Genomic DNA, 137,828 nt, shown 5'->3' on the forward strand with positions numbered 1-137,828 from the left:
TCCTGCTCCCTCCACAATGTGAACCTCAGAAGACCTTAGAGCCTTGTCACTCACATTACACTTTGGTCTTCAAATAAAACTCTTCCTCAATTGGGTGCTGGTGGCTCATACCTGTAATCTTGGCTACTCAGGAGGCTGAGATCTGAGGATTGAGGTTCAAAGCTAGCCCAGGCAGGAAAGGCCATGAGACTCTTATCTCCAGCCAGAAGTGGAGCTGTGGCTCACAGTGGTAGAGCACTAGGCTTGAGCCTAAGAGCTCAGAGACAGTGCCCAGGCCCTGAGTTCAAGCCTCATGACCAACAACAAAAACATCTTCCTCCCACCCCTTGGTCCTGTCAACCCTTGTGGCCTTGTGGGCACTCCTTCCATATGATGCTTTGTACTTTTGAGAGCTCCCTGTGTGCCATTACCGGATGCTTCTGTGAAATCCAGTCCTTGGGGCTCAGTCACAAGCATACTCTTCTCTATTACTGTTTCTTTTCATAGTCTGCTAAGTATTAATTATAACTCAAGCTTTACTGTCTTTTTTCCTACTAGATTATATGCCCCTTGAGATCAGAGATTATTTTGTTCTGTATTTTCATACAGCCCACGGGGTCTAAGAAGTATGTGTTGGTTTTTTTTTTTGCACCCAGCAGGTATTCAGACATGTTGAATAAATTAAGAGCTTTCAATATTTCTGTGATAACCAGACAGTACACTGCTTCCTTCCCTTCCCTTTTTATTTATTTTTTACCAATTAAAGTAACGTGTTTGAATTAGCAATGAGAAACATTTTAGTTTTAAAATTGTCAACTGGGCATTAGAAATCATATATATATACATACCTATGTATATATACTCAGAGATCTTTAATTTTTTTTTTTTTTTTGCCAGTCCTGGGACTTGAACTGAGGGCCTGAGCACTGTCCCTGGCTTCTTTTTGCTCAAGGCTAGCACTCTGCCACTTGAGCCACAGCGCCCCTTCTGGCCGTTTTCTGTATATGTGGTGCTGGGGAATTGAACCCAGGGTTTCATGTATAGGAGGCAAGCCCTCTTGCCACTAGGCCATATCCCCAGCCCCTTAGCTTTGAATTGTGATCCTCAGCTCTCAGCCTTCTGAGTAGTTAGGATTACACGCATGAGCCACTGGCATCTGGCTCATAATTGATTTTTTTGGTGCCCCACATTTAAGCCACAGATTACTGGACAGCTCAGGAAAGGCTTTCAGATCAGAGAGGCCAAGGGGAGAACCATCCAAAGGAAAAACAAGAGATAATGCAGGAGGCAGAAGAGATCTTCAGAAAAAAAAAAAAGAGATCTTCAGTTCATGTCCACAGCTAAAGAGAGGTGGGTTTGCATCCATAAAACAAAAATGGGTTGAAATGGATCATTCAGGAGAGCAAAAATTATATAAAATAAGAAACCCAGGGGGCTGGGGATATGGCCTAGTGGCAAGAGTGCTTGCCTCGTATACATGAAGCCCTGGGTTCAATTCCCCAGCACCACATATACAGAAAATGGCCAGACGTGGCGCTGTGGCTCAAGTGGCAGAGTGCTAGCCTTGAGCAAAGAGAAGCCAGGGACAGTGCTCAGGCCCAGAGTCCAAGCCCCAGGACTGGCAAAAACAAAACAAAAGAGATTCCATATATTGTTGTTTACCAAACCAAAGGAAGGAGCTGGCCAATGGTGGCTCATGCCTGTAATCCTAGCTACTCAGGAGACTGAGATCTGAGGATTCCAATACAAAGCCAGCCCCATCTGGAAAGTTTGTGGAACTCTTATCTCCAATGAAACAAAAAATGGAGCAGAGGCTCAAGTGATAGAGCACTAGCCTTGAGCAAAAGAAGCTCAAGGACAGCACCCAGGCCCACAGTTCAAGCCCCAGGACTGACCAAAAAAAAAAAAAAAAAAAAGAGGGATATGATGACCCATGCTTGTAATCCCAGTGATCAGGAGACAGTCAAGAAGATCACTAGTTTGAAGCTAGTCTGAGGTAGCTGCACAGTGAGTTTAAGCGAACCTGAGATACACAGTGTGACTGTCTCAAGGATTGGCTAGAAGGAGTCATAGCCCAAGCAATGGAGGACCTGCCTAGCAAGCAAGAAGCTCTGAGTTCAAAACTCCAGCACCACCAAAAAGGGCAGGGAGGGGCTGGGAATATGGCCTAGTGGTAGAGTGCTCGCCTCGTGTACATGAAGCCCTGGGTTCAATTCCTCAGCACCACATATATAGATAAAAGCCAGAAGTGGCGCTATGGCTCAAGTGGTAGAGAGCTAGCCTTGAGCAAAAAGAAGCCAGGGATGGTGCTCAGGCCCTGAGTCCACGCCCCAGGACTGGCAACAAAAACAAAACAAATAAAAAGGGCAGGGAGAGAAGGAGCCGGTAGAGCTCTTACCTAGTTAGCATGAAGCCCCCTGAGTTCAGACCTCCCAGTACCACCAAAACCAGAGGCTGGGGATGTAGCTCAGTAGTAGAGTGTTTGCCTAGTACCACACCTGCACTACACACATACAGAATACAACTACTACTGCTACTACCACCACTACCACCACCACTATAAAAAGAAGGAAAGGAAAATAAACATGCCTATTATGAAAGCATCTGCCAAATGCTAGCCCAGATAATGGGCAGAAAAGAAACTGAGGCTCATGTGTGGGATGTTTCAGAACCCAGGCATAGAGAGAGGCTATATACTGCTGCAAAAAAGAACATGCCAACTACAAAGGATTAAACACCAGCCTAGTGCTGCTCTTCAGGCCTGTAGCCCTAAGCGACTCAGGAGGTAAAAAATCAGGAGGATCAAGGTTCTAGGCTAGCCTGGCCAAAAAGCTCATGAGAGCCTATCTTAATAAGTCAAGCATGATGGTTGTATCTTATCATTCCATCTGTGTGGGAAGCATACATACAATCACAGGGCCACAGGAAACACTATTTGAAAAGTAAAGTAAAAGGGATTGTGGGTATAGCTTGAGTAGTAGAAACCCCCCCCCCCCCGCGCTTAGCAAGAACAAGGCCCTATGTCTAAAACCCCAGCACTGTCTCCCCCTTCTCCCCCCCAAAAAAAGTCACATGGCTTCAGATTTCTCTTGAGTAGTGTTGGGTGCTGGAATAGAGTGGCACAGTGCCTTCTGAAAACAGATTTTCAACTTAGAATGTAAAAGACTCAGCCAAGCCATGAGTCAAAAAGGTAGCCTGAAACTATTTTTAGACACACAAGGTCTCTAGAAATTGACTTCCTACACATGCATCCTTTCATGAAAAGACATTTGGATGTTTTCCAGCAAATTGAGAGTAATTCAAGGAGTGGAAATCAGGGATGATTGAGTTAATAAATAAAAATTAATGAGTGGCTGCTGACATTTGCAGAGGAGTTCACAAATTTGTTACTTACCTTTGATCCGTACTTCCCACTTGTCAATCTGGAGCAGACAGAAATCAGTAAACCCAATGGAAGGTCAATGTAAAAGAATAGTAGACTTGGATAAGAGTAGCCATAGACTCTAGAAAAGTTGCACATGTGGCCCACAGCCTCTGAGAACATGCTCAGCACCACTGAGCATTAGAGAGGTGTGGTCAGAGCCAAAGGAGGAGTCATACCACACAGGCAGAACAGCAGAGGGCCCTTCAGTGTTGTAAGGTAAAGAGTTCTAAGTGTACCATAATGAGAATTGATAGAACACTACTGAACTATATACTCAAAAGTCCATAAAGGGACAAACTATGGAACACATATTTTAGCACAATAAAAAATTAAATGTTGCCTTACTGTAAGTGCTCAGATCCCTACTAGGCTGTTCTCTTCTGGGCTGGAGCAGGGTGGAAGGCTCTGGGCAGGACAATTGGGAGAGTGTTTTAAACTCTCAGTAAGGAAAAAACTAAAATAGAATGGAAGGAAAAGAAAAGCAACTAGGAACTAAAACTAAAAAAGTAAAAATGGTTGATAGTGTATTGAATAACCATGGCAAATATTTACATACAATGCAGATGCCACTTATCCAGTTAATTGAAAGTAGCGATGAGGATAATGTAGGAGCCCTCACATCTCTATCATTTTATCCCTCATATCTAAACTGTGAAATAGCAACGTAGATGGGGTTGTTATGATCCCGGCACACAAGAGGCCGAGGTCGAAGGATCATGAGTTTGAGGTCATCTAGCATAAAACTTTGTCTCAAAAAAACCAAAAAAAAATTTTAAAGTCCTAGTAATTATAATATTGCTATAAAAAATTACTGAACCATTAGTGAGAGACAGACAACAAAGACATCAGCCTGTGTTTGTATAGTTGTATAGAAATGGGAACTGACCCTCCACATCTGTGCAGGAGTGAACCATTAAGCCAGACAGTAATTAGGCTGAATAAGAAGGAGGAGCCCCCTTAATAAGAGCTTTCTTTCTTTCTTTCTTTTTTTAAAGATTAGGTCTCACTATGCAAACTCAGGCTGGCCTCAAACTATTGTTCCTCCAGTCTAAATCTCAGGTGCTGAGATTACAGGCACACTGCCATACTGAGTTAGAAAGAGTCTTTTTTTCCCTCCTTTGAGTTGTAATTGGGGTTTGAGCTTAGGACCTTATGCTTATGCTTACTAGGCCTATGTTCTAAGCAGCCCTTTTTTCCACACACTTTTTCAGATAGGGCTTTGCCAGGGCTGGGCTGGACCACAATCTTAATTAAGCTTCCTACATAGCTAGTATGACAGGCATTTGCCACTGTGCCTTGCTCTTTTTTGGTTGAGATGAGGTCTTGCAAACTTTTGCCCAGGCTGGCATCAAACTATGATGCTTGTGATTATAGCCTCCCAAGTAGCTAGAATTGTAGGCATGAATTAGAAAAAACATTCTCTTGTAACAGTTTCTTTTATATTAAAGTTTGTTGCATCTAAGAAGAGGGACTATGAACAAAAGGAGGAGTCTTTCCATTTTCCATCTTTTTGTACTTTGTTTTTCCTATGAACATGTTTTCACTTTTTTGGCCAGTCCTGGGCCTTGGACTCAGGGCCTGAGCACCGTCCCTGGCTTCTCTATGCTCAAGGCCAGCACTCTGCCACTTGAGCCACAGCGCCACTTCTGGCCATTTTCTGAATATGTGGTGCTGGGGAATTGAACCCAGGGCTTCATGTATGTGAGGCAAGCACTTTTGCCACTAGGCCATATTCCCAGCCCATGTTTTCACTTTTTTAATTTTTAAAATTATTCATGAAAAATGCCAACATTTTATGAGTTAGAGGTAGAAACCATCAAGGCTAGCTAAGGAGACATTAGGCAAAGGTTTATTAAAGAGTGAACATCTGAAGCCAAGAACCAGTGGCTCACGCCTGTCATCCTAGCTACTCAGAAGGCTGAGATCTGAGGATCACAGTTCAAAGCCATCCCAGGCAGAAAAGTCCGTGAGACTTTTATCTCCAATTAACTACTCAAAACCCAGAAATGGAGCTGTGACTTTTATCTCCAATTAACTACTCAAAAACCAGAAGTGGAGCTGTGTGGCTCAAAGTGGTAGAGCCAAAGAGCCCAGGCACAGTACCCAGGCCCTAAGTTCAAGCCCCACGACTGGCAGGGGGGAGGGGAGAATGAACATCTGCGCCATGCTTTGTCATATGTACATGAGCACAAGCAGAAAAGGGTGAGATGCTTCATAGCTATATGAGCTCTATTTACAGCACGTCACTATGACAGTGGGATCTTAGTGCTGAGGAATAGCTAGCGCTTATTTAATTTACAGATGAATAGAATTAAGTGAAATTCATTTTCATTCCTTTATTGAATATTTCTTTTAAATGTAGCTTCTACCAGCCTACTTTATTCAATTTACTCTCTGAAGATGATTGAAGATTGCTCTAGGTAAAGGGGATCTGACAGTGGCAGAGAAGCCACTGTTGACCTGGTTTTCATTTGCTGATTTTCTCTGTAGATAAGGGGCTGAAGTTTGATGATTGTAACACAGCCTGGTCACTCCCAAGAGCTGCCTGTGGTATTTGAGCATCACTTAGTGTCTATACCTTTTACCATTACCTGGGAAGTATCACTTTTCAAACTTCTTAAGTGTCCACTTGTTTTGTTTGTTTGTCCTGGTACCATGGCTTGAATTCAAAGCATTGTGCTTTTTTTTCTTTTGTTTTGTTTTTCTTTTGCCTGTTCTGGGGCTTGAACTCAGGGCCTGGGTGCTATCCCTGGCTTCTTTTTGCTCAAGGCTAGCACTCTACCACTTGAGCCACAGCACCACCTCTGGGTTTTTCGTTGTTTTGTTTTTGTTTTTCGCCAGTCCTGGGCCTTAGACTCAGGGCCTGAGCACTGTCCCTGGCTTCTTTTTGCTCAAGGCTAGCCCTCTGCCACTTGAGCCACAGTGCCACTTCTGCCCGTTTTCTATATATTTGGGGCTTCATGTATACGAGGCAAGCACTCTTGCCACTAGGCCATATTCCCAGCCCGCATTGTACTTCTACTTGGCTTTTTCTTGCACATGGCTGTCATTCTACCACTGAAGCCACACCTCCATTCAGGCATTTTGCTGGCTAATCAGAGATAGTCTTGGGCTTTTCTGTCTGGGTTAGCTTTGAACCATCAAGCGCTAGGTCTCAGCCTCCTGAGTAGCCAAGATACTAAGCATGGACCATCCATGCCCACTATGTACATCTCCTTTCAAAGCAGTGTTTCTCAACGAGGGCTGAACCTGAAGTCTCCTGGAAGCTTTAAGTACTGTTGATGCTCGAGTCCTGTTCCTACAGGTTTCATGGGTGGCAACCTTGGCCTTGGACATTTTTTAAGCTTTCTACAAAATACTGATGGGCAAAGTCTAAGGATCACTTTTAAAGGAAGAATACGCACAATTAGCCTCACACACCTTATCAGCATTAAATTGTGTCTATTATGACAGTATTTATGTACAGCAGATAGTACGTTGAAATACCTTATGTATGTAGTTGTATCTTTCTAAAGTATTTATAAACTAATACATTAAAAATAATATACTGATTGTATGGGTTTTTGTTGTTGTCGTTGCTCGTTTTTTCCCCAGTACTGGGACTCCATTCTAGGACCTTGCACGTGATGGACAGGTACTTTTCTACTACCTCTCCCCATTGACAGTGAGGGTCTGCTGAGGTTTCTAGGATGCTATTCCATTATATTCCTACCTGCTGGTGTTAATCTGGGTTCAGTCAGGAGATAGAAATCTTATAGTTTATGTAAACAGGAAACGTTTAATATGGTAAAAATACTGTAGCCAGACATAATGGCTTACCCTATATGCCTATATCCTAGCTACTTTGGAGTTTGGGTGAGTCATAGTTCAAGGCTAGCTCTGGCAAAAGTTAGAAAGACCCCCCCATCCTCCAACCCCATCTCAAACAACAAGCTTGGTCTTGGTGGCACATGTCTAATTACAGCTTTTGGAAATTACAGTAGGAGGGTTAAAATCCAAGGTCAGCCCCAGGTAAAAAAAACAGAGACCCTTTATTAAATAAATAGAGCCAAAAAACTAAAGAGGTAAGAGTGTTGTTTGTAAAATGCCTGCCTGGCAAGAACGCCCAAGAGACTTTTATCTCCATTTGACCATCAAAAAGCCAGTAGTGGTGCTGTGATTCAAGTAGTAGAGCTCCTGCTTTGAGCAAAAAAGCACTCCCCCCCCCCAAAAAAAAGAAGAAGGTAGGCAACACTATATGTAGTAAGAGAGAGATACATTCAGTAGTATATGGTGAACATCCAGTTCTCACACCCTCTCAAAGTGGCATCTACATTCTGTAGGTGATACTGGCTTTAGATATTTTGTGCTTGGTGCTCCCCTTTCTTTTCGTTCCCTTCCTTTCCATTCCCTTCCCTTTCCTTGCCTTTCTGTTTTTCCATGTGGCAGAAGTGGGATTTGAATGCAGGACATTATGCTTGTTAGGTGCTCTACCATGTGAATCACACCCTCAGCCCTTTTTAGTCCAGTTACGCTTGAGATAAGGTCTCATTCCCCTGCCCCTGGCATGCACCTGGATGGTGATCCTCCTGTTTTAATTATTTCTGCTGTAGCTGGGATGACATTCCCACACCACCACACCCAGCTTTTCCCATCAAAAGGGAGCCTCACAAACCTCTTTGCCCAAGCTGGCCTGGAATGTTATCTTCCTGATTTCAGTCCTGTGCATAATGGAGACCATAGGCACATGCCACTGTGCCTCGCTCTTGGTTGAATGTCGAGTTATTGGTTGAGATGGATATCAACCTCTTGAATAGATAGGATTACAAGTGTGAGCTACTGCACCCAGCCTAATGAAACAACCATTTAAAACAACCATTATACCAACATCATTTTTCTTTTTATTTAATAGGGTGAAAGAAGAAGAAACACAAGAAGAGGAACATTTGATGGAAGAAAAGAAAAAGAAAAAGCAGGAAGAAAAGAAAAAGAAGGAAGGTGCTCAGAAAAAGGTTTGGCTAAAGTCCTGACTTCATTGCCCTTGTAATCAATCATACACCTATCATTTGCATTATCATAGCCATTACACTGTTAAGCTTCATTCTATCAGTATGCTATATCTGTAAACATTAGCAAATAATAGGTATTGTAATGGTGAAAAAATTAAGGATGGCAGCTGCAAAATGTCTTTCTTAAAGAACTAAAGATATCACAGCTGCATTTCAAGAAATTTGGTTTTGGTTGTAGTGATAAAGTGCAGCTGTACCATTTTATTCACAATCAAACTGTCTAGAACAGTCAGTCTAAGTAATAAGGAAAGGGCCACCAAACTGATCTTACTAGAAAAGCTAGAAATAATCCTTGCAGTATTGGCAAATACTCTTTTAGAAATCCTATCAGTAAATGTTAAAGATAAAAATATATATAGTTCTGTAGTCTTGAGTTTTATGGCATGTAAAATACTATTATAACATTTGCCTTTGTTCTTGCTTAGTTTAATGTGGCGTGTAGTTAAATTGTGTACCTTTTTTACTAAACAGAAGATTGAACTCAAACATCTGTGTATATTTTTTTGCCTTTAACTTAATGTTGGCATGTGATCAATAGACAACCACTGAGTTCCTCCAGTAATATTAAATCATAATAAATCAACAGAGTCAGCTCAGGGGGCTTCCTCCTAACCTCCGCTGTGTCGGTGGGTAGGACGAGGCCCGAATTGCAGCTCGCCTGAATAAAGCCTTGCTTTTGCATTTCGGGGGGAAAAAATCAACAGAGTAAAGTTTGTTTTTTTGTAATTTTATTTATTTATTTTTGCCAGTCCGGGGGCTCGAACTCAGGGCCTGAGCACTGTCCCTGGCTTCTTTTTGCTCAAGGCTAGCACTCTGCCACTTGAGTCACAGCGCCACTTCTGGCTTTTTCTACATATGTGGTGCTGAGGAGTCGAACCCAGGGCTTCATGTATACAAGGCGAGCACTCTTGCCACTAGGCCATATTCCCAGCCAAGCTTTTTTTACAATGTCCAGTATGAAGTCTGCTTATGATATGCTTATGATGTGTCATTGTTGTATATATGCATTCTACACATGATTCTCCTAAAGAGTTTCTGATTTTTTTTTTCAGGCTGCTGATCAAAAAACCAAAGGTAAATTTATTTATTTATATTTTGGGGATAGAGGTACATTTTATGGCAGTGCCAAAGTTGATGATCAAGATAGTTTTCTTTTTAATTTTTTTTTGCCAGTTCTGGGGGTTGAACTCAGGGCCTGAGCACTGTCCCTGGCTTCCTTTTGCTCAAGGCTAGCGCTCTGCCACTTGAGCCACAGAGCCACTTCTGGCTTTTTCTGTTTATGTGGTCCTGAGGAATCGAACCCAGGGCTTCATGCATGCTGCTAAACCACATTCCCAGCCCTGCATTTTCTTTTTAAAGTTCAGGCCAGGTGAGGTAGTATCCTGCCCTATATGGTGGTAGGAACCAAGGAACACATTTTGTTTGTGTGTGCATGTGCAGGTGTACGTGTCTGCCTGTGCATATGTGTGGGTGTGCATACACTCTGGTACTGGGGCTTGAACTCAGAACCTTGGCCCTGCCCTTTAGCTTTTTTGCTCACGGCTGGTATTCTGCCACTTGATCCACACCTCCACTTTGGGCTTTTTGGTGGCTCATTAGATAAGAGTCTTGTGGACTTTCCTGCCTAGGCTGGCTTCAAACCACAGTCCTCAGATCTCAGCCTCCTGAGTAGCTAGGATTACAGATGTGAGACCTGGTGCCCAGCTCTGAGGGAACATACTTTTGTTCTTGGATTCACTTATTTCCATTCTTTCTCTCTCCTAACTCTCCTGTGAACCTCCTTAGTGTTTTAAGCATGCTCGTCCCATGATAGGGCTGATGTCCTGCACATCTGAAAGATCTGAGCTTGTTTACCTGCTTGGAACCCTTTTCCTGCACTGTCTCTGGTCTTGGAGTGCTGTTGTAGTCAGCTCTGTCTTATTTTTCCTCCTATGATGAAAAACATGAATTATATATTTTTCACTAAAAATAATTTGAGTGAGCTAGGTGTTAGGTGAGTCATGCCAGAAAGCCTAACTACCCAGGAGGCTGAGATCCAAGGATCACGGCTCAAAGCCAACCTGGGCAGGAAAAGTCCATGAGACTCCAGTTAACCACATGAAAACCAAAAGTGGAGCTGTGGCTCAACGTGATAGGGCACTAGCCTTGAGCAAAAGAGATCAGGGAGAGAGCCCAGGCTCCTAGTTCAAGCCCCACAACTGATCAAAATAATAATAATAATAATAATAATAATAATAATAGTAGTAGTAATAATAATGATAACAATAATAATTTATAATAGCATTTTTCTAAAGAGAAATTAAAGCTCACTTTGAACTTAATTCCTCCACCCTGAGATGTTTACTACTTTTCCCAATTTTTTCTCAATCCCAGACCCTCAGAAACTACAGTAGGGGATTTGAAAACCTCTCCTTGAGCCTGCTCATAAACAAAACAGTACATTATTAATTCTTACCTTATGCACAGCTGAACACAATTACTGTTTTGCCTTGGTGAGACCTAGATACTGTCATTAGAAGGCAGGGCTGAGATGAGGCACTTCAGACTGCTTCGATGAGTTTTACTTCTGGAACCAGTAATCTTTTTTATATTTTGGGCTCTGCTCTTTATTTGCCACAAGTAATTGTAACTGTATGTATGAGGTAAGGGATTTGTGAACCTAAATTTTCCATGATGTTTCTGGTTTTTTTTCATGGGTTGAACTTGAGAAAGATTAACTACAAAAATATAGAATGTGTAAGTATGATGATAATTTAGTAGTTTAAGTCATATTTATTATGGTTCATAAAATAGTCATGTTCATATACATATATACATGTATGTATATATATGTGTGTGTGTGAAGCTCAAAACTAATTAATCACATATCAAAGTGAGTGACTTGATGCCCCTGTAGCTCAAGTTCCAAGCAGTTATTAAATTCAGAATCTGAGTCATTTGTCTGTAAATGTTTGTAAGTTCAGACATTTAATTTATATTCTAATCTTGCTTGTAAGAAGTGTGATTTAAATTTTGTACTCAAACTTCCTACTTTGCCACACCTTCAGTGGTTAAGTGTATACCGGACCCAAGGAGCCTGCTTGAGGAAAGTGTCAGGCTCTTCCTGAGAGAAGAGGGAGGCTTTTTCAAACCGCCTCCCTCATCAGCCTTCTTTACTCCTGGTTGCAGTGGCTTGATTTGGGCTCCCTCTTCTGACAGGTTGTAGGACATGACATTATTTTTAAAGGGAAAATCTCCAGGGTTATGTAGCTCCTTCCCAGTTTTTTTATTTTTATTTTTATTACTATGTATTAATTGTACGTAACAATTGGCTTCAAGGTGACATTTCCATAAATCTGTATAAGATATGTAGGTTATATTACCCAACCCCTGTTACTCAAACCATGTTTATCCACTGTCCTTCATCTTGCTTGTCCTTGGCCTCTTCCCAAATAGTCCCTTTTCAACTTTTTAGATTTCACATATGAGGGAAATCATGTGATAGTTGTCTTTCTGAATTTGGCTTAACACTTAACATAATGATCTCCAGTTCTATCCATTTTCTTGCAAATGGCATGACTTCATCCTGTTTTGTATATATGCCACCTTCTTCCCATCCATCCACTGATAGGCACCTACCCTCATTCCATAACTTAGTCATGTGTGCCTTCATAAATTCTTAATTTAGTACAAAAGAAAAACAATAAACACCTCACAGTCCTACAGAAGGCAGTACTCAGATCTGAAGAGAAAGCCTTTGAGACCTAATTCCACTTAGACCTTCTATATTTCCTGAGATGAAGATTAGTTTTTCTAGGAGTCATCTACTCTGGTATGATTTGGCTTGGAGAGGGTAAGCTGGAGAGCATACTTGGTGTGCTTTCTCCTTTTCTTTTCTTCTATTTCCTCCTTCCACATGGTCAGACTGGAGGGCAAATTTGGTTTACCTGAGGGCAGGGTACGGTACGAAGATTTGAGCTTAGCACTTTGGCTAAATCACAAGCTCTCTAACACTTGAATCATGCTCTTTGACTTTTTCAAATAGGATCTCACTTTTTTCCCAGGCAGCCTAAACAGCAAGCATCCAACTTATGCTTCTTCTCATGTATCTGGGGTGACAGACACATGCTACCATGTCTATTGGCTGAGACAAGGATTTTAACAACATTTTGCCCAAGCTTGTCTTGAGCTGTTGTCCCCATGGTCTCAGCCTCCCAGAGTGACTGTCCACTGTTCTGTCCATTGTGTTGACTCCATTGATGTTTGATATGGAGAAGACTGCAGAAAGACCTGCAGTTGTTACATGGGAACTCAATCAGGGAGATTCAGAGAAGCCAAAATGTAAGAGGTTGAATCAGGAGTCTTTATTAGAAAGCCAGTGACTTCAGGTAGTCATGACCCAAAGAACCTACAGTGCCGAATGTTGTTAGCATTAAGCTTATAAAGGCAAAAACCACATCAGGGTGATTAGCAAAGCGTGTTTACAGAAGCAAAACAAGTCCGTTATGTGTTAACTAAGGGGGCAGTTAGGGTGTTAGAGATTTCCCAGAATCTAACAATCCTAACAATTGAGTAAAGGATGGGGATGCCCTGGAGTCTTAACAATCCATGACATACCTGCACTTCTCAGAATGACCTATGGGACATTGTAGTTCTTGGAATTGAGTGAGATGTCCTTATTACCTATTAAGGTGTTAAGATAGCAGTGGGGACAAGATGACATCGCTTAGGCCCAGTATCCATATTTCACAATCACTTAGCCTTTTCTTTTTTTAAATAAAATGTAATAGAAACTTTTTAAATAAGCAAATGAGGCATATTCAAGCAAAAACTTCTTTTCATATAGTCACATCATGACAAGGGATTATTTAACAGAAAAGTTTACTCTTGTGCGAGCTAGGATCTTTACCATTAAAGCTTGTAAGTTCACTTAGCTTTAACATACTGTCATCAGCATCTTCTCTCCTCCTCTTTCCCTTCTTCCCTTCTCCTCTTTCTTCTCTTTATGCTGGTTCTGTGGCTTGAACTCAGGAGCTATGAACTGTCCCTCAGCTTTTTCACTCATGGCTGGCATTCTACTACCTGAGCCATACCTCCAGTCTGAAATTTTGCTGGTTAATTGGAGAGATGAAATCTTGCAGACTTCCCTGGTCTGGCTTTGAACACTAATCCTTTAGGTGTCAGTCTCCTGAGTAGTTAGGATTACAGGTGTGAGTCACCAGTGACCAGCTATTAGCAACATTTTCTATAACATTTCCCTAACTTGGCCTATTATAACTTGAAATTTAGAAATGCAGGACTGGGCATGTGGCTCAGCAATAGAGCACCTGCCTAGCAATCATGAGGCCCTATGTTCAAACCTTAGTACCAATTTTTTTTTTGCCAGTTCTGGGGCTTGAACTCGGAGCCTAAGCACTGTCCCTAGCTTTTTGCTCAAGGCTAGCACTCTACCACTTGAGCCACAGCACCACTTTTCTGTTTATGTGGTACTGAGGAATCGAACCCAAGGCTTCATGCATGCTAGGCAAGCACTCTACCACTAAGCCACACTCCCAGCCCCTTTAGTACCAACATTTAAAAAATTAATAATAATTTAGAAATAGTTGGTTATAGCATAAACAGTACGTTTTCCTAAGAGTAAAGGAATTCAGTTCTAACTCTTGATTAGTAATTATTATTAAAGTAATTTTATTATTTTAACATCGATGTTATCTAGTCTGTCGTATTGAGAATAGCATTTAACTGATACATTAGAAGAAATACGTTTTTTTTTTTTTTTTTTTGGCGGGGGGGTTTCAGTCATGGGGCTTAAAATTTGGGCCTGGACACTGCCCCTGAGATCTTTTGCTCAAGACTAGTGCTCTACTTTTTTAAGCCACAGAGCCACTTCTGGTTTTCTGGTGGTTAATTGGAGATAGAGTCTCACAGTCTTTCTTTCTTGCCCATGCTAGTTCTGAACCTCAATGCTCAGATCTCAGCCTTGAGTAGCTAGAATTGTAGTCATGAGCTACCAGTGCCTGGCAGAAAATACTTTTAAACAACATTTCTCATTAGCAATAGACAGTTGATGTGTTTAGTAGTTAATGAGTTTGTGTGTTTGAGTTGGGCTTCAAGTGTTGCCATGGTGATAGATGAACCAGAAGCTCTCCACTGTAGGCCCATACCACTTTGCATCCCCCCAGGTCTACAGAGAGTACAGTAAATATGTGCTCCTCACTCAGAGGGGTTCCTACTTGCTTCTCAAATGTCCTAAGGCAACTTCTTGCCACAAGTGTTTGTTGCTCTGTGTTTTACAGGATAAATTGTAATCATGAAAATAGTTATTGGACTCTCTGATTTGTTTAGTTTAACAGAATTGGTTTTTTATGTAGTTATAATTATAAACATTAATCACATATATGTATGTTTCAGCCAAAAGTCAAAGAAGCAATATTTGAGAAAATTTAAATGTAAAAGTTTTTTAAGGCTGGGTGCCAGTGGCTCATGCCTATAATCTAGCTACTTTGGGGCCTGAGATTTCTTTTCTTTCTTTCTTCTTCTTCTTTTTTTTTTTTTTTTTTTTTTTTTTTTTTTTTTTGATCAGTCTTGGAGCTTGGACTCAGGGCCTGAGCACTGCCCCTGGCTTCTTTTTGCTCAAGGTTAGCACTCTACCTCTTGAGCCATAGCACCACTTCCGGCTTTTTCTCTTTATGTGGTGCTGAGGAATCGAACCCAGGGCTTCATGCATACTAGGCAAAGCACTGTACCACTAGGCCACATTCCCAGCCCTGGGGCTGAGATTTCAAGATCTAGCCAAGACAGGAAAGTCAGTGAGACTCTTTTCTCCAATTAACCACCAAAAAGTTAGAAGTGGAGCTGTGGCTCAAGTGGTAGAGTGCCAGCTTCCTCCGCCCCCACCCCACCCCAGAGCTGAGCATCAAACTCAGGGACTTAGATTTTGCCAGACAAGTGTTCTTGCACTGAGCTAAGTCCTCAACCCAGTAGAGTGCTAGCTTTTAGCAAAAAAAAAAAAAAAAGCGATAGCATCCAGGCCCTCTGTTCAAGGCCCAAACCTAGGGCATAGTGTTAATGTAATGATGTCTTGTTTAGTGGACTAGGGGGTTGAATGAGTAATTTATGTGCTAATTGTAAGGTTCATCCAAACTTCAGAAATGAAAGATGTTAAAATGTGGGGATTAAAATAACAGGTTAGCATTTACCACAGGAAGTAACATTTTAAAAAGCGTCAGTCAGTTTGGCAATTCCACAACCTGGAACAAGATAGCCCTCAATCTGTGCTGTTGGTTCAGGCTCAGAAAGCAGCACTATTGCAGGTCACCGAGAGTGGTTGGGGGTAGCCCATCCTCCAGGACCTTTCATGTGCACCACAGCCAGCACTTGCTCCTTGCTTCTGCCCACGTGAGCACACATGTCGGCCCCTAGTGGGAGAATCCTGATTCAAGGCCTCCGTTCTTCCAGCCAAGTCCTGCAGCAGAGCAAAGCCTCAGTGTTGAGTGGATGAGTATTTTTAATTTCAGGAAACCACAAGTCATGGGCACAGATTAACAGCAAGAGATGTAGCATCAGTATTTAGAAGAATGTAGAAAATGTTTTAAACTGTTGTGGTAGAGAACTGGGCATTTCAGGTTAGGTTGAGAAGAGGAATTCTCAACAGCATTGTGCTTATAATGGAATAATAGGACTATTTTGTTCCAAGCTGGGGAAGTACCAAGCAGTCTGGGAAGCAGACCAAACGTCAGGCTAAAAAAGTATGGCAGCACACAAAAAGAAGAGGCAGGTCGAGCAGTATTATGTGCTGATCACTGGGTCAGCTAGGCATGACCTTTCTCTCTCAGTCCCTTAGACATGATGAGATGTATGAAGTTTCTAGGGGTATAGCTCAAGTGAAAGAGCTCTTGCCTACCAAAGCCCAAGGCCCCAAGTTTAATCCCTAGTATGACAAGGGCAGGGAGACCATTTGAAAAGAAGCTCCCAATAAAGTTCTTCAATAGGCAGACTGAGCTTCCAGTCTTCACTGAAGCCTGAGTTTAGGGGAAAGCAATAGCAGGAATTTATGAACTGCTGAAAGCTGAAGACTATTTCTTAGAAAACAGTTGGGTTGTTGTTTTTTGTTGTTGTTGTTTTTGGCCAGTCCTAGGCCTTGGATTCAGGGCCTGAGCACTGTCCCTGGCTTCTCTTTGCTCAAGGCTAGCACTCTGCCACTTGAATCACAGCACCACTTCTGGCCATTTTCTGTATATGTGGTGCTGGGGAATCGAACCCAGGGCTTCATGTATACGAGGCAAGTGAGATTTTATTAGCTTAAAGCATTCATTTGATTCCTTTTTTTTTTTTTTGGCCAGTCCTGGAACTTAGACTCAGGGCCTGAGCACTGTCCCTGGCTTCTTTTTGCTCAAGGTTAGCACTCTACCTCTTGAGCCACAGTGCCACTTCCAGCTTTTTCTGTTTATATGGTCTTGAGGAATTGAACCCAGGGCTTTGAGCATGCTAGGCAAGCACTCTACCACTAAGCCGCATTCCCAGCCCTACATGCTAAGAATGAACTTTTTTTGCAAACAAATTTTAAGAATCTCAAGTGTTGCTTTCTCAAGTAAATTGTTAACTACCTTTCACCACCAGATGTCACCCTCATTTGAGTAAGGTAAAAGCTTATTAGAGGAGCCAATATTTCTAGATTGTTGACATATTTACTGTTAGCTGCATAGTTATTAAATGGTTTTGTTTTTCTAAATAAATGATTTTTTGACATCCATAAGCAGTCAAGCTATAATAATTCCCATGGTCTTTCTGTGTTCTTACTGCCTAAAAACATGGATTTGTAGAAAGAAATTATTTATAAAAGAAAAACTTTTTTTTTTTTGCCATTCCTGGGCCTTGGACTCAGGGCCTGAGCACTGTCCCTGGTTTCTTTTTGCTCAAGGCTATGCTCAAGCACTATGCCACTTGAGCCACAGCACCACTTCTGGCCATTTTCTGTATATGTGGTGCTGGGGAATCGAACCCAGGGCTTCATGTATATGAGGCGAGCGCTCTTGCCACTAGGCCATATCCCCAGCCCCAGAAAAACTGTTTTCATTGGAAGAGCAGATGGACCTTCCTGCATTTCACTAAAAGGTACCTTCCTTCCTTCCTTCTTCTCTTCCTCCCTCCCTCAGTCCCCCCCTTTTTCTCTCTCTCTCTCTTTCTTTCTTTCTCTCTTTCTCTTTTTCTCTTTTTCTTTCTTTTTCTTTCCCTCCCTCCCTCCCTCCCTCCCTTCCTTCCTTCCTTCCCTGGGGCTTGAACTCAGAGCCTGGGAGCTTCTTTTGCTCAAGGTTAGCCCTCTACACTTGGGCCGTCATGCCACTTCCAGCTTTTTCTGAGTAGTTTATTGGAGATTAGAGTCTCACAGACTTTCCTGCCCCCGCTGGCTTCGAACCGTGATCCTCAGATCCCAGCCTCCTGAGTAGCTAGGATTACAGGCATGAGCCATTAGCTCCCAGCTGGTTTCTTTCTTAATTCTGTCTTTCCTTCTCTTCTGTTTCCTTTGAATTTTGTAATAAATCTTTGGGAAACTGAAAGACTTAGAAGAGTGAGGCAAGAAAGCCAGTGAGTATTTGGGACATGTTGAATTTGAGGTGTTTGTAAGATGTCTAGATGGCAGTATCCAGTGGCCATCTGGCACTTGGAACATGGTTGCCATAGGAGTAGATCATATGTCCCAGGATGAGTATCAAGTAGAAAGGAGTGTCATGATAAAACCTTAAGAGACAGAAGAGGAGGCTTGCCAAGAGAGCTGGGAAGAGTGGCTCTCACTGATGATCTGAGAGTACTCTAAAGACTGAGAGGTCAGAAACTGAAGATCAGATGATCGTATGGGATTTTAGCATTACATTGGGCTGTACGTTTTTTGTGAATAGCTAGATAAAAGAAGAATATCAAGTGGAGATGCAGGAAAAGGTAGCTTATACAAATTCTAAGAAGTTTGACTAGACTAGAGGAAGGCAAGGAGGTTGGGAGGTGGCTGAAGAGGAATTGGGGGCCAGGGAGAAAGGCTGATAGTTGGCGTTAGAGAATAGGTTAGAGGTTTGAGTGCTTGGGCAGTTGACATTGAAACTGTGATGTCCTACCCTCTGCACACAAACAGCCAACACAAGTGATCCGATCCTCCATGGTACTCAATAGGTTAAAGCCCTGGCTAAAACCCATGTACATATTTATAAATTAATGAGTTAATCTGAGACCCAGTCCTACCTGAGGGTCTTTGTGTCTTCTCTGGAATAGATGTGGTGAAGGCCCAGGCATCCCTCATCTTTCTCAGACCACTGATGGTGACACAATGCCCCTTACACACATACTACTGGAAGGAAAGAGGACCACTGGTGAACATCCCAGGCCTCTTAGTCTGGCTTTGAAGAAGAGATTAGAGGTTTGAGTGGAAAGTCTTTGAATACATGAGCCATTGACCCAGGTCATCAGGTCCAAGTAGGAGTAACTGGAAGTACCTAGGCCATGCAGTCACAGTGGCATCAAACGACATGGCCACATAATTTCCTTAAGAGATCCTTAGCTGTGTGAATTGGAGTGGACAGAGCAGACAATGTCATTGAGGACTTGCTTGCTAGGTGGAGGGGGGGAGGGGAACGGGGTGGCGCATGGTGAGACAGGAAGACAAGCAGAGTGTTGAGAATGCTAGCAAGCACACTGTCATGATAGTCATCTGTTGAGAGATCAAACCACATGCCAGCTAAAGCTGGAAATATAAAGGAAAAAAATAGTATCTCCTGGACCTCCCAGTGTTTTAGCTCAATTTTTACTCAGTTTTAACTCAGAAGGGTGTCCTTGTACTTCATATATACACAGAACTATATAAATTCATTTTTTTTGCATAGCATTCACTCACATTTAAACCAAAGACATTTGTAGATTAAGTGATAAACATATTGGTGTATATCATGATATATCACATTCAAGATGAAGATGTGACTAGCTGCTATTGAGGTCCAGGTTCTTTTGCACTTCCATCAGCATACAGGGACACTGCACAGCCTTTGGTGCTGGTGTACTTGTTAGTGTTGGTGCCATGATCAAGCAGGCCACTTTCATTCCTGCCCAACAAGTTTATCAGAGCCACAAATGCTGATACTGAGACTTGATGGTGTTCAGCTTTAATTGTTCAGGAACCAAGAATGTACTATAAATTCAAAGAAAAAATATATATACATATACATATATATGCATGTATGTGTATATATGTCTATGCTTACACACACACACACACACACACACACACACACACACACACAAATTCATGAACATCTGAGGATCTCATGATCTGTATAAACCCTAAATGAGCAGTGGTTCTCACAGGGTGGCCTGGGAGGCAACAGCAGCATCATTACCTCAGAACTTACCAGAAATGCAGCCTTCCCCTCCCCCACTCCACACACACACTGAATTAGTGCGTGAGAGTCTGGGGCAAGGACTAAATCTTCTGGGATTTTATGATCACTCAGTAATTCCGATGCAAGTCAAGTATTAGAACTAACTACAGTTCTACTCAACACAGATGACACTATCTGGCTTGAGATAAAGTTGCAGTTCCTACAACTCTCTACATTAGACCAGCTCTATTTTCAAAGTACTACATAGCATTTTTTCTTTTGTTTTGGGTTGGATTTTGAGAAGGTGCTACTAAAGCTTTGACTTCTTTTTCCTTTCATTCTTTTCAGTGCCAGAACCTACTAAGACCTGTTCAAGCCAGCCCCAACCTGCCAGTACCTGTACCAGTACTTCCACCAGCACTATTTCCAGCAGCAGCAATGGCAAACGCGCATCCACCAGTGGCCAGCAGCCAGCTGCACCCCGTTATCTGCCTCGAGAGGTGCCTCCACGCTTCCGCCAACAAGAGCAGAAGCAGCTGTTAAAGAGAGGCCAGCCTTTGCCCACTGGGGCTCTGCCCAGTGTGAACCCAGCACAGGGTACCGGGCCTGCAGGGCCGAGCCCTCCTCCCCTTTCTGGAGTGGGGCCACAGCAGCATCCCAGCAAGCTGCAGCCAGGTACAGTCTCTGAAGAATGAGGCATTTGGTTGTTGGTTTTCCTTTTCGTTTCCGTTTTCATTTTGTTTGGACAGTGGTAGGGCTAGGACCTAGGGCCTCATGCTGCCGAGTCAAGCCCTCTATCATTGAGCTACACCCCCAGTCCCAGATTTTGTTTTTATCTGAGAACCCTGCTGCTTATCAACAAAAATAGATTTTGGTTCATATTCACTATATACATAATATATACACAGATTTGTGTCAATTGGATTTGGATATTGGTGCTTCTCCTATATATTTGCAGGATTTCTCACTTATCTGTAGGTGGCATTAACTACTTGAAAGAAATATGTCATAATTAAATTAGTAATTTCTGCAATCATGGTCTAGTTGAAACTAGTATTTTTAGACAACTTTGCCTTGTGTCTTCCAGTAGTCTAGACTTTTATTTTGCTGAATTCCTGGTAGAGGGATGTGTTCTAGTGGTAAAAGGAGAAAAGTATATTCCCATAGGTTCATCTGTAAGCACTTGACAGTCATGCACATTGCTAACTTTCTACACTGAAATAAGGGCCTCAGTATAAGGCCCACACCTGAGAGGGCTCCATGCAGATAGATGCGCCCCACCTGCTTACGTCTGCGCCCAGTACCTGAGTTACCTAGGTAATTGGCACACCTGGAGGCAGTTACCTCCTCCTTCTCTAAGGTCACATCCAATCCACCTGGCCATATCTCCCACCTTTCCCTATATAATCCGGCCCAGCATGGTCCCCGCTCTCTTTCCTCTTCTCTTACTCTCTCTTGCTCTTGTCTGTCTTTTTCCCTTCTTCCTTCCCCTCTGTTTCCCCACGCCTCCATCTTGTGTGGACTGGCAGTTTGCTTTCCCCCCAATAAACTCCTTTCTGCCTGAACCATGTGGTGGGTTTCCTTTCTGGTGAACCTTACACTTAGGACAACAACCTTCGTACAGCAAAGATACCATAGTAACATCTAAACCGTTTAGTGTACTCAGGTAACATTTGAAAACTGATGAAGAAGTAAACATGCCTCTTCTTCACTCGGGCATACCTTGCCAGGCTGTGGCTACTTGGCCGCGCAGTACCAGTGTTCTTCTAGTGGCTGTTAGTATGGGAGGGGTGCTGGGCTTGCTTAAATAAGTAGAAGTGATCAAGGAATTGATGTAGTGAAGTTCTGGTGTAAAAGTTTATCTTTAAATACACTTCCAAGATTGTGGAACCATGTCCAAGGCACCTAGGTTCTATTCTTTTTTTTTTTTTTTTTTTGCCAGTCCTGGGCCTTGGACTCAGGGCCTGAGCACTGTCCCTGGCTTCTTTTTGCTCAAGGCTAGCACTCTGCCACTTGAGCCACAGCGCCACTTCTGGCTGTTTTCTATATATGTGGTGCTGGGGAATCGAACCCAGGGCTTCATGTATACGAGGCGAGCGCTCTTGCCACTAGGCCATATTCCCAGCCCCCTAGGTTCTATTCTTAGTGCTACAAAAATCACACCAACAAATCAGAAATGTAAACTGTCCTTCTGTAAATATAATATCCTTGTCAAAGAAAATAAATATATACATTGTGTGCATGTATACACACACACACACACTCATACACTCTTACACTGTGGGCTGGGAGCATGGCCTAATAAGCACAAGGCCTGAGTTGAAACTTCAGGGTGGTCACATATGGCTGTAGCCCAAGCTAGTCAAGAGGCTGAGGCAAGAGGATTGTTTGTGATCAACCCAGGCAACATAGAAAGACCCTGTCTCAAGAATGGATGGCTACTAGCTTTGAGCTTAAAAACTCAGGGACAGGGGCTGGGGATATGGCCTAGTGGCAAGAGAGCTTGCCTCGTATACATGAAGCCCTGGGTTCAATTCCCCAGCACCACATATACAGAAAATGGCCAGAAGTGGCACTGTGGCTCAAGTGGCAGAGTGCTAGCCTTGAGCAAAAAGGAAGCCAGGGACGGTGCTCAGGCCCTGAGTCCAAGGCCCAGGACTGGCAAAAAAAAAAAAACAACTCAGGGACAGTGCCCAGGCCCAGAGTTCAAGCCCCACGACCGATCTCCCCACCCCCTAAAAAAAGATGACTAGGTGGATGCATTCATACATACACAGATAGGTGTACACACATGTGTACATATATATGTACACATAGCTGAGTGGTAGAGTGCAACCTGATAGGCATGAGACCCAGAATTTGATCCCAGCCTCACAGAAAAATATATATATTCTATGTTTTGAAGAATCCTCATTTATGGATAAAAACATGTCAGAGAATTAAACCCATCTATATATTGGATGTAAAGTAAGAAGTTGATTTGGGGCTCCCAAACAAAAGTCTTCCTTTGACACCACCGTCTTCCTTCCTAGTCATGGCTGGTATTTCAGCCAGGTGAGTCTTCCCATCCTCTGTCTTTGATTCAGAGGTAGCTTTGGAAACCACCTTGGTCCTAGTGCATAGATTGAGTTGCTCCGCATTCACAGCCTTGTCTGTGCAGTGCTTGCCTCTTCTCCATGACCTGCCTTGTGTCCTCACTGGAGTACCTCCTGGCACCTCACACAGGTGCCTGCGTCATGCCAAGTCTTTCTCTAGTAGCACACAAAGGCTTGCTCTTTTACTTTATTCCTTCAGCTCCCTCACCTCAAAACCTGTCAGCCTCCCGGAGCTGTAATATGCTCCTCTCTAACACAAGCCTTTGCACCCACTGTGAACTGTGCAACTTTTCCTACATCTTTTACTGACTAATTCATTGCAGTTTTCCTCTCTATTAAATTCAAAATAACTTACAAAGTGCCTGACCTTTCTACAGTATAACTAGCTTAGTCAAATGAAAAATGAAAAACTTGGAACTATGGCCCAAGACATAGAAGCTGAGCTTGGTTATGCCACTGACTAGTACTTGATTTCTTACCCAAGAGGAGATGTCTGAGCCTCCATGACCTCCATATCCCTTCCCTACCATTTGTGGTGCCAGCACTATCCAACAGAGCTGGGTTGAGTTGTCCACAGTCCACCATCTTCTTGTGGGCTTGTGGGTAAGGAAAGTAGGTGGGCAAAGCAAGCATTGCAGGTGAGGATTGTTGTGTCATGTGTGGAGGTAGGCCAGATTCACCCTCCAGACCACAGCCTCCTAGGAGACCTTGACCAAGGCACTTGGCTCCCTGTACTTCTGACTCTTCTCTCTCAGATGAAGAGATTCCTCCCGACAGAGTTCTGCAGATGAGATGTTTGTTTCAGGCTTAGCCCAGACCGTGCATACATGTAAGTAGTATTTGTCTGGTGAATGGAGACAGGAAACAAATAACTACCCAGAGGTGAAATACTGGTATAAAACAGAGTATTTTTTTTAAATGCCTCAGAATATTCATTTATTTTTATTAAGTAGTTGTACAAAGGAATTTCAGTTCTAGAAGTCAGGTTATGAGTACAATGCATCTTGGTCAGTGTCACCCCTTCCATTGTTCTCCCCATCTTTCTCTCCCATCCTTACCCTCAAGTTATGTAGTTCAGTTTTACATAATGTACATTGACTATAATGACTATATTTGCTCGCTCTCCCTCTCTCCATTCCTGTGCCTTCCCTCATTACCCACCTCCAACATATTTCAGCCTCCTGGTATTTTGTTAAATGGTTCATTAGTTGTTTAGAGGAGTTACATCATTGGATTCTTCCCCTAAGTGTACCATCCTTTAGTCACTTTGTGTGCATATTCCTGTGTACGTTAGCATGCCTAATTTTATTCATTCATTCATTTATCTTTATTTATTTTGCCTGTCCTGGGGCTTGAACTCTGGGCCTGGACACTGCCCCTGAGCTTCTTTGGCTGAAGGCTAGTGTTCTACCACTTGAACCTCTACCACTTGTATTGGTTAGGAAGAGTATTGGATTAGCCAATTGGTGGGAAATCTGACCTGGCCAGGGACTTAAGCTGTTAGGGTTATGAGGATGCCATTCAGTTACTGTGTCTGTTTCTCTCTGGACTATGGATTTCTAAGTCTGCAGGACTTAGAAGTTGGAGTTACAACTTGAAAGACTTAAGAGCTTTTATCTTTTTTGGGGGGGGAAGGAAAAATATTTCTTTTCTCCTGCCTTTAATCAGAATAATGCATTGTTTTGGTGGCTGGTTGTACACTTATTAACAGAAACTCTGATTAATATGTGGTAGTGTTCGCTGTTTAGAACTTTTTCAGATAGAGATGGTAAGGCAGGAGAGTAATTAAGAAGTTGGAAATAAGCTATTTTACATATGAGTGTTGACATGTCAAATGCAGAGAAATTATTAGGAAAGAGAATATAAAACAAAGGCAGTTTGGCAGAAGCACAACTGACTTGCATGCAACCAATAGGCAGTGCACCCTTATTCTGTTGGCTTGCTTTCAAGAAAAACCAGAAAAGTGGTTGTGGTGCTAATTGTCACTGACTCCTGAAGCGAAAGCCACTGCTGAAGTAAAAGAGAGAGGAAGATCAGTTTAATGTCAGCTGCAATTAGATAATCAGAGCTTTAAGATGGAATCCTGGGGTGGAAAGGGCATTGTTCATACTGCCTTGCTGGCAGCAGGTGGCCTATGAGTAGCCTGCGCCAGGCTGGCCCTGGAGCGTCCTGGCAGTTCTACAGAAGGCAGTTTATGCTGGCTCCTGCCGACATGTTGGAACCAGAGCAGGGCAGCTCTCCTAGAGGCAGTGTCTCCTAGAAGGTGGGCAGCACCTTGTGCATGTATTCCCTCACAGATCTGCTCTCCTACAGCAGGAGAGACAGCCACCCAAGAGCTAATAACAGCTGCTTCTCCCCAGTCAGCTTGTGACATGCCGTTCCTGCATGTGAGCTGGAGCCTAAGCTCTTGGCAGCAGTTCAGATTGGATAAAATGGCGTCTTGGAACAGAGCTGCTTGCTGGGATCTGCTTCAGAGCAAAAGCACGGCCACAGCATTGCCTACTGTGTTTACTACTGCCCTGTTAGCCTGAGCAAGCTTGTTTTCCCTTTTCTTTATTGTTTTAATCCATTCTTAACTCGGACTAAACAGTCTCCTTTGCCTGCCTTTTGGAAGACATACACAAGGAACAAGCTCATTCTTTTCAACACTTTGATTATTGTTTCCAACAAACCTTTTCTTCTGCTCTGCATTGGGAATTCCTTACACTTACAACAGTTGTCACATGAGTCTGTCCAGCACTAGAATTCTGAGTGTGAAGTACTTTATTCCTGAGATATTTACACACAATATGCAGTGGAAGGAGCAGCATCTTGGGTTCTCAAGAGCTGAAAATACTTGTGATCTTTATCCTCCCTCTGAAAACCATGTAGCAAGGAATTTGTTCCCAGTAAAAACTGTTGAAACCACTGGAAACTATTGTTATGTTTTATAATTTCCATTAAGAGTACTGTGAAGGTAAAGAATGAATACATTTACTGTTAGTGTGATTACCAATTAAGCAGTATTCAGCATATTTCAGAGTAGAGCTTGTCTATGCTTTTTATCTGATTAATTTGATGCCTAATTAAAATTTGGCTTACTATACCTTTTAGAAGGCTTGTATTCAGTTATTTTCCAAGAAAATTTTATCTTCATATGATAACATTTGGAAATTTAAAGATAAAAACAGGAAAGCTTTTCTCTTTAAATTTATTCACATCACATTACATAGATTTTTATAGACATTTGTCAAATCTGTAAACCATGCAAACAGAAGATAAAAGGAGAATTTACTATTTTGTTTTGTTTTGTTTTTGTGCCAGTCATGGAACTTGAACTCAGGGGCTGGGCACTGTCCCTGGCTTCTTTTTGCTCAAGGCTAGCACTCTGCCACTTGAACCAGAGCACCACGTCTGGCCGTTTTCCATATATGTGGTGCTGAGGAATCAAACCCAGGGCTTCATGTATATAAGGCGAGCATTTCACTACTAGGCCATATTCCCAGCCCCCGAATTTAATATTTTGCCTGAGCTTCTTCTGTTTCTTCTCTTTCAGGGCAAATTATTTTGATAACTGAATTAAGTGGTAGAAAGTACTAAAATCTTATTCTGAAAGCACACATTTCAGTTTATTCCTCACCGTGTGTTAGTTGCAAACTTAAGTCATATTATCTCTCTATGTTCCTCTTTCCTGTTTGGAAAAGAGACATTATTTCTTCTGTAAGATTGAGTTATGTCTGTAGATTTGAAAATAGTTAAGGTTGCTGTGTGGTTATCTTAAGGGTATGAAGAGTCTCACATACAAACTTCCTCAGACATGCAGCATGTCAAGTGTGTGGGCTTCACCTTTACAAACTCCTGTGCTATACAGAACAGGTGAGATACCTAGAAAAGAACTTAGTCCTTGTTCATTTCAAATTTTCCTTTAGTTTAAAATGCCTGCTTCTAGAAATCAGCCATTTCAATTATTTTTCCCTCATGGTTCAATCCTTTGGACTACTTAGGATTTATGAATTGATAACACAGGAAACTATGGTTTCTGAAAAGTATTTGCGTCAAATATTTTCAAAGTCAGAGTTCTTCTAAGATGCTAGGTGTCCTTTCAATGTAATACTTGTTTTGGTAGGGGATATGTCCTGGGGCTCCAATCGAAAAAATATGGTGGGGGGGGGGATGGTAATGCTAATGGGAATGGTAGCTTGTGGTGGTGGTGGTATGATAATTACGGTGGTGACAAGATAACCATAAGGACTCACCCCAGTGACCTGCTTATTCCAGCTAGGTCCCATCTCCTAAAGTTTTCAGAGCCTTCTAACAAAGAGCCACCAGCTGGGTACTAAGCCCCCAATACATGATATTGGGAGTTACTTCAGGTCTAAGCCATACAAAGTTAGTTTAATAATCCAATCAAGGCCAGGCGTGGCAGTGACTATCTGTACTCCTAGCTACTCAGGAGGCTGATGTCTGAGGATCATGGTTCAAGCCGGCCTTGGGCAGGAAAGTCTGTAGACTCTTATCTCCGATTAACCAACAAAAAGCTGAAAGTGGAGCTATGGCTCAAGTGGTAGAGCACCAGCCTCCAGGAAAAAAGCTAAAGACAGGGCTCAGGCCCCAAGTTCAAGCCTCAGTACTGCTGTGTATGCATGCATGCGCACGCACACATGCGCGCGCACACATACACACACAGACAGAGCAGATTGGAATTTATTTATTTACTTTTTTTCTGATACTGGGGCTTTAAGTCAGGGCCTCATGTTCTCATTTGGCTTTTTTGCTTACAGCTTACACTGAACCACTTGAGCCATGCTTCCAGTTCCTAAACAGAATTTTTATATGATTGAATAAAACCCCTAGTTACATTCCAAAAAAAATTGCAAGAAGGAACTGAGTTAGACATTTGTATACTATTATTCATAGCAACATTATTCAAAATAACTAAAAGGTGGAAACAACCACATGACCATCAACATGTAAGTGCAGAAACAAGATGAGGTCTTTGGGCTGGGAAGGTTGCTTAGTGGCAGAGTGCTTACCTAGTATGCATGAAGCCCTGGGTTTGATTCCTCAGTACCACATAGACAGAAAAAGCCACAAGTGGCCCTGTGGCTGAAGTGGTAGAGTGCTAGCCTTGAGCAAAAAAACTTAAAATGAGGTCTCTGCATACAGTGGAATAACAGTAGTTAATAGTAGTAATCTATGGCTGGGAATATGGCCTAGTGGCAAGAGTGCTTGCCTCAAATAATAGTAGTAATCTAGCAATAAAAACAAATGGAGGACTACAACATGAATGAACCCTAAAAACTTGGGCAAAATGAAATATGATAGTCACATACAAATGTCATGTGACTCCATTTATAGTAGACACTTGGCATAATCTACTCATAAAGACACAGAGTACCTGATGTTAGCAGCAGCTAGAAGAATGGTAGAGGTGGTTTGAATATGTTTGAAATGAGGGAGAAATTTTGCAAAACAGACAGTTGCATTAAATGTATTTTTAATTTATTTTAATACTTGGTACTAATGAATGTTTACTCAGAAAGGGTTGAAATCAAATATATTATGTTGCATATATTTTATCACATTAAAATACCTTTAATAGGTTTGATAGTTGAAGTTGACTATAAAATTGGCTGGGCACCAGTGGCTTACACCTGTATGTAGTCCTAGCTACTTGGGAGGCTGAGATTGTTGGAATTGCAGCTGGAGGTCAGTGCAGGCAGAAGAAAAAAAGTATTTGTGTGACCCTTTCTCGGGGAAGAACAGGATGTGGTGGCTCATGCCTGTTATCCTACACAGGAAATCTAACATAGGTGGATCATGTCTAGACAGGATGCATGCAAGACCCTATCTCAAAAATAATGAGGAAAAAATTGAGCTGGAGGTATGTGTGACTCAGTGGTAAAAGTGCCAGCTTACCAAGCACAAGGATGGATGGATGGATGGATGGATGGATGGATGGATAAATGATAGGCAGATTTTTAAACATACTATATGTAATATATAAAATATATGGAGGGTAACAGTTCAACAATGTATGAAGAAGACATGGAACTCATGAAAGCTGTTCATCAGTGGGGGATTAAGGATACAGGGAAAGAAATAGCAATAAGGGAGGTTATTCTCCGCAAAATATAAGGTACCATTGTGAAGGGGAAAAAAAAGAATATTGGGAAAGTTAAAAAAAAAAAAAAGTAACAGGAAAGTAAAACAGTCTCAGATGGGGGGTCGACACCAGCAGGAGTGGGGATGGTTAACAGAATGAGTGACACTTGTAATCCTAGCCACTCTGGAGGCTAAGATTTGAGGATTATGGTTCAAAAGCAGCCTGGGCAGAAAAGACCCCGTGAGACTCTTAATCTCTAGTTAACCACACATAAACTGAAAGTGGAACAGTGGCTCAAAGTGGTAAAGTACTAGCCTTGAGCAAAAGAGCTTAGGGACACAGTGCCTAGGTCCTGAGTTCAAGCCCCATGACTGAAGGACAAAAAGGGGGGTGAGTAAAGATTAATATGGTAAATATAATTCATTTACATATATGAAAATAGAGCAGTTAAATTGTTTTAAATTCTGTTAAGCTAGGCGCGGGTGGCTCACAACTATAATCCTAGCTGTTCAAGAGGCTGAGGATCATTGTTCAGAGCCAGCCTGGTCAGGAAAGTGTATGAGTCTCTTATCTCAAATAACTACCAAAAATCATGTCTAAAAGAGGTAGAACACTAGCCTTGAGCAAAAGAGCTTATGTTTAATGTACTAGGTGAGTTTCCTTTGACATACCCCCTGTGGTCACTGTATATGATTCTGGTACACTGGATATTGTATATATGCTTATCTGAACTAGGGAAGGGAAAGAAAAATGAAAGAGGTTGTAACAAAGATGACAAGAAATGTACTCACTACCTTATTATGTAACTGTACCCTCTCTGTACATCACCTTATCAATAAAATTTAATTAAAAATAAATAAATAAAAGAGGTAGAACACTAGCCTCGAGCAAAAGAGCTTAGGAACAGCACCTAAGCCCTGATCTCAAGCCCCAAGCCTGGCACCAAAAATAAGCAAAGAAACATCAACAAATATGGGAGGGGGGAGGGGGGAGGGGGGAGGGGGGAGGGGGGAGATATAGAATCCCAAAAACATGTCTAAGATAATTATCAAATGTTCTTAGCAGGAATTCAATTACAAGCAAATCCTGTTTGAAAAGCATAGTGATAAAGAGAGCACAGAGTCAGTATAATTAAAAATCAAACTGATCACTGAATTAGGACTAATATCTCAAGGTGACCTCCTTGAAGACATGATGGTAGACTTTTCTGAATGAACTAGAGTATAAATGTTTATGGCCAAATTCTGAGTTCTTGGTAACTACCAATTATTCGGAGGAAGGGGACTTGCTAAGCTATGGGAGAGGAGGCTGTTAGGCCAACAGGATTGGTGTCTTTGAAGAAGGCAACTTATTGAATAAGAATTTGGCAAAGATATATGTATCCTGGAGAAACAGCAGGTTCTTGACTATGGTAAGAGGAAGGACATTAGACCTCTTTAAAACTCTTGTTTGTTTTCATTGTATTTGTTTTTCAATACTGGAGATTGAATTGAGGGTCTGTTGCATGCTGGGCAAGTACTCCGCCACTTGAGCCACACCTCAGCCCTCATTAGAACTTTTGAACTGTGCTCAGAAGTCCAGGAGAACTTAGTATCTTTGCCCCTGCTTCCCAAATCTATATATTTGCAAGAAGTTGTCTAGACATGTACTCCAGAACTGCCACTTTCTCTTTAGCACAGATGCTCAAAGGGACAGGAGAGTGGTGTGGGGGTGCAGATTAATGTAATTTTTAGGGGGAGCTGCTAAGAAGACAAACAGCTTTTTTTTACATAAGTGCAAGAGCTGGTACCCAAGATCTCATACATGCTATGCAAGCACTTACCACTAAGCCATACCCTTAGCCCTTTCAAGTCATTTTCGTATTAGAGTTTGTCATTTAGAATTGAAAAGTTGAACTAAATGTAGAGCTTCTCCCAAATATTATTTAACTGTCGATTCATTGACAAGTGGGAAGGGTATCTTAATTTTGAATTGTTCCATCTTTTCCAGATCTTGGTCACAGTGTACTGGCAGATCATTATGAAAATTCTCAGTGGGGACAGCAGCCCTCCTACAGAAGTGAAGCCAACTGCAGCTGGGATAAAGTGATCATTGACAAGACTGACCAGGAGGCTTGGCCAACCATCCCAGGAACAGAGACTGAGTCTGCTGCAGAATGTCCTGCAGACACTGACTCTGCCTCCAACTGTGGCTCAGAGAACAGTAGCATGGCTACAGGGAGTGCCCAGGGCAGCTTCACAGGACATACCAAGAAGACAAATGGCAATAATGGCGCCAGTGGCGCACTCGTCCAAAGCCCTTCTCATCAGAATGCCCTTGGGGCAGGGGGAGTGAATGGGAACGGAAGTGCAGCCAGAGTGTGGGGTGTAGCCACAGGCTCCACCTCTGGCCTGGCTCACTGCTCTATTGGTGGTGGGGATGGAAAAATGGACAATATGATTGGAGATGGAAGAAGTCAGAATTGCTGGGGTGCTTCCAACTCCAATGCCGGCATTAATCTTAACCTTAATCCTAATGCCAACCCAGCTGCCTGGCCTGTGCTTGGACATGAAGGACCTGTGGCAACAGGCAACCCTTCCAGTATTTGCAGTCCAGTCAGTGCCATAGGTCAGAGCATGGGCAGCCAGAATGGGAACCCAGCAGGCACTCTAGGTGCTTGGGGAAACCTGCTGCCACCAGAGAGCACAGAACCACAAACGTCCACTTCTCAGAATGTGTCTTTCAGCGTACAGTCTCAGAACCTTAACACTGATGGGCCAAATAACACTAACTCCATGAGCTCTTCACCAAACCCCGTCAGTGCAATGCAGACAGATGGACTGCCAAATTGGGGCATGGCTGTTGGTATGGGGGCCATCATCCCACCCCACCTGCAAGGCCTTCCTGGTGCTAATGGATCATCAGTGTCTCAAGGCAGTGGGAATGGTGGGGAAGGAATGGGCAGTTCTGTGTGGGGACTGTCCCCCAGCAACCCTGCTACAGGAAATAATAATCCTGGGTTCAATCAGGGGAATGGAGACACTGTGAACTCAGCATTAAGTGCTAAGCAAAATGGATCCAGCAGTGCTGGGCAAAAGGAAGGGAATGGAGGGAGTGCCTGGGACTCAGGGCCTCCTGCAGGTCCTGGGATCCTCTCCTGGGGAAGGGGAGGCAGCAACAGTGGAGTCAGTAATATCCATGCGGGAGCCTGGGGTCACCCCAACCGGAACTCCTCTAGTGGTGTGAATGGGGAGTGGGGCAAGTCCCCGAACCAGCATTCCAATGGTGATGTCAGTGGAAAAGGATCCCCAGGGTGGGAGAGCACTAGTGTTGCCAGCCACTCTCCTGCCCAGCAGCCGGGCGGTGAGCACGTGAACTCGTGGGCCAAAGCTGCATCTTCTGGAGCCACAGCAAGCGGAGGAAGTAACGATGGCTCTGGAAGCCATGGTGATGGAGGTACTGGGAGGGAAGGAGCTGCCGAGCTCAGGAGGCGAGATAAAGGGGCTATAGACCAAGGACACATCCAGTTGCCAAGGAACGACCTTGACCCAAGAGTTTTGTCTAATACTGGTTGGGGACAGACTCCTGTAAAGCAAAACACTGCCTGGGAATTTGAAGAGTCCCCTAGGTCTGAAAGGAAAAATGACAATGGGACAGAGGCCTGGGGTTGTGCAGCTACTCAACCTTCAAACTCAGGGGGGAAGAACGATGGGTCCATCGTGAACAGTACAAATACCTCTTCAGTATCGGGGTGGGTCAGCTCGCCACCTGCCGCTGCACCAGCAAACACAGGTTGGGGAGACAGCAACAACAAAGTGTCCAGTGGCCCAGGGGTGTGGGGGGATTCGATGAGCTCTACTGCTGTTACTAATGCTGCTGCTGCCAAGAGTGGCCATGCCTGGAGTGGGACTGTAAATCAGGAGGACAAGGCGCCCAGCTGGGGTGAGACTCAAAAACCCAAATCCCAGAACTGGGGTGATGGACAGAGATCGAATCCAGCCTGGAGTGCAGGAGGGGGAGACTGGGCAGACCCGCCTCCTGTTCTTGGACATCTGGGGGATGGGAAAAAAAATGGATCTGGATGGGATGCTGACAGTAATAGATCGGGGTCTGGTTGGAATGAGGCTGCAAGGTCTGGGACCAGCGGCTGGGGCAATGGCACAAGTGCAAAGGTGAATCCGGGTACAAACTGGGGCGAGGCTCTCAAACCTGGTCCCCAGCAGAACTGGACTCACAAGGCCCAAGACAATGCAAGCAACTGGGGAGGAGCTGCTTCTGTTAAACAGACGGGGACAGGGTGGATTGGGGGCCCGGCTCCAGTCTCGCAGAAGGACAGCAGTGAGGCAACTGGCTGGGAGGAGCCCTCTCCCCCGTCCATTCGACGCAAAATGGAGATTGATGATGGTACCTCAGCTTGGGGGGACCCAAGCAGCTACAACAACAAAACTGTAAACATGTGGGACAGGAACAACCCAGTCATCCAGAGCAGTACCACAACCACTGCCACACCCACGACCCCCACCTCGAGCGCCACACACCGGGCCGAGACGCCACCCTCTCATCAGGCTGGCACTCAGCTGAATCGGTCTCCATTGCTCGGGCCAGGTATGGAAGGTGCTCCATGCTGCCTTATGAGTGAAAGAGTAGTTTATTCTCACTGCATATATGTAAGTACTCTGGCTAGAGGTTCCATAGAGAGTGACTTGAAGGTAAAAGCCCTTTGGCCTTGTGGTATGGCTATCTAAACACAGCAAATAAAGAACAATCTGGTAGTGGTTTAATAGCCAAGGAAAATTATCTCTGAGCACCCTGTAGGGCAAAATTCCCCCACTGATTGGTGGTTCTTTTTTCTTCAGATTGCCAGAGAATAACATCCTTTGAAGTTGTGTTTATGTTGTGCTGTACTATCATCTATGTAACCTTATTGGTTACATAATGTGATAGATAGTTGATCTCTTTTGTGCCAGTATTGGGGTTTTAATTCATCTAATTTGTTTTGCTGGTATACTGATGATTTGAGCCATGCCTTCAGCCCCACTTTCTGCTAGTTAATTGGAGATATAGTCTCAAACTTTTTTTCAGGGGCTGGCTGCAAACATGATTCTCCAGATCTCAGCCTCCAGAGTAGCTAGGATTATAGGTTGAGTCAAAGTGTGGTACAGAGGGGTTACAGATTCATATGTAAGGCAGTGAGTACATTTCTTGTTCAACTTGGTACCTCCTCTCATTTTTCCCCCACCTCCCTCAACCATTGATAATCTTATAGAAACAATTTTGAATTCCTTTCTCATTTTAGCTTCATTCTTTGGAGTCTTTTCAGTGTCATAAACATACTTTATAGGCTCTTGGCCCATTTGTGCCATAATGGTCTGATTGCTGAAGCTATAACTAGTCTTAGTCTTCAGCTGTGAGATTTTAAGTGCAAGCATATTCCCTGACCCCTGTACTGTGCAAATAGCCCAAGATTACACTCATTCCATACATACCCAGTGGCAGCATGACAGTGCCAGCATTGATCATAAAATGCAAAAGAACTACTTTGGGGCTGGGAATGTGGCTTACTGGTAAAGTGATTGCCTAACATACATGAAGCCCTGGGTTCAATTCCTCAACACCACATAAAGAGAAAAAGCCGGAAGTGGCGCTGTGGCTCAAATGGCAGAGTGCTAACCTTGAGCAAAAAGAAGCCAGGGACAATGCTCAGGCCCTGAGTCCCAGGTCCCAGCACTGGTGTGCGCATGCGCGTGTGTGTGTATACATATACACACAAAAAAAACAAGAAGAAATACTTCCTTTTAGGAAAGATTGGGACCCATTATGTTCATCTGTGTTAATCTATAAGGTATTTTAATTGATCAAATGAACCATTGGTTCTTTGTCCCTGCTTTCATAAAACTACCTCGGAGCTTGGCGGGAGGAGAGGAAGGAATAGACTTCGTCCCAGAGAGTCCAGTTGGTCTGGGATGAAGCTCATTCATGGTGTTTCAGTGTGGTCAGCTCTGCAAGAAGACAGTTTTTGTAAAATGTAAAGGCCATTATAGGAGTCATGTTTTTATTTCAGGAGAGAGAGAGAGGATTCCAGTGTCAGATATTTGTGCTTTGGATTCCTTTTTGTGCAATTGGATGCTGAGAAGATTCAGTCCAGAAGCCTAAAGCACAATGTTGACCACCAGCATAAAATGTAACGACAAGTGCCAGTATTGGTGCATGGTGCAAAGTACCATTGTGCTGCAAGTATGAAATTGCCTAAACAGTGGTGAGAGTGGCTCTCAGATTCTACAACTTCCTCACCCCAAAACAGCACTCCTCCATATGCCATGTCACACTTTCTCATACTGAGCTCAAAATCTGACCTCTTGCTTCCTTGTGATTAAAGCTTTCCCTCCCTTGGGACTGCTATACCCTGTGTGTTTCTGTTCCTGGTAGAGCCCTATCCCACCCAGCTGTTGGGGTGAGGCTTCCAGCCTATTGAGAGCTTTTGTGACCTGATCCTCTGGTCCGCATGTTAGAGGCACATTCCAGTTTTAGTTGCCTCTGAATTCATAAACACAGTAAATATGAGCCTTAAGGGGAGAGAGCAGCTCTCTAAGGCCCCTCGGACATGGATTGTATGTGGCAGGCACCTGTGGCACCCAGAGCTCAGCCTGTGGGGGAGGCTACATGGTTGTGTCCACTCTAGGCCTCTGATTCCAAAAGACTAGGAGAGGGCAGCCAAGTGTGCTGAATACCTGTTGACTTGTCATATGTGCAGATGTTGGTTTGAAACTGTCGTAGGCAATCAGATCCCTGAGCAGACACAACTGGCATATCTTGTCACACAGCTGCCTATTCCACAGTGCCATCAGTGTTATGATACTGGCTCTTTCCATCTACCTCCATCCTCACTCCCATGAGATGGAACAGGGAGGCCAGAGTGCTCACACCTTGTGATGGAGGGAGGCCTTGCAGGGGGAAGCAGCCCAAGAAGGACCCAGGGCAGGGGCAGGTGGGATCTTTTAGGGTGTCTGAGATACAGGGAAGCAAAGAGCAGTTTTAAGCAGAGCTGGAAGCCTAGACTTTCTGTAGAATCAGCTGTGGCTATAAAATGAAGAATGGATCCATGGGAAGCCATGTTAGAGAAGATGGAGACAGGTGGGATGCCATGTGGAGTGGAAGTGGAGGCAGGCAGGCTTAAAAGGATGTAGGAGCAAACAGGAAGGCCAGATGGAAGCAGCTTAGAGCTGAGAAAGGGGTACACTGTCTGCTGGTATATCCCTGAAGACCAAGTCTCAGCACAGAGCCGAGTGCAGCTGAGGGGGAAAGGCCATCCTAACAAATAGTGTAGAAGCTGAAGATGTGACTCAGCGATAGAATGCTTGTCTAACATGCACATGTCTGTGGGTTCCATCTCTAGCACCAACACCTCCAAAATACTGGGTGGGAGTACATTTAAAAGCCAGCAGAAAGGAACAAGTCGAGAAGAGAATGGATACAAAGGGAGGAGAGAGCCTTCTGCCCTATAAGAGAGTGTTTTTTTGTCTGTCTCGTAGAGAGGCTCGGGAAAGGGCAAGTGCAGGCAGTCCACTTGTCAGTGGAGAAGACAAAGGGGCAAACACAAGGAGCTTGTGTTACCTCCCCATGCAGACAGAGACTGGAATAAAAGTCTTACCCCGGAGCCCAACCAGTTTTTGGATTATGTTGGGGCCCAGGAATAGCACATGTGGATAGATGTTCAGTCACTGTGTTGGAGGCTATTGGCCTCACTGCATGCTAGTGCTGAGGTAGAGAGGGGAGCAGAAGCCAAGCCCCCTCCATGTGGAACTTGCAAGCCAGTGAGTGAGAGAAGCAGAGACTAGTACATAGTAGGAACAACATCAGGAGCAGAACAGGCCCAGGGAGGCCAAGGCCCCAGAGAGGTAGGCATCCTGGACATTGAGCAGCTGCTGGGCAAACCAAGAGCCAATGACCACCTTAAAATTAAAAAGCAAAAAACAACACACTCAGATTCTCCTTCAATCATGTAAAACCAGCACAGGTCAACCAGCGCAAACTCAGTGTCACTGTCCCACTGAACCTCGTCAGTCCACTTGCTGCAGGTTGTCTTCCAGCTTCCTCTCTAGTCCCTGGCAGCTTCATCTCCCAAGGCCATACTGAGAAATCTGTGTGGATCCCCTTGCAGTTCAGTGCCACTAAGGATCCAAAACAGACAGCATATGCCCTTTTGGCCCACTTTCACTGAAAATCTCTGTCAGTGTCTATCTCTGTGTCTCTCCCTCTCCTCTCTCTCTCTCTCTCTCTCTTGCCAATCTTGGGGCTTGAGTGCAGGTCCTAGGTGCTTGTAGCCACTGAGCTGCTGTGCTCAAGGCCAGCGCTCTACCACTTGAGCTACAGCTACACTTCCAGCTTTTTGCTGGTTAATTGGAGATAAGACTTACACACTTTCATGTCTGGGCTAGCTTCAGACCATAATCCTTAGATCTCAGCTTCCTGAGTAGCTAGATTTATAGGTATAAGCCTCCAGCACCCAGCTTGAGCCATCGTTTTTTAAAGGAAAATGTTCATATAGACTTCCAGAGTTCTGGTTTGTTTTGACTCACTGAACTCATAGAAGCCATCAGTGTGGCTGCTTTTTTACCTCTACTCCCCACTTCCTACCCAACAGCAACCAGCTAGTTTCTTGGTGCATTTGGATATGTTTTTTCTAATACATGGCTATCATTTCTAAGCACTTCAAGTTCTAAAAAGTGTATGAAAGAATAAGGGAAATAAGATAATTGATGCCCAAAAAAGGAACTTGAAAATGTAGACATTGAACAATGTAGTGGGAGAGACCAGTAATATAAAATTATCTTGAGTTTTGATCAGCATTATAGCATAACAAAGGTATTCAGAAAGTATTCAAAGAGTTAGCATTTTAAAATGGCTGCCAGCACAAGTACACACACATAGACACACATGAAATCAGTCTGTAAACCTAGCTATTCAGGAGGCTGGGATCTGAGTATCATGGTTTGAAGCTAGCCAGGTAGACAAATCCACACGACTATTGTCTCTAGTTAACCAACAGAAAACGAGTACTGGAGGTATGACTCAAGTGATGGCACAATCGCTCTGATTTTAAAAGCCAAGTGAGAGCATGAGACCCTGAATTCAAAGCTCAGTACCAGTACCAAAAAAAACCCAAAACTTTTTATAGATGTATAGGTAGGTAGGTAGATGTGTGTGTTCTGCCCCTGATGGAACAGTCCCGTGGCCCCTTCCCAATAGGCAAGAGGACCTACTATAGGACCCCTGCCCAGCACCAGAATCTAGGACAGCACGGGACTAGCTTAACTGCCAAAATCTGTGACCACATGCAGTCTTTGAGTAGCTAGCTGCCTGTAACACCTGTCTCAAGGGGAGAGGTGGGGCCTCACAGTGATCTACTTAGGGCTTTCAGTCACTTCTGTGACACACCCCGCAGAGGGGACCCATACTGTACTTGCTGTCAGTTTTCCCCGCTTTGATATGTCATCCTAGAAAACAAAGTCTACATTATCTACAGGTGAAAAGGAGGAGAGTTACTCTGTACCTGCCCCTTTCCCACCCAGCTGCTGCTTCCCTGCTCTCCTCTCTAGCTCTGGGATCCTGTGCAAATCTTGATAGTTGTAGCACTGTTGTAGAAGCAATTACAAATTTACTTTTACAAATTCTTAATACACAACTTTTGTCATGTTGAGTGTATGCACAACATGTAATGGGTTTGTTAGGAATCTTTCTCATGCACAAAGCTAAACATTTTCTGCCACCGTACCAAGTATAGTATTTCTGCTCCACATCACCTGTGATATTGTCTCAGACCTGAACTGAGTCCTCCTTTGCAGTGAGAGCAAAGGTCATCAGTCTCACAGCCTGTAACTTTACAGGCTTGTTAGGCCAAGCCATTCTTTGAGCCTGGAGGGTCTCATGCAGGCTCCACCATGGTAGCTCCTGCCATGGTGTGTTGCCACAGGCCACCGTCGGTGCAGGGGACACAGCCACTGGGCTGTGTGCTGGCCAGTGGCTGCAGTACCTGCATAGGTTGTCCTAATGCCTGCGGTTCCGCACTCCATACAAATGCCTTCCACTTAGGAGAGCCCAGTGGTGTTTCTGCTGCTTATAAGATGTATACATCTGGTATTTCAGAGGTGTTATATACCATGTTGCCATTGACCTGTGCTGGTTTTACATGATTGAAGGAGAATCTGAGTGTTAAGTTGTTTTTTGTGTTGTTTTTTTAATTTTAAGGTGGTCATTAGCCCTGAAGGATATTGCTATCTCTTGTCTTATAAAGTGTGTGGCTTCTCATTCTCAGGTTGGTATGAGCCTGAGGAAAAGCGATGTCATAGTAGGCAGTGAAGCAGTGGTTTGCTTGGACCTGGCTCAGCCCCATTCTGGCAGTAGACTCCTGGTAAAAACCTTTATCAGAGACTCAGCTGACCAGGATGGGTTCTGATGCTGCACGGCATGATGCAGTAGATCCACTGGCTAGGTGTAGCCCCTCCTTCTGTGACATCACCTGAATCTGACAGAGGCCAGACACCCAGAACCTGATGCTGTCAGGTTCATGGTAGCTCCGGGCTGTTCTTTCTGCTTGTGGGAAGTGCAAATTTAATGTTTCTAAGGGAATAAAATCTTAAAAATACTTGACAGCTTGACTACCCAATATAATGTTCTGGGGCACTCAATCTACAGATGTCCAGGAGACGTGAATATTAGTTATGACCACTGTTTGAAGGTACAGGTCCTCAGAGTCAACTCCAGGTTGTCAGTGCAGATGAGGGTCAGCCTCCAGAGACTGCTCTTTCCTCCCTGAGCCATGCTTGGGTTTCACAAAAAAAAAAAAAAAAAAAAAAAAAAAAAGGTCATTCTGAAAGGGATTTGGGGGGGGGGGCCACTGCACATTCCTCTAAAGGAAAATGGGATAGTGTATACTTGGTCCAACTGAGGCAGCAACATACTGGGCTCACTGAGCTCTACCTGTCTTCCAACACTGAATGAGAGTAAACAGTAATTCTCTGTGCCATTCAGAAAGCCGGAGGAAATACACTACTGATGTGAAGCGTATTCCAGATTTGTTTCTGCATCCTACTGACTTGACTGCCTGTCTTCAGCCCCCTGACCTCACCCTTGCATCTGGCTGACTACCCAACTTCAGCCTGAAAGCCCCACCCCTGTAGTTGCAGGCTTGCAACTTAGTTTTTCTGGCATAAATGTTACTCAGTTCTAAGATACTCTCAAGGCAGAGATCATGTGAGTTAGTCATGTAAGAGGTATGTTTCATTCCTTAAACTGAAACTTGAAGAATTGTCCCTTTAATGCCTGAGTGTGCCACCTAGCAGGCATCCCATACATACCTAGAGGCTTGAATTGTTAGTACTTTTACTTAGACACGATTGGCACTTTTTTTTTTTTTTTTTGGCCAGTCCTGGGCCTTGGACTCAGGGCCTGAGCACTGTCCCTGGCTTCTTCCCGCTCAAGGCTAGCACTCTGCCACCTGAGCCACAGCGCCCCTTCTGGCCGTTTTCCATATATGTGGTGCTGGGGAATCGAACCGAGAGCTTCATGTGTAGGAGGCAAGCGCTCTTGCCACTAGGCCATATTCCCAGCCCACGATTGGCACTTTTTAACTAAGCCTTTCTTTGCCACAAAGGTTTGTCACACTTAGGGGAAACAAAGTCATGGGTATGAAATAAGCGGGAACTCATTCCTACTTTCACACAAGACAGGGCAAGAATATTGAGCTGATTGTGGAGCTTGTGGTGGTCCCTCTCCAGGGAGTGGAGTGCTGCCTTCTCAGCCGGGGCTTCGTGGGCTCACTTGCAGGCCGTCCAATCTTAGACAGCACTTTCACACTTCACTTTCTCTACTCCAGGAAAAACATGACGCACACTTATTTGGGATAGAGGTGCAGCTCAGTGGTAGATCGCATGCCTAGTATGTTGGAGGATATAAAGTCAATCCCAACATACACTTGCACACACGCACACACACACAGAGCCAGGCTCCAGTGTCTCATGCTGTAATCCTAGCTACTCAGGAGGCTAAGATCTGAGGATCATGATTCTAAGCCAGCCAGGACAGGAAAATTCATGAGCCTCATCTCCAGTTAACTACCTAAATGCTAGAAGTAAAGCTGTGCCTCAAGTGAAAAGAGTCAAATAAGCATGAGAGGCCCTGAGTTCAAGCTCCAGTAAAATATTTTTAACGTGAAAGAAAACTACAATTTCTGGTGTTTGTTAGTACTGCTAATTTGTTGTTTTCAACTCTGTATTTGTTCAGTTGAAAGCATTGAAAGGAGATAAGAACTCCAGAACTACTTGATTCAGAAGTGGTGTGCTAAAAGTGGTAGGATTTGACAGATTTTTTGCATTTGAAGTGCTCTCCAGTACCAGTCTGCCTGGAAGTCTGCCAGGGTTCCTCACCAGTAAAGCACTTGGCAGGGTCTCCCTCACTCAGGTTTGCAGTTCCCTGTTGATAGGGGTTCCCCAGCACAAAGGCCTCCCCCAATTCGACATGCACAGGCTGGTCGGCATTGGATGTACACACATACAGCTGGCGTGGTGCTTGTCTAAGCCGTGGGCACTTCAGTGAATTCCCCATGCCAGGCCGTGGTGCCTGGGGCGGCGTTGGCACCCCTAGAAAGCAGTATATTAGTACCCATCACACCTCCAGCAGCTGTGCCTTACTTAGCTGTGGCAATGGGTTAATGGTGAAGCCAACTTAGCATGCCCAGACCTCCAACGCTGCACAGCTCAGGGTGCCATGGGTTGGACCCAGGGCCTCATGCATGCACACTGCTACTAGACCACCGTCCCTTGAATGGTCATTTAGATTTTTTAAATTTTTGTATGGTATTAGGGTTTGAACTCAGAGCCTATGTTTGTTAAGCAAATACTGTACCAATAGAGCCATGCCCCCAGCCCTTTTCACTTTATTTTTCAGGTATAATTTCAGGCTTTTTGCCATGACATATGTCTATCTACACTTCCCACAGAGCTGGAATTAGAAGTTTAAACCACCCAGTTTATTGAGATGGCGTTCTCACTAAATGCTTTTCCTGGGATGGCCTTGGACTTTAATTCCCCTTAAGAAGAAAATTAATAAATTTCACAAGTGTGAATATCCATATTTAAGCTAAATCATTTAAATTTTACATTAATTATTCTTATTTGATACCATAAGCTTTCTCTTATATCAGAGTCAGATGCTTTCTAGTGTTTGGTTACTCCTTAACATATTCTCATATCTCTGGAGACAATGTACCCCTGAGACTTCGCACTGGTGTGAGCCTTTTGGAGCAGTAGTATCAGACACCACATGGTTAGCATTGGAGCTGTCGTGATAGTTGAATTACAGTTTTACTTTCTTACGTTCTCTCTTGTGGGCACCTTTTCAGTTTCATCAGGCTGGGGAGAAATGCCTAACGTGCACTCAAAGACTGAGAACTCGTGGGGAGAGCCCTCCTCCCCTGCCAGCCTGGTTGACAACGGCACAGCAGCCTGGGGGAAGCCACCCAGCAGTGGCAGTGGATGGGGTGATCACCCTGCTGAGCCGGCAGTGACGTTTGGAAGAGCCAGTGCTCCTGCCACCGGCCCAGCCCTGTGCAAACCAGGTAAGGCCCTGATCTGGCAGTTTAGAGATGTGGGTGGGCTAGGGGTGAATCAAGCAGTAAAGCACTTGCCTGGCAAGCACAGGCCCTGAGCTGAGTCTCCAGTTCATCCAAGAAGGAGAAAGGGACAGGAGGCAAGGGAAGGAAGAGGGAAAGGGAAGGGGAAGGAAGAGGGAAAGGGAAGGGGAAGGAAGGAAAGAAGAGAAGGGAGTTTAGACTCCATATGTGGTAGTGCACATGTGTAATCCTGCACTGGGAAGCTTAAGGCAGGAGGACTGCATCCCAGGCCGGGAGGCCTAGCCTGTCAGCAGGACCCTGTGAAGGAAAAGGAAAAAGAAAAGGAAAGTGATTGTTTATGTTTGCTACTGCTGTAAGTTGCACACGTTTTAAGATTTGAAACTTTGTGACACTAGAAGTAGAAAAGTCACATGTCAGGTCACTGTCAAAATACAGATGCATTGTAAATGTTCTATACAGATACCTTCTGCAGTGTGCTTATGGTTTATATGCAGTACAAGTGAAGGTCATGCTTCTGTGGAAATAATTGTATAGGCATTGGAGGCGTGGCTTGGTAGAGCGCTCACCAGTGAGCAAAAGCATCAGGTACCAAGTTCAAGTCCCAGTCTTGCACCAAAAAGGAAAACAAGAAAAACAGGCTGGGTGCCTGTGGCTCATGCCTTTATCCTAGCTACTCAGGAGGCTGAGATCTGAGGATTATAGTTCAAAGCAAGCCCAAGTAGGAATGTCCAAGAGTTTCTTAACTCCAGTTAGTCACAGAAAAAGCTGGAAGTGGCACTGTGGCTTAAGTGGTAGAGCGCCAGCCTTGAGCAAAACAAAACTCAAGCAGAGTTCAAGCCATAGGACTAGCCAACAACCACAAAAAAAAAAAAAAATGAAGGAAAAAGAAAGAAAAGGAAAGGAAAGAAAAGAAAGAAAGAACCAGGGCTGGGAATGTGGCTTAGTAGTGCTTGTCTAGCATGCATGAAGCCCTGGATTCAATTTCTCAATACCATGTACACACAAAAAGCCAATGTGGCGCTGTAGCTCAAGAGGTACAGCCCTAGGACTGGAAAAAAAAAAAAAAAAAAAACAACCAAAAGGATTGTTTATATACATCATTATGTGTATGTGGATCTTCCCAAATCCCAAACTGTGTGCAGTGCGAGCCTGGATGGATCCCAGCAGTCAGTAAGGGTGCTGGCTCCCGGCAGCTGCAGCGCTCACGCAGCCTACACCGCTTCCCCAGCACCGCGCAGAGACCACAGCGTCTTTCCTCATGGGCTTCGTGTTTGAAGACATTGATTCACAGCACCCCAACACTTCTTGCCTTGCTCTCATAAAATATTGCTTTGGCTCCTCCATGTTTATGCTTCAAACTTGCAAAATGGGCTTGAGGACGTAAGTCAAGGCGGAGCACTTGTCTAGCACTCATTTCTCACAGGTGTCCAGACACTGGTTACTACCTGGAGTGTCTAGTATGTGGCCAGCGTGACGCCACATTAGTGTAAATAGGAAAATCACTTGATTTACAGTTGATATCACATTAATTGTTCATAGCTACAGAATCTCCCCATTGCTGGGGATTTGGCCTAGTGGCAAGAGTGCTTGCCTCGTATACATGAGGCCCTGGGTTCGATTCCCCAGCACCACATATACAGAAAATGGCCAGAAGTGGCGCTGTGGCTCAAGAGGTAGAGTGCTAGCCTTGAGCAAAAAGAAGCCAGGGACAGTGCTCAGGCCCTGAGTCCAAGCCCCAGGACTGGCCAAAAAAAAAAGAATCTCCCCATTTTCTTTGGCTGTGTTTAGTTATCCTAGATCTTAAAAGGCAGCTATTGATTTTGGGGGGGGGGGTGTTGTTTCAGGGGGTTTCTTTTTGCCAGTCCTGGGCCTTGGACTCAGGGCCTGAGCACTGTCCCTGGCTTCTTTTTGCTCAAGGCTAGCACTCTGCCACTTGAGCCACAGCGCCACTTCTGGCCGTTTTCTATATATGTGGTGCTGAGGAATCGAACCCAGGGCTTCATGTATACGAGGCAAGCACTCTTGCCACTAGGCCATATTCCCAGCCCCGATTTTATGTTTTAATACTTTGCCAACAGTGGCTCCATATGTCCATTGTCCAGCTAGCTGCAAGTATTTATCACTAAGCTAAAGGATCAGGAAACTTCTAAGTGTTTGGCTTCATGTCACAGTATATTTTGTTCTTAGAATTTGCCCTTGGGTTTGTCAGGTGCATGTCTTGTGTTGTAAACATCATAGTCACAATATCTTCAGGACCTTGGCCACCTGTCATAAGTCTAGTCTTCATGTATTCCTAACAAGAAGTAAATGTTTGGCCTAACTTTGACATCATGTAGCTGGGTGCCAGTGGCTCATGCCTATATTCCTAACTACTCAGGAGTCTAAGATCTGAGGATCATAGTTCAAAGCCAGCCTGGGCAGGAAAGTCTGTGAGACTTTTTTATCTCCAATTAATCACCAGAAAACTGGAAGTGGTGCTGTGGCTCTAAGTGGTAGAGCACTAGCCTTGAGCTGAAGAGCTCAAGGACAGCGCCCAGGCCCAGAGTTCAAGCCCCACAACCAACAACAACAAAATCACTGTATTTTTAACAAGGAGGGAAACAAATAATACCCCATCATAGAAACTAAGCTTGACGTCCCTCTGCCCCAGGCCTCTTCCCTGGAGTCTGTGGGCATGTCCTGGGAACTTGTCAGATTGACTTAACATGGTCCCCACCAACTTCCTCCCATGGGCAAGTTGGAGAAGCACTGACTTCTGTGACAGAGCCACAGGCTTCATGCAAGTTGTGACTAAGAATCGCACCCGGGACGATGACGTTTCCCAGACATCTACATTTTAGTAGCTTTTTCTTACAACGCAGAGATTCCTGCCTCTTAGGATGTCTGTCTTCCAAAATGATGTGTGTTTGTTTGGAGAAGTAGGAACAGAATGCAAGTAGAGTTTGAGGTGGAGCCAGGGCCTCACGTCCATGGTACATGTGTCTGGTAAGAGGGGTTCAGTTCCTATATCAGGGGAGATGAAGAGGGAAATGATAGTGCATGCTACACTGGCTTTCCTGTGCGTCTGAGGAATCTGTTCTCTTTGCAGCTTCCAAATCTATGCAAGATGGCTGGGGCAGTGGTGGGGATGAAATGAACCTAGGCACCAGCCAGTGGGAGGACGAGGAAGGGGACCTGTGGAATAATGCTGCCTCCCAAGAAAGCGCCTCCTCCTGCGGCTCCTGGGGCAGTGCCCCCAAAAAAGGACTTCAGAAGGTAGGTGGCGCCTGCGAGAGAGGAACAGACAGGTGTTAGCAGTGCCTGACTGGTGGTTGGAGGTGGCATCTCCCGCGAGTGGTGGATCTGAGCGCCCACGGTACTCTTAGGACCCTTTGTTGTCCCTGGGACCCTTTGCATGGTTATCAAAGTCAAAGGTTTATAGGACTAAAACTTGGTCTTTTCCAGCAACTTCTTGGGATAGAGGGGCATTTTAGCTAGCTTGCCATTGCTGTAACATACCTGAACTAAATCATTTTATGAAAAGGAAAGGTTAAGCCGGGAGCTGGTGGCTCACCCCTATAATCATAGCTACTTAGCAGGCTGACATCTGAGGAGCAAGGTTCCAAGCCAGCCTGGGCAGAACAGTCCATGAGACGCTATTGCCAAAGTACTCAGAAAAGGCCAGAAGTGGTGTTTTGGCTCGAGTGATAAGAGAGCTGGAAGCAAAAGAAGCTCAGGGACAGCACCCAGGCCGGGCCCTGAGTTCAAGCCTCAGGACTGGCAAAAAAAAAAAAGGAAAGGTTTATTTTGATTCACAGAGTTGGGGGTTGGCCCTGTTCCACTAGCCTGCAGCTGTAGTGCACTAAGGGAGCAAGGCTCAGCTCTACTAGGGAGGAGAGGGAGCGGGGGAGGAGCCAGGGTCCTCTTACCTCCCCAAAGGCATGACTCCAGCTGCCCCTGGCCTACCCCTTAGAAGTTCCATCATGTCCCACTAGTGTCACTTTGGCCAGAGCAGGTACATTGTCAAGAGATGCCAACAGTCAGCCTGTGTGTAGAAATTCGGCTGCACAAGAGGTACCAGTACCTCTCACAAAAATTCTTTGCAATGTATTTCAATTTGAAAATGTCTTTTATGTTATTACCAATTTCAGTAAAATTAGTGACTTTAATTTCTCAGTTTTAAGATGAAATAAATATTGGTAGACACAATTCTTTTCTTGGGGGCCGGCGGTGGGGGGGTTGGTTGCCAGTCCTGGAGCTTGGTGAACGTAGGGCGTGAGCACTGTCCCTGGCTTCATTTTGCTCAAGGCTAGCACTCTACCACTTCAGCCACAGCGCCACTTCTGGCCTTTTCTATGTATGTAGTACTAAGTAATGGAACCCAGGGCTTCATGCATGCTAGGCAGGCACTCTACCACTGAGCCACATTCCCAACCTGGTAGATGCAACTCTTAAACTGTTTTTTGTTTTGTTTTGCTTTTTTGTGGCACTGGGGTATACTGATACTCAGGCTTCATACTTGCCAGCCAGGCCCTCTAACACTTACTTGATCCACACCCCCACCAGAGAAAACAGTCTTCTCAAAGCAGTAAGAGCATCAGTACTCTTAAGTCGCTGGCAGGAATGTAAATTGGCAAGAGGCAAATGGAGGAGAGCTGTCATCACCTGTCAAAATTACTGATGTCTCATCTCAGCACCTCGAAGCAGCAGCGCCACTTGTTATAGGCATAGCCAATGATATTTGTCATTTTCTTTTTTTTTTTTCATTCATTTTTGAAATACTATCTTTAAGTAGTTGTACAAAGGGCAGCACTGAGCAGATGGGGTGGAGTGGAGAGACCTTCAGTGCCCCTCCCTCGTACTTTTAAATAAAGTTAGCTCATAGGCTTCTTTGCTTAGAAGGTACAGAAGTTATTAGACATGAAGTCTCTTTCCAGTTGAGCCAGCAAGCAATGCAAGTGTGGTGGGACTAGAAATACCAAATTGGTAAATTAAAGTAATAAGATTAATCTGGCTCAGGCAGCATAGTAAGGATTAAAACAGCCTCAAATAAACTACTCCGTGGGCATATATCCATTTTTATACTCTTGTCAATTTCATTGTGCCATGTGCTCCATTTTATAATTACAGTCAGCTGTGTTGCCCAGACTGGCCTCTGAGCCTGGACTCAGCCATCTTGCCTCAGCCTTCCAAGAAGCTGGGACTACCAGAGGGCACTACTATGCCTAACTGAAGGGACTTTTTTCCTTAGCTACTCTATTGGGTCAGTGTTTATCATTCAGCCTTGTCATTTTGGAAGCGGGAAGGGTCTTGAGCATGGTTTGTGTGGTATCCCTGGCACTTGTGGCACCCCTGGGCCTCTGCCTAGGATACTTAGTTTCTATCTTTAATTGCCTTTCTCATCATCTTCATTTTTATTCCCACTCCTTTTCTCTCACTGGGTATTTTCTTCTTATTTGTCCTTTCATTTACTGACACAGGCCTCTGCATTTTGTCATTGCTTAAAATGAAACTGATGAAAGGATAAAGACCATGTGATCTTTAGTAACCTTCATATACTACCAAGTTCAGGGGAGCAGCCCTACTCATTATTTAGTAATGGAAAAAGTACACATTTGTGATGAGCCCAATTGCCTCTTTGGGAAAGAAAATTAATTACCTTACTTGTTATAAGTCCATTAACTACACATGTTAACCAGCCTGCAAGCAGACTCAAAGACTATACAGCACTACCCATTGTTTGTTTTTATGCTACTACCAAGGCTTGAACTCAGGCCCTCACACTCTTGCCCAGCTGTTTTGCTGATGACTGTCTCTCTGCCTCTAGTTGGCGTTTTTTGCTAGTTAATTGGAAATTGAATCTCGGGGTTTGTTGTTTTTTGCCAGTCCTGGGGCTTGAACTCGGGGCCTGGGCATTGTCCCAGAGCTTCATTTACTCAAGGCTAGTGGTCCACCACTTGAGCCACAGGACCACTTCCAGTTTTTTCTAAGTAGTTTATTACAGATAAGAGTCTTACAGACTTTCCGGCCAAGGCTGCCAGGGACTGTGATCCTCAAATCTCAGCCTATCTCATTCACTAGGATTACAGCACCTGGCTATTTTTGTTATTTTTATCTGGGCTGACTGAACCTCACTCAGGAGGATTAGAACTGTTGAGGGTATAGGCATTTCTTTTAGATTGAAAATACTTGTAATAACTGAACTGATTTTTTAATAGAAAAAAAAAACAACCACACAATGTAGGGTTCCAGGAAAACCAGACTAAGACTCCTACAACTGTTCCTGTACAGAGCTGAGCAATGACAATTCAGTGGAGATGCCAGGTAGGCACTGTCCCAGAGATTATTTTACTCAAGGCTAGCAGTCTACCACTTGAGCTACAGCACCACTTCCAGCTTTTTCTATACCCTCTTGAATAGGATATAAACTGGTACAGCTCATTATTAATAGAAAAGATTCAGTGACTTTTATATCAGCCTGTGTTTAAGATGTCTTCCATTCCTAATAGAAATGTATCACAATGTATCTGGTGGGCTGGAGAGGGTCTGTGCATATAGCCCAGTGGTAGAACACTTGCCTGTCATGTGCAAAGCTCAGGGTTCCATCCTCAATACTACAAAAAATAAAAAATAGGACTGTCACTCATGGCCTTTCCCTTTTCCATGCTTCATTCTAGGGCATGAAAATGTCTGGTAAGCAGGATGAGGCCTGGATCATGAGCCGGCTGATCAAACAACTCACAGACATGGGCTTCCCGGTGAGTGTAGTCTTGCTAAGAGTGCGCCTCCTCCTCTCCTCAGGTGAACCAGTTGATTCCTGTTTGACTCTGTTGACTGTCTCTCTAGGGGTGAGATTATTCACCTACTGAGGTCTATGTCTCCTTTAACCTGGGCAATTTGGGATAGGAACTATTGCTTTGCACTACAATAAAGTCACTCAATGTCCATCAAAAAGGCATAGGAGCCCTTTCCTAGAACAAAAACTGTAGTTTATAATATCCATCAATCTTGACAGTTCCTTATTTTGATCATTTATAATTAAAACTAAATGTCACTAGTTTACACAGTGAATTGAAAGATCACAAGAGGAAGCTTGGTGTAAGTAGTAAACATGAAGGCCCAGAGAAGCTTCCTAATCAAGCCTATGTAGTTGCTGGGTTTCCAGCGGTGTGTAGGGAATACAGGGCCTCCTGAAGACAATAGAACCTGGCCAGTTGCTGAGGTTGGCTGCAATCCAGCGGTGAGGGCTGAGCTCCTTTTTCCCAATAGCCTTTCCAGTAGCTTCTTCTGAATTCTGCTCAAACAAGCATGTATTTTTTTTTTTTTTTGGTTGTTATGGATGTTCCTTAAAAAGTAGCATGGCAGGCTGGGAATATGGCCTAGTGGCAAGAGTGCTTGCCAGCACCATATATATGGAAAACAGCCAGAGGTGGTGCTGTGGCTCAAGTGGCAGAGTGCTAGCCTTGAGCAAAGAGAAGCCAGGGACAGTGCTCAGGCCCTGAGTCCAAGGCCCAGGACTGGCAAAAAAAAAAAAAAAAAAAAAGTAGCATGGCCTGGTGGACAGGACACTGCCCCATGGCCCAGCCTCTTTCTGGAGGAGCTGCCTGGCATCTTCAGGGCCAGACGTGCTGTGGTGGTCATCACAGCCGGCCGGGTACTTCAGTCATCTACTGAGATGACACCACTCCAATCAGGCTTATACCAAGAGGGGGGCATTTTCTTGTTTTGTTTTGTTTTCCTATTGGTGCTTGGAGAAAAAGTTTACACAACTGGAGTTCATAATGTAGACAATGATGACTTTGGCATAGCTGCTAACACCAGAGAGCCAGGTGGGACAGGGACCTGCCCTATGCCCATGGCTCTGCTCTCCTGGCCTGGCTGGCATCTCTGGCAAATCAGCACTGCTCAGCACTGTACAGAAACGGTTCTAGGAGTGCTTGTATGGTTTTCCTGAAACCCTGTATTGTGTTTTTTTCTATTAAAAATAAGTTCAGTCGTTACAAGTATTTTCTGTTTAAAAGACATTCCTATACCCTCAACAGTTCTAAAAACTTGTAACAACAGCCACCTGTGTTATAGTGGTCCAGCTGATTCCGAGTTCTTCCTCCTGTCAGGGGCATTGCTAATAAGAACTTTGCTTTGCTTCGCAGAGAGAGCCAGCTGAAGAGGCCTTGAAGAGCAACAGTATGAACCTTGACCAGGCCATGAGTAAGTGGCGGGTGCTTTCACCTCATATCTCTTGTGAAGTCCTGATTCCTAGAAAGATTTGGATATAGTCATTAACATCAAACACAACCCACAGCCCTGCATTACACACCTGAAGAAAGCTTACCTGACATGAAGGGTTTTTTGGGGTTTTTGTTTTTTTTTTTCAGTTTTTTTGGCCAGTCCTGGGGCTCGAACTCAGGGCCTGAGCACTGTTCCTGACTTCTTTTTGCTCAAGGCTAGCTCTCTGCCACTTGAGCCACAGCGCCACTTCTGGCCTTTTCTATATATGTGGTGCTGAGGAATTGAACCCAGGGCTTCATGTATGCGAGGCAAGCACTCTGCCACTAGGCCACATTCCCAGCCCACATGAAGGTTTTTGTGCAGGGCACCGTTCAGCCCAGCGTTAGCAACACTTCGCAGCACTATACCTGGAACCAGGTTAAACACCAAGTCACACCAGTAAACAGCACAGAAATAGGAAAACAGAGCACTAAACAGACCACAGCAAGGACACTGAGCTATATGACACCTTATTTGGTCTAGCTGTGTCGGTTGGTGCATCCACTTTTCTGCATCCCCACAGGGAGCATGGGAGTGCTGTGGCTGTTGGTTTGGGGGACAGTGGTAGAGTCACACACAAGTGCTAGTGTATATAGTTTAGGCTGCAGGGCAGAAGACCAGAGGGAGCCAAGGCTGTGTGTGAATCACATGACTTACACTTGGGAAGTAGTACAGAGTTCCACTACTACCCAAACAAGCACTGGCCAGGAACTCCTTGAGGACAGACTGACCAGAGCACCATAGGCAGGAGGTTGCAGAGCAAAGAACAAGCAAGGTAGAGAACAAAGGCAAGCAGGACTAGATCCCAGGGACATAGGGCAGGAGAGGACCGTGTGGGGATGGCCAGGCTGGGCCCCTGCTCCTGTCTATTGTTGAGGGGCTGTAGATGCATATTGCTGGGTGCAGGTTTTCAGTGTGACTCCCTGTGTTACGCCCCAGGTGCTCTGCTGGAAAAGAAGGTGGACATGGACAAGCGTGGATTAGGAGTGACCGACTACAATGGAATGGTCACCAAACCCCTTGGCTGCCGCCCACCAATCTCCAAAGAGTCTTCCCTGGACCGCCCCGCCTTTCTTGACAAGGTACCTACCGCACCTGGCCAGCAGCTTGCTTGTCCACCTCAGCTGTACCTTGGTGCGAGTCTCAGACTAACCAGTGCGGGGCAGACTGAGACCTTGCTACATTGTAGTCGAGAGAGGGCTTTACCAGCTTTTCTGATGCATGAAATGTCTGATGGTTGTGCCAGGAATAAAAATGCATTCAAAGCAGGTTTTCATTTTTGTATGAACTTGGCTGGTTATCTGCTTCAGTCTACACAGTAGACAAGGATCATTGAATTTGTGTTAAATTTTAAGTGTTAAATTTTACATACTCAGTTGAGTATCAGTTTAACTATCAGTGTGGAAATGAAGTTACATTAGGAAGTGGAGGGGAGGGCCAGGGCACCTGTGTCCAGTTGACATTTGCCGTAGGCCAGGTCAGTGAGTGTGCCAGTTGCCTGAGGGGGGTGCTCCTGGACATTGCAGTCCAGCCAGAGGTGTGCCTTCATGTTGTCATAGAGGGCTGTCCTCTCCAGATTGGTGACTGCAAAAAGGGGGTGCATCACATTATCGATTAAGAAACATAAAGAATGTGACCTAGTGGTAGAGTGCTCGCCCAGCATGCATGAAGCCCTGGGTTCGATTCCTCAGCACCACATAAACAGAAAAAGGTGGAAGTGGCGCTGTGGCTCAAGTGGCAGAGTGCTAGCCTTGAGCAAAAAGAAGCCAGGGACAGTGCTCAGGCCCTGAGTCCAAAGCCCAGGACTGGCCAAAAAAAAAAAAAAAAAAAATTACACAGTGCCAGTGCTTCACACCTGTAATCCTAACTACTCAGGAGGTAAGGTGTGAGGATCTCGGTTTAAAGCTAGCCAGGGCAGGAGAGTCCCCATGAGACTCATTTCCAATTAACCTCTCAAAACTCAGAAGTGGCACTTTGGCTCAAGTGGTACAGTGCTAGTCTTGAGCACAAAGAGGCTCTGGGACAGGGCCCAGTCCCTGAGTTCAAGCCCCACCAACACACCCCACCCCACACCCCACAAATTCCAAGTATAAGCCAGATGCCAGTGGCTCACGCCTGTAATCCTAGCTACTCAGAAAGCTGAGATCTAAGGATTGTGGTTCAAAGCCAGCTCTGACAGAAAAGTCCTTGAGACTCTTTTCTCTAATAAAGTACTCAGAAAAAGCCAGAAGTAGCATTAGCTTTGAACATAAAGAGGCTTAGAGTTCAAGCCCCAGGATTGTCAAGAAAAAAAATTCTAGGTATGATGGTTCATGCTTATAATCCCAGCTACTTGGGAAGCTGAGGTAGGAGTATCATGCGTTGAAAGTCAGGCTTGGCTAAATAATAAGACCCTATCTCAAAATAAACAACAAAAAAAAGGATCTGAGAATGTTAGCTCAGTAGTAGAGTGCTCGCTTAGCACCCAAAGACCAGAAAAGCCCCATGAGGAGGATGAGCATCCCTGAGGAGCCTTCTGTTGTCATCAACCCTCCCAACATGCATCCACTTCAGAAAAGTGGGCTGTGGAGTAGCCAGGGATCTGTGTGTGTGTGTACACATACATACATATACACACTACATATACACGTGCATATGTTTGTGTATATATACATACTGAGGCTTGAGCTCAGGGCCTTGCATTCTTGCTGGGGTTTTTCATTCTTTCTACCACTTGAACCACACCTCCACTTGCACCTCTTGGCTGCTTAATTTTGAGATGAGAGTCTCAATTTATCTTCCCAGATGGTGCCAAGCTGCAATTCTGAGCTCTCAGCCTCCTGAGTAGCTAAGATTATAAGCCTAAGCCACTGGTGCCAAGCCCCAAGAATATATTTATATTATAAATTTACTTATTATTTATCTGAAATTGTGGGTGAACTCAGCATTCTTTATTTTTTATTTACTCAATCTGGGAACCCCAACGAAGACTCTTGGTGCTTCTATCCCTTTCTCCTACTCTAGCCAGGACATAGGCAGCAGTGTCTAAGAGAGTACTAGAAGCTAATGTGTGTGTGTTTGTAAAAGAGTTTTTAATGAAAACAGCATCTTAATTCTATTTCTCTCTTCTTTTTTCCCCCTCTTCTTTTGCCCACATTTTCCATTCCCTCGTCGTTATCCACACCTTTTGATCTTTTAATTCTTTATCCATCCATCCTTTCCTGTCTTCCCTCGGGGCACTGTTTGGTGCTTTGTCCCTAATGGACACTGCGCACAGCTCACCCTTTCTTTCTCTAATCAGGATGGCGGCCTCGTGGAAGAGCCCACGACTTCACCGTTTTTGCCTTCCCCAAGCCTGAAGCTCCCCCTTTCCAACAGCGCACTCCCCAATCAGGCCCTGGGTGGGATTGCCTCAGGGCTGGGCATGCAAAACTTGAACTCTTCTAGACAGGTAAGAACATGGGCTGTTCACCTGGCTCGTAAAAAACGATGTGTTTGAGAAGTAAACTGTACTTTTACTTAACACATAATCAAACAGGCAAGGCAGGTGAGGGATGCTGAGGATGTCCCTACAGGGACTTACTGGAGCCTAGAACCCAGCAACACTGCTTGGAATTTAACTATTGCTAATATGGCTTCAAAGTTATCTTTCCCTTCCCTCAAAGTATGTGCTCTTCCCCAGACAAACCATGCTTGCTGGGAGAGCAGCCAGCTCAGCACTCTGCTTCAGGTACCTCCATACTTCTCGTGCCGGCGTCCCTGTTATCTGGGGGCTAAGCAGCCCTGTGGAGCCTGCAGGACTATCAGCAGGGTCCCATCCACTGTCAACAGCTTTCCACTGATTCCAGGCGCGACCCCAGCATCCACTGCCAGCAGCTTCACGCTCACCTCAGATAGGACCCCAGCGTCCACCATCAGCAGCTCCACGCTGACCCCAGGCTTGACCCCAGCGTCCACTGAGCTCCGTGCTGACCCTAGGCATGACCCCAGCACTCACCCCTGGCTGAGTCCGTAGAGTGCAGCTGAAAGTCTGCATTTCTGACATTGCCGTCTGAACTTGACCATCCACAGGGGTGTAGGGCACACAAGTTCTGTTCACACAACTCTCCACTGACAGTTAGGTAGCTCATCCTATCCAAGGAGTGGAAAATACCTCCAGAACATATTTAGATTCAAAACAAGTTAAGTGCCTAAATTTCCTCAGTGACTCTTTTAGGGAGTCACAGTTTGGTGAAATACTAGCTGTGTTGCCCACTTGAAATGGTTGCTCTTGGGCTTGGGCTCTATAACTGACCACAGATGGCTTTCTGGTCTAGACAGCCATGTCTGCCCATGCCCGAAACACTCTATTCTTGTTGCCTTGGGTGTGGTCTACATACAAGTACACTGGGGTTTTAAACTACAGGCTTCTTCTTTAACCCATGCAGACAGCTCTGTTCCAAGTGCCGTGGGGGTCAGCTTGGCAGGACTGGAAGTGGGAAGCCTGCCCCTTCCCCCCAGCCTCCTAACCATCCTCCCTCTTCCCGCAGATCCCGAGTGGCAATCTGGGTGTGTTTGGCAATAGCGGAGCAGCACAAGCCAGGACCATGCAGCAGCCGCCAGTGCAGCCTCTTAACTCCTCCCAGCCCAGCCTCCGCGCTCAAGTGCCTCAGTTTCTCTCCCCTCAGGTCAGACTCAAGGCTACGTGCTCAAGTGAGAGGCACAGATGGGTCTTTGCTAACGCCACTTTTAAAGTGAGAGCTGAATTAACCTGTATCTCAAAACCAATCCTTCCTTTTCAAACCTGTGAGACCATTTTAATCCATGAAGTAGTATGCTGGTTCTGCTGCCCTGGGCAGACCCAGCTATACAAACCCACAGCGAGCATCCACTGGCCAGAAGAGAGGGGGGGGGGGGGAGTGTTTGTGCACTGAGAATGGAACCCAGGCCACAACAAGCATCCACTGGCCAAAGCAGGGGCGGGATACCTGTGTACACGTGTGCACATGTGAATGAGTGTGTGTGTGCACTAGGGATAGAGTCCAGGCCACAGCAAGCATCCACTGGCTAGATCTGTGTGTGTGTGTGTGTGTGTGTGTGTGTGTGTGTAATGGAACCCAGGGCCTTTCACATGCTAGGTAAGTGCTCTACCACAGAGCCATACCCCAGCCCCTGAGTAATTCTAAAGGAAGCCGATACCCATATACCCATTGCTGTAACTCTGACCTTGGTCTTGCCTGAGGAAGTTACTCCACTGACCTTGATGATGGCCCTGAGTTGCTGGGAGAGGACCATCTGTTCATCTCAGTGAGGCTCACTGTTGCATGCGACATCAGAGAAGCAGCCCAGAACAACCCAGGACCCAGTCGTATGTACTGAGTTGAGATGGCTGGAACTTAGTAGCTAACTAACAGTTTTGTGTATTAGTCCGGTTGCAGGGTAGGCCCACCTCACTCCAACAGCACTAGCAGCCTCCCTATGTCGGGCTTAATTTCCACATCCCTCCTGGGGAGACGCCAAACCTCTAATTGTGGGGGACACTCGGCTCTGCGCGCTGCTCCCGCCGGCAAGAGGACAGAGCATGTCCCAGTCAGGCTAAGCTGAGAAGAGATAGGGCTGCCGAAATCCCCGCACATCCCCAGCCCCCCTTACGTTTAAGAGAAGACACAGGACACGGAGATTCTGGGAGAGCCGTCCGATGGTCTACCGGCTTCCAAAGGGTTTTATTCAAGGGAGGGGTTTATATAATGGCGGCAGGAAGCGGAGGGACTGGGTATTAACGATTGGCTAATGAACTGTCCATCACGGTGACGTCACAGAACTTCCCACAGAGGCCCGGCCTCTTGGCTCGGCCTGGCGCCATTACGATCACATGTGGCCGAGGCAGAAGGTGGGGCTGGTTTGCTATCTCTTCCAGTAGAACCCGGAAGGGAGTAGGAGGGGCTAAACAGCCAAGCAGCCCCAGGGTGGGAGAAGGGGCCTATCTCTTAGTATAGCCAGACCCCGACATCCCTACTCATGCTAGAGAAGGACTTAGAGCATTCTGCATTAGATGCAAACCTGTGTCTCTGAGTACTGAGGTAGAGCCAGCTGGAATAACTTCTCCTTCAGGTTTTCACTTCTGGAGGACACAAACGATCAGTAGGAATGACCCAGAACTATAGAAAGCCAATGATAATGTAAGATTTGCCAGAAAGGAAACCCACCACATGGTTCAGGCAGAAAGGAGTTTACTGGGGGGAAAGCAAACTGCCAGCCCACACAAGATGGAGGCGTGGGGAGACAGAGGGGAAGGAAGAAGGGAAAAAGAGAGACGAGCAAGAGAGAGTAAGAGAAGAGGAAAGAGAGCGAGGACCATGTTGGACCAGATTATATAGGGAAAGGTGGGAGATATGGCCAGGTGGATTGGATGTGATCTCAGAGAAGGAGGAGGTAACTGCCTCCAGGTGTGCCAGTTACCTAGGTAACTCAGGTACTGGGCGCAGACTTAAACAGGTGGGGGAGAGGGGGCGTCTGCATGGAGCCCTCCCGGGGGTGGACCTTACAGATAAGCCAAGTTTTTGCAGGAAGAAACCCCTCAGATGTTCCTTCCTTCTTCCCTCTTCGGAACATGTTAGCTGCTAATGTTAAAAGGTCATAAATATCCTAATAGCCTTTGGAGAGCTCCACCAAGACAAATATAATTATCAGTTAACCAGTTTGAATCCCAAAAAAAGAAAAACAGATGGGTAATACTGTCATAGAGATGACATGGTTGACGACCTGTCTGTGTTCACAGGTTCAAGCACAGCTTTTGCAGTTTGCAGCGAAAACCATTGGTCTCAACCCTGCACTGTTAGCCTCGCCAACCAACCCTCAGCACGTGACCATGTTGAACCAGCTCCATCAGCTGCAGCTGGTGAGTGGGAGGCACTCGGGTTCCAGACAGGGACGGGTGCCCTGACCTCTGATACCTTTACTGCCACAGGTAGCCCCGCCCCACACGGAGCTGTGTAAATTTTTGGTGCCGTCATAGGAGATGACTGGTGTGCATTTCTATAACCTGGCTTGTGAACTCTCAACCAGAGTTGTTCATCTAAGTCCCGGGACAGATGCACGCACGCACGCCCGCTCGCGCGCGCACACACACACACACACACACACACACATTATTTCAGTGACTGTTTTCTCACCTCAGGGTCATATGTACAAACACCATTCTAGAAATGTGGGAAGATTACTGCTTTATCTACAGTAAGTTCTTTCAATAGCAAACTTAACTCTCTTATAGAATCCCCATTGAGAACAGCTGAAATGACTCATTAAAATCTGATCATTTAACATAGTTGAAATTTTAAGTTTTAGCCAAAACTGCTTTTACGATAAAATGCCATGTTATCACATCCCTAGACACACACCAAATTTATATGCATTAAAGGGCCAAGTATATGGTTTTATTTTTTATGTGTGGACATTTGGTTTATTTAGATGTCTTATTCAGTAACTTTGTTGTCTGGAAAATGAGGAGTTTGGAGAGAAAGGAAAAGTGAAATAACTAGGGAAGAGTCCAGCACACGAATCCATTGACATGAAGCCTTTGCTATGTGTCCCTGGGAGTCCCCGACCCTGCCGTGCTGGTTGTAGGCATGCTCTATTGAGTGTCTGGTTTTTCAGTAAATAGCAGGGGAAAATAGAAAGCGGTCAAGAGGGCAGCATCCTAGGAAAGTGCCCAGGTACTTGCTTTCCTGAAGGGCTCAGTGCTAGATGTGGCCTCACCCTCTGCTGTATCTTGACTCACAGGAGGTGCACACTTGTGGTGCTGCAACTGGGGCCCGTCCATGGTCCTGTTGCCTTCTACCCGCACACCAGTAGCAGCAGGACACCCCTTCACCTTAGAAGGCAACACTGTGGGATGATGCCAAGCGAGGCAAGGGGCCACTGAGCCAGGCGCACACTTGCTCATGGCAGTGCTGCCAGCCATACTGCCTCTTGACAGGAAGCAGCTGAGTGTGGAACAGACCTGCTCAGTCTTTGAGTAGGGAGCAGATGCTTGGCCCCTTTGGTGTGAAAGGCAGCAAGAACATGGTGAATTCTGTTCAGTATATTCTTCCCTTAAATCTTTTCCTGAAAATAATGCAGAAATAAAATGTATTATGTCTTAGAGCTTCTAAGGATTCATGTAAGAAAAGGCATGAGCCACCAGTGCCTGGTAGTGGAGGCATTTCTAATGGTGCAATCTCTATGTCTGTTTCCATTCTATCTTAGTTTACTTTTGCCAAAATGTCCCTAGAAGTCTGTGTTGTGAGACAACAGTCCTATGATAGTCTACCACAGTAGCCTTTGTCCCCCCTGCGCAGAGCACTGTGGTCATCCTACTAGGTCTGGTGTGGCACCTGCTATGGCCTCTCGCCTGCTGTAATTCCCTTCAATTTCCTGCTTGCCGGCAGAGATGAACCATGGGGCGCCAAGGACTTTGGAGCTATTTTAATACTTTGCTTGGCAGCCTGTTGCAGTCTTCTGATGCATTCGTTGTCTGAGGGGCGTTTCCTTACAGTACTGTGACTTTTCTGTCAACAGGCTTACCAACGTTTACAAATCCAGCAGCAAATGTTACAGGCCCAGCGTAATGTTTCCGGACCCATGAGACAACAGGAGCAGCAAGTAGGTGTTGCCACACTGGCTTCTGTCGCTAGCTGCCATTTTTTCCCTGATAGATGGGGTTCCAGTTGAAAGGTTACTGACTTTTCTCCAGCTAAGTCTCCCCTTCAGGGAAGTCCTGAGACTAGCTAGGTTAAAGTGGAAGCTGTCCTAGTGGTAAACTGCAGCCTTGCATATCCCCACACACCTAGCTAAAGTGCGTGTCTTCACCTGCCAGGTTGCGCGCACAATCACCAATCTGCAGCAGCAGATCCAGCAGCACCAGCGCCAGCTGGCCCAGGCCCTGCTTGTGAAGCAGCCTCCGCCGCCCCCCGCCGCACCTGTCTCTGCACCCCTCTGCAGGCAAATCGGCCATGGACGGCTTTCCTCCCCACCCCCAGGCTCCCGGCCTACCTGACCTGCAGACCAAAGAGCAGCAGTCTTCACCCAACACCTTTGCTCCCTACCCTCTCGGTGAGTCTCCTGTGGGCTTGCAAGCCCTGGGCACAGGGGCTTCCTGGAGTCCCTGTGCTGGCCAGGATGGCAGTGCTGTAGACGACAGTCACCGCCAAGTGAGGACATTGAATGTGCAGCCCCGGACACACCAGAGAGTGGGTTTCCTGAGCCTTGTTTGCAGTGGAGAAGCAGAACTGCTTCTGCAGAGCACTAGTTGCACTACTGACACAAATACTTGAGTACAAAGGCTTTTAAAGTAGCACCCTTGGGCTTGGTGACTCATGTCTGTAATCCAGGCATTTCATAAGCAGAGGCGGGAGCATATGAGTTCAAGTTCAGCTTGGGCTACATGACAGGACTCTGTCTTTTAAAGGAAGATGTACCTTCGTGATTGAATGCTTGCCTCATATGTACAAGGTCCCATGTTTCAACCCAGCACCCTTTAAAAAAAAATAAAGGAGTAAGCTGGGTATCAGTGGCTCATATTTGAAATCCTAGCTACTCAGCTGAGATCTGAGAATCACGGCTCGAAGCCAGCCTGGGCAGGAAAACCTATGAGACTTGTGTCCAATTAACCACCAAAAAGCTGGAAATGATGGCTCAAGTGGTAGAGTGCTAGTGTTACAGGGTTCGAGGGAGGGGAATCCCCATCCCTCCAAGAGTCCACCACTCAGAGACAGTCTCAAACAAAAAAAATGGATTTATTGGGGAAGCAAAAAGCAAGCTGTCGGGCTGGGGATATAGCCTAGTGGCAAGAGTGCCTGCCTCGTATACATGAGGCCCTAGGTTCGATTCCCCAGCACCACATATACAGAAAACGGCCAGAAGCGGCGCTGTGGCTCAAGTGGCAGAGTGCTAGCCTTGAGCTGGAAGAAGCCAGGGACAGTGCTCAGGCCCTGAGTCCAAGGCCCAGGACTGGCCAAAAAAAAAAAAAAAAAGCAAGCTGTCCAGCCAGGGACGCAGCACAGACTCGGGAGCTGAAACTGCAACAGTGAAAAGCGGGCTGACCGGCCAGCGACACAGCGCAGACTCAGGAGCTGTCACCATGACCCAAGCAGTCCTCAAATTGGGGTTTATAAAGGTGAAAGCATAGCACAGATGTCGAGGCTTGACGCAGGGGGTAGAGCAAGCAACAAATAAGTTAAGCAAGCCATTTACCGAAGCAGAATTTTGACCCAATCTACTCCCCTCACCATTTCCTACTATGTTTCCCTAGTCAAGATGGAGTCCGGTGTACTCCCCACAGCACTAGCCTTGAGCCAAAAAGCGCAGACAGTGCCCAGGCCCTGAGTTCATCCCTAGGACTGGAATAATAATAATAATACTCCTGAAAAACCCTGAAATGTTGACAATAGATCCTGGACACTAGGAATCAGTAGCTTAGAATATACATGTCTGAAGTGGCAAAGGCCAGTTGAGTGGCAGCAAATTTGCCAGCAGCCAGTAGGATCCTTCCAGACAGTGGTCTTGCCTGGCACTTGGAGTACTTCCTGCTTGGCCTGTGATAACCATGGCTTGTCTTTGGTATGACAGTGAGGAGTACTGGATTGAATCGTCCCAGCAGTGTCCCCACTGCTAAGCACAAGTGTCCGGCAGTCCAGACCTGGCTCAGGAGTTCAGCCATCTGGTTTCCACTGACTGGCCCAGTGCTACCTTCTGTGACTTGCCTGATTGCTCTTTGCTTCAGTTTCCCCTTCTACAACCTGGGAGTCTGTACATTTAGGTTCTTTTAGAGATGAAGTGAGTCTACACACAAAGTTCTTCAATAGTGTAGTACACTTTGCAAAATGTTAGAAGTTCACACAAGCTTAGTATCACTTAGTATCATTTTAGGGACAAATTCCTTCCTGTCCACCATCCTGAAATGCTCTCCTCTCTTCACCTGTCTTCTAGCCACACTTGTAATGTGCACCAACTTTTACTCTAAAGCTTTCTTTCTTAGAACAATGAAAGGATTTATGCACTGACTCTTCACAATCGTTAAAGTTGTAAGTGCATTGTGCCAGGAACCCCGCAGCGCACACTGCCGTGGGATTCCTATTCTTCCTCCTGCTTGAAAACCCAGCCATTCAGACTGTTGTGTCTTTTGCCTCCTGGAGTCCAGCATCAGAGTGAGGAAAATCAGAGTGAGCAAAAGAAAATACCCATGATACCAGGACTTTAAAATACCCAGTGACTCCCAGGCTTGTTCCATCTCAAATGTCTAAAGAAAAATAGGCCTGGCTGCCCTCGTGATGCCTGCAGGCAGAGCAGAGCCTGTCTATTTTGCCACCATCCCACATGCCCACTACACCTGCATTTGCATTGCCCAGCTGCTCATTGAGTCCCATTGACATTTGAATTTCTAGTCCTTGATTTAAAGTGGAGAAAACCAAGAAGTTCTACTCCCTGTCTCTTGGTGCAGAACAAGAACTGCCACCCTTAGCATAAACACTTTTCATCGCTCCCTGTCAGGTCCTCTGTACCAGCTTCTGGGCCAATGGCCTCTTCCTCTCCGTGGTCAGTGTAGGTGGGGCCTTGGCAAATCCCCCAGGGCAACCGCTGGCCACACCCTTGTCCCCAAAGAGTTCAGCTCTTACAAGTTATTGGTATGTAGCTCATAAACTCCTTCAAAGCCAACTTATTCTCTGCCCAGCCCATCAGGACTCTGAGAAAGTTTGCTTAATCTGGTAGTTCCCAAAGTGCCTCGAAATCCAGAAGGAAGCTTCTGTCCTTGGCCCCGCTGGGCTTCTTGGCAGACACCACCTAGAAGCTTCTGAACTGTGTTTACATGGCAGGCAACGCCCAAGAGAATCATGTGGTGTACTTAGTGGAAGAGGATTAGTATTTTCACCTTAACTAGAGAAAAGTGTTCCTTTCTGTTTATATATTTGTATATAACATAATACATGCAGCTAACTATTCTGTGTGCACATACATACATACATGGTTAAGACGAGCAAAGGAGGCTGGTGTGGAAGTGTGTAGCTGTGACGGCAGCTGACGCTGGCACAGGGAGCTTTCAGAACCAGAAAAAGAGCAGGTCAGCCCTAACGGCATCTCTGTTTCCAGCTGGACTGAACCCTAACATGAATGTCAGCAGCATGGACATGACCAGTGGCTTGTCTGTGAAGGACCCGTCTCCATCCCAGTCTCGTCTCCCCCAGTGGACACACCCCAACTCCATGGATAATTTATCCAGCGCTGCTTCTCCTCTGGATCAGAATCCTGGCAAGCATGGTATGTCGTGGTCAAACTGCCGTGCTGCAGTTGGCACTGCCCGCTTAATAACTGATTATGCTGAAGTACAGCATACTTGTGTCTGTTTCTGTGAACCTAGCACTGAGAGTTGAGTAAAAATATTCCACAGTATATAAGATCTCATTAGGGGCTGGGAATATGGCCTAGTGGTAGAGTGCTCGCCTTGTATACATGAAGCCCTGGGTTCGATTCCTCAGCACCACATATATAGAAAACGGCCAGAAGCGGCGCTGTGGCTCAAGTGGCAGAGTGCTAGCCTTGAGCAAAAAGAAGCCAGGGCCAGTGCTCAGGCCCTGAGTCCAAGGCCCAGGACTGGCAAAAAAAAATAAAAATAAAAATAAATAAATAAATAAAAATAAGGTCTCATTACACACAGACCACACTTGGTTTTTTTTTTTTTTTTGGTTTTTTTTTTTTTTTTGCCAGTCCTGGGCCTTGGACTCAGGGCCTGAGCACTGTCCCTGGCTTCTTTTTGCTCAAGGCTAGCACTCTGCTACTTGAGCCACAGCGCCGCTTCTGGCCGTTTTCTGTATATGTGGTGCTGGGGAATCGAACCTAGGGCCTCGTGTATCCGAGGCAGGCACTCTTGCCACTAGGCTATATCCCCAGCCCCCACACTTGGTTTTTGTTGGCTTGTTTTTGCCAGTCCTGGGGCTTGAACTCAGGGCCTGGGCACTCTCCCTGGCTTCTTTTGCTCAAGGCCAGCACTCTACCACTTGAGCCACAGCGCCACTTTCAGCTTTTCCTGTTTATGTGGTACTGAGGACTGGAACCCAGGGCTTCATGCATGCTAGGCAAGCACTCTGTCACTCAACCCCAGCCCCCAGGCCACATCTTGAACCTCATTTACATCTTAGCTCCAAAATCAGAAATCATTGAAAATGTCCCATAGCTGCAAAGCATGTATGTTATATCCTATACTTTTTACTTATATCCGTATTCAGGAGGCTGAAAGGCTGAGGATTGAGGTTCAAAGCCAGCCCAGGCAGATAAATTTTGAGTCTTATCAAAAAGCCAGAGCCAGCAATGCCTGTAATCCTAGCTACTCAGGAGGCTGAAATCTGAGGATCGTGGTTCATAGTCAGTCCGGGCAGGAAAGTTTTTGAGACTCCTATCTCCAATTAACCACCAGAAAATCGGAAGTGGCACTGTGGTTCAAGTGGTAGAGCACTAGCCTTGAACTGAAGAGCTCAGGGACAGCACCCAGACCCCCAGAGTTCAAGCCCAACGGCTTGAACACATACATACACACACAAAAAGCCAGAACCAGAGGTGTGGTTCAAAGGGTAGAGTGCCAGCCATGAGCCAAAAAGAAGTCAAATGAGAGCACAAGGCTCTGAGTTTAAGCTCGAGTATACCACACACATGCATATACACACACACCAAAAATAAAAAGACACAAATGGAAAAGTATATGCTTATAAAGGGTAAAAAAGAAAGAAAAAAAACATGTTAAACATAAGAAGTAATCACACTTCTTTTTGGTTGGTTGTGATGCTTGAACTCAGGGACTGGGTGCTGTCCCTGAGCTTTTTTTCTAAAGGCTAATGCTCAACCACTTTGAGCCACAGCTCCACTTCTGGTTTTCTGGTGGTTAATTGGAGATAAGAGTCACAGACTTTCTTGCCTGAGCTGGCTTGGAACCATTATCCTCAGATCTCAGCCTCCTGAGTAGCTAGGATCATAGGCGTGAGGCACCAGTGCCCAGAAATTTAATAAGGCGTATAATTCTCTCTTGAGATAAAGCAGACTAAGAGGAAAATCCTTTCTAGTGGTTGCTCCCATGTGACTATCCCCATGTGACTTCTGGCCTTTACTTGGCAGAGGAGAGCCTTGACTCATGGCAGACTGGTTTAGTCAGTAAACGTCAAGCCCAGCTTGTTCTGTAGTGAAAGCAGCGCTTGCAGGAGTGGATGGCAGGGAGGCAACAGTGAACGTGACCACCAACTCCAAAGACTCACATCCTCCCCAAAAAGGCTTTATTCATGTGCAGCCTCCAGTGCTTCACCAAGATTTCCAGCTAGGCAAATGGGGTAGCTCAGTGGTTGACAAGGCCCTGAGTTTGATCCTTGGTGCTGCAGAAAGAATGTTTGCTGGGCACAATGGCATGCCAATAGTCCCAGCTAATTTGGAGGCTGAGGCAGAATGACCACTTGAGCCCAGGAGTTGAATACCCGGACTTACATAGTAAGACCCAGTCTTTTTGTTTTGTGCCAGTACTGAGGCTTGAACTCAGGGCCTTGTGCTCTCACTTGGCTTTTTCACTTAAGGCTGGCATTCTACCACTTGAGCTACACCTTTATTTCTGGCTTTTTACTGGTGAATTGAAAGTAGGAGTCTTAGAGGCTTTCCTGCCTGGGCTGGTTTCAAATTCCATCCCTCAGATCTCAGCCTCCTGAGTAGCTGGGATTGCAGGCAACAACCACAGGCACCGGGGAGAGGCTCATTTTTTTTTTTTTGGTCCAAGACTGAGATTCAAACTTGGCTTATTCTTTCACTCATAAGCTAACACTCTACCAACTGAGCCACACGTCTAACCCTGAAACCTTGTCTCTTTTAAAAATAATAATGAGGGCTGGGGATATGACCTAGTGGCAAGAGAGCTTGCCTTGTATACATGAAGCCCTGGGTTCGATTCTCCAGCACCACATATCTAGAAAACGGCCAGAAGAGGCGCTGTGGCCTAAGTGGCAGAGTGCTAGGCTTGAGCAAAAAGGAAGCCAGGGACAGTGCTCAGGCCCTGAGTCCAAGCCCCAGGACTGGCCAAATAATAATAATAATAATAATAATGAGTTTCCAGCTTCACAAACTAAAACCATTCTTGGATAGTTTCAATGGCAGGCTGCTTGCCTTGTGTAAAACCCTGGGATTTATTCCAAGCACTATGAAAGAAAAAGAATTACGGTATATGACTGGTAATGCTTTAGCTGGGGATACAGCAGTGGTGGAGAACTTGTCTCACCCAGCGCTGAAGGGAAAACCAAGTTTTGGAGCTGGCTGTCAGTGGCTCACGCCTGCAATCCTAGCTGCTCAAGAGGCTGAGATCTGAGGATCATGGTGATGAGCCAGCTCAGGCAGATAAATCTACCAGATTCTTATTTCCAATTAACCAGAAAAAAAAATCCCTATAACCAGAGGCATGGCCCAAGTGGTAGAGCACCAGCTATGAGTATAAAAGCTGATAAAGAGCTCAAGGCCCTGAGTTCAAGCCCTAATACCAGCACCAAAAAGAAAAGAAAGAAAAGAAGTTTTGGTCTTCCAAGGATGACACTTGGGCTAACTGTAGCAGCTGCTGGTTCTGGTTTCTGAGAAACCTTGACAGACCATGTCCCATAATTTATGTCAGTGTGAAAGGGACAGGGCCTTAGAAGCCGGAGCTTCCGTGGAGCCTCCTGTGGGGAGTGTTCATGCTTGTTGCTTCCTGTCTTTCCACAGGTGCTATCCCTGGAGGTCTAAGTATTGGGCCTCCTGGTAAGTCCTCCATTGAAGACTCCTATGGCCGGTACGATTTAATCCAGAACAGTGACTCACCAGCCAGTCCTCCTGTAGCTGTTCCCCATAGCTGGTCACGTGCCAAATCTGACAGTGATAAAATCTCAAATGGCTCCAGTATCAACTGGCCCCCAGGTAAGTCCACACAACAACACTTGTGAATAATCGCAAAATTAAATATGTCCCAAGCCCAGGAAAGATTAGAGCTGAGAGAACTGTAGTCTGCACTATGGGCTCAAGAAGCCTATGGCTTTGCCATCAGTTTGGGATACACGTGGGCATTAATTAAAGCATTGTTCAACTTAAGGGGTGAGAGTGATAGAGGAAGTGGGGAACAGGCTCTACATCCCACCTGGCAGAAGCATTCAGACCCTACTGTGGTGACTGTCATGCCTGCTTCTAGTTTGTTCCAAATTAGAGGGGGATGTAATCAGAGAGCTTCTCATTGGGCACCAGGCTCATGCCTGTAATCCTAGCTGCTCAGGCCAGCCTAGGCATGACACTATCTCCAGCTAGCTATAGGGAAAAGCCGGAAATGGAGCTGGGGTTCAAGTGATAGCGTGCTTGGATAAAATAGCTAAGGGACAGGGCCTGGGCCCTGAGTTCAAGCCTCAATTCCAGTGCACGCGTGCACACCCGTGCACATACCCCCCCAAACAAACAAAAACCTTCTAAAATATGCATGAAGTTAATTATCCATTTTTTTCAATTTACATAAGCAAGAAATAATTATTTTAAAATGTTATTATGTCAAGTGCCAGTAGCTCATACCTGTAATCCTAGCTACTTGGAAGACAGAAGTCTGTGGATTATGATTCAAAGCCAGCCTGAGCAGAAAAGTCCAGGAGACTCCATCTCTAATGAGCCAGCATAAAAGATCCACTGAAAGCAAATAGATGGCAGCCATGAGGCAAAAAAGTTGAGCAAGAGAGAGCACAAACCGGGCTGGGAATATGGCCTAGTGGTAAAGCGCTCGCCTCGTATACATGAAGCCCTGGGTTCAGTCCCTTAGGACCACATGTATAGAAAAAGCCGGAAGTGGCAATGTGGCTCAAGTGGCAGAATGCTAGCCTTGAGCAAAAAGAAGCCCGGAACAGTGCTCAGGCCCTGAGTTCAAGGCCCAGGACTGGCAACAAAAACAAAAACAGAGAGAGAGCACAAAACCCTGAGTTCAACCCCTACTCCTATGATTGATAGACAGACAGACAGACAGACAGACAGACAGACAGACAGATAGATAGATAGATAGATAGATAGATAGATAGATAGATAGATAGAATATCATAAGGCAATGTGATAACATTTAAGTATGGACCTCATTTTGGTTTCCATGAGCAGAATTTCACCCTGGAGTTCCATGGAAAGGGCTTCAGAACATCGATCCTGAGAATGACCCTGATGTCACTCCTGGCAGTGTCCCCACCGGGCCTACCATCAACACCACCATCCAGGATGTCAACCGCTACCTCCTCAAGAGTGGAGGTGAGGAGCAGCTGCTCTGCCTCCCTGGGGTGGGGGAATTCTCCGGGCTTCTGCAGGGGGCTGGCACTGTGGACATCATCAGACACAGTGGGTAGGGGCCTTTTCTCTACAGATAAGAGACAGTGGTCTATGGGTGTGTGGAAGGTAGAAAACAGCTCAGGGCATGTTTGTGCTTCATTTGTGCCCTTAGAAGCACAGATTTTAGAGCTTTTCCAGTTGTGGACATTCGTGTGGCCTCTTGTAGTTGAGCATCCAAAATGTGCCAGCGTGAGGTCAAAAGTCTCTTGATTTCAGATTGTTAGATAGCAGTGCTCCACCTGTCTGTCATGTTGTATCATTCTTAAGCACTTCATTGTAAAGTCACAATATTAACCTTAGCTTTTTATTGTATTTCATTTCATTTTTGTCAGTTGTGGGGCTTGAACTCAGGGCCTGGGTGCTGTCCCTGAGCTTCTTTGTGCTCAAGGCTGGTGCTCTACCACTTGAGCCACGGCACCACGTCCTAACCTTAGCTTTTTAATGGAAAGGTTTCCACTTGAAATCTCTTTAAACTGAAAAGGAATTGTCCCTATGTTTACACATCCATCCAGCCTGTTTTTCCTTTCCACCAAGAGTCTGTCCAGGGCTTCTTTCCAGCACACATCGTGGAACTCATGTGGGGCGCACCCACTGTCAGAATTCAGGATGCTGAGGGAGTGGTGGCTGGCCAGCCCAGCCCAGAAGGCAGAGCCCGCGTGCTGAGCGCGGCGGCTCCAGCGGCTCCTTGCCAGCACAGGGCACGGACGCAGTGCTGAGGAGTCCTCCCAATGATGGGGTGACAGAAGTAGAGCGAGGTGTCCAGGGGTCCTTGTCACTGCTGAAAGCCACACAGAGTTCTCGAAGCATCCATTTATGTTTCCACTGAGAACATGCCCTGCAGGGGTCAGGTGTTTGCCCGTCCAGATCCTGAAAGCTGTCAGCCTCTGAGCATGTTTGGGATAGATGAGCCCTACCTACGTACAGCCTGCCCTTCCTCTGACCCTCTGTGTTCCTTGTGTTGATGCAGCTGTTTCCTGGGCAGTCCAGGTTACAGCTGTTAGGGACAAAGGCACAAGACAGAAACAGAAGCCTGAGGGAGATGGCAGGGACGGAGCAAAGCAAATGCCGAACCTCAGAGACCAAGCCCTCACTGTCACCCGTGACCGTGGCAGGCAGAGCAGCAGTGTGGGGGGGTGTGGTAAGGGTTCTGCCGCTGCAAGCATTAGGAGAGGTGGGGAGAAGTGAGGTTCTGAGCACAGTTGTGATGGAGTAGCCCCTAGTCCCTTGACCCTGGGCAGCCTGGGAACATTGCAAATGGCCTCCGCCATCTGCCCAAGTGCTTTAGGATGTGGCAGGCAGCCTAGAGAAACATGTGAACTCTGGAAAGCTGAGCAGCTGTCTTCTAGTTCTGTACTCACTCAATAAGGGACATGGCCCACAGGCAAAACAGACTCCAAGCCCAACAGAATGGCTTAAATGACCTGAGGCTCTGAGTTCACACCCCAGTACCACTAAAAGAAAGAAGGAAAAATGCTGGCACAGTGGCTCACACATGTAATCCTGGCCGCTTGAGAGGTGGATATCCGAGGAACACACTTCCAGCTCAAAGTCAGCTGAGGCAGAAGGAAGTACCTGAGATTCCATCGCAGCCAATGACTGGGCACAGTGGTGTATGGCCATGAGCCCAGCTCCTGGGAAAGCGGGAAAAGGAAGGCTGCAGCCCAGACATAAAGGAAGAGACTCTACCTCAAAACGAGCCAAGGAGGCCAGCAGCATCTCCAGTGGGCAATCAAGAGGCTCTGAGTTCAGTCCCCACAACTGCCAGGAAGAAAAAGAAAGGGAAAGGAGACATCAATCATCAGAACAAGAAATTGGAACCCAGTCTGTCATTAAAGAAATCAGCCAGGGCTGGGGACATGGCCTAGTGGCAAGAGTGCCTCCCTCCTATACATGAGGCCCTGGGTTCGATTCCCCAGCACCACATATACAGAAAATGGCCAGAAGTGGCGCTGTGGCTCAAGTGGCAGAGTGCTAGCCTTGAGCAAAAAGAAGCCAGGGACAGGGCTCAGGCCCTGAGTCCAAGGCCCAGGACTGGCCAAAAAAAAAAAAAAAAGAAATCAGCCAGCATCATGCCAAGTGACTAGAAGCTTCATTGCATGTGCTACAACCACCATGAGGCGTGTGTCATGTGGTCATATGTACTCACTGTCCCCTCAGTTCCTGGGGAGCCCTGTGCTTTTGTGCTGGGACCCTCAGAGTTGTGTGGGGATTGTGTCAGGGTTTGTCATTGACAGAACAGGAAGTAGAACAACTGGGTCCTGGGAGTCGATGGCCACAGAGTGCCTTCTCTGTCACAAAGCCAAGAGTGACGGCGCCTCCGCACCCCTGCCAGGCATGGCACTGCACCTCTGGAGGGGGTAGCAGCTGGGTGGCTTTCCTGGAGGCCCTGGACCCAGCTCAGCTCCCAGCCATGGAGGGCCGTTGTGTTACTGAATGACCAGCTTGATCTGAAGTGCAGAGAGCAAGAAAGAAGATAAGAAACACCCACAGTTCTCTTGACAGTGGCTTGCTTTATGTACGTTTACTGTGGAAATTTCTGTTTTTAATTGAGTATACTGGATCTGAGCATTTTCACTAGGTTTTCATGTTTTCTTGTCCTAGGCATTGAGTTCTAAATTATGTTAAAAGTTCCTATCAGGCTGAACATGGTGGCTCACATCTATAATCCTAACTACTCGGGAGACTGAGATTGGGAAGATTAAAATTCCACGCCATGGGGCTGGGAATATGGCCTAGTGGTAAAGTTCTTACCCTGTATACATGAAGCCCTGGGTTCGATTTCTCAGCACCACATATATAGAAAATGGCCAGGAGTGGCGCTGTGGCTCAAGTTGGCAGAGTGCTAGCCTTGAGCAAAAAGAAGCCAGGGACAGTGCTCAGGCCCTGAGTCCAAGGCCCAGGACTGGCAAAAAATAAAAATAATAAATAATAAAAACAATTCCACGCCAGTCCAACATGTACCCCAGACCCCCATTTCAAACCATGGCTCAATGGCACGTGCATTGTAGCATTGCGGGAGGCTGAGATCAGGATTGCAGTCCTGCGGTGTCTTGGGCAGAGAAATCCACAAATCCATCTTAACAGAAGGAACTGTGCATGATGGTCCATGTCTGTCATCCCAGCTACAGTGGGAAGCAGAAATAGGTGGATCACTTTCCAGGCTCATGCCCAGGCCGGAAACAAGATCTTATCTCAAAAATAACCAAGGCAAAAAAGAAAAGAAAAATCTGGGAGCATGGCTCAGTGGTAGCGTGCCCAGGAGAAAGTATCTCCATCAGCTACTTGAGTTCAAACTCGTGAGAAGCAAATGCCGCGGAGCACAATGGAAGCAGCGGGGCGGGGTCTGGCGTGGAGTGACTCTCGGAACACGTGTCCCATCGTCGGGGAGGACACTGTTTCTGTTAATTGCTAACAAGGAACCGTCACCCACCGCTGGAGGAGCGTGGCCTGGGATCCTGCGTCTGACCGTAAATGCGTCCATTGTGGGGTAAATGAGAGGCCTGCAGCTGAGGCCGTCAGTGGAGCCTGCGGCCTTTGATGTTGGAGAGCTGCAGAGTGCTGATAGGGGCTAGCCCTGGGAAGCTGTGTGCTTGCTCGTGAACGGCCAGGAGCCTGCGCTGCACACCTGCCAGGCGCCACCCGGAGCCCCAGATCATGTGTGTGGTGAGCCGGACTGTGCGCATGCCCCAAGTCAGAAGCTCTAGTGCCCTGCTTCTGACCAGACTGTCACCGCCACCACCTGGTGTGCCACAGCAGCTTGTTGTCTCAGACCTGTGTGGGAAAGTGACAGGACAAGGCTGGCCAGGCCACCTGGGCAGGGCTGAGGCTCACACGCCTGCCTCCAGTGCGCCTGCGCCTCGCCTCGCCTCCAAGGGTGTAAGCGCTTCTGGTTCTGTGACTGATCTAATATTGAAAAGCTTGACTGTCTTGTGTCTGTTGCTGGTACTGTGAAAGGATGAGGGAGGTGGCCCTGTGTTTACATTTTTATCCTTTTTGGAAAGGTAAGCACTGTGGTCCTTTAGTTGGTTTAGATCAACTGAGGATGATTCCCTCCCCCAGTGACTTCACCTCACCTTAGCCATTGCCTGCCCTGTGCCACCTCAGCCCTCTGGAAATTCTAGGTCAGATGCAGGCCTCTCTAGGGGGCTGCAGTTCTCAAAGGCGGCCCCTCGACTTCCTCCCCGAGCCCAGCTCTGTGCCCAGGCCCCCCCCCAGCAGTGGCTGCTCAGGAAGAGGCTGAGTCCCTGGACCTGTAGGAGCTGCTCAGCGCACGCCTGCTGCCCCTGTCTTAGTGCCGTGTTTGGTTCTGCAGGGTCCTCCCCACCATGCTCTCAGAACGCCACGCTGCCTTCCTCCAGTGCCTGGCCGCTCAGTGCCTCCGGCTGCAGCGGCTCGTTGAGCAGCATTGCGCCCGCGCCCAGCGCTGCAGGTACGGTCGGGCCTCCTCGTGCAGGTAGCATTTTCTTTCTTTCCCCAAACAACTGTGGCAGGCCCAGCTTGTCCTGCAGTGGCTGAGCCCGTCCTCGCTGGAAGGCTGTGAGGGGAGGATGCTGGGCGGGGCCTCTCCTGGCCATGAGGCTTTAGAGACACACTGCAGCCTGGAACTTGCTGTTGAGCCTGCCGCAGGGGTGGAGGCCAGCAGCTCCCACGGTACACCACATTCCTCTTCTCAGGTCAATGTGGAACCTAATGCACCCCCCTCCCCATACGCCTGCAATCTCAGCCCTTCAGGCTCAGGGGTTAGTTGTCATAAAAACTCCAGAGGAGCCGGTCACCAGGGGCTCACACCTATAATCCGAGCTACTCAGGAGGCTAAGATCTGACGATGCCAGTTCAAAGCCAGCCTGATCAGGAAAGTCTGTGAGACTCTGATCTCCAGTTAACCACCAGAAAACCAGAAGTGGAGCTGTGGCTCCAAGTGGCAGAGCACTAGCCTTGAGCAAAAGAGCTCAAGGACAGAGCCCAGGCCCTGAGTTCAAGCCCCATGACCGACCAAAAATAAACCTCCAGAGATGTCCAGAGTGATGGTCACATGTGCTCCTACCCCAGAGGCTGAGACAGGAGGATCACAAGCTCACAAACAGATCAACTCAAGGCCAGTCTGGCCTACACAATGAAACCCAGCTTCAACCCAAAGGCTGAGGATAGGGCTCAGTGGCACAGGGTTTGCCCAGCACATGCAGGGCCCTGAGTTTGGTCCCCAGTGCCAAAAAAAAAAAATCCAGAGGAATTTCAATGTGGAGCTCTTAAGACAAGGACATGACGTGAGCACACACAACCACGCAGCTCGTCTGTGAAGCCCTCCCTTCCCATCTGCTAAGGTGCGCCCGGGTATTCTCTCCTTAGGAATCCTCACCATACCAGGACACTTTTGATGTTGTTTATATAGCATGGTGCTAAAGAAAAAAATGAGGTTGGAATGATTTTTCTTCTAGCCAGTGACGCCTTTTCCAAATCCAGTGCTCAGTCACTGAGCTGCAGCCCTTCCCAGCCACGCTCTGTGCTGCTACAGTGCTGTCCAGCAGGGGGCGCATGAAAATGTATGGGGTGGGGCTTAGGATTAGGGTCTTTACCCTGACCTCTTTAACACAGTGCGTGTGCTGCCAGTGTGTCGGTTACTACACTCAGTCACACCCATGAGGGGTGTGGTGACCAGGGTCATCTCTAGAACTTCTGGCTGCCCTGATCTGGGTTGCCTGTGGTCAGAACTGCTGTGCTCAGCTTGGCTAAAGATTGGACTTCATTACCCGGCACCAGTGGTTCATGCTTAAATCCTAACTACTCCAGGGGGAGATGGCAAAGATTGTGGTTTGAGTCCACCTAGGTAGAAAAGCTTGTGAGACCCTCATCCCAAGCAATAGTGGAGTGATGGAGTGTTAGCCACTTGGGAGTCTGAGACTGGGAGAATTGTAGTTTGAGGCCAGTCAGGGCAAAATCTCAGTGAGACTCCCATCTCCACCAACACCTGCGCTCCATGGCTGTTACCCGTCATCTTCACTATGTGGAAGGCAGAGATAAGAAAGAGCACTTCCAGGCCAGCGCAGGCAGAAGAGAGGGCCTATCTAAAAGAATAACGGGAGCAAAAGGCGCTGGAGACATGGCATAATGGTGGTGTGCCTGCCTGGCTTAGTATGAGGTCCTGAGTTCAAACCCCAGGGCTGCCAACAGAAAAAGAAGACTGAAATTCAGAGTCTTGTTTTCTTATGACCGAGTTTGCCAGCTTGAGGAAGTGTCAGAAGTACTGGCATGGCTTGTGCTAGACTTACAGACTGTGTCTTTGAGCTGAAAATAAAGAGAATGTGGCTGGGCACAGTGGTATACACCTCTAGTCCCAGCTTCTCAGGAGGATTGCTTGAGCCAGCCTGTGCAACACAGTCTCTGGAAAAACCAAAGAGTAAAGAAAAGGAATCAAAAGCCGGAGTGACCGTGGGCCTCCCTTTGGGGTACTTTGCTGTTTTCCCTCGGTCTGTGACGTCAGCGGCATCTGCTCCCTCCCGGGGCCAGCGGCCCCTCCTGGGCTGTGGATGCACATGGTCTTTCCCTTGTCTTCTAGGTAAGCTGTCGGACATTAAGTCAACCTGGTCCTCCGGCCCAGCCTCCCACACGCAAGCTTCCCTGTCTCACGAGCTGTGGAAGGTGCCCAGAAACACCACTGCACCCACCAGGCCCCCTCCGGGGTTAGCTAATCCCAAGCCTTCCTCCACCTGGGGGGCCAGCCCCCTTGGCTGGACCAGCTCCTACTCCTCGGGTAAGTTCTTCCTCCGGTCTTGCTGTGGGCACGGGCCCCTCCAGGCTGCTGGGCTCAGCCCTTGCGGGGTGCTCATTGCCCAATGTGAGGAAGAGATGAGACCGCTGATGTTAGGCTGGGCCTCCCTGTTTTAGGTGCTAGATGTCCCCTTCTCCCCAGGGTCTCCTTTCTGGTGTCTCATTAGCCACAAGAGAGCAGGCAGTAGTTCCTGCCTGTGGGCAGCCGCCTGGACTGGCAGGGCCTTGGCCGGCCCAGCAGTGTCAGCCCTGGGCACACGGCTCCCCGAGGCTCCGCTGTGGGCCGGGAGATCCCTGTCCGTGCCTCTGTTCTGTGCCCCCCTCAGCCACGCAGGGCCTGGCCTCATTTCTCCTGTGTGCTTCTCCACAAGATTTTGTTGGAACATCAGGGCTTTCCAGGCCAGAGAGTAACTGAGGCCAGCAGCCTCCAGAGGACACTATTGTGCGATCGCAGCCCTGTGGGCTAACGTGAGGGAGGAGAGCAAGGTACTGGGGACTCAGGGCACCGAAGGCTTCACACGGCCACAGAACGATCCTTGTTTCATGAGCAAGCGGAAGTTTAGTGCTTTGATTCTAAATGGGGGTGAGGCAGGCTGAGGGGGAGACCGAACTTTCCCGGTGGCTGGCACCTGTCCCGTTCTGCCCGCCCCGCGAGGCAGATGAGCCACCCAGAGCCGCTGGGCACCGGGAGGTTTGGGTCTGTCGGAGATGCTGCGGTTGGACAGTGGAGCGCCTGCTCGTTAGAGACCGGGCAGGGATGTTGCTCCTGGCTCCAGTGTGGCCTGTCAACTGAGTTCCTGTCCCCTGGCTTGTCACACAGGTTCTGCTTGGAGTACTGACACCTCAGGAAGAACAAGCAGCTGGCTCGTCCTTCGCAACCTCACCCCCCAGGTATGGGCGCTGGCGCGGCAGGAGAAGGGCACTGTGGTGCCCACGGGTCACGGGACGTGGCCACGAAGGTGCTGCGGCGCCCCTGGCACAGATGCCTGTGGTGGGGACCTTTGTTCAGGGCCCACAAACTGTAGATTGGTGAGTTACGGAATGAGGTGCAGGTAGCAAGAAGCAGACAAAGCCAGTGAGCTTCTCTTAGCCGGTCCTGAGTTGCTCGTTTACTCTGGGACTGAGAAAAATTACCTTTGTAAGCAGAATTGCCTAACCTAATTGTGCCTTCGTGAGTGCCTGGGAGCTGGGCAGGCCTGTGGCTCTTGCCTGTAGCCTTAGTTACTTAGGAGGTGAGATTTGTGAGCTCATCGGGCCAGGCCAGCCCAGGCAAAAAACAAGTCCATGGGGCTCCATCACGGAAGGAGCTGGAACAGTAATACATGCCTGTCATCCCAGCTAAATGGAGCACCTAGAATAGGCAGAGTGAGCTCCCGGCACATGCCTGGGCAGGGTGTGAGACCTCAGTCTCAGAAATAACCAGTGAAAAGCAGGGGTGGAGGCATGCCTCCCGCTTAGAATACATGAGGGCCCCGAGTTCAAATCCCCTGTGTTGCCATAGAATCAGTGTGGCTCTGTAGTAGATCACCTTCCTCGCAAATTCAAAGGGTCCTGAGTTTAAAAAAAAAAAATGCTTTCGAATCAGATGACAGTGTTTTATCTCGTAATCCAGATTAGGGCGGTGTGTGCCTGTGATGCAGGTGACAGAGGTTTCTCCCGTAATCCAGGTGAGGGCGGTTTATGCCTGTCACCCAGGCTCCTTGGAGGGAGAGACTGGGCAGATCACTACTCAGGGCCAATCCAGCAGGGAAAACATTGGCAAGACCCCATCTCAACTAATAGCTGAGTGTGGTGGTATATACGTGTCATGCCAGCTGTGTGGGAGGAAAGTTCACAAGAACCCCCTCGCCACAGCAACAGTGAGTCGGGTGTTGAGCGTGAATCGCCGTCCCCAGACCCTCGCTCAGAAATAACTAGAGCCACGGTGCTGCGTAGGAAGGGGTTGAGCTAAGAGTGACGGAGGAGATCGCGCTAGTAAGTTGTCTACGGGTATGAAAATAGAAGAAGGAGACCGTTGGAGTTGTGTTGGGGGAATTCATTGTGCACATGCGTGGAATGTCTGAGGTCCCCACTTGTATCCATATGCTAAAAAGGAAAGAAACAGTAACAAGCCAAAAGGCCTTGAGGCCTTGTCTACCAAATATGAGACCCTAAGTTCAAGCCCCAGTACCTCAAAAAAAAAAAACGAGGTGACTTTGCCGCTCCCCTTATACTGTGCCAGGCCAGGGGCCGCCCCTGCAGGGCCTTCCCGCCCGAGCCTTGTGCGAGCCACAGGCTCTGTGGAATAGGCTCTGGCGAGAGCCCTCCCCCCCCCCCCCCCCCCCCCCCCCCGCAGGAACCGGAGCCCTGCCCTTCCTCCGCCTCATTCTGACGCCTGTGTGCGCGCCCTGGGCAGCCATCGCAGATCACTGAGCGTGCACCTGTGTTCGGTGCACGCGCACCAGTGTGGTGTGCGAGCTCAGGAAGCCTGCGCTTTCCCCGCAGATCGACGGCTCCACACTGCGGACGCTGTGCCTGCAGCACGGGCCCCTGGTCACATTCCACCTGAACCTCACGCAGGGCAATGCCGTGGTCCGATACAGCTCCAAGGAGGAGGCTGCCAAGGCCCAGAAGTCTCTGCACATGTGAGTTCTCAGCCTCCCGCGAGGGTGCGGGCTCGGCCTCAGGCGTCCTCCCCACACCCCCGCCGACAGGAATGTCACCTCATGGTTCTGGAGACTCGGCGTGTAAGCAGTGCCAGGGCACGCAGTGCGCGCCAGGCGTGTTGATTCCCTTCATGCCGTCATCTCTGCGACGCTGCCTGCAGCGCAGCCCCCTCCCCAGGCCCCTGGGCCCGGGCCGAGCGTCTGAACCTGTGGCCCAGCTCAGCATCCGCGAGTTTGCTGTTGCTGTGGCCACTCCCTCCACGGACACACTCCCCTAGAGCACCCAGGTGCCCTCCCTGGAGTAGCCCGGGGCCACTCCCCGTGCCACAGGGAAGGCTGGGCAGACGGCGGCCACACGGGGGAAGTGGCCTGCCAGGAGCACCCCCGGGGCCAGCGTGGGGCCACGGATGAAGGCACCCTCCTGGTTTAGCCCAGGAGACCAACTGGCCCCATCTCAGTGGTGCCTTGAAGCATGCGCCCAACACCCCCACACTGCGTGAGTGGGCAGCCCCACGGCCCAGCCACGGGGCATGTGCAGGGGTTCCGTGGCTGTGGCCCTTGGCTTACCCCTTGCGGTGGCAGTGCCTCGAGCCTGGGGTTCGCTCGCTTGACCTCGCCTGGTCTCTGTATTGCAGGTGTGTGCTGGGCAACACCACCATCTTGGCTGAGTTCGCCAGCGAAGAGGAAGTGAATCGGTTCCTGGCCCAGGGCCAGGCGCTGCCGCCCACCTCCAGCTGGCAGCCCAGCGCGGGGAGCGGCCAGCCGCGGCTGGGGGCCTCCAGCAGCGCCCACAGCCTGGTGCGCAGCGACACTGCCCACTGGAACACCCCGTGCCTGGGGGGCAAAGCGAGCAGCGAGCTGCTGTGGGGTGGGGTGCCCCAGTATTCTAGCAGCCTGTGGGGACCGCCTAGCACCGACGACGCCAGGGTGATTGGCAGCCCCACCCCGCTGAACACGCTGCTGCCCGGGGACCTGCTCAGCGGGGAGTCCATCTAGGGCCTGGCGGCCTCAACAGCCAGGCGGAGAGCTGGGCCCTGCCGGCCCGCCGAGGAAGAGAGCTGGCCTGCCCCGGCCTGCGCCACGCCCCGTGGACGGCCAGGCCACCCCTTTTGAGTACCTCTGTCCAGTTCTGAAGACGCTGTGGCCGCGGCCCGGAGGACTGTCGCAACAGTGCTGGCCGCGCGCGCACCCCAGGACGCTCCTCATAGCTTTTGATTTCGTGTCGTCTCACGTTCGTACAGTGTGTTGTCATTTTGAGTTTTAAGTATAAAAGCTGCTTAGAATAGTTCTATCATGAAGGGCACTTTTCAGATTGTGGGCTGGAAAGGGTTATTTTATCATGGGGGCGGGCTGGTGGGAGGGAAGGAGGGAGGGAGGGGCGGGCGGGCGGGCGGGCGGGAGGGAGGGGGACGCGAAGCCTATTTAAAGCGAGCCTGTGACGATTATGCACATTACCAGAGGCGGAGGGGCGGGGCGGGCGGCGGTGCGGCTCGCGGAGCTGAGCGTGGCGGGGCGGCACGGCGGGCACTGCCGCCACCCGCTCTCTGCCCCTGGGTCCGCCTATGCACATTACCCTTGTTTCATTACTTTTTCATGTCATTTTTTTTAATCCCAAAAAATATTTTTTAAAAGTTAAAAAAAAAAGACATATCAAACATGCAAATACTTGAATCCAGCAGGCCAATAATGAAATGTGAACACTTTCTAAGTCTAATTCTACACTTCCAGGTTGACAACAGTACACAGAAACAGGCTCTAGGAAAAGTTTCTAAGCTTATAGCCTATGTGTGCGTGCGTGCGTGCGTGCGTGCGTGTGTATGTATGTGTGTGTGTGTGCGCGTGTGTGTGCGCGCATACCTGTGCACTCCTGCACGAAATGCGGTTCCCGTGCGCGTGCCTGGCTGCGTGTGTGCGAGGGATTCACCTGGGTTCTCCTTTTACTCAGTATATGCTTTTTCTGGCGCATTGGTCAAATGTTTGTCGTGGTTGTTATTCGCATCTAACTTTGCACTGAGGTGTCCTTGCCCTTCCTTTAGCTAATCCGAAACATGTAGAGAACTCGCAGGACAGGGCGGCGACAATTCACGTGTAAATGTTTACTCAAGGACTCTGTTATGCGTCTAAAGTTACAGTGTATATCTCTGGAAAAATAATATGTATATCTACCTTTAGCAGCTTTTTATTGTGGACTAATGCAAGAAAATTATTACCAGAGTATTGCACCATTTCCATTTGGAATATAAAGTTAGAGAAAGAACTGTTGCTGAACTGTGGCCATAGATACTTGCAGAGAACGGGCTCCGCCACGCGCGGTGCGGAGCGGGCACTTGGACGTGGCGGTGACTGCTTTCGGAGGAGCCGGGTTTGGGCTCCACCTGTTTACAGACCTTTTTCTCCTTCAGACTTTAAGATTTAAAAATAAAATAAAAAGGAATTAAAAAAAAAAAGACTTCCGTCGTAAAGAACCCTATTTTCAGAATGCAGATGCGTTCCTTGCGGGCTCCGGGGCCGGGCCGCGCTGTCCCCGGCCGCCATCTGGACTCTGCCGGTCGTCCTCGCCCTCGGCAGGGTGACAAGGCACTGTGGTCAGTCTTGCACATGCCGGACACTCTCAGGAAAGCCAGGGCTCCGAGGCAGCTCCACACCATTTCATGTATTTTTAAACCCAACTCCTAGCACTGAAGAAGTTATTTTAAAAAAGGAAAAAGGAAAAAAAAAAGAAAAAGGAAAAAAAAAACACAAAGAAGAAAAATACCTAATCTCTAATGTGTAGCAGTTACATATTTACCAAATAATGGACTCAAAAGAAATAGATGTTTGAAGAGTGCTTTATATATTAAAAATTGCTTTATGTTTTAAAATGATCGATGTTCTGATTGTTTTACAAGGAAGAAAGACAATGGAAGGACATACCCTCGAGTATGTTTAAAAATATACGAACATTGTGCTCCCTGCCCGCCTGACCAGGGATCTTGTGCATTACATTCTTTTTTAATTAGCTTTTTAATGGTTTTATCAAAACAAAAAAAAATTAAAAAAAATAAAAGCAAAAAAAAAAAAAAAGTCCTGCAAGATTGCAGATGGACAGAAAGCTGGTTTTACAGAGGATCATGAACTATGCACAAACTGGGTTGGACATTTTTTCTCAAGTCTGGTAGTGTATCTAGCTGAATAGACCCTCCGGGGTCCCATCTCATTGCCAATACGTGCATTCTGTTTTTGTGATGTGTGCAGGCCCGTGTGTGTGCACCAGATGGGTGTGTGCGCGCGTGTGGGCACCACGCGGCTGCCACACTGCCGTTCAGCACTGAGTTGTAGGAAATCGGGGCTGGAAGTCGAGGATCTGCCTGTGTGGGGCTTGGTTTGTCCCCCCCCCCAGCTTTTACTTTGAATTTAAGATGTCTGTGGCTCTGAGATAAACAAGTTTGTGGCTCTTAATGTCTCTTCTCATAGAATGTGATTGTTGAACACGCACCGAAAGTTGCTTTCAAAACTACAACGCTTTGTTGAATCTTAAATAAACGGCAATTTTTCTTGGCTATTCAGATTAATGTGTTTTTTTGTTTTTGAAAGACACACTGATGGTGTTGAGGGGAGTCGTCCTGCTGGAACAGACCCCCTTTTGTGACGTTCCCGCCGGTGTGTGGAGGCAGTGGAGCACAGACTCTTGGCTGACTTGTATTGTGCGCTTCTGTTACTATGTTAAACTTGTAATAGTCACTGAGAGGCACAGCAAGGCGGGGTCCGGGGGCGTACTGAGGACCACGGCTCCCACGGACGCCCTGCTGCGGGTGCTAGAAGCAGGCCGGCCACGCTGCCCCTGTGGGTCAGCAAGAGCACAGCAGGGCGGAGGCAGAGGCCTGGAGGGCTTGAGGAGGAAGCGGGATGTGAAAGGCGAGCCGGGAGACGCCGCCGGAGCTGCCCAAGAGACAGCAAGCACGTCAGGTGCGGCCCCAGCGGGCACTGGCAGCGAGGAAAGCACGCCGGGCCCGCTGCCCCGCACACAGGGAGAGCCAGCAGGACACCGGGGCACCTGCCCTCGCTCATGCAGAACCCCAAGAAGGCACAGCCAAAGTCAAGAGTGTGCCCAAAGGGAGAGAGATCCAAGCCCACGCCGCGCCGAGGAAGAACCTCAGGGAGGTGCAGAGAACAGAACTCAGAGCTGGATTGTCTGCCCCGCACAGCGGGCAGGATGCAGACCCGGGCAGGGGCGGAGCCGGCCAGGTGCAGGCAGAAGCCCCTCTCCAGAAACGTCGCCGCCCGCACAGCCTGCAGCTGACTGGAGGACACCACCTGCACGATCCAGGCCAGCCGCACGCCGTACCACATCCCCGCGTCCCTTCCCAACCACCTCGATGCCAGTGTGAATCCCAGCCCTGTGGACACAAGGCTGACATCCCGCGCGGAGTCCGTTCCACCCTCTGCTGAGGTCTGGCTCCTGGCGGAATCACTTGTCAATCAAAAGTGGTGCAGGCCGGGTGCGGTGGCTCACACCGGTCGTCCTGGCTCCTCAGGAGGCCAAGATCTGAGCATGGGGGTTCAAAGCCAGCCTGGGCCAAAGTCCTGGGGACTCCTCTCCAATCAACCCGTAGAAAACTGCAAGCGGAACTGTGGTTCAAAAGTTAAACAGCACCCAGGCCAAGGTCAAGCCCTCGGACCGAGAAAAAAAGGGGGGGAGGGGAAGATGCTGACGGCAGCGCTGGTGGCTCACACCTGTCGTCCTCACTATTCAAGAGTCTGAGACGTGGAAGGTGACAGTTTAAAGCCACCCTGGGCAGGAACGTCCACAAGACTTCTCCGACGAATAGGCGAGATGCCAGGCTATAGGTAGTGCTCGAGTGGTAAAACACTAACTGGGCAAGCAAGTCAAGTATGGGCCTGAGGCCAGCGGTGGCCCATTGCCACGGCCACCCGAGCGACGTGGGAATGCGATGGGTGTGGCCAGACCCTGGCTGGCTGCACACTTGAGAGCCACTGAGCTGCTCTCCCCGGCACTCGTGCCAGGACACGGCCGCAAGTGCCCAACACCGGGCCGCATGACCACGCAGCAGGCCCGGGGGGGGGGGGCGGGGGAGCCCGGGGCTCCTGTCGGCCAGTGCCCTGGACATGTGGAGAACACAGCGTCCCTCGAGCGGGGGCAGCCAGGTAAGCACAGGCCCAGCGGGGGGAACGGCGGCTCCGTCCCCACTGCCCCTACTGCCCCGTGTACCCACTCGGTGGCTCCCTGGCCACTGGCACGGACTTGGCATGAGGGCTGTGAACACAGGCTGTCCCCTCTTCCCGGTGCCCACTCCCTGTGCCCCTCCCGCCCGCCGGTGCCCGACTCCGCCCTGGGCACCACTCTACGGTGACTAGGACAGTGCGGCCAAGGGCTCGGCGCGGGGCTCTGAGCACGGTGCGGCCCAGGCGATGGGCCCAATCTCCTGACGCACTGTGTGCAAAACTGGTTTAATCAGGAATAAATAGAGCCCACTCTCCCCTCCCCACCCCCCCCTTCAGCTCGGCCGCCATTCCCGGAAGGCAGGCGGGCTTCTCCACCTGCTGCCTGTGGGGCCTGCAGGGCACCGGCCTGGGGTCAAGTCCGCGCTGGCGCCTGCAGGGCCGTGGCGTCGGGGGCTGAGTGGGGGTGCCAGGCAAGCTGGCACTGCCTTTCACTGCCCCCCCAAGCATCCTCTCCATCCGCCAGCTGGGCAGGCGACGCGGCGGCCCCCTGGCTCCCGCCGACCCTGCAGGAAGGGGAAGTGGGGCCACGTGGCAGAGCAGAGCTGGGATGCCAGACCCCGCTCCCCGTGTGTTGGCCAAGAGTGGGGCACAAGGACCCCCCTCACATGCACCAGCCGCGGGATCTGGGGGTCCCAACCCCTCGCCTACGTGGAGAAACTGAGGCCCAGGCCCAGCAGGGGCGCAATGCGGAAGCATTGGTGACAGTGAGGACCGCATGAGCACGCCAGCGTCTGCTGCTCCTGAGGGGCGCGCGAGGCCTGAGGACGCCCCGTGCCTCCTCGAGGCGCAGGCCGGCGCAGCCCCAGTCCAGGGAACGGCCTAACGCGCAAACACAGCAGGGCAGGGCGGGGCGGGGACCAGGCCTATGTGCCACTGTGTCCCCGTGCCCCAGGCTGCAGGACGACACAGGTTTGGAGGCCCGGCCGAGCCAACCTTCAGCCAAAGCCCGGCTTTGCCGCAGGGCCTTGTTGCAGAGGAGAGGCCTGGGAGGACCAGGAGCCCAGGAGGGCTCCCAGGAGCACCACATGATCTGGGGTGGAGGCTGGGCTCTCCTCCCTAACCTGTCCTGCCCAGCACCTGGGGAAGATGCTACCCCCCCCCCCCCCCCGCCGCTGCCTCACCTGCTCCTCTTGCTCTTCTCATACACGGAGTGGAGCTTGTTGATCAAGAAGACTTTGTCCTCCCCCTCCTAGAAAGGCAGAACACAAGGGGTGTGTGAACGGAGGTGGGCCATCGGGCGGTCCCCACAAAGCCGGCCTGGCCCACACTGCATGACGGGAGCTTAAGCAGAGTTGACCTCACCAAAAGTCAAGAAATGGGCATGTGTGTGGATCTCAGCTTCCTGCTGCCCAAGGGGCAAAGGAAAACGTGATGAGGAAAATGTGGTAGTCAGCCGCACGGTAAGGGAGGGCCCCAGAGCCAGCACACCGAAGGTCAAGATGGCCCCGGACTGCTAGCTCTGCCTTAGGCAGATGACCTGTCTTCTGGCCTCAGTGCCACCGTCTGAAAAGGGGACTGCATAGTACAGGTCACGGAGCTTGTGCGAGGGGCTTGTGGCTGCCACAGCAAACCACCACAAACTGGCTAAGACAAAGGAGCCCCCTCCTCTCCTTCCTCCCTCCCCCTCCTCCTCCCCCTCCACTGTCCCCAGGGGAGCGGCACAGCCCACGGCGCTCTACGGAGAGCACGAGGCACGCGCGCGCCAAGCATTCGGCACAGAACCAGGTGCACGCCGACGCCGACCGACTCCGAAGGCCGCACGCCCGGAGCCAGGCCGCCTACGGCCAGGGACCAGGGCAGGAGCCACGGCCCCGAAGCCTGCTGGGACAGCCCAGCCACGGGGCCGCCTCGGCCGCTCGCGTTACCAAGATGCCACGGGGGCCCTCAGACGGCGGACGGTGCCGTCCCTGGGCACGGGGTGTGCCGGCAGAACCTGCTCGGCCCAGCGGCTCTGCTCTCAGTGCCTGGAGCTACCGCAGGGCCACGCCGCTGTCCCCAGGGAAGACAGCTGTGCCATCGAGGCATGGCACAGGTGGCCCAGCAGGCGCCGGGATGGGCACCCAGCTCCCCCTGACCAGGGGCAGACGAGGGGCAGGCGCAGCTCCGCTCCTGGGTGAGGCCCCCGGGTCCCCACCCTCGTCCCAGCAGGGAGCCATGCCTGCAGGGCAGAATCAATCTCTACCCACACTTGGAATCCTAGCTACTCCAGAAACTGAGGGTCGCAGTTCAAAGCCACCCCAGGCAGGAAAGTCCATGAGACTGTGATCTCCAATGAGCCACCAGAACACCGGAAGTGGTGCTGACTCGAAGAGCTAGAACACTGGCCTTGATCTCAAGAGCCCAGGGACAGCACCCGAGCCCGAGCCCCGTGACCAAGAAAAGAATAAAGGGCTGGGAGTTTGGCCCGGTTGGTGGTAGGGCGCCTGCCTAACAAACACAGGCTGCGCTCAAACTCCAGTACTAAAGAAAGGTTCAAATCCTGGCTCTCCGTCAACCTCCCCCACCCTGTCCAATGAGGCCCAGGGTCCTCAGGATCCTCGCAGGTCATCTGGGCCCACCATGGGGTTACACCTAAGACTTGGGGGCCACACAGCCCGAAGCCAGGCTGCCCGGAGCCTGATGAGGGGCGTGGCGACCCTGCGCGGTGAGCGCCCCCCAGCGTGGGGGGGGGGGACTCACATTGCGGATCTGCTCCTTGAGCAGGCAGATGACCTCCCGCTGGCCCTTCACCACCTGGATGTTGAGGTAGATGACCGCCCTGCGGGACACGGGCCGTCAGGCTGGCAGGCCAGGCCCCCCCCCCCCCGCCGTCCCCCGGGACCCCACCAGCGGCACCCACAGCAGCAGCGCCGACACCAGGAAGGTGAAGAGGGGGTTCTCCACCAGGTGCTGGTGCAGCCAGGGCAGCCAGGAGGCCCCGGGGCCCGCCTGCTCCAGGCGGTGCACCCACGCCGTGCCCGCCTCGTACATGGTGTTGAGCGTCCGGAACGGGCCGCAGGAGCCGGAGGGCTTCACCCTGGGGGGAAGGGCCGAGAACGCTGCCGACCGCCCTCCCGTCCCCCTCACCCACGCGCCCCACCCCCAGCCCCGCAGGGAACGCGGCCACTCACTGCCAGACGGCGTAGGAGAGGAAGACGGCGGCGCCCAGGAAGGCGGGGAAGCAGAGCAGCGTGAGGAACACGGTGCGCATGCGCGCCGCCAGCCACGCGCGCCGCGGAGCCTGGCAGTTGGCCATCAGGCTGGCCTGGGGACGAAGAGGGAGCTCGCGCGTGCCACACACACACCCTCCGTGACACATGCACGCTCCGTGACACACGCACGCTCCGTGACACACACCCCCCTCCTCCATGACACACGCACCCTCCGTGACACACGCACCCTCCGTGACACACGCACCCTCCGTGACACACACCCCCCTCCTCCATGACACACGCACCCTCCGTGACACACACACCCTCCGTGACACACCCCTCCGTGACACACACCCCCCTCCTCCGTGACACACACCCCCCTCCTCCGTGACACACACCCCCTCCTCCATGACACACGCACCCTCCGTGACACACACACCCTCCGTGACACACCCCTCCGTGACACACACACCCCTCCGTGACACACACACCCCTCCGTGACACATGCACGCTCCGTGACACACGCACCCTCCGTGACACACACACCCCTCCTCCATGACACACGCACCCTCCGTGACACACACACACCCCTCCATGACACACGCACCTCCGTGACACACACCTCCATGACACACACACCTCCATGACACACACGCACCCCTCCGTGACACACGCACCCTCCGTGACACACACACCCCTCCGTGACACACACCTCCATGACACACACACCCCTCCTCCATGACACACCTCCTCCATGACACACACCTCCATGACACACACCCCTCCATGACACACACACCTCCATGACACACACGCACCCCTCCGTGACACACGCACCCTCCGTGACACACACACCCCTCCGTGACACACACACCTCCATGACACACACACCCCTCCTCCATGACACACCTCCTCCATGACACACACACCTCCATGACACACACACCTCCATGACACACACACCCCTCCATGACACACACACCTCCATGACACACACCCCTCCATGACACACACCCCTCCATGACACACACGCCTCCATGACACACACCCCTCCATGACACACCACGACACACGCCTCCACATGTGCCCCTCCATGACCCACACACCTCCATGACACACCTCCATGACACACGCACCTCCATGACACACACACCTCCATGACACACACACCCCTCCATGACACACACCCCTCCATGACACACACACCCCTCCATGACACACACACCCCTCCATGACACACACCCCTCTGGGCCTCCGGAGGGCAGGGGAGGGAGCAGCACTGAGCTGGAGCCTAGGAAAGGATCGAGACCCAGTCCCCTCCCACCACGGGCCGTGGAAGCATGCGCCGGAGGCTCTCACAGAATCTGACTCCAAGTCTGGAAAGGGTCACTGTGCCACGGGCTGGGGATATGGCCTAGTGGCTAGAGAGCTTGCCTTGTATACATGAAGCCCTGGGTTCGATTCCCCAGCACCACATATATAGAAAATGGCCAGAAGTGGCACTGTGGCTCAGGTGGCAGAGTGCTAGCCTTGAGCAAAAAGAAGCCAGGGACAGTGCTCAGGCCCTGAGTCCAAGCCCCAGGACTGGCAAGAAAAAAGTCACTGTGCCAACTGTTTCATTCCCAGAAGGGAGACTGAGGCCCAAGGGCCCATGCCAGAAGCCACCTGCATTGAATGACGGTCTACACCACACGGCCCAGTACAGACACCTCTGCCTCCACCACAAGAGCACCTGTGCAGCTGGGGCGACAGGACCCGGCCAGGAACCAAGGGCCCTGCTTCTCAGCCTAAGCCAGGACAGCTGACAAGTGGACGCCCCCAGTCCCGTCCCTGCACCACGCGAGACCTGGGAACCGCTGCATGGAAGCTGGGAGCCAGCGGGCCCCAAGCCCAGTGAAGAAGGGGCTGCCAGGCCCCCAGACCGCACCACCCACCCCAGCCAGGGCACCAGGCCAAGAGTCACCTTCTTGACGTAGAAGAGGAGCAGCAATCTGAGGATCTGCACGGCCGGCAGGAGCGGGGAGAAGAGGACGCCCAGCCTAGGGGCCACAGCCGGTCAGCTCCGCCTCCCAGCCGCCCGAGCCCTCCCTCCAGCGGGGACCCCAAGAGGACAGGGGCACCAGCCAAGGGGCGGAAAGAAGTGGGTGGGGCATCCTCACCAGATCAGAGTTTGCCCATATATGAGATCCAGAACATTCCGTGCAATGTCAAACTCGGGCTTCCGGTTGAGCTTCTTCTCCGAGATGAGCCTGGGCCGAGGAGGAGCCGTGGTGGGCGGAGCCGTGGTGGGCGGAGCCTTGCTGGCCGGGCGGCCCCCAGCCCCAGCACCGCAAGGTGACGCCAGCCCTCCCCGGGCCGTGTCAGGAGGTCAAGAGCCATCAGGCGAGCCCATGCACCTCCGAAACACCCGGTGCAACGCCAGACTGGAGGCTTGATTCAAGTGGCAGAGCACCAGCCATGAGCAAGAGCACAAGGCTCAGGGTTCAAGCCTCAGTACTAACGATTTTTGAAAATCGCACTCTTTCCCCAACACTCAGGGATGGAAAGTTCAGAGTCCACCTGGGCCACGTAACAAGCTCCAGCTCACCTCCACTCGCCCCATAGCACCATGAGGGCGGGCCCAAGCCGGCACGTCTTCCCTAGCACGCCTAGGCCTTGCAAGTTCAAGGCCAGCCTGAGCTACACAGCCAGCGCCATGTCAAAATGCCAAAGGCTGGGTTGCGGCTCAGTGGCACGGAACTCGCCTGCGATGCCTGACGTTCTACCTGTTACTCAATTCATGTATGCGCAAGGAGAACGCAAGAGAATGAAAAACCCTCCCAGCCCGGGAGCCCCCCCACAGAGCCCGGGAACCCACACACAGAGCCCGGGAACCCACACACAGTGCCCGCCCCCCTCTCTCATCCTGGGTTCCTCCAGATGAGCCATGGAACCCTCATTTCCTTTCCAGTCGGCAGCGGCGCTTCCTGCCCCTGTGTGCTTGGCTAACGCCTTCACAGGTGCAGCTGAGGGGGGCCCAGCCCAGCCGGGTGCCCAGAGGACCGGAGAGGGGGCGCAGGGGGTGGGAGGAGCCCCTCACCTCCACACCAGCTCCCCAAACAGCGTGTCGAGCAGTGTGAAGAAGAAATCCATCACGGTGAAGCGGTACAGCTCCTGGCCCACAAAGTCCTCCCAGCAGCGGCCCTGCAGCGCGGCCGCCCTGCGGCCCAGCCAGTGGTAGCAGAGAACGGCCAGGACGGCCATCTTGAGGAGAAGGTTCCTGCGCGGGGAGGAGGCCGCCGAGGCTGAGGGAGGGGGGCCGGGGTGCGGGAGGGAGCCCCACACCACCCCCGCGCCCCGGCACCCACCTGCAGATGGCCACGTACACCTGCAGTACCGGGGACTCGTGCCGTTCCAAGGTGGCAAGACCCCGGAACAGGTAGGGGGCCCCCAGGTTGAGGAGGCTGGCCACCAGGGGCAGGGCGAGCAGCCGAGCCTCCTGGCTGCCCGTCACAGGGCTCTGCAAGGACGGCGGGAGGACCGCGTCTCAGCACCCACCGCGCCAGGCGCCGGTGCTCCCACCCGTCATCCCGGCTACGCTCATCTCCAGTGAGCCAGAAAAAAGCTGGAAGTGGGGCTGTGGCTCAAGCGGTAGAGCACCAGCCTTGAACAAAAAAAAGCTCAGGGACAGCGCCCAGACCCTGAGTTCAGAACTCACGACGGGCACGCACACGGACACGCACAAAGCTGGCTCACCACTGGAATCCTAGCTACTCAGGAGGCTGAGATCTGAGGGTCCTGGTTCAAAGCCAGCCCAGGCAGGAAACTTAGTGAGACTCTTATCTCCAGTGAACCACCAAAATGCCATAAGCGGGGTACGGCTCGGGGGGTGCGGCACGGGCCTTCGTTCATCCAAGACCAGGACTCAGGCTTGCTCATGCGTTCCGCTCATGCCCCCAATTCCACACAACACCAGCCCTGAGCAAGAAGCTCGGGACACACACACACACACACACACACACACACACACACACACACACACACGAGAGAGGAGAAGGAAACACCCCCAACAGGAACAGGAGGCCGCAGCCTGTGGGCGGGAGCCTGTCAGCACCTGACGCGAACACACTGAGCGCTCCCGGGTCAGGTCAAACCACACAGGAAGAGCGCCGGACTCAAATGAAAACAGGCAGGGCCCCCCCCCTCCCGCAACGGAGGGGGGCGGGGGGAGGGGGAGAGGGGCAGGGCGGGGCTCCCGCACCTGCATGGTGACCTCGGAGAAGGCGAGCACAGCCACGGCACAGCCCAGCGTGGCCCCCAGACACAGCAGCCACACCAGCCCCAGCACGAGCCCCCGCCACGCTCGGCCGCACGCGCGCCGCGGGCTGCGGCTCTGCCGCCACTCGGCCAGCAGCTCCTGTAGGGACGGAAGGGCCCATCGTCACCCCCCGCTGCCACGGCACGGGCTGGGGACCGGGCCGCTGCCGGCTGCAGGGTGCACGGTGCAGCCAGCCCCTGGACCGGGCCCCGACGCGTGCCGGCCACAGCGGCGGGGGAGCCCGGGGTGGGGGTCTGGGGGAGCCCAGGGCTCCCGCCAGGCCAGGCCTCTTAGGAACGGAACCGGGAGGCGGGCACCCGCGGCTCACGCCCGCCATCCCAGCTACTCGGGAGGCTGCGGTCAGAGGACCAAGGTTCAAAGCCAGCCCAGGCAGGGAAGTTCGGGAGATTCTCATTGCCGATGAACGACTCAGAAAAAGTGGAGAGCGGCGCTGTGGCTCAAGTGGCAGAGCGCTAGCTTTGAGCAAAAGAAGCCAGGGAACGGTGCCCAGGCCCTGAGTTCAAGTCCCAGCACTGGGGGAGAATAGAAAAAGAAAAAAATAACTTGACCTCTGTGCGTGTTCCTTTTGTACTCCTCCCCCCTGAAGCTAGGGTGGCCGCCCCGTGACTCGTGACCAGAGAGGGGACAGGCAGCCCCAGCCAAGGGCCTCAGGACGAGAGGCCCCGGGGCCACCTCCATCCTCCTCACAGGCCACACCCCAACACCTACTACCGCAGACAGCGGGGCTCCCCCAGGGCGCGCGGGCGACTCCCCCGTGCCCTCCACCAGCTCCCCGCCGGAGCCCCGTCAGAGGCTCCCCGCAGGCTCCTGTCCCAGGAGGAGCCGGCGGCGCCCCGCTCACCTTCAGCTGGGTGCGGATGCCGTCCTGCTGGACACGGGCGGCCCACTTCTGGGTCACTTTATAGTCCCAGGAGCAGAAGACCGTGAGGGCGTGGATGCCCTTGGTACTGCCCACTCGGTAGCTCTCCCCAAAGGAACGGGACATGCTGGAGAGAGGGAAGCGGGACGGAAGGACACCAACGCTACGGAAGGAGCCAGGCCGGACGCCCTGCGGCCTCCCACCCCACGGCCCGGGCCCTCGGCCTCCCGCGGTGGACACTGGCCGCTCCAGAGCAGCCCCGGCCGAGAGCAGGCCTTCCCCGCCCAGCGGGCAGGGTGAGGGCCCCCGCGAAGACAACACAGCAGAGGGGGCGCGCACAGAGCCCCCCCCCCCACGCTCTCCTCACACACGGGCCCTGTTCCCTGCGCTGTCCTCTCCCAGGGGAAGCAAGTTCCTCTGGGACGGCAGTATGCTCCCAGTACCTTCCTGTCCAGACAGCAGGTGTGTCACAACACACCTGTCGGGCGGACCGTTAAAAGGGTAAACGGATGCGTGTGGGTGGAAGAATGCGGGGGAGGGGGGAGGGGGGTGGGAATGGGCGGCTGAAGAGATGGATAAATGGACGGATGGGTTGACGTGGTACACAAATAAATAGACTGGTGGGTGAGTAATAAGCGGACGGACAGGCAGACGGAGGCATGGATGGGCAGGGAGACGGGTGTGTGGATGGCGGTAGATGGAAATAGATGCGGGGTCAGGTAGGTGAGTGGATGGACAGTGCATAGACGGAAGGGTGATGGAAGGGACAGACGGATGAATGCTAGGTGGACAGAAGGGCGGATGGATGGAGTGGATGGACGGGTAAAAGGATGAGAGGCAGTGTGGGGCGAATGGATGGATGCATAGATGATAGGGCAATGGGTGGAGGGGTATGTGGGTGGGTGGGTGGGTGGACAGCTTGACAGACACGGCAACGGATGGAGGGATGGTGCTCAGAGCCAGAGCGTCACGCGGGAGGACGGTTACCTGTACACCAGCGTGATGCAGGTGATGAAGAAGGCGGCCCCTATGGTGAAGAGGTAGGCCAAGGGCATGCTGTAGGGCAGGCCGCCCGCCCGGGGGCCGCAGGGGCTGCCGTCCTGGGCCGGGGCGCACGGCTGGCTCAGCGTGGCGTTACTGTAGTAGCCGTAGTACATGACGGTGTGGGTAAAGCAGCCCTGCGAGGAGGCCGGGCGAGTCAGGGGCTCCCCTCCCCACCCAGACCCGCCCGGGGCTCTCTGGAAACAAAGGGTCCGCCGACGGTGGGAGGCACTGCCCGGGGGCCCTGGGCTTGAGGCTGGGGGAGCTGGGGTCCCGCACCCCGCCGGTGAGGAGCTCCAGCCCCGTGCAGGAGGCGGCGGGGCCCGGGGGGTCCGGCGGGGCGGGGGGGAAGGCGGCCTGCACGCCCACGGTGAAGGCCAGCAGCGGCAGCAGCAGCAGGGCGTTGAAGGCCAGCAGGGTCTTGAGGAAGAGGAAGTAGGAGAGCACGCTGGAGCCGAACTGCCCGCCGATCTGCTTCAAGGCGTAGTGCCACGGGCGCCCGTGGTGCAGGCCGGAGAGCAGCAGCAGCCCCAGGCTGTGCAGGGCCTGTGGGGACAGGCGGGTGACGACGGGGCCAGGCCGGGCTGGGGACCCGCAGGGCGGCAGCAGCAGCAAAGGCGCTGCCTGCCGGCGTCCCCCCCCCCCGACACCCCCAGGCTCTTACCAGGATCCAGGCGTACCATAGCCGGCTCCAGCACGAGACCCCGCGGCCCTGCTGGGCCCTCCGCCTCCCCCGCGCGCTCCAGCTCTTCTCTCTGGGGACAGAGGCGGCGGGCCCGGCGGGCTCAGGACCCCGCTCTCGGCCGCCCGGGGGGGGGGGGGGGGTGGGCTGGGCAGCTAAGGGCGGGTACCTACCGCAGCCAGCGCTTCTCCGCCAGGCTCAGGGGCATGGCCCGCAGCGTGTGGTCCCGCTGCACCGCCGACAGGCCCTGGAGCTCCTTCACCAGGAGGCTCCGCTTCTCTGCCAACAGGAGGGAGGGGGGTTGGGTCTATGCTGGCGACAGACACCGGACACAGACTCCATCTGCCCTGCAGGGCCGCCACACCTGGACTAGCACGAGTCCCTGCTGTCCTCCCCTGCCCTCCCTCCCTCCCCCCCACCCGAGCCGTCCTGCCCCGGCTTTCTGATAAGAGATGACCCCAAGCAGAAATATGGCCCACACCAACGAGTACACAGAGCATTTCCTGGAGGGGCTTTCTCCCTGCCCCTGCACCCACCAACGGGAGGCCCCCCACGGGCTGAGCTGCCGGACAGGCCAGCCCCGGACTCGGTACACGTCTCTGCTCCAGGCACTTCCTCCAGGAAGCCGCCCAGACGCCTCCTGCTAGGCCGGCTGGAGGCTCCCACCCACACGTTCTTGCTCACTCTTGAATGCACGCTCGCGCACGCTCGCTCGCGCTCTCTGACAGTGTTGGTGTTTGAACCCTGGCACTCTACCCAGCACCGCACAGGCGCGTGTTTAGATACGCTTCACCTATCTGAGGCTTTCCGTTGTGCTTGGGATGACAGAAACACACAAACACACCCAGTCATCGGTTGAGGAAGGGGGTGGGGCTAGCCTCAAACCTTGATCCTCTAGCTCAGCCTCCCAAGTAGCTTGGACTATGGGCTTGAGCCACCAGCCCGGCTTAGCATGCGTCCGGTGCGGGGCCCCTTCCCTGGCTGGCTTTATCAGCGCTCGTGGCTGGTATGTCTACTTCTTTGGCTTTATCTGTCGCACAGGCTTCGTACCGGTATCAGCCACTGCTCCATGCCCGAGCCTCGCCCAGCGTCCGCCACCCCAGTACCGGAGGGTGCATGTGGGGTGCGTGCACCTCCCCGTCCCTAAGTGTCCCCTGGCCCAGGGGCCTGACCTCACTCACCGTCCTCCTGCAGGGACGCAGGGTCCAGCTCCAGGTCATAGAGGCGGCGGCTGGGGTGGGCCGAGCGCGCCACGTTGCCCAGCAAGGGCCGGCTGTTCCGGTGCCGCTGCCTCACCGTGCGGTTGTAGTACTGGGAGATGATGGCTCCTCGGCTGCGGCCTGGGGAGGGGGGGGGCTGTGGGGGCGCGGGCAGGGGCGGGGCGGGCAGGGGCGGGGCCAGGCCCTTGCCACGCCCTCCCTCAGAGGCCGCGGGTCCCCTGCGCTCCCGGAGCCTGTGCCGCCTCGGCGATGGCGCTCCGGTCCGTGTTAGCAGCCACTGAGGCTGGCCCGGGGTTGTGCTGGGCCTCCGGGCTGCAGACTGAGTGGGCCCGGCTCTGCCCCGCACGGGCACCCGGCGGACACCCCACCGCAGCCCCAGTGCCGGGGTCAAGGAGGGCACAAGGGCAAAGGCGCCCACTTACCAATGGTGCGGCTGGGCATGCTGGCCAGGACGCGGAGTGTGGCTGCGCTGTAGACGGGCCCCCCGTCGGGCCCCAGGGGGGTCTGGTGAGCATGGCCTGAGGAAGGACGGCCGGATCACCCAAACATCTCGCTGCCTCCACTGGGCTGGGACTGAGGCCCCCGGGGCCTGCCCACGCCACGCCAGCCCCGCAGGCCCCGCGTACCTGGGTCCCCCGGGGTGCTGGCCACGGGCTGCAGCTCCAGCCCCTCCTCGGCCGCCCGCAGGCTCTGCTCCTGGATGAGCCGGTGGAAGGAGTCGTGCACCTCGCTCTCCTCCTCGTGGGGGCTGGGCTCCCGGCTGCCAGAGGAGCGCGCGTGGGAACCGAGGCTGCGGCGCTCACCGGGGCAGCCAGGCCTCTCCAGAAGGCGCATCCCCCAGCCCCAGAGCACTTACTCTTGGTCCCCTTCCGTCTCGGGGACATGGAGGACTAAGGCGAGCGGCTGGGCCATGCGTGCGGTCCACACCAGGGGGGGGTCTGCAGCACTAGAGCAGCCTCCGGGGCCTCCCACCGCCCACCTGACAAAACAGGCAACCATCCAACCGCTGGCTCCCCGCGGAACTCAGCCTGCAGCGCCGCCCCCCCCACCGCGGCGAGACACGAGGGTCAGGAGAGGGGTCCAAAATAACCTCCCCGCCAGACGGCCCCGGGGGGGCAGGGAGGAGGAAGAGGAAGGGGGTGGGGCCGCGGTTCCCCATCTGCTTCCTGGATATCGGAGGACACTCGGCCCCTTTCGGGCCCCCGTTCCCAGTGCGGCCCCAGGGACACCTCCCCGTGGCCCCTCAGTGACCCCAAAGTGCCCGCTCCGGCAGGACATCCTACCAGCCACCAGCCCGGTGCGGAGGCCGGGCGCAGCACGAGCCGCACGGGGGGGAGGAGGAGGGCTCGGTCCCCCGATCCCCAGCCCCGCCCCAGCCGAGCGCCCCGAGGCCGCGGGAGGCCGGCGGCCAGCCTCGCCCGGCCTCACAAGCCCGCCTTGTCCTGGCTCCGCCCGCCCGGCACCACGGGAACCCGAGCCGCGGCTTTGTCTGCAGCTCAGCCTCCACCCGGCGGGCCCGGGGCGTGGATCGGGGCTGCGCCGGACTTCACCGCCCGGGCCGGGCCGCGTCCCGGGAGGAGACTTCCCGCGGGGCACGGGCGGCTCCTCCAGACTCGCGGACAGGAGCCCCGCGCCCCGCCCCGCGGCGCGTCCGGGACGATCGGTGCCCCCGGGCCGAGGGCCGGCCGGGAGGGTCCCGACCAGCGGCAGCGGGCCGGGCCCCGTCGGTGGCGGCCCCGCGGACGGGCGTCCCCCACGTCGGGGCGGGTCGTGCTCGGGGCGCCCCAATCCTGAGCCCGGGCCAGGCGGCTCGCGGCCCGCAGGACCTCCAGGAACCCGCGCCCCGGAAGAGCCGCCGCCCAGCCTCGAACCCGGGGCGGGGGCGCCCTCGGAGCCGCTCCGCGGCCGCCCCGGCCCCGCCGGACCCGGCCCGAGCCCGCCCGCCGTGGAGACCCGGGGTGGGGGGGGCGGGGGGACCCCGAGCTCCCCCGCCGCCGCTCACCTGGCGGCGCCGCGGGGCGGGGCTGCGCCGCCTCACCTGCCCGCGCAAGGGCCGTCGGGAGCGCCGCGGTCCGTCCGGGTCCCGGCGGCCGGAGACTCGGCGGCGCTCACGTGGCGGCGGCCGGGCCTGGCCGGTCACGTGACGGCTCCCGCCGCCGCGGCCCCGCCCCCGCCCCGCCCCGCCCCGGGAACCGGGCCGCGAACGCGCCTCCCGCGCCTCCCCACCCCCCACGCCCGCCGCCGCCGCCGCCTCCCCGCGCCCCGGCGAGGCTGAGCCGCCTGGGGACGGGCGCCAGCCCTCTCGGTGGAGGCCCCCGTGTTTGTGGGGCTCAAAGGGGGACGCGAACCCCCCAGGGCCGGGGGATGGCAAACCCCAACCCGTCGCGGGCAACTCCTCCTCCTGCGCCCCGGCCCCCCGGGCCCGCCCCCCCGCCCCCCGCCTGCGCACCGGGGCTCAGCCCGCGCCCCCGACGCGCAGGGCGCGGTGCCCGCGGCTCTCCCTGCGTGTGGGCTGCGCGGCTGGGCAGCCGGAGGAGGGGAGGAGGGGAGGGCGCCCTCCCACTCGCCTTCCCCCCCTCCCGGATAAGGAGCCGGGCTGAGGGTCGTCCCACCCGGGATCCGCAGCCAGCGCCCGCCTGAGCCCGCTGGGAGCCCCGCCGCCGGAGGCCCCTGGAGACCCGCCCCGCTCCGCGCCCCGCGGCGGGCAGGGCCCTCCTGGACGGAGAATGGGGCTCCAGAAAGGATGCGGGGTGCGGGGTGCGGTCACCGGGCAGGCGGAGGGGGGCGGAGAGCTTCCCGTCCCTCAACGCCCAGAAACACCTTGCCTGACCTAAGTGAGGCCTAACCCGAGGGCCTCCTGCCCCAGACCCCAGTGGGGACCGGGGACATCCTGATGCCACCCAGCGCCACAGCCCCCTTGCGCCGGCTTGGGCTTGGCACTGCGGGGTCCTGGAAACCAGAGGGCAGGGGGGGGCCGGGGGGGCGAGAACCCAGAACCTCGGGAGACAGGCAAGGCTGCCAGCCGACCGGGCGACCCGAGGGCGAGTGGCCGAGGCGGCCACCGGCGCTGGCCTGGGCCCAAGCTCTCAGGGTGGACCTGGCTGAGGGTGGGTGGGGTGGGTGGTGCCGGCCCTGCGGCGGGAAGTTCAGAAGTCAGCCCGGGGCTGGGGAGCCTCGCTTGCACTTCGGGTGCGGCAGGCAGATAAGAGGCAGCACCCCGGGGTCAGCTCGCGGCCGGGGCCGGAGCCCGCCGGGCCGGGGTGATCTCACCCAGCAGCGCGGGCCGTCGTGGATGGGGAGGGCGCGCACGGATCCCTCCCGGGCCACCCCTCGTCGGCACCCACCCCTTCCTTACCTGCGCCCCGGGTCTGCGCAGGAAGTGCCTGCTGGGCCTCAGCTGGGGTGCAGGAAACTGCGGGGAAGGGGGGGAGCCGGCGAGGAGAGGAGACGCGGGGGGAGCCGGGGTTCCTGTCATGTGACCCCCTCGGCTCTCGCCCAGCCCCCTTGGCGTGGGGGGGCCCTCGGGGAGCTTGGACCCGGTCTCCAGGTGAGCCCCACGCAGTGTGGACAGAGGAGGGGGGGCGAGGCTTGAGGACCTGGGGTCTGCGGGCGCCTGAGGGGGCCCCTCCCTTCTCGGTAGGGCCGGGAGGGAGCACGGAAGGACCCCCCCCCCCCCGCGTATCCATTCTGGGGTGCTGTGTGCCCTCGTTCCTCCTGCGCGCCGGGGTCACGGCCGGCCCCCCCAGCCCAGCCCAGCCTGCGGCCGCAATGTGGCAGCAGGGGTCCGCGCGAGTGGAGGACACCCCCGGGAACCCCGAGCCCGGGCGTGCGGGCGAGGCGCTGTGGGCGCAGGAGCTGGAGCGGCTGTGCGCGTCCCGCGCGCCCCTGCGGACGCTGCCCTACGCCATGGTGGACCGGCGCCTCGTCCGGTGGGTGCCCGGGGGGAGGGGGGAGGGGGGACGGGGGGAGGGGCGCGGGGCAGGGGACTGAGCCCAGCCCTGGTCTCCCCCGGCCCCAGGAAGCTGCGGGAACCCGAGGGCGCGCGGGGCCTCGTGCTGGCGGAGGTGGCGGCGCGGGCGGCGGGCGTTCGGACGGCGCCTGGCGGAGGCGGCGCAGCGGCTGTCCCGGGGCTTCGGGCTCTGGGAGGGGGCGCTCTACGAGATCGGGGGTAGGAGCCCGTGCCCGCCCCGGGTCCGGAGAGGAGGCGAGGGGTGGGGGGCGCCCTCCCCCTCCCGCCCCGTCGGGTGCCCCCCTGGCGGCCGAGCGCGGTACCGCAGCCCCACGCGGGAGACCGGGCCGCCGCGCCGCGGGCTCCTCGGCGCCCTCCCCAGCGCCCCCTCGCCCTTCCCCGCAGGCCTCTTTGGCACCGGCATCCAGTCCTATTTCACTTTCCTTCGCTTCCTGCTGCTGCTCAACCTGCTCACCATGCTGCTCCCCGCCTGCCTCGTGCTGCTGCCCCTGGCCTGGCTCCACCCCCGGCCCCAGGCCCCGCCCTGGACCTCAGTAAGTTCGGGGCCATCCCGTGGGGAGGCGGCGGGGGTGGGGGAGGAGGCCCGGGGGCGCTCAGAGGGAGAAGGGCCAAGTGTCACCCGAGTCTTGGTGACCTGGGCCTGCTGGCTGTCCGTCCTCAGCAGCCCTCCAGTGCCCCGACAGCCGGGAGCCACACAGTGCCATTCCCAAGTTCCACCATCAATTCTGGAATGTCTTAACTGGCAGGGTAAGTAAGGTTGTCCTGGCCAGGGTTCATGAGGCTTGGGGGAGGGGTCCGGTCTAAGAGGACTCCCCCCACCCCCCCGCAGGGCATTTTGGCTTGTGGTGGCAGGAGGTCTTATTCGGGCTAGCCAAGGGATCCGAGAGAGGCAGAGACCACAGCCCTGCATAGATCCAAGCACATGTGCTTTCAGGGTCTTCAGAGCCCTCTCCAGGGATGGGAGTACAAAGGACAAAGGCCTCTGTACTAAGCACCCCCTAATTCCTGAAAGTCATGGGGAGAGTGGGTTTATGGATGCAAAGCTGAGTGACCTTGATTAAGTTGTATGGCCTCTCTGAGCCTCTGTAAGATACTCTCAGGTCAGCAAGTCTCACACCATTTAGGGCCCTGGGGTGCGGGGATCCAGAGGCCAGCAGTCTAGGTTACCTAAAAAAAAGAATCCAACAATCAAACAAAGCACCTGCTGCTGGTCGTTGACGCCTGTAACTCCAGCTCCGCTGGAGGCTGAGATCTGAACGGCAAGGTTTGAAGCCCGCCAGAGAAGAAAAGGCCGTCAGATTATTATCTCCAAGTAACCCACAGAAAGCCAGAAATAGAATTGTGGCTCAAGTGGTAGAGTGTCAGCCTTGAACCAAAAAGCACAGGGAGAGTGCAAAGCCCTGAGTTCATCCCCAACACAGTCACACACACGGAGGGAGGGGACACTCCTCACCTGGGTGAGCTCAGGAGTCTGCACCCCTGTCCCCAGGCTTTCAGCAACACCTACCTCTTCTATGGGGCCTACCGGGCAGGGCCCGAGAGCCGCTCTGGGTACAGCCTCCGCCTGGCCTACCTGCTCAGCCCGCTGGCCTGCCTGCTCCTGTGCTTCTGCAGGACTCTGCGTCGGTAAGAGGGGGGGCACGGGGCCTCCTTCCCCTCCCCCAGCGGCTGCCCCCCCCCCAGGCGAGTGAGAACCCTCCGGGCCGCCCCTGGGTCCCCATGGCCCTGCAGCAGCGTGCCCCGCCTCCTCCCAGGATGGTGAAGGGGCTGCCGCAGAGGCTGCTCCTGGGCCAGGACTACAGGGCGCCGCTGAGCGCCAAGCTCTTCTCCTCCTGGGACTTCTGCATCCGGGGCCGAGAGGCGGCCGCCATCAAGACCCACGAGATCAGCAACGAGCTCAAGGTGGGGGCCCGGGCGACTGTGACGAGAGCACGAGATGACACGGGCGGCCTGTGGGGGCCGGAGTCGGCGTGTGTGCACACGCGCGTGCCTGTGGGGAGGCCCTGTGACCGTGTGTGTGTGATGTGCTGTTACGCTGTGAACGCAGGGACAAGTAGGACTCGATGCGCGTGCGTGTGTGTGTGTGACTCTGTCATGAGTGGGTCTGAGTGAATGGGGGGGCTAGTGAGTGACTGGGTGGCTGAGGGGTCATGGAGCCCCCTTGGGGTCCCCTCTCCCCCCCCCCCGCTCCTCACCCCTGCCCCGCCCGCAGGTGGAGCTGGACGAAGATCGCCGCTTCCTGCTGAGCCAGCAGCAGTCCCGCGCCCAAAGGGCCTGCCATCTGCTCTCCTACCTGCGGGTCAACGTCCTCATCTTTCTCCTGGTGGCCGGGGCCATTAGCGCCATCTTCTGGGCCACCAAGTACTCACAGGACAACAAGGAGGTGCGGGGGCTTTGGCACATGTGGAGGAACAGAGTGGCCAAAGCGGTGGTGACCACGAGGTCATGGCCGACATCCCAATGAGCTTCCGGCCCTGCCGGGAGAGACCCCGGGAAAGGCCGTGCCCCCCGGGCCCTGACCCTCTGCCCCCCGCAGGAGTCCGTGTTTGTGGTGCTCCAGTACCTGCCCCCTGGAGTCATCGCCCTGGTCAACTTCCTGGGCCCCCAGCTGTTTGTGATCCTGGTCCAGCTGGAGAACTACGCTCCAAGCACCGAGGTCAACCTCACCTTGTTCTGGTGAGCCCCGGGGAAGGGGCACTGTCCCCTGATGCCCGGTCCCCTCCTCCAGGGAGGCCCCCGAGGCCGCTGCTGCACCACAGGGGTGGGGTGGTACTTCCACAAACCTTGTGCGTGCGTCCCAGGCCACCAGCGCTGGCCGAGAGTGGCAACAGGCTGCTGGGGCAGGGGAGGCGACTTCCCACACTTCAAAATCCCGCAACGCAAGCCGGGCGCCACGCCCGTCATTCTAGCTACCCAGGAGGCCGAGGTCTGAGGACCACAGTTCAAAGGCAGGCTGGGCAGGAAAGCCCATGAGACGCTCATCTCCAATTTACCACCAGACAACCTGAAGTGGCGCTGTGGCTCAAGTGGTTCAAGCCCCATGACCGACCCCTCCGCCGCCCCCCCCAAAAAAAACAATCCAGCCACGCAGGCTGCACACAGCTTCTTGTGCCAGGGCCTCGTGCTCTGTCCTTGAGCTAGGAAAGCTAGGCTGTGCCCATCCATTGCGGAGGTGCCCGGGGGTGAGGCGCTGCTCAAAGTCATCTCCATGAAACCTTTGGGGTGCAAAGTTCAGACACAAGCCTACCTCCCCCCAGGCGCTGCCAATTCCCCTCTCAGCACGTGGTCTGATTCCAGTTTGGACCCCCCTCCCCCCCAAATCCTCCTCTATAGCCACCCCCTAATCTCGGGGAGCTTCTCCTCTCCCCTCCTGCCACCCCCACCCTGCCCAGCCCACCCCTGGTCTTCCTCTGCTTTCTTCAGGGCCAACTCACTTGCTTTCAAGTTTTCTTTTTTTAAAAACATTGTTACTTTAAAGGGGATGTACAGAGGGTTACACTGTTACAGAAGGCAGGCAAAGAGTAGAGCAATGTCCCCCCTTCCCTCCCTCTATTGTCTTTTTTTTTTTTTTTTTTTTGGCCAGTCCTGGGTCTTGGACTCAGGGCCTGAGCACTGTCCCTGGCTTCTTTTTGCTCAAGGCTAGCACTCTGCCACTTGAGCCACAGCGCCACTTCTGGCCGTTTTCTATATATGTGGTGCTGGGGAATCGAACCTAGGGCTTCATGTATAGGAGGCAAGCGCTCTTGCCACTAGGCCATATCCCCAGCCCCCTCTATTGTCTTTAACTCCCCCTCCCACACACAAGTTGTGTAGCTCCTTCTCAACAGTGTCTAGTGAGTGCCACTGCCGCCTTTGTCACTCTTTGTCCCTCCGTGTGTGGCCACTTACCCTCCCAAGCACACTTTTTGAGAAACAGGTTATAAATACACACAGCATGAAGTGAGAGATTGGGGATACCCCGGGGGGAGGGGGGTGGTGGAGAAACACACCCGTACCCCAGCCTTGGGAGGCTAACGCACCATGTGACCCGCCCGGCTACGTAGCCAGCAAAAGGGTTTTTAATTCAAAATGCTCAAAAGGCAAAAATTTGGTCAGAAAGTAAATTCCCCAGCTGGGCACTGGTAGCTTCGGTCTAGAGTCACAGTTATTCAGGAGGACGAGGTCTGGGGCTCATGGTTCCAAGCCAAGCTGGGCGGAAAAAGCCTGGAGGCTTCCATCTCCAAAATAACCAGCACAAAAAGAAGGTTGGAGGCGTGGCTCACGCGGTAGAGCACCGGCCCGGCAAGCTGAGCAGTCTTGAGGCCCTAGTACCTGCAAAGAAGGGAGGAAGAGATGGAGGGAGGGAAGAAGGAAGGCAGGGAGGGAGGGATGAAGGGAGGGAGGGAGTAATGAAGGGAGGGAGGGAGGAAAGAAATCAGGCTGAGGAGTAGCTCAATGAGTGGAGTAAGCCTGAGACCCCAAGTTCAAACTCCAGTAATTCCAAAAAAGAAAAAGGAAAGGAAGCCCTGTCCAGCTTGAGTAACACGGCGAGGTCCAGCTTCTCTTGGGCTGGGCTTCCCAGACAGGTTTACCAACAGGACCTTCCGCCATGAGTCACCTAGAAACTCTGGAACATTGCCGCAGGTGGAGTGGGCTGGAGGAGGCGGGGCCCGGGGCCCGACATGAGGTCTCACTGACAGCAGCCTGGTACCCTCTGACTCCCTCCTGCCCCCCCCCCCCAGGTGCGTGGTGCTGAAGCTGGCCAGCCTGGGGATGTTCTCCTTCTCCCTGGGTCAGACTGTGCTGTGCATTGGCAGAGACGGGAGCAGCTGCGAGCCCTACGGTTACAACGCCTGTGACTACCAGGTGGCCGGCAAAGCCCATCCCTGCCCCCCCCACCCCCGTCTCCTCGTCCCCCTCTGGAAGGAGGAGGCCTGGCGGCCCTGGCCCGGAGCTCTCTGTGCTGACAATGTCCCTGAGGTCATCCCCAAGGTCATGCCAGTCTCCTACACACGAGTCCCTCACCAGTGGGAGGCGGGAAGAGAGCCTGGGGTGCCTGGGGACAGTGACGGGCGCTCCCTGTGCCCCGCAGTGCTGGGAGAACTCGGTGGGCGAGGAGCTGTACAAGCTGATCACCTTCAACTTCCTCCTCACCGTGGCCTTCGCCTTCCTGGTCAGCCTGCCTCGGAGGTGAGCCAGGTGGGGACACCCCAGGGGCGGGAACCGGCCAGAGGCCACCCCCGAGGGGGGGCCTGGCCTGGCCTGGGGAAGGGGTGCTGGGCCTCGGCCACAGGGGCCCTTACGCCCTTCCCCGCCGAGCCCTGGACTCTGTGCCCGCGCCAGGCTGCTGGTGGAGCGGCTCTCCGGCCGCTTCTGGACCTGGCTGGACCGGGAGGAGTTCCTGGTGCCCAAGAACGTGCTGGACATTGTGGCTGGCCAGACGGTCACGTGGATGGGCCTCTTCTACTGCCCCCTGCTGCCCCTCCTCAACAGCGTCTTCCTCTTCCTCACCTTCTACATCAAGAAGGTGAGGCCCAGGCCCCCGGCTGGAGGGAGCCGTGAGCCCGGCAGAGCCAAGCTGCCCCTGCCTGCCCCTGCCGCCCCCCTCTCCCCGGACCTCAGGAACGGTGGTCCGCCCCTGTGCGGACGGCCACACCCTGTTTATCACACCGAGCCCGGGGGCTCGGCCTGTAATCCTCACTACGAAGGTGGCTCAAAGCCACCCCGGGCAGGGAAGTGTGTGAGACTCTCCATTAACCAGCAAGAAGCTAGAAACGGAGCTGTGGCTCGTGTCGCAGAATGAGCAAGCTGAGGGACAGTGCCCAAGCCCCCGCACTGGGGCGCGGCACCCCTAAATCCTCCCGTGTATCCTTGCTTACCCCCAGTACACCCTCCTGAGGAACTGCAGGGCGTCCCCCCGGCTCTTCCGCGCCTCCAGCTCCACCTTCTTCTTCCAGCTGATGCTCCTCCTGGGCCTGCTGCTGGCCGCAGTGCCCCTGGTCTACGTGGTCAGCAGGTGCGGGGGGGGGTTGTTGGGGAGCTCTTAGCGGGGGGCTGTTGGGGAGCTCTTAGTGGGGGTGCTGACCGCACTGTCTGTTCCACCTCCCAGCACTCACTCTTCCTGGGACTGCGGCCTCTTCACCAACTACTCGGCCCCCTGGCAGGTGGTCCCAGAGCTGGTGGCCCTCCAGCTGCCGCTCCCCGCCCAGCAAGCCCTCGGCTACCTCGGCTCCCAAGCCTTCAGCTTCCCGCTGCTCCTGCTGCTCAGGTGCGCGCTGGGCCGTGGGTGGAGAAGCCCCCCCCCCAGCATCCTTCCTTCCCCGGTGGTGGGTCCAGTAAAGCGGGTGCCCCGGGGGCCTCAGGTGCTCCCCAGTGCTGCAGGACAGGCCGGGAGGGGCTGGGGGCGGAAGCGGAGAGGGGTCTTCTCTTCAGATATGGCTGTGTACAGAGAGAAGACGCGGGGATCTATTTGAAGAAACATTAGGGAGCTGGTGCTGGTGGCTCACGCCTGTCCTCCTAGCTACTCAGGAGACTGAGATCTGAGGAAGGAGGTTCAAAGCCAGCCCAGGCAGGAAAGTCCGGGAGACTCTTATCTCCATTTGACCAGCACAAGCTGGAAATGGAGGGATGGCTAACTGATAGCATGCCAGCCTTGTGTGAAAAAGCCAAGTGAGAGCTCAAGGTCCTGAGTTCAAGCCCCAGGACTGGCAGAAAAAAAAAAAAGAGTGGAGGCCTTGTGAACTAACATGTGACTGACCTTGAGTCCTGCCCGCCCCAAAGCCTGGTCCTGACCGTGTGCATCTCCCAGTCCCAGGCCAACGCCAGGGCCATCGATGGGCTCCGGAAGCAGCTGGTTTGGGTGAGTGGCCACCGGCTTTGGGGGGAACCCACCTCCAGAGATGTTTTCAGGGTGTGTGGGCCGCAAGGCCAGAAGTGGCGCTGCCTTGAGCAAAAAAAGAAGCCAGGGACAGTGCTCAGGCCCTGAGTTCAAGGCCCAGGACTGGCAAAAAAAAAAGAATTTGGCCTTGGGGGGTGGGAGTAGGGGGGATGGGGGGCTAGGGGGGATGGGGGTGGGGAGCCAGTGGGGAGCCCTCCCATCCACTCTTGAGGTTCTGGGGCTATACTGCTGAAGGTGCGGCCTTGTGGGGCGTGGCCTCGGTTTGGGGGCGGGTCTTGTGGCGGCGAGGCCTGGGTGTGAGGGCGGGTCTCGTGGGGCGTGGCCTCTGCTGGCCTGGGGGCGGGTCTCGTGGGGCGTGGCCTCGGCTGGCCTGGGGGCGGGTCTTGGGGCGTGGCCTCGGGCAGAGTCTGTTGAGCATGTCCTCGGTCGGTCCGTCGGGGCTGGCTCTGGCCGGCCCTGTAAGAGGAAGTTCCGCTCGCCCCCGCCCCCTCGCCCCTCCCTCCCTCCCCTCGCAGCAAGTCCGGGAGAAGTGGCACCTGGTGGAGGACCTGTCGCGGCTGCTGACGGAGCCGGACCCCGGAGCCCCTCCCTCCCGAGCCTCGCGGCCGCGGTCCATCTGCCCCGGGTTCCCGTGCCCGGGCTCCCCGGGCCCCAGCAGCCCCCTGCCCGGCCCTCCCCGGGCCCCCCCACCTCGCTGAGCTCGCGCTCCAGGCCGCCCGGTGCCCAGGCCCCCGCTCCCAGGTTCCGCTTCCCCAGCGGCGCGGAGCTGTAGCCCCGGCCTCGCGGGCCTCGCGGGCCTCCCGCGCCTCCCGCGCCTCCCGGGCCTCCCGCGCCTCCCGAGCCTCCCCGCGCCTCCCCGCGCCTCCCGGGCCTCCCCGCGCCTCCCGGGCCTCCCCGCGCCTCCCGGGCCTCCCGCGCCTCCCGAGCCTCCCCGCGCCTCCCCGCGCCTCCCCGCGCCTCGCGGGCCTCCCGGGCCTCCCCGCGCCTCCCCGCGCCTCCCCGCGCCTCGCGGGCCTCCCCGCGCCTCCCGGGCCTCCCCGCGCCTCCCGGGCCTCCCGCACCTCCCCGCGCCTCCCGGGCCTCCCCGCGCCTCCCGGGCCTCCCGCGCCTCCCGGGCCTCCCGGGCCTCCCGCGCCTCCCGCGCCTCCCCGCGCCTCCCCGCGCCTCCCCGCGCCTCGCGGGCCTCCCCGCGCCTCCCGCGCCTCCCGGGCCTCCCCGCGCCTCCCCGGGCCTCCCGGGCCTCCCGCGCCTCCCGGGCCTCCCGCGCCTCCCCGCGCCTCCCCGGGCCTCCCGGGCCTCCCGCGCCTCCCCGCGCCTCCCCGGGCCTCCCGGGCCTCCCCGCGCCTCCCCGCGCCTCCCCGCGCCTCCCGGGCCTCCCCGCGCCTCCCCGCGCCTCCCCCCGCTCCCCGGGCCCAGGCCCCTGGCCGCCATCCAGCACGGATGTCCAAAGAGAGGCTCAGCCCCAAAGGCAGCAGCAAGGACGCGTGGGAGTTTCTGCCTGTGTCTCTGTGTAATCTCTTTAAATTTTCTATTTTTTTATCGGATGTCTCACGGTGTGCATAAATGCTAGCAGAGGAAGGCACGCATGCAGTTTGCTCACAGAAGGGTCGCCGCCCGGGGTGTGGGCTTCCTCCACCAGGGGCTTGGGAAGGTGGCAGGACCGCCAAGGTTGCCAAGACAGGACTGGGGTGCTGTCCAGAGCCATGGTTCAGGTGTCTAAGCCTGTTCAAGAATCCTTTCTTTAGCGAGGCACCGGTGGCTCACGTCCCTCATCCCAGCTACTCGGGAGGCTCAGATCTGAGAACTGCGGTTCAAAACCAGCCTGGGCAGCAAAGGCCATGATACTCTTATCTCCAATGAACCACCAGAAAACCAAAGTGGTGCTATGGCTCAACGTGGTAGAACGGTAGCCTGGAGCGAAAAAGCTCATGGATAGCACCCAGGTCTGAGATCAAGTCCTACAACCGACAAAAATAAAAATCCTTTCTTATCCAGGCACTGGCAGCAACACTTCAGCCACAGCACCACTTCAGGCTTTCTCTGTGATTAATTGGAGATAACAGTCTCATTGACTTTCCTATCCAGGCTGGCTCCTAACCACAATCCTCAGACCTCAGCCTCAGGAGTAGCTAGGATTGCAGGCGTGAGCCTCCAGTGCCTGGCTCTCCAGGAGTCTCTCATCTCCAATTCACTAACTCCAAGAAAAACCACAAGTGGAGCTGTGGCTCAAGTTGTCCAGCACTAGCCTTGAGCACAAAAGCTCAGGGACAGCGCCCCAGGCCCTGAGTTCAAGAACCAGTACAGGGCTGGGAATGTGGCCTAGTGGCAAGGGTGCTCGTCTAGCATGCATGAAGCCCTGGGTTCGATTCCTCAGCCCCACATATACAGAAAAATCAGAAGTAGAGCTGCGGGGCTGGGGATATGGCCTAGTGGCAAGAGTGCCTGCCTCATATACATGAGGCCCTGGGTTCAATTCCCCAGCACCACATATACAGAAAACGGCCAGAAGTGGCGCTGTGGCTCAAGTGGCAAAGTGCTAGCCCTGAGCAAAAAGAAGCCAGGGACAGTGCTCAGGCCCTGAGTCCAAGGCCCAGGGCTGGCCAAAAAAAAAAAAAAAAGAGAGAAGTAGAGCTGCGGCTCAAGAGGCAGAGTGCTAGCCTTGAGCCAAAAGAAGCCAGGGACAGTGATCAGGCCCTGAGTTCAAGCCCCAGGACTGGGAAGAAGAAGAAGGAGGGGGGGGGAGAGGAGGAGGAGGAGAAGGAGGAGGAACAAAGCAAAAAACTCCTTAAGCCTTCTGCTCCCCACTCCCACCCCATGCTGCAGTGCTCTGAACCCATCGCTCCCAGCCTGGAGCCTCAGAGAACACTTGCAAAGCTGTCCCCCCCAGCCACTCTGAGGTGACTGGATCAGGGACAGCCAGCAGCCCAGGCCCGGGACATTTGAAAGCAGCCAGGTGACCTGCGGGCTGCTGAGATGGAGAGGGAAGCTCTGGAAGAATCCTGGGATGTGCTTTAATGTCTCCAGCTCCCTGGGGGCCCAACGCCTGGCCAGATTCCCGTGTGGGTAAAGAACCCAGGTGGCTTTGGCCGGAAGCCCTTGGCGCTAGAGGCTTCTCGGGTGACACTTAGACGTGGCCAGTTCATTTCCTCCCTGGCTGGCCTTCTCTCGCCCTGCACCACAGCGAAGGCAGATCAAGGGCTGCTAACCCAGGCTCTGCCAAGGAGGCCACCAGGGACATAGGCTCCCCTGGGAGCTGGTTCATGTGGCCCGGGGGCAGGTGACACAGGATCCCTCAGCAGCTAGACTCCCAGCAGCCTCGGCGCTTGGGTGGGAACTGGTTGGAAACGCCAGTTCTGCGGCCTTGCTCCGACCTTGTAGGTGAGGACATGCGAGACCCGTGCCCTGCAGTGGTGTTTGTTTTTGATCTGGCGTCGCGGCGCACACCTTCAATTCCTGACTGTGGACGTGCGGGTGGTGAAATGACAGGCCTGCTCCGCCCAGGAGCCACACTGGGGAAGTGAGAGGCCTGCGAGCCAAGTACAGGGCTCACGGGGGGTGGGGATGGGGGGCAGGCACCCCAGCCACCCACCCGCAGGGGTGGCGGGACCCTCGCAGGCCTGGGAGGCCTCTTCTCAGCTCTTCTGGCCACGATGGCCCAGACTGTGTCTCCACCCTTGGGACCCTTCCAAGATCCAGACATTCAGGAACCACAAAGACGGTGGGACGGCCTTCTGCCATGGAGACCAGCCCCGAGAGGCGGAGATCACAAAGCGGCGGTGTGTGGTGGGGACAAGGGAACTTTTAGAACCGCTAAGAACCTCTCAAGGGGCCCGCAGGTAACCTCAGGGGATGGCGAGAACGGCCCTGACCAGCCCCGGTCTCCCTGTGGGGACAGACGTCTGGCCCCACCCCAAATCAGGGACCCCAGGTCCCACAGGAAAGGCGCCCACCAAGGCCCGGCAAGGATGCCCCTGGAGTCAGCCCCAGGCTCTGGCCTCTGCATCTGGCTGAGATACTCAAAGAGAAGACGCCTGGGTTTCCTGTTCCTCCCCAGTTTTGGGTCTTTAGACACCAGACAGCCTTCGGCCTGAGACCTCAATGTGGCCAGACTCCCTCTTCCCCTTTTTCTTTTTCCTTTTCCTGGTGTCTCCCTCAGTCCTCGCTCCCTTCTCCCGCCCCAGCAGAGGCAAGAAGGAACTGTGGGAAGGGGATGTGGGAGAAAGAGAAGTAGAGAAGGGATGGCAGGTGTGATTCCCAGGGCTGGTGGGTGGCAGGAGGCAGAGCTGACCGCCGGCCACACAGCGGGTCTACAAGTGACCTGATGTCTGCATTGACTTTTCCCGCCCTCCAGCTGCCGCTCCCCGACACAGCCCAACCTCACAGTGGGCTTCGGTGGCACCCCAACAATGGAAAGGGGCCGAGCTGCCATTGTCTTCCTCCGGTCAGGCACTGGGCAGCAGTGATACTGCAGCCTGACAGTCACCTGGTGGCAGGCGGGTGACTCTGCCATGTAAAAGCAGCTGCAGGGCCTGAGCACTGTCCCTGGCTTCTTTTTGCTCAAGGCTAGCACTCTGCCACTTGAGCCACAGCGCCACTTCTGGCCGTTTTCTGTATATGTGGTGCTGAGGAATCGAACCCAGGGCTTCATGTATACAAGGCAAGCGCTCTACCACTAAGCCACCTCTCCAGCCCCCGGCTTAGTCTTTATTTTGCCTAAGTGAGCCTCAGGCTCTCGCTGTGCCGTCCTCTGGCTCCCGCCCCGTCTCTCTCCCGGGGGACCAGCTCTGGTTTAGCTTAGGGCCGGGTGCGACGTGGGCCACCTACCAGGTGCCCGCCTGGTGCTGAGATGTGAGCCGCTGGCATTGGGGCGGAGGCTGCCGGGCAGCCTGCGAGGCCCCGCGTGGGAATCGCCCACCTGCACCTCGCACCCAGGACCTCACTTCCCCACCTCCCAAGCGTCCAGAGTCCTCAGCCGCCATGGCGCCAAGGCCCAGACGCCGCCCGCTTCTAGGGGAGCCAGGGCTGCTTTGGGCCTGCAGGACTGGGGGGGGGGGGGGGACCTGGGGAGTTGCAGCCTCCAGATTATCTTCACCCTGCAGGCCGCACCCAGGGAGCATGTCGGGGGCCCAGGGCGGAGGGGCCTCCAGGCAGGCAGCTCGGTGGAGTCTGAGCGGCCCCTGCGGCCCCACTGACAGGCAGGATGCTGCTCTCGCTGCTCTGCCTGGCCGTGCTGGGTGAGGGGGGGGGGGACACCTTGGGAAGGGCTGCCAGGGCCGGGGGGGGGGGAATGTTAGGGGGTGGGAACCTGCTTCATCCCCCGGGGCCCCTATTTACCACCTGAAAAATGGGCGGCTGGGCCCATCTCAGGGGAAGGGCTGCGGTGGACTCCCTGCTCAGCTGGCTGGGGCTCCCCTGCCGGGGGAGGCCCCCTCACCCGTCCTCTCTCTTCCAGCTCCCGGCAGCTTCCCCAAAGAGGAGGCCGAAGGTGAGTAGCCCGCGGTGCTGGAGGGACTGGGTCAGAGCCCCCCCCCATCTGTGAGCCTTGGCTGGGGAGCCAGCTGGACCGTTCTGGAACCCAGCCTCCACCCTGCAGAGCACAGGGTGGGGGGGGGGAGGGCAGGCTGAGCGGGTGGGGTTTCTGGGGACAGGGGACAGCGGCAGGGCTCTGCTGTTTGGGGTGTGGAGGGGCGCCCTCGGTGGGGCAGCGCAGCATTCCCCTGTGGGTCTGCTGGGTGGGGAACGCCTTGGGGCAGAGTGTCTTGGCCCAGGAGGGGTCCCCTTGGGCCAAGAGGATTGCTGGGAGAAGCCAGAATCCCTCTCGGGAGCCATGAGTTCCCCAGGGAGGAGCAGAGGTGACGGCCACCCCCCCCCCCCAGCCTGGCCCACTTCCTATTCTTCATTGTCCTCTCTCCTCCCGCCCCCCCCAGCCCCTGTGTCAGTGGGGGGTCAGGCAGGCAGGCGGCGGCCATGCTGTCTTGTCCCTTGCCAGACCCTGGCCAGCGACACAGGCCAGCGCTGGACCAGCCTCTGTCCTACTTCCCATGGGAGCATTGGTGTCGCTCCTGCTCACGTAGGGGCCACAGCCTCAACTGCCATTTCCTCATTTGCGGGAGAGGGGGAGGGGGAGGGAGAGGACGGGAAAGGGAGGGAGACACACACATACATTTTTGGTGTTGCCCTTAAAAAAGCCATAGCTGGTTCTCTGGAAACCAGCCCGTGACTTCTGCTCAGCCAACTAAGTCCTGCTAACTGAACTGTGTGCGTGTGTATGTGTGTGTGTGTGTGTGTGTGTGTGTGTGTGTGTGTGAATATACTAGGGCTTGATGTGTGCGTGTGTGTGTGTGTGTGTGAGAGAGAGAGAGAGAGAGAGAGAGAGAGAATATACTGGGGCTTGATCTTAAGATTTCATGCTCTTGCTTCACTTTTCCTGCTCAAGGCCGGTGCTCTACCCCTTGAGCTACCCCTCCACTTCCGGCATTTTGATGGTTAATTAGAGATAAGAGCCTCTTGGATCTGTCTTCCCAGTCTAGCTTTGAACCTCGATCCTCAGATCTCAGTCTGCTAAGGAGCTAGGATTACAAGGGCCTGGCAGTGTCCTTTCTTTAGTAATAGAGCTCTGCTCTCCTAGAATGAGTAGAATGAGGCTTCCCGCCCCCCAGCCCCCCAGCCCAGCCTCCATGTGGCTTAGCTTCTGGTCCCCAGGGGGCCTCGATAGCACTTTATCCAGTTTTACATGTGGCATTACAGCATCCAATGTTCTGGCTTAATAACTGTCTACTAAATCAGGGATGGACTGCCCTTTACTGATGCACGAAGTACACACACACACACACACACACACACACACACACACCTTATTTGAATAGAGAGTAAAGGCCCTGCCAAAGACTTATGCAAACAAGCTTCTATTCTTGGCCATTGAAATGAAAACGGGGCAGTTTTTCCTTTCTACTTTTACAAATCTAGATCATTTCTCTTCTTGTAGGGAGCAAAAGAGGTGCAAGGGGGCCCAGGCCGATCTCCAGTTCCCCAGCCCAGAGTTTCCAGCCCCTGAGATGTCTGTGGGTCCTAAGGAGATATCTCCTTTTTGTCCCAAGAGTCAAACTGAAATAACTATTGATGGAAGTGCTGAGGCTCAGAGAACAGCTCTAAATCTAAATGTAGCTCTGCATTCTCAAATCAATGATTTTGCATGAAAAACCTTTTGTTTTTCAAAAAAGAAAAAGGTTGTTGTAACCCTTCTGCACATCACCTTTATAATAACAATACATTTTTTTAAGTTAAAAAAAAAAAGACAGGCACTGGTGGCTCACGCCTGTAATCCCAGTCACTCAGAAGGTTGAGATCTGAGGATCTCAGTTCAAAGCCAGCTCGAGCAGCAGAGTCCATGAGACTCTTATCTCCAATGAACCACCAGAAAACTGGAAGGGGCGCTGTGGCTCAAAGTGGCAGAGTGCTAGCCTTGAGCAGAAGAGCTCAGGGACAACAGCCAGGCACTGAGTTCAAGCCCCATGACTGACCCAAGAGAAAAAAGTATAGGTTGGAAGCATGGCTTAGTTGGTAGGGCGCCAGCCAATGAGCAAAAGCATCAAGTACCAAGTTTGAGTCCTGGTCTCAGACCAAAAAAAGAAGAAAAGTATCCCCTGCCCCCACCCTGTCAGGGGTGCTGGTGACTCGGAGGAGGAGACGCGAAGGTGGTGTCTGTGCAGGCCGGGGGTGGGGGTGGGGGTGGAAGGGGGGCTATCCTGGTTCCAGGTGACCCGGCAACTCTCTCTGCCTGGCCCTCAGCCCCACACTGCTGTCCTTGGCGGATTGGTTCTCCATTGCAGAGCTGCCCAGTGCATTGTGGGTGTTCAGGGCAGCCCTGGCCTCCAGGCACCCCAGGCATGGAAGCTGCTGTGTGTCAGGCCACCGCCGCAGCTGTCCCGATTCCCAGGACACGCACCGCACCGGGCGCCCCGAACGCTTGTGCCGTGCTTACCACGGGCAGATAGATGTGCTAGTACTGGGGCTTGAACTCCGGGCCTGGGCGCTGCCCCTGAGCTGTATCGCTCCAGGCTGGTGCTCTGCCGCTTCAGCTACACCTCTACTTCTGGCTTTTTGGGGTGGCTCATTGGAGAAAAGCAGCGTCTCAGGGGCTTTCCTACCTGGGCTGGCTTTGGGTCCTGATCCTCAGATCTCAGCCCCCCAGCAGCTAGGATGACGGGCCTTGAGATACTGACTTCCAGCTTTACAGCAGCATGGTCTTTCTTTTCTTTTCTTTTTTTTTTTTTTTGCCAATTGTGGGGCTTTAACTCAGGGCCTGGGTGCTGTTTCCGAGCTCTTTTGTGCTCAAGGCTAGCGCTCTACCACTTTGAGCCATAGCTACACTTCTGGTTTTCTGGTGATTCATGGGTGATAAAAGTCTCGTGAAGTTTCCTGCCCTGGCTGGCTTCAGGTTGTGATTCCCTGGATATCAACCTCCCGAGTAGCTAGGGTTACAGGCGTGAGCCACCAGTGCCCAGCTGAAACCAGATACGCTAAATCAATCTTTCTTCCTTCTTAAAATCAATCTTTCTTCCTTCTCCCCTCCCTCTCCCTCCCTCCCTCCCTCCCTCCCCCCTTGGATTCTTCACCTCCTAGGTACCACCCCAGACATCTCCATCTCCTACGAAGTCCTGCAGGTGTACCCCCAAAGCCGCCGAGTGCTTATAACATGCCACGTGCCCCAGGTCCCCCGGCCCATCACCTACTCCCTCCTGGCCAGCCGGAACACCCTGGTGGCCAGGAGGGTGATAAACACCCCGCAGCCAGCCTACTTCAACATCAACGTCACGCTCAAGTCCAGCCCAGACCTGCTCACCTACGCCTGCCAGGCTGCCTCTGCCTCGGGCATCCACGGTCCCAGCACCGGGCTGCAGATGTACTGGGAGCTGTGGGCCAGTGAGTGGGGGGGGGGCCCCAGGGGGAGGGGAGGGGAGGGGGGCGGCATGGGAGGCAGACAAATGGGGAGCTCCTGGGGGACTTAGAGGGGTCCAGGGCAGGACAGTGGGAATGGAGCACAGGCTGCCAGCCCCAAGGCTGTGCCCAGACTCGTGCCCATGTGACCCCATCTTGTCTGGGGGTGCTTACTGGGGACTAAGAAGCCAGGCCCTTCTTTCTCTTTTTCCTTCTTTCCTTCCTTCCCTCCTTCCCTTCCCCCCTCCCTTTTCCATCTTTCTATTCTCCTTTCTTCCCTCCCTTTTCTCTCTCTCCCTTCCCCCTCTTCTCTCTCTGCCAACACTGGGGCTTGAACTCCCGTCCTGGACACTGTCCTTTAGCATTTTTTTTTTTTTGGCCAGTCCTGGGGCTTGGACTCGGGCCTGAGCACTGTCCCTGGCTTCTTTTTGCTCAAGGCTAGCACTCTGCCACTTGAGCCACAGCGCCACTTCTGGCCATTTTCTATATATGTGGTGCTGGGGAATCGAACCCAGGGCTTCATGTATAGGAGGCAAGCACTGTACCACTAGGCCATATTCCCAGCCCCTCCTTTAGCCTTTTTGCTCAAGGCTGGAATTCTACCACTTGAGCCACACAATTTCCATTTCCACTTTTCTGCTGGTCCATTGGCAATAAAAGTCTTAAGAAAAAAGACTTTCTTGCCGAGGCTGGCTTTGAACCGCGATCCGCAGATCTCAGCCTCCTGAGTAGACAGGATGATGGGCGTGAGCCACCAGTGCCGGGCTGTATTTTTATTTCCTAAGTCTGGAAACCTGAAATGCACCACACAGGAAGTGCGGTTGCCAGCAGGCTAGAAGCTGAGACACCCGGGGTAATCCCGGGGGGCTGCCTGGGGGAGGCGGCGGTAACACAAAGCCCTGGGCTTGTCGGGCAGTTTCTATGAGAGCCTAAGCCTTCCAACCATGTCCGTGCCGCCCCCCCCCCTGCCCGCCCACCAGAGCCAGTGTCCCAGCTGCAAGCCAACTTCTCCCTGCGGGACGGCGGGTCGGGCCCCAGCATGGAGGTGATCTGCCAGGTGTCCTCCGGCAGTCCCCCCATCACCTACCGCCTGGTCAGGAAGGACGGCCATGTCTGCATGCGGCAGAGGCCGCCCCACGGGCAGCCCGCCAACTTCTCCTTCCAGCTGTCCCGGGCAGCGGGCTGGTACCAGTGCCAGGCTGAGAACAGGATCAGTGCCCTGAGCAGCGCCCCCACGCTGGTGCCCCCCGGTGAGTGCGCCCTTCTGGGCTGGAAGGCGACCGGGCCTGCAGGGAGGTGGGTGGGACCCCCGGGATGGAAGGCCCCATGCCCAGCCCGGCCTCCCCACTGCCCGCCCTCGCAGGGGAGCTGCCCCTGGGACCCGCGTGCGTGCTGGCAGGCAGCCTGGTCTCCATCGCGGCCATCGCTTCCGGGATGCTTGGCTGGACTAGGTAAGCCCTGCGGCTCCATGCAGGGGTGGAGCAGGTGAGCTGCTGACCACCACCGGGGCCCATGTGACAAAGCTGTTTCCTGTCCCCTGCTGCCCTTCAGTGGTCAACTAGCCTCTGCTGGGGAAGAGGATCCTCTCTCTCTCTCTCTCTCTCTGCTAGTCCTGGGTCTTGAACTCGGAGATAAGCGTCTCGCACACTTTCCGGAGAGGCTGGCTTTTAACCTCTGTCCTTGCTTCTCAGCCTCCTGAGTAGCTGGCCTTACAGACGCGAGCCACCAGGCCCAGCTCTTCCCATGCTTGTTGTGGGACTGCTGAGACCCCGGTGGGCCAGGAGAGATGCGGTTCTGCCCCCGCGTGGAGGCATTGGTCACCCTTTGCCAGGTGACGCCGGAAGCAGGGGCGGGACTTCCTGTGAGGTCCTCTGGCCAAGGCCACCACTCCATGGCTGTGTGAAGTGCCTGCTGACCTAGGGCCGGGGCAGCCTCTGCCTCCTTGAACTTCCCAGGTGACACTGGCCACTGGCCATCCTCATGGATAAGCATGACGCCTCACTGCTCTCTCCCGTCAAGTGGCTGCCGCTGACCATGTTTGGCCACTCGGTGATTCAGCACCCCACTTCATTTGGTGGGTGAGTAAGCCTCCTGTCTTCCTGCCCAGGGCACAGAGGCGCTTGACACCATAAAACAGGAGGGCTCGCCGCCGCCCAGGGAGGAAGAGAGGCGTGCCTGCCTGACCCAGAGCATCAGCTCCGTTGTCATCAAGATGGTGACAGAAGATGAGTGCAAAGTCCCATGGGAGCAACTCAGGCCTTGCCTCTGGGCCCTACCGAAGGACCCATCTTTGGATCAAAGGAATGCCTTGGGGTGGGGGGGGGGTGTTGGTGTAGGTCTGAGGACACAGAAGAGCAAAGAAGCGGTGTGTGCAGCTCAGAGACCTAAGGCACGCAAGCACGGAGGTAATAACTTTGGTCTGCAGGTGGGGTTCACGCTTCCATTTGCTCCATTCCTTTCCGGGGGGCTTTCAGCTATCTCCGTGTATATCACAGCGTGGTGTTGTACGTCTTTAATATACAAAATGAAAGTCATTTAGAAGAAGAAAAAGAATCCCCAGCACCAAAAATAAACATAGAAATAAGATAAGAATGCAGGCAGACTTGTCGGTATGCAGTTGTAATTTCACTTCTCAGGAGGCTAAGGCAGGAAGATTGAGACTATGAAGCCAGCCTGGGCTACATACATAGCAAGACCCTGGCGAAAACTAAATAAGTGAAGAGAAAATAAAAAGAAAGGCAGGGAAGGGAAAGAGAGGGGAGGGGTAAGGGAAAGGCCTGCCCTGGGGGTGTCGGTGTAAGAATTTTAGGGGCTGGGGATATGGCCTAGTGGCAAGAGTGCCTGCCTCATATATATGAGGCCTTGGTTCGATTCCCCAGCACCACATATACAGAAAATGGCCAGAGGTGGTGCTGTGGCTCAAGTGGCAGAGTGCTAGCCTTGAGCAAAGAGAAGCCAGGGACAGTGCTCAGGCCCTGAATCCAAGCCCCAGGACTGGCCAAAAAAAAAAAAGAATTTTAGGAGGTGGATAGGAAGGAAGGGGGTCTGTTGTGGGTCCTTTGTGCTCACCTCCAGTGGCTCGTCATCACCCATCAATGTGTGGGAAGGAGGCAGGCCCCCCCCCCCAGCCCCCATGGTGGCCCTGGCCTCTGGTTGCACTGCACTCCCAGGGCCCAGCTCACCTGGTGCACCGCTGTCATCCCAATTCCTTACCAGCCCCTGGCCTGTCTCACACGGCCTAGCACCAGCTGTCCCTTTCCAAGCATGCCTGGTTTTGTTTATGTTTTATTTTGGTAGGTCGTGGAGAAGCTTGAACTCCGGGCGGTGGGCACTGTTCCCTGAGCCCTTTTTGCTCAAGGCCAGCGCTTTGAGCCCCAGCGCCACTTCCGGTTGTTCCGACGGTTAACTGGAGATGAGGGTCTCTCAGACCTGCCAGGGCTGGCTTTGAACCTGGATCCTCAGACCTCAGCCTCCTGAGTAGTTAGGATTACAGGCCTGGGGGGGGGGGCGTCCCCTCCCAACCGAGTTACACCCTCCCTCTGCCTGTCACCCCGGGGTGAGTGAGGATCCCGGATTGTTTGCACAGGACCTTGGTACCTGGGAGCGGGTAGACACCGTGTCCCTGGGCCCGGGGCTGGGAACGGGGGAGGAACCGGGCTGCTGTTCTCGGGGGTGGAACCCCGAGTCTTGCCCATACCGGGCTGGCCGCAGGTTTCCTGGAGGAGGGGACCTTAGGGGAGGGGACCAGCGGCCGTGCCGGAGGACTCCGACCCCTTCCCCGCCGCTCCGCACGCCGGTCCCTAGGCCGCGCCACCCGCCGCCGCCGACCGCGAGGGCCGCGCTTGGCCCCGGCCCCTGGCGGCCGCTGGCCACGCCCCCGTGGGCGGGGCCTGGCGAGGGCGGGGCCTGGCGAGGGCGGGGCCTGGCGAGGGCGGGGCCTGGCGAGGGCGGGGCCGCCCGGCGGGTTCCTGGCGCTGGGCGGCTCGGCGGCGGCGGCTCCTCGGCGGCGGTGGCGGCGACATGGAGAGCGGGGCCTACGGCGCGGCCAAGGCCGGCGGCTCCTTCGACCTGCGGAGCTTCCTGACGAAGCCGCAGGTGGCGGCGCGCGCCCTGTGCATGGTAAGCCGGGGGCCCCGCGCGGCGCGGCGCGGTGAGGCGCGGTGAGGCCCGCCGAGTCCCCGCCGCCCGCCCGACGGCTGCGGACGCGACAGGTGGCGGCGGCGGCCGCGCGTCCCGGGCCTGGCGGCGCGCGTGGGGCCGGCGTCCCGGGGCCCAGGCTCCGCCCCCTCCCGCGGCCCGGCGCCCGCCGAGGGCCCCCGTCAGCCCCGGGCCCCGGAGCGGGGAGCGGGCCGGCCGCCGTGGGAGGCGCCGGGGAGCAGGTGGGGACTCGCCTCGAGGCGGCTTTGCGAAGCCGGGCGGGTTGCGGGGAGGGCCCGGCCCGGCGGGACAGGGCCTCCTTCCCTCCGGAGCGGGCCGCAGCCGTGCTCAGCTTCACCCCGGACCGGGTGACCCCCGCCCGGCGGGACCCCCCTCTCCCCGCGCTCGGGCACCGGGCCCGCGCGTGCGTGGGGAGGGTGGGGCCCCGTGTCATCTGACCCCCGGCCGAGCGCCGGGCCAGGCGGTGTGGGGGTGCCCGGCTGGGCCGTGGGCCTTCCGCATCCGGAGTACCTGCCTGCCACCGGGGCCCCGGGCGGAGCTCCACGGCCCCCTGCCCCCTCCCAGGCGCCTGGGCCGCGGGCCGACGGGCTCCGTCCCGGGAGCAGAGATAGGAGGATGCCCGGTGGGTCGGAGGGGCAGCGCCCCGGGTTCTGCCCCGCGCTCCGCTCCCGGCCCCGGAGTTCCGGCTTCCTTGGCAGCTGGGGGCGGGGCTTGTGACCGCCAGTTCAGATCCCGATTGAGAGCCGCCCGGCCCGGCAGGGCCGGGTCCCGGGGAAGTCCCAGGGGTAACAGGTGCCCGGGGCTTCGTCCGTGCCTGTTGGGGGGGGGGGGGGGGCGAGTGGCGCTGTAGGGCCGAGGAGCCGGCAAGGTGACATGAGGGCAACCCTACGGGGCTGGAGTCCCTCCGGGGAGCTGAGCCATGAGCTCCCCACCCGCGTCCTGGCTCTGCTGGTCTCTGAGTGCAGCGCTCTGTCCACGGGCTTGGGACACCCAAAGAAACCACAACTGTTGTAGAAGCACGCTGCCAGCCTGGACCAGAGGATTGGAGGGGGCTAGGACTGCTGCTGGGCGGGAGCCTGGAGAGGGGGAAGCCCTGGGCCCCGCCAGGGCTTTCCAGAGGTGTTCAGATCACTCCAGAGGTGGCTTGGGTGATGAGGCCAGGAAGGAGGGGGGGTGGGTGATGGCCCTTCAGCTCCATTGTGCTCTAAATGAGATGAGCTTTGTGGGCAGGCAGCCTGGAAGGAAGGGGCAGTCCCCTCCCAGGAGGGACCCGCCTGGGCTCCCCAGACCAGGAATCCCCAGGGCCCCTGGTGGTGGGAGACTCAGGTGATTCCCCAGGGAAGTTTGCTCCCTAGTAAGCCCAAAAGGGGTAAGGGAACAGTAACCAGGCACCGTGGCACTCCTCTGTATCCCAGAACTCAGGAGGCCGAGACAGGAGGACCTCGAGTTCTCGGACAGCTTGGGTTATCAACACCTTCTTTCCAAAAAATAAAAAAGGAGCCATGTGCCTGTGGCTCATGCCTATAAATACTGGCTACTCTGGGGACTGAGATCTGAGGATCCTGGTTCAAAGCCAGTCCAAGCGGGAAAGTCCGCGAGACTCTTACCTCCAGTTAGCCGCCACACGCTGAGCTTCGGCTCAAGTGGTAAGAGCCCCAGCCTTGAGTAATGAAGCTCAGAGACACCGCCTGGGCCCTGGGTTCAAACCACAGTACCAGCAACAAAAAAAAAAAGGGAGGGAGGCAGCATTAGAGGCCTGTGTCCCTGCACCCTGGTGGGGCCTCTGGTGTCGATCCCAGGGCATGCGGGATGTGCCCCAGAGTGTGTGGGGGGGGGGTCAGGCGGCCCACCCCCTGCGCCCTGCTCTCCCCTCAGCTATTCGCCTTGATTGTGTTCTCCTGCATCTTCGGGGAGGGATACATCAACACCCCAGAGTCTACCCAGCTGCACTGCGTGTTCAATCAAAACGAGGACGCCTGCCGCTATGGCTGTGCCATCGGGGTGTTGGCCTTCCTGGCCTCGGCCTTCTTCTTTGTGGTCGATATCTACTTCCCCCAGATCAGCAACGCCACTGACCGCAAATACCTGGTCGTGGGCGACCTCCTCTTCTCAGGTATCTGCCCACGGCCCCTCGTTCTGCCCCCGGGAGAGGGAGAGCGGTTAGTGCCGGGCTGGCGATGGCTGGGAGGGGCCTTGGAGCCCTGGGGAGGGCTGGAGAATGGACGCGTTGCCTGGGTGATGTCGTGCCGTGGAAGGCACAGAATCGCAATGGTGTTGGGGCAGCAACATGGGGTTCTGGCCTCCTGCCTGGGCGCCTCCGCCTTTGCTTCAGCAGCTCGCACATCCCGAGGCTCTGGGAGACCCTGCCTGAGCCCGAGCCTCTGTGTCGCCCCCAGCTCTCTGGACCTTCCTGTGGTTTGTGGGGTTTTGCTTCCTTACGAACCAGTGGTCAGCCACCGACCTTAAGCACGTGCCCGTGGGAGCAGACTCAGCCCGGGCCGCCATCACCTTCAGCTTCTTCTCCGTCTTCTCCTGGGTGAGTGGACCTGGACGGGCGGGCTTTGTGGTCTCGGATGAAGACTTGGTGGGGGATGGCTTAGTGGCTGCCTAGCAGGGGCAAAGCTCTGCTCCCCCCCCGCCCCGCAGCATTGCCAGTAGTATGATACAAGTAGAGAAGACTGAGGCAGGGTGCCGATGCCCCCTCACCCCACCCACCCCTGGGGTCTCCACGCAGGGTGTGCTGGCCTCCCTGGCCTACCAGCGCTACAAGGCCGGAGTGGAGGATTTCATCCAGAACTACGTGGACCCCACTCCAGACCCCAACACGGCCTACACCTCCTACCCCGGCGCGTCTGTGGACAACTACCAGCAGCCGCCCTTCACCCAGAACGCAGAGACCACCGAGGGCTACCAGCCGCCCCCTGTGTACTGAGCGGCCTAGGGGAGGGGCGCACAGGCCGCGCCTCACCGCTGCCCCTACCTGCCGAGGCCCACCAGCCGGACAGCACAGCCCCCCTGCAGCCCTCGCCCAAGTGCCTGTGCCAGGCGCCTGGTAGGAAAGGGCTCTAGCTAGACGTTTCCTCACTGCTGCTTTTGTGGTGCTGGGGTTGGGCCCAGAGCCTTGCGTCTGCTTCGTACGTACTGTCACCGAGCTGTGTCACTCTAGCACGCTCCCCACACCCCCCCCCCCCCGGAATAGCCACGTGGGAAAGCCCCCTGCCGTATGCGGCTTGCAGACCTGCCACCCTCCAGCCCCAGGGGCTGTGGGAACTGTTCAGTTGGATTTTCTACCAAAGATGGGGTCAGGGATCCTCACGCCCATCTCTTTGGGGTGCTGGGCTCCGGACCCCTCCTCCTCACTCAGGTTTGCTGCCCCAGCCCCGTGGTCCTCTCCACCCTCTGGCTGGGCCCTGCGCTCACTTGCTGTCCTCTGGGGTCACCACTGTGCCAGTTGTCCCCAGGCTGCCTTGACAGGCGTGGTGGCACTGGTGCCTACTCCCGGAGGCACCAGCCAGCACTTCCTCCCTGCCCCCACCCCCGGGGGCAGGAGGGGCTTTGCCTGAGGACACCCAGCTTTATGTAAATATTCTGCAACAGTGTGGGAAGGCCGGAGCCCTGCACTGCTTGAATGTATTAGGCGTTGTGGGGGGGAGACAGCCCTCCATTGTTATACTGGTTCAGAGGTGAATAAATGGTGTTTTCAGTCAGCTTCTATAGTCCTTGGCTGGGCCTCCGTCTGGGGGCAGGAATGGATTCAGGGGGGCCTTGTAGGTGCTCTACCATGGAGTTCCAACTCAGCCTGGAACTTGCCTTCTGTATGCCTGGAGCGCCCCTCAGTCCAGGGTCTCAGCCCTTCCGCCGCCTTCACCAGCATCCCAAAATAGCCACTGTGCTCAGCTGGTAAACAAGACAGATGCTTCTGGACTGCTGTGCCAGGGACCTATGACTGCCTTTCTAGAATTAGAGGGGCTGGGAGGCCGCCCCCCCCCCCAGCAGGGCACTGTAGGAGGGGTGGGACCACGTATGGACACCCTCTCGAGTAACCCTGGGATTGAGCCCACTCCTGGCAGAAAGCCAGGCCCTGAAGTGACTCCTGGCTTCCCCCTTTGAGCTAGGACAGGGAGTCACCAACTGGGGCCCGGTGATTTCAAAATCCCCGGTGCAAAGGAACAGGGCCTCCCCACCAGCCGCTCCTAGCTGTGGCAGGGACAGAGGCCATCTGGGAACTGACTGTCTGCACTGGACACGCGTGGCCCAGATCACGACACGTCAAACCTGAGCACGCCAGCCCCAAAGAGCTGCCCCAGTCCACTTCCTGTAGTCCTAGCTACTCAGGAGGCTGAGATCTGAGAATTACGGTTCAAGGGCAGCCCGGGCAGGAAAGTCCCTGAGACAATTCAGTGAACCACCGAAAAGCTAGAAATGGAGCCGTAACTCAAAGACCCTGAATTCACTACCAGGATGTGTGCATGCACACACAAAACCCCCAGAACCCGGCCTCCTGATCTTCCAGTCCCATGTGGCAGCAACCAAGCCACTTTCCAACCTGCAGCCCTGGCCTCGTCCACCCATGTCCACCCATTCCCACCCTGAAGCCAGACGGACAGAAAGCTGGTGACTGTTCCTCTTAGGACACGCTTCACAGGCATTTCTGTTGAAAAGGTTGTGGTTTGAGAAAGCAGTAGAGCTACAAAAAGATCTGGGAAGAAATCCCCACCCAAACCACGAGGAAGCAGCCCAGAAGACCAGGGGAAACCCGGGCCAGCAAGCGCGAGCCACCAGCCTTCCACAACTCGAGAACTTTCCTCGGAGTTATTCATTTCATGCACTGTGTGAAACGAGAAGCACCGACCGCACGCCGCCCTTCGGCACCGAGGCGCGGGGAGGATATTCAAGCTTAAAGGGCAGCGAGAGGGCTGGAGTCCAGGCCATCCTCCGCGGGGTCACGGAGCCCCCAAACACGCAGGTGCAGACTTCCAGGGGGAGAAACTGGGCGGTGAAAGCCACGAAGAGGAAGAGGCCTGCGGTACCGGCGTCCTAACACGTGGCCCGGCCCGGCCCGGCCCGGCGATGCCGAGCAAGCCACCCGGCATGCCCAGCTCCAACCGGGGGCTCGACAGCTCAGTAGCCAGGAGGGCAAGTGGCATCCAGGAGGAGGTCACAGGCAACCAGGCCCCCGGAGGGCATGTCCCATGCCAGTGTTCCTCCCAGGCGGCAGCCCCACCGGAGCCTGGGCCTGCTTCCCGGAGGCCGCCGGGGAGGAGGTGGGGACGGCGGGAGACCCGAGGCCCCTCAGTGCACAGAGCCGCACTGCAGGGCCTGCTGAGGGGCGAAGAGCTTCCTGACGGCCTCCCCCGGCCTCCCCAGCGCCGGCCGGTTCTCTTTGTTGTCCAGCCCCGCAGGCCCCGCCGGCCGGGACGGGGACTTCTTGAAGTAGCAGAGGCGGCACACGGAGTGGTACTTGTCGGCTCCGCCAATCACCTCCACCTGGTGGTGGAGATACAAGGAGTGGGGGTGGAGGGGCTGGACGTGCGGAGCCCCGGCCCACCCAAGCCGGAGGCCAGGGAGCTACCTCCTTCTCCAGGCCCAGCCTCTTGGTGTAGGAGGCTTCCCGGAAGCACTCCATGCACACGGCCGTCAGCTTCACCACGCTCTCCGCCAGGGGCACCAGGTTCAAGATGCTACCGAAAGCCTGCGTCCGGGGAAGAGAAGCGGGTGAGCTCGTTACGCAGCCAGGAACACATCCTAGTCTCTCTCTCCTCCCTCTGGTGTGTCGGTCTTGGGGCCTGAGCTTAGGGTCCAGGCGCTGAACCTGAGCTTTTTTGTTCCAGGCTAGCACCCTACTAAATGAGCTGGAAGTGGTCTTCCAGCTCTTTGGTAGTTTTTTTTAACTGTATTTTTTTGTCTTTTCTTTTTTGGTACTGGGGATCGAACCCAGGACGTTGCACTTGCTAGGCAAGCACTTTGCCACTGAGCTACATCCCAGCCCCTTTTGGTAGTTATTGAAGATAAAAGCATTATGTGGACCGGGAATGTGGCCTAGTGGCAAGAGTGCTCGCCTCGCATACGTGAAGCCCTGGGTTCGATTCCCCAGCACCACATATACAGAAAATGGCCACAAGTGGCACTGTGGCTCAAGTGGCAGAGTGCTAGCCTTGAGCAAGAAGAAGCCAGGGACAGTGCTCAGGCCCTGAGTCCAAGGCCCACGACTGGTCAAAAAAAACAAAACACCCAAACAACAACAACAGCTTTATGCATTTTCATAGCTTTAAACCTTGATCCTCTGATCTCAGCCTCCTTATTAGCTAAGATTACAGGGGTAAGCCACCAGGGACACCTGCGCCTAGCCTTAGATCTCCCTCTTTCCTGCTTTGCTTCTTTTGCCAGTCCTGGGGTTTGAACTCTGGTCCAGGGCACCGTCCCTGAGCTTCATTTTTTGCTCAAGGCTAGCCCTCTACCACTGGAGCCACAGAACCACTTCCAGCCTTTTTTGAGTATTTTATTGAAAATTAATAAAACACCTTATGGACTTTGCCGCTCAGGTTGGCTTTGGACTGTGACCCTCAGATGTCCGTTTCCTGAGTAGCTAGGACTACAGGCGTGAGCCACCGGCATCTGGCTGACACCTCACGAGCAGCCAAGCCTAGGGAAATGATCTCATTTTGCCTTTCCAAAGTGCTATGGTTGGATTTGACCCTTTGCCAATTCAGAGGACTGGTCAGCAGCAGCTGGCATCCAGTCTGGACACACCCGCTTTCAGGCAGACCAAGGAGGCCCTGGGCTCAGGCATGTCCTGGCCTGGGCGGCTAGGGCAAGCCTGCTAGGGGCCTGGCCCTTACCACCCAGAATGCCCTGTACTGACACCAGGAAAGGGCAAGTGGACTGGCTGTGTTTCTGTATACCACCTGTGTCTGCTGAGTCTCCTCCTCGCCTCCCCGGGCCCTTCAGTAAGACCTGGCCCAGGGCCCCACCTTCCTCTGAAAGGTCCCGTCCAGGGCCGCTACGATCACTGTCTTCCCATTGTTGGCCATGGTCTCGCAGAACTCCACGATGTCAGGGAACTGGAAAGACCGGTGAAGGGAGAGGGGGGGGAGCTGTTACCCCGAGCAGTGGCTTTCGGGAGACAGATCCAACAATGCAAAGCAGCCCAGAGCTTGAGAACAAGGAGACTCTCCCCCCCCCTCCAGCCAAGGGGACAGCCGCGCTGCCCGGCCCCCTCCCCCCTCCCAGCTACGTCCTGCTCCAAGTCGAGGAAGGAATCGGCCCTGCCAACTTCTGGCCTCTAGAACTGGTAGAGAATAAGGTACTGGGTTTTTTGGGTGTTTCTTTTGGTTGTTTGTTTCTTACTTTTAAAACCATATCTGTAGCTGGACACTGGTGGCTTAGTCCTGTAATCCTAGCTACTTAGGAAGCTGAGATCTGAGGATTATAGCTTGAACCCAGCCCAGGCAGGAAAGTCTATACAACTCTTACCTCCAATTAATCAGCCAAAAGCTAGAAGGGGGAGGTGTGGCTCAAGTGGTAGAATACTCGCCTTGAGCACAAAAGCTAAGGGATAGAGTCCAGACCCTGAATTGAAGCCCTAGTGCAGGAATATACACATATAGACAAAAAAAAAAATCTGTATCGCAGCCTTGTGTGAGGGTGCCCATAAGAAAATAAGACCTCGGGTCTGGGGTGTAGCTCGGTGGTAGAGCAGCTGGATAGCATGCGGAAGGCCTGAAGTAAAGATGCAGCTACAGCTGCAATCCACGTGGAGAAGCGGCGAGGGGCCTGCGGCCGTCCACGGCTGCTACTGGGATGGGGAGACCCCCAAAGAGAGATCCAGAAACCTACAAGTCACTCTTTATCCCCGCAGCATCCCAGCAAGATCTGGCTGGCTGGAGACATGGCCGGCACGGGCCCAGGCCCTGCCCTCCGAGGAGGTGACTAAATGACAACCCCAATTCCCCATTAGAAAGGCTAAACGAAGCGCCACCAATTTCAAAGGCACAAAAGGAGGGAAGAGGTATTTACAGTGTGTGAGCAGGGCGACACCTCCACCGCTAGAGAAAATGGGGAAGTCCTAGAATGACTTGCAAAGAGACAGATTGCCAAGAAACATGGGGAAAGGTATTAGCCACAGTTAGGGATGTGGTCAGGAGTGTATGCGCACAGCAGCTCCGTGGCCCTCTTCTGAGAACCCCCCCACCCCACCCCCACAGACTTCCCTAACCTGCAGTGGTCCCCGCCGGAAGCACTCAGATCCAGTCCCCGGCTCCTGGAGCCTTGCTGTCTTATGGCACAAGCTTAAGGAGACTAGCTCCTAAGCCAGGCAGTCCCCACAGTGGCCTCCACATGCCAATGAAGCCTGCTATATCAAAACACAGACTGAGGTCGCCACCCGTGGCTCACACCTATAATCTGAGCCACCGAGGAGGCTGAGATCTGAGGATCGAAGTTGGAAGCCAGCACAGCCAGGGAAGTCTGTGAGATTTTCCTCTCCTACTAACCACCAGAGAGTTGAAAGTGGAGCTGTGTCTTGGAGGGCCAGCCTTGAGCATTTAAAAAGCTAAGGGACAGCACCCAAGGCCAGGCATGGAGAGTTCAAACCCTAGGATAGGTATAGGCATAAAAAAAAAAAAAAGCCCAAATCCAAATGTATGAAGCTTAGAAGGACCTAGGCCTGCACAGAGCGAGCCCCTGGCAGCGGGAGCTGGGTGGGTGGGCTGGCGACCACGGCAGGGCCCGGTGCTCACAGAGAATTAATTTCATGAGCCAGCGCCACACTAGGCCACTCAGGCCGGGGTAAATCAGGACAAAGCCTCCCCTGTAATCAGGACACCAGAGCCATCCCTCCCCAGGCTAAGGGGAAGGGCCACAGCTTGGGCCTCCTTCCAGTTCCCCACCCACAGGGGGTGCTAAGCAGACACAAAGCTCTGAGTTCAAACGCCGAGGAAGGTGGGGGGAGGGGAGAGGGCAGCCAGAAATCATGGCTTTGGTTACTGCCAAGCAGCTAGGATGAAGGAGGGAGACGTCCTTGTTTTATTCTGCACTGGGAAGATATTTAACTCGTGTGTGTGTGCGCGCGCTCGCACGCGTGTGCACACTCGAACTCGAACTTAGGATTTCAAACTGTTGCTCGGCTTTTCCATTCACACTTAGCACTCTGCCATTAGAGCCACAGCTCCACGCCTGACTTTTTTGGTGGTTAACTGGAGATAAGAGTCACTCATTTCTGTCAGAGCTGGCTTCTCGGATTTTAGCCTCCCAAGTATTTAGGATTATAGTTGTGAGCCACCTAGGTGGGGCTGACTTTGAACGTCTGGAAGACCAAGGGCCTGGGGCAGAGGGGTGGTTTTTCTAATGCTTGTAGTAAATACTTGGTGGGGCTGGGTGTGGTAGCACGTGCCTGTAGTCCAGCCCTTGGGAGGCAGGGCAGGAGGAGTGTGTTTTGAGTATGGCCTAAGTTACACAGACCCTGTCTCAGAACAAATCAACAAGAATAGTTTACTGAATGAACTCAAGTTTTTCTTGCTCATCTCAGGGGAGATGAAGCTAAATTTCTATTACAGATAAGAAGGGAGACGAAGCCGGGTGCCAGTAGTTCACGCCTGTGATCCCAGCTACTCAGGAGGCTGAGGTCTGAGGACCGAGGTTCAAAGCCAGCCTGGGCAGGAAAATCCATGAGACTCTTATCTCCTGTTAACCACCAGAAAACTGGAAGTGGTACTGGGGCTCACGCCAGCAATCTTCATCTTAGGAGGCTGAGGACAGAGGCTCAAAACCAGCCCAGACAGACAAATCCAGAAATGGAGACGTGGTTCAAGTGTTAGAGAGACTTGAACAGAGAAGAACAGAGTTCTTGAGTCCCAGCCCCAGTACCGCACGACAGCGGCACTAAATTGTTCAACAAACTGAGCACAGCGAGCCAGGCGTGGTGGTGGGGGCCTGGAATCCCAGCACGGCAGAGGAAAGGTAACATAAATCCTACATGAGGAGAACACGAACCAGGAGGATCCCAAGAGTTCTCCAGTGCGAACTGAAGCGTGCTAACGTTATTACCTTACTAAAGATCAAACACAGAACCGATAACTTCCAAGCCAACAGGGAAGGGGGCCAGAGCAAGCCCACTTACAAACTGCCCTTCGTCGATGCCCACAACGGCCACGCCCATGGCCTCCTGGACCACATCACGGAGCTGGCAGGCCGGCAGCGCCTCCATGGTATTCCTGGGAGGAGAAGGCAGAGTGTCAGCCAAGGGAGGGCGGCCGAGGGCTCGGCCGTCATCTCTGTCAGGGGGGACTGCAAGAACCCCCGTGGTCATTGCTGGAGTATTATTCCATAGCCATCTCTGTGATAACTTGACACAGAATCTCAGCATGCCTCTCCACGTTCTGAGAGAACTGGACATGTCCCTCAAGTGGTAAAGTGGCAGCTATGAGTGAAAAAGCCATTATCAAGAGGCCTTGAGGGGCTGGGGATATAGCCTAGTGGCAAGAGTGCCTGCCTCGGATACACGAGGCCCTAGGTTCGATTCCCCAGCACCACATATACAGAAAACAGCCAGAAGCGGTGCTGTGGCTCAAGTGGCAGAGTGCTAGCCTTGAGCGGGAAGAAGCCAGGGACAGTGCTCAGGCCCTGAGTCCAAGGCCCAGGACTGGCCAAAAAAAAAAAAAAAAAAAGAGGCCTTGAGTTCAAGTCCCAGTACCGACACCAAAAGGTTTTCTTTAGCCAAAAAAAAATCTAGTTATTTAACACCATTGACCTTACTTCATTTGACACTGTGGACTAAAAATAGATGTTCAATGGAAAGGTCAATGAAGACTCCAAACCTCCTCCACCTTTCGGGACTGGGATAGACAAGCTTAATACCCTTAGATACATCCCCAGCCCAAGGCCAGTGCTAGTAAAATAGTTCCATTCCTTGAGCACAAAGAGGCTCAGGGACAGCACCCAGGCCCTGAGTTAAGCCTCAAGACTGCCAAAATAAAAACTAAAATTAAGAACAAGCAAGCCTAACTTAGCCTGGGTTTTTAATATGGCTTAGTGGCAAGAGAGCTCGCCTCGTATACATGAAGCCCTGGGTTCGATTCTCCAGCACCACATATCTAGAAAATGGCCAGAAGTGGTGCTGTGGCTCAAGTGGCAGAGTGCTAGCCTTGAGCAAAAAGAAGCCAGGGACAGTGCTCAGGCCCTGAGTCCAAGGCCCAGGACTGGCCAAAAAAAAAAAAAAATATATATATATATATATATATATAAATGCCATTATAAAATATATGTTCAGGTATTGGAAAATGCTGGAAATGTAGTTTAGTGCTAAGTGCATATCCCCAGCTCAAAATAAAAATAAAAAAGCAGTACTTTGAAAAAACCAAAACAGTCCTGGGGCTTGGACTCAGGTCCTGAGCACTGTCCCTGGCTTCTTTTTGCTCAAGGCTAGCACTCTGCCACCTGAGCCACAGCGCCACTTCTGGCTTTTCTGTGTATGTGGTGCTGAGGAATCGAACCCAGGGCTTCATGCATGCTAGGCGAGCGCTCTACCACTAGGCCACATTCCCAGCTGGTACTTTTTTTTCTTTTTTAACGGAAGAAAAGGCTCCTACAAGAAGGCCCCGTGTGCTGGGACCCACCCGCATCACACTGAGGCTAGGCGGCTCTGCCTCCGCAGAGATAAGCAGCGAACACAGCCAGCCAGCAGTGGCCTAGAATCCCTCCACGATCACGTGACCGTCGGCCAGCGAGCAGAGCCGGGGTGTAAGGAGTCCCAATGGAGCCCTGGGGTGCAGATCTGCTGTCTCACCAGGGAGACGCCACCCGGCTGAGTTGGAAAGTGAGAGGCTTGTTTGGGGCCATTCCAGCATCCAGCATGGTAAATCACGCGCGGCCCTCGCCCTGCCCCCACAGCCGGGCCTCTTCCGGAAAGGAATGCAGTGTGGCGTGGCGTTGTCCCCGGCTTTGCTCAATAGTTTCTATGTTTTCCTACAGTGTTTTCTTCTGTCCCCATTTTGCCTGATCTTCAGAACCAGACTTCAGAGAGGCTCCGCAGTGTGTAGCTGTTTTCACAGAGAATTAAATGCTTCACAGCGACTCTCAATTATCATCTCCGATAATAACCCTCAACCCTCGGGGGGGGGGGGCACATAACAGTATTTTGTGCATACTCCACTCCCCCTTGCCTCCCCCGCGTGGGGCACAGAAGGGGAGGGCAGGCCGCGTGCTGGCAGGGGCCGGTCCTGGCGCTTTATGGACGTCAGCAGCCTACATTGGTGACTTGTGACTCCCCCAGATCCCTCATATACTAGATCTGCACCCGGAGTCATCTTCTGCTCCCACGAGCAGGCACCAGACCTGTGCAGTGGGCACCTTGGTTAGGAAATGTGGAAAAGGAAGACTTCTATCACTGAGCCCCACAAACCCAGGCCCTCACTTATTCCAAGCCCTGGGCATTCTCCCCCATCTACGCTGTGACCAGCTTCGAAAAGCCTGGTGCTCCCATGGGGACCACAGGCCTGGTGCTGTTCTCCCAGGAGCCCAAGAGGCACTACAGCACTTGGGTGCCGCATAGCTTTGTTCCTGAGCATGGAGACAAGTACATCTGGGACTCAAAACACCAGCCCCAAACCCACTGTCAAGGAACTGAATCTGACTCCAGCCCAGAGGTTACAGGAGGAAATGTCTAGAAACAGCAGCCAGGCCCTAAGTTCAAGCAACACAACCAACAATACAAATCAGTCCAAGAAAATCTGTTCTAAGCCTCTGCACAGGTGCAGTGTCTAAAGCAAGTTTCTCATCAACAGCAGACAAGACTTTTGGGGACCAGATCATTCTTTTTTTTTTGCCAGTCCTGGGGCTTGGACTCAAGGCCTGAGCACTGTCCCTGGCTGCTTTTTGCTCAAGGCTAGCACTCTACCACTTGAGCCACAGCGCCATTTCTGGCTCCTCCCCCCATATTGTGGTGCTGAGGAGTCAAACCCAGGGCTTCATGTATAGGAGACAAGCACTCTACCACTAGGCCATATTCCCAGCCCCAGATCATTCTTTGTGTTGTGTGTGCGTGTCCCGGTTCTGGGGCTTGAACTCAGGGTTTAGCACTGTCCCCTATCTTTGTCACTCAAAGCTGGTGCTCTATCACAAACCTACTTTCAGCTCTTTGGTTGTTAATTGGAGAAAACAGGCTCATGGACTTCCCTACCCCAGCAGACTTCCAACTGTGATTCCCAGATCTCAGCCTCCAGAGTAGCTGGGATAGTAGGAAGGAGCCGCGGGCATCAGGCTCAGGACCAGATCATCCCGAGTGGTGGGGACTGTCCCCTACACTGCAGGACAGTTCTCCCAAAAGCTACCCCCTAGAGGCCAGCCGCCTCCAATCTCCCTCCAGCTCTGACTACTAAAGATGTCTCCAGACAATTCCTGAAGGCCTGCTGGGGGTGGGGGTGGGGGATTCCCTTTGAGAGACACTGGACTAGAGCCCCAAGGATGGCCAGGTCCTAGGTCACCTGAAGTTTGCAAATTTGAAGCGTTCCAAACCAGGAACTGGCACTGCACAATGCAGTGCTCGGACAGTGCGTCCTATGCGCTGGGACTTTGCACTGGACAGGACCCCGGGGGCAGGGACCAACCTGTCATGGGTGGAGAAGTTGCTGCTGTAGCGGGTGTCTTTGGCATACTTGATGACCAGGCACTTGTGCTGGGCGATCTGGAAGCGCCGGACGCGTCTCATCAGCTCGGTGCTGCAAGGACGCGGGTCAGGTGAGGCCGCGCCCACCGCGCCCCTAGCGTCGGAGCCCGAGCTCTTCCCCGGGATCAGGGCCAAGGCTTGGAGAGAAAAGGCGGGCTCCGCAGCGGCCCGCCCGCAAGCGCGCCGCGGGGCCCCGGGAGCGGCACCCGGGGGTCGGCAGCGACCGGGAGGATCGCGGTTCTGGACCCGCCGTGGGGAAGCGGGGCAGGGCGGGCTTCCTTCCCGGGCGACCCCATCCCGGGAGGAGGACTGCTCGCGGTTCATCTGAAGTGACCGGGCCGAGCCTTTCCGGGCCGCATCCCGCGTAGGAGAGGCTCGGGCGGGAACGACCGGGAAGCGGGAGGGAGGGCGCGGAGGCGGGGTGGGCTGTCACAAGGCTTCCCGCCACTCCAGGGAAGGGCCACGGGGTGGGGGGGAAGTGATCTTGGGAGGGGGGAAGGCGCGGACCTCGCTTTGGACGGTGGCAGGGGAGGAGGCGACACCGGAAGGGGAGGGAGGCCGGGGGTCCTCAGGGAGGTGGTGACCCCGGACGGGGGAGGCGACCCCGAGAAGGAGGAGGACGGGAGTCCCCAGAGAGGAGGTGACCCCGGAGGGGGGAGCAGGGAGGAGATGATCCGGGATGGGGGCGAGAACGAGGGTCCCCAGGGAGGAGGCGACCCCGGGAGGGGGGGGGGGAAGGACGAGGTCCCCAGGGAGGAGGTGATCCGGGATGGGGGGAGAACGGGGGACCCCAGAGAGGAGGTGATCCCAGAATGCGGGAGCAGGGAGGTGATCCGGGATGGGGGCGAGAACGGGGGCCCCCAGGGAGGAGGTGATCCGGGATGGGAGAGAGAACGGGGGTCCCCAGAGAGATGATCCGGGATGTGGGGGCGGAGAACGGGGGTCCCCAGGGAGGAGGTGATCCGGGATGTGGGGGCGGAGAACGGGGGTCCCCAGGGAGGCGACCGGGGCGGGGGGGGGGAAAGGACGAGGTCCCCAGGGAGGAGGCGACCCCGGGAGGGGGGGAAGGACGAGGTCCCCAGGGAGGAGGTGGTCCGGGATGGGGGCGAGAACGGGGGTCCCCAGGGAGGAGGTGATCCGGGATGGGGGGGACACGGGGGTCCCCAGGGAGGAGGCGACCCCGGGCGGGCGGGAAGGCCGGTCAGTACCTCTTTCCTGAGAACATGGGCCCCAGAATCACCTAGGACGGACGGACGGAAGGAGAAGTCAGTGGGGCCCGAGCGCCGGCCTCCCTCCCCCCCAACCCCCGAGCCCCCGGCAAGGCGGACCCCGTACCTGGATCTGCCCGCGGATCTTGCTGGGGGAGCCGGGCAGCACCGTGGGCAGGGTGACGCAGCTCATGGCGTCCACCGACGAAGCAGAGAGCAAGGAGGGAAGACCACCACCGCGCGAGCCCGGGGCTGGACGCCTGGAGACGCGCGCCCCGCCGGCAAGCCCAGACTTAAACCGTGGAGCCCGCTCAGTGCGGGCGCTGGCCAATCGGGAGCCGGCAGGGCAGAGGCGCCCCCCCGTGATTGGCTCACGACCGAGGGGCGTGGCCCGCGGCGCCCCGCCCCGCCCCGCCGGCATGCCCAGACTTAAACCGGAGCCCGCTCAGTGCGGGCGCTGGCCAATCGCGAGCCGGCAGGGCAGAGGCGCCCCCCCGTGATTGGCTCACGGCCGAGGGGCGTGGCCCGCGCCCCGCCCCCGCCCCGCCCGCGTGTCGGGGTAAGAGGCGGGCGGGCGCTGCGGGCGCTGGACGCGGCTGGCATGGAGGCGCCCTGGAGGAGCCTGTCCGCTGAGGTAGGCCGAGCGCGTGGGGCCGCGCGCACCTTCCCCCCAGGCACTCCCGGGCCCGGAGCTCGGGCCGTCGGCCCCCGCGGGCGAGGGGAGGCCGAGAGTGTCCCGGCCGGAGGAGCTGCGGGGCCTTCCCACAGGGCCTGCGTCTGTGTCCCTCAGGAGCTGGAGAAGCAGTACTCGCCCAGCCAGTGGGTCGTCCGGCTGGGAGCCGAGGAAGCCCTGGAGGCCTACCTACAGACGGGGATCGAGGGTACGGGGAGCTGCCCCGGGTGGGACGCGGAGCCACGCACTCCCGAGCCCCGCGGGCCACTGGGCAGGTCTCGGGACCCCTGCTTCGGGCGTGGGTGGGGGCCGGAGAGGCCAACCCTACTGTCCGCTGGGGATGATAGCTTATCTCAACTACTCACTGGAGATGGGAGGTTATTGCTGCTTTTAAATAACTCTTCAGGCTTTATTGTCCTGTTGATTTTGCAGCAAAACTTCATACATTCCATACCTGCGTACATAAAAGGTTCCTTGGTAGAATTCACTTTTTTTTTAACTCCTCCCCCTCCCCTCTTGTTGCTATTCTGTTGTTGTTTTGTCTTTTGTACTGAGTCCGGCTTTTCCCTTCTGGTTGTTTTTGGTTATACTGGGCCACATGCTTACAGGCCCCACTGCCAGCCCTTATTGCTTTATTTTTCAGATAGGGTCTTAACACAATCTCAGCTCAGTCCTCCTAAGCCTCAGCCTCCTGCACAGCTGACACCACAGGTGTGTGTGGGTGTGTATGTGTGCGCGTGCCAGTATTGGGGCTTAAACTTAGGGCCTGGATACTGTCCCCTTGCTTTCTCACTTTAGCTAGTGTTCTACCGCTAGAGTCACAGCTCCACTTCTGGCTTTTTGCCCGTTCACTGGGGATAAAGAGTCTCACAGACTCCTGCCCTAGCTGGCTTCAAACCATCGATCCTCAGATCTCAGCCTCCTCAGTAGCTAGGATGACAGGTGTGAGCCACGGGCACTTGGCTAGTTAAAATTCATTTTACAACAAAGGAAATGTAATATATAACTGTATTGATGCAGGTATATTTATGTACATAGATATAGATACCAGATGCAAATGGGTAAGTACTATGACTCTAATGTGTTTCCAGGTTCTCAGAGTAGTCATGTTTATCTAGAAGAAGGGCTGGCGGGGGCAGGTGGGGGAGGAATGGGGAGTTAATGTTTAATGGGACCGAGTTTTGGTTTGAGGGAGGAGAAAATTCTGGAGGTGGAAGCAGTGGGGACTACATACAATGTAAGTGGACATAATCTCATTGAACTTAAAACTGATTGAGACGGAAGAGCATTTTTATGAGCATTTTCCCACAGTTAAAAATACCATGCATCACATTTTAATGCCTGTGGTAGCAGAACTGCAGGAGCACTGCTTGGCCTGGGAGCTTTCTCGCTACTCGCCTAGCCCTAGCCCAAGGGAGCTCCAGTTCTTGCCCGTTTCGGCCATGGCGGTGCTGGGCTCCAAGCACGCCACCCATTCCCAGCAGCCATACTGTGGACTAGGCCAACTCTTGAAGTGTGGAGAGCTCCTGCAGACACCCCAGGTCCCAGCCAAGACCCATTCCAGTCCCCAACGAGGATTCCAGTCACATCTTACATCTTGCCTCGGTGCGGGCCAATCACCAGTGTAGATTGGTGGGTGGGACCTTGTAATTGACAGTCCCTGACACAGGTGGCTCTGTAAGTGGGATTTTCCCGTTTACTACAAGAGAGGGAGGAGGGGGCTGGGGATATAGCCTAGTGGCAAGAGTGCCTGCCTCGGATACACGAGGCCCTAGGTTCGATTCCCCAGCACCACATATACAGAAAATGGCCAGAAGCGGCGCTGTGGCTCAAGTGGCAGAGTGCTATCCTTGAGCGGGAAGAAGCCAGGGACAGTGCTCAGGCCCTGAGTTCAAGGCCCAGGACTGGCCAAAAAAAAAAAAGAGAGGGAGGAGGAGGAGGAAGGAGGGAAAGGGGGAGAGAAATAGGTACACAAAATACAACCCTGTTGTTTTTCTTTGCCTTTCCTGGGGTTTGAACTCAGGGCCTGGGTGCTGTCCTTGAGCTTTTTATTCTCTCAGCTAGCACTCTACAACTTGAGCCACAGCTCCACTTAGGCATTTTTGGTGGCTACTTGGAGATAAGTCACATGGACTTTCTGATCTGGGCTAGCTTCAAGCCATGATCCTCAGATCCCAGCCCTCTGAGTAGTTGGGATTATAGGCGTGAACAACCAGTGCCTGGCTTACCTTTTCATTTTAATAGGCTCAGTTTGGTAGCTTTTGTGCATGTATGTGCCAATACTGAGCTTTGAACTCAGGGCCTCGAGCTTGTTTGGCTTTTTTTTTTTTTAACCTCCAGTTGTCTGTAGCAAATGTTGCCAAACCAATCACTACTCTCTACTTCCTAAACCTTATTGTCATTCCAAAAGGAAACCCCTTTCTGTCCTCTGGGTAACCCCTACTTCCTTTCCCTAGAGGTTGTTCTCTGTAGACAGTCATATCGCAGGTGTCTGGCTTCTTAGCAAGATGGCTTCCAGGCTCATTCGTGCTGTAGCAGGCATTAGAACTAAATTCTTTTTTCTCGGTTCTGGGGCTTCCACTCTGGGCCTGGTTGCTGTCCCCGAGCTCTTTTGCTCAAGGATTGTGCTCTACCACCTTGAGCCACAGTGCCACTTCCTGTTTTCTGGTGGGCAATTTGGAGATAAGAGTCTCTTGGACTTTCCTGACTGTGCTGGCTTTGAATCACGATCCCCATGGATCCTCAGATCTCAGCCTCCTGAGGAGCTAGGATTACAGGCCTGAGCCACCGGCCGGCACCCAGCTTCCTAAACTTTTTAAGGCAGGCAGCTACCTAATTGTTTTCAAGAAGACTTCTGGCCAGGAGTGGTGGCTCAGGACTGCAATCCGAGCTACACAGCGGGCAGAGGAAGGAGAATGACAGGTCAGTCTGGTCAAAAGGTAAAGCAAGGGGCTGGGGATATGGCCTCATGGCAAGAGAGCTTGCCTCCTATACATGAAGCCCTGGGTTCAATTCCCCAGCACCGCATATACAGAAAATGGCCAGAAGTGGCACTGTGGCTCAAGTGGCAGAGTGCTAGCCTTGAGCAAAAAGAAGCCAGGGACAGTGCTCAGGCCCAGAGTCCAAGCCCCAGGACTGGCCAAAAAAAAAGGTAAAGCAAGTAAAGCAAAAGGTTCTGGATGTGGGCTGGGAATGGGGCTCAGTGGTAGAGCGCTTGCCTAGCACACATGAAGCTCTGGGTTTGAATTCTCGGTACCACAAACACAGAAAAACTCCGAAGTGGCGCTGTGGCTCAAGTGGCAGAGCTAGCCTTGAGCAAAAGTAGCTCAGGGACAGTGCTCAGGCCCTGAGTTCAGACTGGCAAACAAAAAAGGTTCTGGATGCATGGCTCACGTGGTCAGGTGCCTGCCTAGCAAGTGGGAGGCCCTGGGTCCCTCCCGCCACCTGAGCTCCGAACAGTGGCTTGTGCATTTCCCGAGGCAGCCACCAGGAAGGCCCGGGTCACCAGGAGGAGCCAGCTGGATGTCCCCTACGGAGATGGGGACGGGGAGAAAGTAGACATTTACTTCCCTGATGTGGCATCTGAAGGTGAGCCAAGTGGGCCATTGGTCTGTGGCGGCCGCCCAGGGCTCAGCCTCCCCCAGGGCCCACCTCCCCCAGCCTCCCCCAGGGCCCAGCCTCCCCCAGCCTCCCCCAGGGCCCAGCTCCCCCAGCCTCCCCCAGGGCCCAGCTCCCCCAGGGCCCAGCCTCCCCCAGGGCCCAGCTCCCCCAGCCTCCCCCAGGGCCCAGCTCCCCCAGGGCCCAGCTCCCCCAGCCTCCCCCAGGGCCCAGCCTCCCCCAGGGCCCAGCTCCCCCAGCCTCCCCCAGGGCCCAGCTCCCCCAGGGCCCAGCTCCCTCAGGGCCCAGCCTCCCCCAGGGCCCAGCCTCCCCCAGGGCCCATCCTCCCCCAGGGCCCAGCCTCCCCCAGGGCCCTCTGTTTTTTCTTGCAGCTTTGCCGTTCTTGCTGTTCTTTCATGGAGGATACTGGCAGAGTGGAAGGTGAGCTGGGTTCAGGCGAATGCAGATCGGGTCTTTGTAGGAGCAAGGTTTAGAATGCAGCCACGGCTCCACAGGAAGCGAGAGGCGCAGGGGCTCAGTGCTATGTCAAACCCTTATGCAGTGTTTGTGCTTTCACAAACTTGTGTTCCTCACCCCTCATTGCACGAGTGTGGGCTGCAACTCAGCAAGCTTCGTTCCAGCTACACAGGTGTATGCGCTCGCACGGGGAAGGCTGGAGTCAGGCTGTTGGGGAGGGGGCCTTCCCATCCCCCAAGCTT

The 137,828-nt window shown here is 53.2% G+C and overlaps 7 protein-coding genes across 11 annotated transcripts in view; 5 read left to right on the forward strand and 2 right to left on the reverse strand.

The window, feature by feature from the left end:
- Window positions 1–8,116: 8,116 nt before the first annotated feature.
- Tnrc6c (trinucleotide repeat containing adaptor 6C) lies at window positions 8,117–78,893 on the forward strand. The gene is given in 23 exon segments (XM_048365117.1): window positions 8,117–8,394; window positions 9,504–9,525; window positions 20,139–20,465; window positions 30,960–33,554; window positions 42,346–42,561; window positions 45,665–45,831; window positions 49,233–49,313; window positions 50,706–50,763; window positions 51,763–51,905; window positions 54,104–54,253; window positions 55,332–55,469; window positions 57,560–57,679; window positions 59,338–59,421; window positions 59,636–59,724; window positions 59,726–59,871; window positions 62,905–63,072; window positions 66,529–66,720; window positions 67,924–68,067; window positions 72,458–72,574; window positions 74,699–74,893; window positions 75,731–75,801; window positions 77,395–77,534; window positions 78,191–78,893. Coding segments are annotated over 23 exon segments (5,883 nt in total). The 5' UTR covers window positions 8,117–8,235; the 3' UTR covers window positions 78,552–78,893.
- Window positions 78,894–82,982: 4,089 nt separating this feature from the next.
- On the reverse strand, window positions 82,983–95,255 carry Tmc6 (transmembrane channel like 6). 4 transcript variants are annotated; one of them, XM_048365750.1, is made up of 19 exons: window positions 94,886–95,255; window positions 94,656–94,789; window positions 94,452–94,547; window positions 93,991–94,149; window positions 92,983–93,088; window positions 92,792–92,882; window positions 92,407–92,547; window positions 92,074–92,264; window positions 91,069–91,213; window positions 90,150–90,305; window positions 89,257–89,408; window positions 88,989–89,168; window positions 88,069–88,158; window positions 87,873–87,948; window positions 85,889–86,022; window positions 85,618–85,794; window positions 85,458–85,536; window positions 83,900–83,967; window positions 82,983–83,281 (listed from the first exon to the last, which is right to left on the reverse strand). In XM_048365750.1, the coding sequence occupies exons 1-19, from the start codon at window positions 95,026–95,028 to the stop codon at window positions 83,131–83,133; spliced, it is 2,469 nt and encodes an 822-aa protein (XP_048221707.1). In that variant the 5' UTR covers window positions 95,029–95,255; the 3' UTR covers window positions 82,983–83,130. The 4 variants fall into 4 exon arrangements, 3 of the variants coding, with proteins under 3 accessions (XP_048221707.1, XP_048221706.1, XP_048221708.1); XM_048365749.1 differs by having other exon boundaries at window positions 92,407–92,673; XR_007213725.1 differs by having other exon boundaries at window positions 83,230–83,281; window positions 85,618–85,816; window positions 92,407–92,673.
- Window positions 95,256–97,797: 2,542 nt separating this feature from the next.
- Tmc8 (transmembrane channel like 8) lies at window positions 97,798–105,649 on the forward strand. The gene is made up of 15 exons (XM_048366895.1): window positions 97,798–97,958; window positions 98,048–98,197; window positions 98,384–98,532; window positions 98,661–98,746; window positions 99,489–99,625; window positions 99,754–99,901; window positions 100,212–100,382; window positions 100,536–100,675; window positions 102,721–102,844; window positions 103,071–103,168; window positions 103,322–103,505; window positions 103,864–103,994; window positions 104,088–104,246; window positions 104,759–104,837; window positions 105,392–105,649. Exons 1-15 carry the CDS (start codon window positions 97,798–97,800, stop codon window positions 105,572–105,574), a joined length of 2,100 nt encoding a protein of 699 aa, XP_048222852.1. The 3' UTR covers window positions 105,575–105,649.
- A 4,362-nt stretch (window positions 105,650–110,011) lies between these two features.
- On the forward strand, window positions 110,012–116,210 carry C17H17orf99 (chromosome 17 C17orf99 homolog). Its single transcript, XM_048365381.1, has 6 exons — window positions 110,012–110,110; window positions 110,329–110,361; window positions 113,499–113,798; window positions 114,794–115,063; window positions 115,177–115,264; window positions 115,921–116,210. The coding sequence occupies exons 1-6, from the start codon at window positions 110,077–110,079 to the stop codon at window positions 115,943–115,945; spliced, it is 750 nt and encodes a 249-aa protein (XP_048221338.1). The 5' UTR covers window positions 110,012–110,076; the 3' UTR covers window positions 115,946–116,210.
- A 1,583-nt stretch (window positions 116,211–117,793) lies between these two features.
- Window positions 117,794–121,678, forward strand: Syngr2 (synaptogyrin 2). Its single transcript, XM_048365384.1, has 4 exons — window positions 117,794–117,932; window positions 119,847–120,084; window positions 120,368–120,507; window positions 120,706–121,678. The coding sequence occupies exons 1-4, from the start codon at window positions 117,834–117,836 to the stop codon at window positions 120,901–120,903; spliced, it is 675 nt and encodes a 224-aa protein (XP_048221341.1). The 5' UTR covers window positions 117,794–117,833; the 3' UTR covers window positions 120,904–121,678.
- Window positions 121,679–123,089: 1,411 nt separating this feature from the next.
- Tk1 (thymidine kinase 1) lies at window positions 123,090–133,062 on the reverse strand. Its single transcript, XM_048365383.1, has 7 exons — window positions 132,967–133,062; window positions 132,840–132,871; window positions 131,573–131,683; window positions 128,089–128,182; window positions 124,943–125,032; window positions 123,544–123,663; window positions 123,090–123,458 (listed from the first exon to the last, which is right to left on the reverse strand). The coding sequence occupies exons 1-7, from the start codon at window positions 133,030–133,032 to the stop codon at window positions 123,264–123,266; spliced, it is 708 nt and encodes a 235-aa protein (XP_048221340.1). The 5' UTR covers window positions 133,033–133,062; the 3' UTR covers window positions 123,090–123,263.
- Window positions 133,063–133,411: 349 nt separating this feature from the next.
- Afmid (arylformamidase) overlaps window positions 133,412–137,828 on the forward strand; it is a 9,818-nt gene continuing 5,401 nt past the window's right edge. For both annotated transcript variants that reach the window (XM_048365380.1, XM_048365379.1), the window contains exons 1-4: window positions 133,412–133,473; window positions 133,630–133,720; window positions 136,996–137,100; window positions 137,502–137,550. In XM_048365380.1, coding sequence (XP_048221337.1) covers window positions 133,441–133,473; window positions 133,630–133,720; window positions 136,996–137,100; window positions 137,502–137,550 — 278 coding nt within the window. In that variant the 5' untranslated portion in view covers window positions 133,412–133,440. The remainder of the gene's footprint in view (window positions 133,474–133,629; window positions 133,721–136,995; window positions 137,101–137,501; window positions 137,551–137,828) is intronic.

The sequence above is a fragment of the Perognathus longimembris genome, chromosome 17, assembly GCF_023159225.1.
Source record: "Perognathus longimembris pacificus isolate PPM17 chromosome 17, ASM2315922v1, whole genome shotgun sequence".
NCBI lineage: Eukaryota > Metazoa > Chordata > Mammalia > Rodentia > Heteromyidae > Perognathus > Perognathus longimembris.

Coding starts and splice junctions, on each gene's coding strand:
- Tmc8 (XM_048366895.1), top strand. CDS start 97,798: ATGTGGCAGCAGGGGTCCGCGCGAGTGGAGGACACCCCCGGGAACCCC. Junction 99,902..100,211: donor AGATCAGCAACGAGCTCAAG/GTGGGGGCCCGG, acceptor CCCCGCCCGCAG/GTGGAGCTGGACGAAGATCG. Junction 104,247..104,758: donor CCGCTGCTCCTGCTGCTCAG/GTGCGCGCTGGG, acceptor CCCGCCCCAAAG/CCTGGTCCTGACCGTGTGCA.
- Tmc6 (XM_048365749.1), bottom strand. CDS start 95,028: ATGGTTGCCTGTTTTGTCAGGTGGGCGGTGGGAGGCCCCGGAGGCTGC. Junction 94,150..94,451: donor CATGCCCAGCCGCACCATTG/GTAAGTGGGCGC, acceptor CCCCCTCCCCAG/GCCGCAGCCGAGGAGCCATC. Junction 83,282..83,899: donor GAGAAGAGCAAGAGGAGCAG/GTGAGGCAGCGG, acceptor CCCTTCCTGCAG/GGTCGGCGGGAGCCAGGGGG.
- C17H17orf99 (XM_048365381.1), top strand. CDS start 110,077: ATGCTGCTCTCGCTGCTCTGCCTGGCCGTGCTGG. Junction 110,111..110,328: donor GCTCTGCCTGGCCGTGCTGG/GTGAGGGGGGGG, acceptor TCTCTCTTCCAG/CTCCCGGCAGCTTCCCCAAA. Junction 110,362..113,498: donor CCCCAAAGAGGAGGCCGAAG/GTGAGTAGCCCG, acceptor TTCACCTCCTAG/GTACCACCCCAGACATCTCC.
- Tk1 (XM_048365383.1), bottom strand. CDS start 133,032: ATGAGCTGCGTCACCCTGCCCACGGTGCTGCCCGGCTCCCCCAGCAAG. Junction 125,033..128,088: donor GCATCGACGAAGGGCAGTTT/GTAAGTGGGCTT, acceptor CGGTCTTTCCAG/TTCCCTGACATCGTGGAGTT. Junction 123,459..123,543: donor GGCTGGGCCTGGAGAAGGAG/GTAGCTCCCTGG, acceptor CTCCACCACCAG/GTGGAGGTGATTGGCGGAGC.
- Syngr2 (XM_048365384.1), top strand. CDS start 117,834: ATGGAGAGCGGGGCCTACGGCGCGGCCAAGGCCGGCGGCTCCTTCGAC. Junction 117,933..119,846: donor CGGCGCGCGCCCTGTGCATG/GTAAGCCGGGGG, acceptor CTCTCCCCTCAG/CTATTCGCCTTGATTGTGTT. Junction 120,508..120,705: donor TCTTCTCCGTCTTCTCCTGG/GTGAGTGGACCT, acceptor GTCTCCACGCAG/GGTGTGCTGGCCTCCCTGGC.